This window comes from Myotis yumanensis, unplaced genomic scaffold (assembly GCF_028538775.1).
Source record: "Myotis yumanensis isolate MYYU_CA2020_CCGP unplaced genomic scaffold, mMyoYum1.0.hap1 SCAF_1, whole genome shotgun sequence".
NCBI classification, from domain to species: Eukaryota; Metazoa; Chordata; class Mammalia; order Chiroptera; family Vespertilionidae; genus Myotis; species Myotis yumanensis.
The window spans coordinates 154,206,366-154,350,544 of record NW_027223752.1 but is presented as its reverse complement, the minus strand read 5'-3'; the positions used below and the strand labels follow the sequence as shown (position 1 = coordinate 154,350,544).

The 144,179-nt window shown below is 37.9% G+C and overlaps 1 protein-coding gene across 1 annotated transcript; it reads left to right on the top strand.

The window, feature by feature from the left end:
• The first annotated feature begins 26,371 nt into the window (after positions 1-26,371).
• DKK2 (dickkopf WNT signaling pathway inhibitor 2) lies at positions 26,372-132,444 on the top strand. Its single transcript, XM_070408605.1, has 4 exons — positions 26,372-26,892; positions 125,469-125,619; positions 126,847-127,002; positions 130,101-132,444. Exons 1-4 carry the CDS (start codon positions 26,671-26,673, stop codon positions 130,349-130,351), a joined length of 780 nt encoding a protein of 259 aa, XP_070264706.1. The 5' UTR covers positions 26,372-26,670; the 3' UTR covers positions 130,352-132,444.
• The last annotated feature ends 11,735 nt before the right edge of the window (positions 132,445-144,179 follow it).

Here is a 144,179-nt window from a genome sequence, read left to right as displayed (position 1 = left end):
GTCCTCACTAAATTTCATTCTATACTTTTGTGACACTTCTGAAGACAGGTAAGTCTGGGGCTCAAAACTTATCCTTATCTGTAAATTGGATTAGTGTCATTTACATGCAGGCCTATGATAATGAGATTACATGAAAAAATGTGCATGTAGCCCTTAATGAAAGGCCTGGCATATAACAGACACTCCATAGATGAAAGTTTGAAATAAAAGATACTAAGATCTGTATCTATATTATTTGAACTATTGTCATAATGATATTATCCCTTATTTAATATCAAATAAGGTCAAACTTGCAGCCCACAGGCTGCATGTGGCCCATGACAAATATTTTTGGGGCCCTAACAATATAACAGTATGTAAGAAACATTTTAATAAAAATTTCATAACTTAATTTTTACAGTATCCCGTTATACATAATTATTAATAACGAACTACAACGTTTGCTAATGATTTATTACTATAATCGTGATCCATTCATTTCCCTTATGCACCTTACATGCTGGCTCACCATTTCTCTCCACTAATACTAGCAGCGAATATTTTAGCAGCTGATTGCCACTTCATTAGTCCTATATGACTTGTTTGGTGTATGCAACAGGAAATATTTCGCTTTCCTGGAATAAGAAAAGTAGGTTTATTTGTGTTATGCTCATTAATTTGTGCAGTTATTCAGTGTCTAGTAAGTTAATGTTCAAGAAAAATATTAATTTTTATTAAAATGTTCTATTATTTTATGTTAACGATTACTCATTTATTTCAGCCCTTTGTGTTCAGCATGTCTCTATCGAAATGAACCTGTTTCTATGAAAATTGAAGCTTTTGTTTTCTTGCAGTCCACATAAACTTAAACCTTGTTTATTTTTCCCGTGTTAGCCTTTGAGTTTGACATGTTTGCTCTAGTGAGTACTGTATATCCTTTTCTTCATATGATCATATATATGACCAGTAAATAATTTTACCTTGAATTTGTTCTACATTCTAATATGCCTTTTTTTAAAAAGGTGTATTTATTTTTTTAAGAGAGGGAGAGGGAGAGGGACATCAATGTGAGAGAAACATCAATCATTGGCCCCCTGCACACACCCCAGCTGGGCATCAAACCCACAACGTGGGCATGTGTCCTGACCAGGAGTCAAACTGGTATCCTTTCAGTGCACAGGATGATGTTCAACCAACTGAGCCACGCCGGCCGGGGCTTATATGTCTTTCTAGTGTAGTTATAAGCTTAATCGGGTTGAGGACTATTTAATCAGCTTCCTATATTTTGTCCTCAGAGGCACACAGTTAGGAGGGTATGTGATAAGTCTTTGATTCTTCAATGAATTTAAAAAAAAATAAAGGCATCCAGGTCGCACTGCCGTCGTATCAAAAGCCAGACAGCTTATAAACAATTTCCATTCCACTGGCAATAAATGTGCATGATCAATTTGTGGATGGTATTTGGCAGATTTAGATCCTCTTGGAAGATATGGAGGAAAATAATGCTTCATAATGATTGTAAATTCAATTTAAATTTGATTTAAGTCTTTCTCTTTGGTTATTATGATTGTTTGGCCCTTCTCCTCTGATTACCATGACTTCTGGCCCCATACATGCCTCCTTTATTACTTGCCAAGGAATAAAATCAACCCCCACTGTGATGATCCTTTTTCATTTTTCCAAACAGGCATTGTCTTTTCAGGAATACAGAGAGGGAAGTTGGGGAAAGTGAACTTCTGGTTGAACTGTTCAGCTCAGAAGCCCCCCTCCTCTGGGAAACTTTTCTACACCTTCCCTCCCCCAAAATTTTATAGGAGTAATTACTCCTAATTATTTACTTTCTGTGCTATCTCTGCACCCTGCACATATTGTTGATCTTCCACTTTATCATACCTGCTGTTACTTATTTCTTTGCAATAACCTGCCTCCCTCCTGAGACTGTGGTCCACTTGAGAGTAAAGACTGTGCTCTAATCATCTTTGTATCCTGAGAGCTGTTGGAATATGAATGTGGTAATTATTTACTGAACTGGATTGCTGAGTTCTTGTTATTACTATTACTTTTAGTTAATACATTTAAAAACATGTTTACATGTTTATTTTCCAAACAAGTAATCAGTGACAAGTATTTGGCTAAGCCATGATTTCGAAGAAGTTTTCTTTGTAATGCATTTATATTTTCTACTTTTGAAAGTTGTCATTTTATTTTTTAATCTCTAAACTCTTGGCAATGAATTATTTCTGCTACATATACAGCTTTAAGCTCTTGGTGAAAAGTTTCCGGCCTGTTCTGCCTTTTCTGATGAATGTTTTCCTGTTGGATGTGTTTAATTTATTTACTTTTCCTGGAATGACACATTCTTTCTAGCTATATAGTGCCTCTCTACTTAAGTTGTTATATAAATATTCTAGATTGAATTGCCCCTAAGGAACTAGCCTGATATTAAAAAGATTTATCTTCTCTCTATTGTTCCTATGATAAATAAATTCAGGAAATACAAAAGGCTGTTCTTTTGAATACTATGTACAGACAATCCCTGACTCTCAATGGTGCGACTTCAGATTTTTCGACTTTATGATGGTGCAAAAGCAATATGCATTCAGTAGGAAATGTACTTAGAGTTTTGAATTTTGATCTTTTCCCGGGCTAGCGCTATGCCTTCCGATACTGGAAACTTCTTGAGAAGTTGGGCAGTGGGCCTCAGCTCCCAATCAGCCACAGGATCAAGAGAGTAAAAAATCCAATATTCTACAGAGTCCTGTGTTGCCAGTAATTTTTGAATATTATATTTTGTGCTTTTGCATTGCATCATGTCTACAAATCGTCCATCTGAGTCTCCTGCTTCTGGTGAGAAGAATAGGAAGACGATTACTCTTGAGAAGAAGCTCAAGCAAGCTACTGTAGGCTAACGTAAGTGTTCTGAGCATGCTTAAGGTAGGCCAGGCTGAGCTGTGATGTTCGGTAGGTTGGGTGTAGCAAATGCATTTTCAACTTAGTCTTTTCATCTTATGATAAGTTTATGGGGACATTATTCCATCATAAGTTGTCGAGCACCTTTACTATGGTTAACTACCTTAGTTGTGTTTTGAAAAGGGAAAGGTAAGAATAAATAAATTAATCACTGATTTCTGTTTATCTCTTTTCCTTATTTTCAACTTTAATTTTCTACTTTGGAATCTTTCAAATGTAACTAAATTAGAATGGTAATACTGATTTTCCTATACTCATAAAAGAGAGAAAGAATTATTCTTTATATTTTTATGTAATATAGAAAAATGTTTAATGATATGGACATGTATTAATAATAATAGTAAAATAATTTTTACATGCAATTAGGGTAAAAGGGCAGAAATTAATTTCACTACATAGAACTAAATTATTTCCAGAATAATAATGAACAAGTGAGCCCTGACCGGTTTGGCTCAGTGGATAGAGCGTCGGCCTGCGGACTGAAGGGTCCCGGGTTCGATTCTGGTCAAGGGCATGTACCTTGGTTGCAGGCACATCCCCAGTAGGGGACGTGCAGGAGGCAGCTGATCGATGTTTCTCTCTCATCGATGTTTCTAACTCTCTCTCTCTCCCTTTCTCTCTGTAAAAAATCAATAAAATGTATTTAAAAAAAAAATAATGAACAAGTGAGATGAACAAGTGTTTTTAAAATATTAAAAATTATATCTAATGTAAAATGATCTCTACACCTGTAATATTACCGAGTTTAAAAGAATGTTAATGTTAGTTATCATTTTAAAGATGGGGTTTAGTTAACCAAATATATAGTCATTTAAATGCTATATCCTGTTGAAGTGACCACTGCAGACCACCGTCTTGTAATGTTTAGGCAAATAAATCAGGAAGACACATTAAATCATGACTTGTCAATGCATTTCAGGCCTCTCCTTATCAACCATAAAAATTATGCAATGGGCTATGTTTTGGGGACAAATTTTTATTACTTTTCAATGTGAGGCCTAGTATAAATATGCAGACTATTACTCCTTAGTATTTGTTTCTTTTTTATTAATTAAACACTTACCTAGCACCTTCAGTGTGCTGCGGGGTGGTGGATACTGAGCATCCACAGCAGGGAGGCACACCCAGACCCTGGGAAGGCATGGCCAGTCGCAGAGTCGGACACCTGAGCATGTAGTCTGAACATTAAAACTTTCTTTTTAATATTTGATCAAGATTGCAATATTCTTGGAGTTGCCCATGTTTAAAGAGATAAGACTTTTAGAGGAACATAACTGGACCTACCTGAAAATGTGAGGTAAGTCAACGGGCCTTTCTTGTTCATACCTGGGAGATGCTTTACCTAAAATTGCAGCATTTACAGCCCCATTCTCATTTATCCCCTGTAGATTCTGTGTTCCACCCATTCAGGAATAGCTGCTATTTGTTAAGTTGTTGTCATTAGTTTTTTAAAATTGAATTTATTGGGATGACATTGGTTTACAAAACCATATAGGTTTCAAGTGTATAACTCAGTAAAACATCCTAACTCCCACTGTCCTTTCCCTTTGGTTATCATCACACTGTTGTCTGTGTCTATGTGCTATGTGTAAGTGTGTGTGTGGTGGGGTAGGGGGTGCTAATTTCTTCACCTTCTTCCATCTAGTTACCCCACCCCATGCCCTCTCACAGCTGTCAGTCTGTTCCATGTATTCATGCCTTGGTTTCTATTTGGTTCCTCAGTTTATTTTGTTCATTAGATTCCACATGTAAGTGAAATCATATGGTATCTGTGTTTCTCTGACTGGCTTCATTTAGTATAATAAGCTCCAGGTCCATCCATGCTGTTGCAAAAGGTAAGACTTTCTTCTTTTTATGGCTGCATAGTGTTCCACTGTGGAGATGTGCCACAGCTTTTTGATCCATTCACTTACTGATAAGGCACGTTTCCAGATCTTGACTATTATAAATAACTAGGGGCACAGTGCACGAATTTGTGCACCTTGAAAAGAACTGTGGGCCACGAGGCTGTGGTGGGCACAGGGGTAGGTCTTGGCCCATTCTCTGTGACCCTGCCTGGCCCCTCCCAATGTAGCCCCAGGTCCCCTGTCTGCAGGCAGCCTCATTCATGCCACCACTGCTCCCACTCACTGAGGGTGCCAGCCTCACTTGCACCCACTGACGTGGAGCAATTGGGGCTGGTGCGTGCAGTGGCTCCGGCACCAGCAGCAGGTCTGAGCGAGGCTGGCGCTGGTCGCAGGTGCGAGCGCCAGGCGGGACCATGGCGTGCTGGAGCAAAGAATTTTCAGTAACCACCAGAGGCTCGCCCCATGACAGCGACCACCGCCCCGCCTTGGTCTGGAGCTCCCACTCACCTGCTCTACCATCCCGCTGCAGCCAACACTCACCATGTTCCACACTATGCTGCCTGCTGCTGACACCCGCCATATTCTATGCATGCTCCCTGGTGGTCAACACACATCATAGCGACCAGTTGTTTGGTTATTTGTTCAATTGTTCTGCTGTTTGGTCTATTTGCATATTCAGGTCTTATATATGTAGATGCTGAAATGTAGTGTTGCATATATTTTTTTGAATTAGTGTTTCTGGATTTTTCAGATATGTTCCCAGAAGTGGTATCACTGTGTTAAAAGGCACTTTCATTTTTAATTTTCTGAGGAATCTCCATACTGTTTTCCAGTGGTTGTACCACTGTACACTAGGTTTCTCATTTCTTCACATCCTCGCCAGCACTTGTTGTTTGTTAATTTATTGATGATAGCCATTCTGACAGGTGTAAGGTGATATTTCATTGTTGTTTTAATTTGCATCTCTCTGCTTATTAGTGATGCTGAGCATCTTTTCATATGTCTATTGGCCATCTGTATATCCTCTTTGGAGAAATATCTATTCAAGTCCTTTGCCTGTTTTTTAATTGTATTGTTTTACTTCCTGGTGTTGAGTAGTATGTTCTTTATATATTTTGGAAATTAATCCGTTGTCAAATGTATCATTGGCAAATATGTTCTCCCATACAGTCGGTTCCCTTTTCATTTTCCTCATGGTTTCTTTTGCTGTACAGAAGCTTTTTAGTTTGATGTAGTAGTCTAATTTATTTAATTTTTCCTTTTTTCCCCCTTAACCTAGGAGATATTCACAAAAATATTGCTATGGGAGATGTCTGAGACTTTAATGCCTATCCTTTCTCCTAGGATTTGTAATGTTTTGTGACTAACACTTAAGTATTTTATCCAGTTTGAGTTTATTCTTGTGTATGATGTAAGTTGCCGGTTTAATTTCTTTTTTTTTCTTTTTTGAAATTTTCCCAAAATCATTTATTGAAGAGTCTTTTCCCCATTGTATGTTCTTGCCTCCTTTGTCAAATACAAATTAATGATAAAGACGTGGGTTTATATCTGGACTTTCTATTCTGTTTCATTGGGCTATATGCCTGTTCTTATGCCAGTACTAAATTGTTTTGATTACAGTGGCCTTGTATTCTAGTTTGTTATCAAATATTCTGATACCTCCAACTTTGTTCTTCTTTCTCAAGATTGCTGAGGCTATTTGGGGTCTTTTTTGGTTTCATATTCATTTTTGGAATATTTGCTCTAGATCTGTGAAAGATGTCATTGGTATTTTAATAGGAATTTCATTGAATCTGTAGGTTCCTTTTGGGTAGTATGGACATTTTAATGATATTAATTTTTCTAATCCATGAACATGGTATAGCCTTCCACTTATTTGTATCTTCTTCAATTTATTTCTTCAATGTCTTATAATTTTTCAAATACAGGTGTTTTACATCCTTGACTAAATTTTACTTCTAGGTATGTTATTTTTGTTGTTGTTGCAATAGTAAATAAGTTTTTTCTTCATTTTTGCAGTTCAACATCATTATCTTTCCTATAACCTTTGTCACCCTCCTCCAGTTCACTATTATTTATTTATTCCTTAAATCTCAATTCAAATATCATCTCTTCATGGAAGGATTTCTTCACCCTCCAAAAGCTGAATTTATTATTCAGTCATTTAAATGCTATATCCTGTTGAAGTGACCACAATTATAAAATTTTGATATATCTACTTGGTTTTATTGTGATTTTGTACTTTATTAATTAATTTAAATAGGAATGACTCCTAACATTTTTCTAATTCTACAAATGATATGTGCTCTCATTAGGAAAAAGTTGTCCTTCCTCAGAAATTGGATTGTTATAATTTAAACATATCTGTGTTGTTTTGTATAGCAAGTATTTAAACATTCACCTCCGGGTATGGAAAGATGGATTGATAAGACTTTATTTCAGAGGTTTCTTAATTTTCTGACTTGTCATTATAGGGGTGAGTCAATTCCTCTCTCTTACTGTAGGCTCTGTAAACCTTGATCTTTCACCAATGAGGAATTTAAGCAAACCAAATACTTCAGGTAGAGAGCACAGTGTGGGCCTCAAGGAATAAAAAATTTGAAGCTCCTTTAAATCAATAATTTATCAAAATGGTTTCTAACTTTAGCCAGGCCAGCATGGCTCAGAGGTTGAGTGTTGATCTGTGAACCAGGAGGTCATGGTTCAATTCCTGGTCAGAGCACATGCCCGGGTTGCGGGCTCGATCTCCAGTGTTGGGAGTGCAGGAGGCAGCTGATCAAAGATTCTCTCTCATCATTGATGTTTCTATCTCTTCCTCCCTCTCCCTTCCTCTCTGAAGTCAATAAAAATATTTTTAAAAAATGTTTTCTATCTTTAAACATAAGAATAATTTTATGTTTAAACTATATTTCCAATTGTTTTATTAATAATATGTTGTCATGATCATAATAACCTTTGTAAATTTGAAATATCAAGTAGAATAAGAATCATAAATAGTTATAACAAATAGTGTGCACTATTTTACATTGTTTATGTCCTTGATTCTTTAGTAGGTCATTAGCTTCTTTTATCTTTTGAACTAATATCATTTACTCTATTACCTCATCAGTACTCCTTTTAGTAGAGATTATTTCAATATGTCGCACTTCAGACAAAATATCAGATCTTGGAGTGCTTGAATTTTTTTTGCGATAGTTTTCTTCAAAATTGCTTTGTATATTAGGTCATAAGGATTTCTTAAAACTAAATCAGACACATTCAATTTTGTATGGTTATAATTTATTTGTTTTAGATAAATATTATCTAGAGCAACATGAATGTGCTTCAAATTATTTTATGATGTCTTGAGAAGTTATGTTCTTTGTAACATCAGAAACAATTTTGAATTTTTCAATTGATCTTATAGGTTAGTCATTGATGTTTTTCCATTTCCTTTTTACCCCTTGAACTTTCCAGTGAAACCAACATCTCTACACAATTATCAGAGTGAATGTAATGTCTTGTTTGTTTCTAAAACCTAGAGTTCTGACATGTATTTATACCACATCCCTATGAATGCTGAGGTAATGCTGTTGATTTTAACTTTGTAAGATATAATGGGCAGAGTAATTTCAAACATTATTCTGCCCATTATAATGTATCTTCCAAGATTCTTATATTTTAATTTACTCTTAATACATACCAATGTCCTCTGTGTGGAACACATGGAACACAAGTCATTCAATAATACTCTTAAAGTATGAATTCATGATTTGAATCATATGATTTATTTCTCAGTGCTATCTCTTATTATGTTGTCCTGTTTCTCCAGTGAGAAAGAATGTGCAAGAATGCCTATGGTGATGTGAATGGTTTTTATATTACTTTCTGCAGTAGAAAAATTAAATCATTGCCTCTCTGCTCTTATCCTTTCTGAAAAGTACCCGTCCCTACTTAAAGCTTCCTCTATGGGTGATGGTGAACTTAGGCAGCTTCTTTGTATGAGGTTACCCTGCCCCTAAAAGGAACTGACAAACAGGCTCTCTAAGCCAGGAATTTGGAATTTGCAATGATCAAACTGAATGAATCATCCAGCTAAGAAAAACTGAGTCCCAAGATTATACAGAAGTGTGACTGAAAGTTGTCTCTATTTTTTTTAAAGCAAAATCCAGGTATAGAGAGAAGATAGCCACAAGTCACCAAAGAAAGGTGGTTTTCAGAAAGAAGCAGCAGAATGAAGCAGAAGCACCAACCTGGGCAAGCATGGGAGACAGGCAGGCCCTTGCAGAGTAGAGGGAGTGGTCTGGTTACCAGCTCCTGTCTGGGCTAGTGTGACCGAGAGGAACTGTGCTTTCATTTCTTACTCTCAGATCCTTAGGAGACTGTCTCTTGGGCTCTTATTCTCACATTTCTTACACTTCTGATTTTCTATGCAAGCTTGAGTAAATTTTTTTTAATTGCCACCTGAGAGGCATTTAAAATCCTGAGAGGTACTTAAAAATCAATAGATATTTATAAATTTAATAAGACTTGAGAGGTATTAAAATCAAAAGAATGAAAGAGAGTCTCCTTAAAGTTCATTTCATATGCAACTAACCGATCCAAAGTATGTGAATAATGAAATATTTACATTTCAATCTGAAAAATAACTTTTCAATATTAAGGTGTATTTCCATATCAGAAAATCATAAGTAATTTTATTCCCAGGATTTTGATAACACAAGATAATCACATAAGATGTTCTCTAGTTCGTCAACATCTTCTTGCTCCCAGTCAAACCTGAACTCCAGCATTGTTCAGTTTGAATTTAATGGAAAGCAAATTTATTTGCTCAAGTAACAAACTTCCTCCATTCATTTGAAGACTAGTATTTTCCCCCACTGTGCTCTTATTTATTCCAATTCAGTATTTTTTATGCATTAGAACTCTTTTGATTATAAATGACAAAAATCCCAACTTTGAAATAGCTTAGATAAAGAGACATTTATTGCCTCTCATAATATAATCTTTTTAACATTAGACTTCAGGTGTGGCTCAAAACATAACTAGTAATCTTTTTATCTTTGTCTCTTCACCCTGCTTTCCCCTGTGAAACCTCATTTCTTACAAAGATGCTTTCCCATTTCACAGCCTGCCAGCTAACATATTTAGAAATATTGTCAAAGGCAAACTCATTCTCCATGTTTTCAGCAAATGTCTGACCCTGCTGCTAAGAACCAACTTTTGTGACTAGGGCTAGAATGCTCTGAGTTCCTAGGTTGGGTCCCAGGCCCACTACTGAAGGCACATGAAGTAAGAATGGGGCAGTGAGGCAGGGGGATAGTTTCCCAAGGGCAAGACCAAGATCCTTTTACTATAAGGAGAAGGCCAGATGGTGCTGGCAGGTCTACGCAAAGATATTCCTTGTATCTACTCAACACTTCACCCACTTCTCTATTCATTCTGACTTCTCTTGTCCACCTCAGTTGTTATAGCTTTGTTGTTGTCAGTTATAGGCTGTTGACCTATACATCCTTATGCACGAATAGCACATTATTTTTCAAATGAGATCCAACAAATAAAAAATCATTCACCCAGTGATAGTCTTAGAAGCCAAGACCTCTTATGTAACATGATTCAAAGAATGCCTAGAGAGTTCCTCCCTTTTTCAAATATTCCCTCCCACTACTTGATACAGAGATGTACTTTTTTGAATTCTAGGGGTCTTGGAGTTGTCCAGTTTTTTAAAACACAAATATCCCCTTAAAGAGGCAGTAATATTTTAAGCCACTCAGGGATGGTGCTCTAGCAGGGATTAGTTGATGGCTAGTGATAAAACAGTTTTCTGAGGGGCAGTGTCTAAGGGAGATGGAATATTAGATTATTTTTGTTGGCACAACATCAAAGATTTACTTAGTTTAACGTCACAATTTTGCTTATGGTTATTCCTGTTCTAAGCCATCTTTTATACTGCTTCAACCCCAGTGGAAAAATACATATAAGTTATAATGACCATAAGAAAAGAGGGAAAAATGACAAAAGGATTTCTTATTCTTAGTAATTGAAAAAAATGAGGATTTCAAGTGCCAAACCACAAGAAAGACAAGTTACGATAGCTATCCATCAGTATTTGTAGGGTAAGACTCTATATCAAAGAAAGATAATGCTATTATATTTGCATGATTTCCTGGTAGGAAAACCTTACTTTAATAACAGATGTCGAGATCATGAAAAATATTATTAAATTCAAGTACAAAGCAATAATGTTTTATTGACCCGAATTGGAGAGAATTTAAGTATTTTAACGTTTAGTACCTTCTACGTGCCAGGCATTCATCTTGGTGTTAGATATACATTGATATGTAAAATATACTAAAATCTTCACCTCCATTGAACTTACATATTAGTGGAGAACATATGCCCCAATCACTATAATTAATAAGTAAAAAATGTGGAATAGTATAAACTTATAAAAGCCATTGAAAAAAATAAGTTAAAAGAGATTAGGAGGGCTTTGTGGTGGTAACAGTGCAATTTTAAGTAGGATAGACTTGGTTGGGAAGGTAACAATAGGGCAAAAACTTGAAACTGGTTAAGGAATGAGCCGCACAGACATTGGCAGGAAGAAGTTATGGTCAGAGAAGTTCCCAGGTGAGCATGTGTCTGGAAGGTTGAGCAACAGTAATGAGGCTAATGTATTAGGATTGAGAACAAGGAGGTGAGTAGAGGGAGATGAGAACACAAATAATATAATTACATTATTTTCTACCAAAATACTTTATTACAAGTTAGTTATATCCACTGAGGTTCTAAAAGTTTAGCTATTGCATCTTAAACATGTATTTTGATTTGTAAATATGTTTAAATTCACAAGGTCTGACTGACAGTCTACTTTGGCTAGATGTTATTTTTTTTTTACCTATTTTACATTTCCCCAACTTAGAATCTCATTTTATAAATAAATGTGAACTATTTTTTAAATTGCTGGCTATTCCATGTATGTTAAAAGAATGTTCTTAAAAATGTAATTCCTTGATAGGGCTTAAGGATGCAACGTTGCCACGGGTGAACACGTGCAGTCACAGACTGGATGATGATCAAAAAGACAGGCTTGCTGCAAAAAATGCCTGAAAGTGGAAAACTGCAAACAACCTCCCTCTAGCGTCCAAGAAGGATAATGTGCAGACCTTACTTGAGTGGAATTTGTTGGGAACTGCTCAAATAAAGTCCAGATGAAGTTCAGTTTCGGCCTTGCCACTGGGTAACTGTGAACCAGTTATTGACCAGAATCTATAATAATAAAAGGGTAATATGCTAATTAGACCGGTTGTCTTCCGGATGTCATTCCGGACTCTGGATGTCCTCCTGGATGAAGCGGGGGGGCCCGAGGGAAGCCAGCCTGGTCCGGGTGACTGCTGGTGGCTGGAGGAGGAAAGCCAGGTCCCAGGTGCTGGAAGGAAGCCAGTGCCCGCAGCCAGGGGAAGGAAGGCCTATGCTTGCATGAATTTTCGTGTATCGGGCCTCTAGGCTTCAATATATGGAAAGTGTAGGCTTCATCATTGTAAAGTAACTTGGTAGCTGATAACATTTATTGAGATCAGTTTTAATTGTGTTTGTCAATTGTAGTTTTATGTATACAAATATATTGTATAAACATTTGTCAATATCAAAACCTGTGGATAGAGCTAAGATATTTTGGGGAAAAATTACAAAAACAAAAAAATGAGGCTCCCTATTTTTGACAAAAATAATATATTTTGAATCTTCTGAGTATTTATTCCCAGCCCTGCCTCTGCCACTGTGACACAATTTATGGCTTCTTTTTTCCAGGGAATGTGAATGCTTAGAGAATTCACTTTATTTATTTAGTGTCAGCCAAAGTAAATACAAGAAAGCATGTCTATAAAAGGAAATAAAGTATTACATTCCAAAAATAGGCCATAATGCTCTTATTTGTCTTTATTAGTGGTAAAGTTGAAAATTGATAGAATGTTTAATTGATAGAATTTTAGACTTTTTACTAATTATTTTAAAGTCAGATTTTTTTTCCTCAATGTCTTGTGCTCTTGTTCAGTGTTTCCTGGACTTTAACATTTAAATTTTTTTTTCTACCTGCTCAAGTAATACTTGGATATGTTAACATTAAGTACTGTATATGTTAACATTTACATGAATAAAACAAAAATACAAATGTGCTATAAAAAGTTTAATTAATATTGGAATGTATCTAATAAAAAGTATTTTTCATCAACGCATTTTTCTCAATCCTACTTCTCTTCCATGGATTAAACCAACGTTATGGGTTTCAGCTTTGTTGAAATGTTCAACGAAAATAATTTTATGGTTGGGGGTCACCACAACATGAGGAACTGTATTAAAGGGTCGCGGCATTAGGAAGGTTGAGAACCATTGCTAGTGTACTGTGCTGCCAGTGTATTTAAGGTAGGTTAATGTAAGGTATGATTTTCAGTAAATTAGCTGAATTAGATTCATTTTCAACTTATGATGGGCTTATCCAACATCACCCCATCATAAGTAGAGGAGCATTCTTATATGGAGAGTGGCACTGAAGCAAACTTGTTATAGAAGAAGAGTTTAGATGAGGTGAAGTCCTCATGCTGCCTTTAGGATACTTACAGACCCAATGTATTAATGTTTTTCAATTCTTTTGAAAAAAATAGAAGAATATAAAATTCTGTGATCACTATTTATGATAATGTTTTGCCCCAAGAGCCACCTGTTTGTATAATTGGGGGTTTTGCCTTATAATTATTGTTATTATTATCGCTGTTATTACTTTTATATTTGGAAATTTTCAAAGCTGTAGATGTAGAAGAGTATAATGGATCCATATGTACATGCCATCCAACTTAACAATTACTAGCTCATGACCAAGCAGATTTCAATTACTTTTCAATGCACTCACCCCTTTCCAAAATTATACTGAAGCAAATCCCAGACATAAAGCCATCTTATATTGGACATATCCCAGTATGTATCTTTAGAAGGTAAAAATTCTCGAAAAACTCATCCACAATAACTGTGATTGCACCATAAAATTAACAATAGCTCCTATGTTTATCAACTATCCATCATAAAAAATTTTCAATTTGTTTGCCTGAATCAGATCCATGTGTGATCAATGCATTACAACTGTTTAATGTATCTTTTAGTTATTTTTTATTTCATTGGTTTCTTTTTCCATCACCCTCTTTTCTTTGTATTTTGTTGTTGTTGCTGCTGTTCATAAAAATTGAGTCATTGTTGCATAGAGGTTTGCACACGATCAGGATTTTGCTAATTTAATCCCCATGGTACTATTTAACATGTTCCTCCCAATTCCCAGTACATCTGACATTCATACTTTGATCTAGATGCTTGATGAGATGCAGATTAAATTTTTTGGCAAGACAACTTGATAGATGGTAATGTGAACTTCCATCACACAGCACATAATGTTTGGCTATCTCAATTTCTGTAATGTCATCAGAAGTTGATGATGATTGGCTAGATTCCATAATGCCTTAGGCATTACAAAATGATGATATCTTAATTCTATCATTTACTTTTCAAATATTAACCCCTATATGAAGAAAACTTCTTGACAATTTATTTGGTCATCCTGAGGTATGTTGAGACAAGCAAAAGCAAAATCAATGCTTTTTCCCCCCATTCTTTATGATTTTTCAAAACAGGAAGCTGACTATTTGCATCATCCAGAGGTTATCAATGATCTTTTTATATTGCTATGAACTGGTGGGTCTAAATCTATTTTATGAATTTCAGTATATTGCAGTTATTTTTCTTATTGATTCACATTTGCCCAGCAAAGACTCTTTAAATTGGCTCCTAAATCCTTCGAACATGATCCCAAGCAGTCTTTTATAATTTCCTTGCTATCTGATTTGTCAAGATAATAAGGCTGATTTTCTATATTTTCTACTTCAGATTTGAAGTTAGCATTTTCTGCAAAATAGCCCAGGATCCTTTTAGCCAAAAGGTAAGAGGGGTACTGAAAATCAAATTCCCCTATGCACAGCTTATTTCTATTTAGCCTCATGGCTCTTAAATCTGTTTCTCCTTTGTCCAATATCAAAAATCCTGGACTCACACCACACAAAAGTAATTATAACTCCATAGAAGACACAGAACAGTCTCAGGATAATGATACCAACCCTACCACTAACAGTCTGATTGTTAAAAAGAGTTCTATAATGAATCATTATTTTATAAATATGCAAAATATTTATATGGTTACATAGCCAACTCTATGAAATAAGAGTAGTTTATATCCATAGTCACCTCCACCATAGTCTTGTTCTCCATTTCATTTTTGTGGTGGTTTGTTTTTATTTAAAAAAATCATAAGCAAAGACACATAGGTAGAGATACAGTAATAGATATATATTTATAACCTACCCTTTCTTGGTTAAGGGCACATACAGTTTTGCATCTTGCTTTTTCTTTTTCTTCTGTTTTCACTTAATGATACGTCTTGGCGATCACTCCATAGTAGTATCCTATATAATAAAAGCCTAGGCGGCATCATGCAGAGGAGGCGGGTCACATGGAGGAGGCAGGTCACTGCAGGGGAGGTCAGTTGAGAACAATCAGGCCAACAGGGGAGCAGTTAGGGTCAATCAGGCTGGCAGGGGAGCAGTTAGGGAGAGATCAGGCTGGCAGGGGAGCAGTTAGGGAGAGATCAGGCTGGCAGGCAGAAGTGGTTAGGGGCAATCAGGCAGGCAGGCAAGCAGGTGAGTGGTTAGGAGCCAGTGGTCCTGGATTGTGAGAGGGATGTCCTACTGCTGGTTTAGGCCCAATCAGGATCAAGCCTAAACCGGCAGTCGGACAGCCCCTGAGGGGTACCAGATTGGAGAGGCTGGGTTGAGGGACAAACCCCCCCAATGCACAAATTTTGTGCACCGGGCCTCTAGCATAAACATAACATTCATTGCTTTTTACAGATACATAGAACTCCATTGTGGAGTTCTTGAGTTTATTAAACCAATGCCCTATTTGTGGACATTTAGATTCTTTTCAAACATTACAAATAGTGCTACAGTAAATGCCCTTGTGTCTATGTCTTTTCCTTATTTTAATAGTGTACCTTTGGAATAGATTCCTAATAATGGATTACCCATTAAGTCAAAGGGAAAATTAACATGTAATTTTGCTAGTTTCCCAAATTCCCCCCACAAGGGATAATGTTATTTTGTATTCTCATCAACATGTATGAATATGCTTGTCATAGAGATATTGTTAAACATTTGAATTTTCTGCAGTATTATAGATAAGAAATGACATATTGGTATAGTTTTATTATTGTATAAACTTTTTCATATTTTAGATTATTTCATATTTTTCTCTAAGCTCTTTGTTCATATCTCCAGACTTATTTATTTATTTCTAGAATTTTTTTTTATATTTTAGAGAAAGAAAGAGGGAGGGGAAAGAAGAGAGAGAGAAAGAAAGAGAGAGAGAAAGAGAGAGAGAGAGAGAGAAGTTTGGTTGCACACACCTGGACCAAAGATAGAACCAGATAGAACCGGAACTTAGGTATGTGCCCTGACTAGGAATCAAACCTGACACCTTTTGGTTTCAGGAGGATGCTCCAACCAACTGAGCAACACTGACCAGGGCTCCAGGCTATTTTATTTCTAGAGTTGTTAGACTTCTCTTTTTCATTTAAAAAAATCTCTTTGGACAAGCGGGATTTTCACCTTTATCTCTGCTATAATATGTGAATAAATTTTTCTGTTTGTCATAATTTTTTATCTCTGTTTATAGTGATTTTTGCCATGAAAAAGATCACCTTTATGAAATCCAGTTTTCCATTTTTTTCCTATATCACTCTTTGATTTTAAATCAGAAGAGCATTTCTCTGGTTATGGAAGAATTCAGTTTATGAACAATGTATCCATGTATTCCTTTACTGCTTGCACTGTTTTATTTTTTGCATTTAAATTGTTGATCAACATGGAATTTATTTGTTAGAGTATGAGAAATAGATCAAGTTTAACTTTTTTCGTATGCCTATCTAGTTAAACCAAGGCTTTAAATGTCCACCTTTTAGCCCACAGACTTGGGATGCTGCTCCTGTCATATACTAAATGCCCATATGCAATTGAGTATACTTCTGAGTTTCCTATTGTGTCACATTGTCTTACAATGAGCCAATAAAAAATTAATGGCTTATCTCCATCTCTTCAACCATTACTCTTTTTTTTTTTAAATATATTTTATTGATTTTTTACAGAGAGGAAGGGAGAGAGATAGAGGGTTAGAAACATCGATGAGAGAGAAACATCGATCAGCTGCCTCCTGCACATCTCCTACTGGGGATGTGCCTGCAACCCAAATACATGCCCTTGACCGGAATCAAACCTGGGACCTTTCAGTCTGCAGGCCGATGCTCTATCCACTGAGCCAAACCGGTTTCTGCAATTACTCTTCTTTTTCAGAGTTTTCTTGAACATTGTTGGTTAGTCATCAAAAATATTTTTTATTAAATTCAATGCATTTTGAAATCACGTTTCACGGAAAAAGAAACATGATGTATTTTTACTGTGATTACATTGAATTTATTAAGTAATTTGGATAGAGCTCACATCTTTATAATGTTGAGGCTTCTGCTCCAACAATACTGTGTAACTTTCCACTTGGTTCAGTCTACTTTTTCAATCTTTTGAGTATACTTGTTGTTTTCATATAGATTTTATACATTTTTAGTATATATATGTATATATATAATTGTATTGTTACATTTTTGCAATTGATATGGTATCTTCTCTCCCATTCTAACCTCTACATTGTTTCTTTCTTATATATGAAGACTAGTGATTGCTGGATATTAAGTTTAAAAACTATTTTTTCGCCCTAACCGGTTTGGCACGGTGGATAGAGGGTAGGCCTGCAGACTGAAAGGCCCCAGGTTAGATTCCGGTCAAGGACATGTATGTTGGTTGTGGGCACATCCCCAGTAGGGAGTGTGCAAGAGGCAGCTAATCGATGTTTCTCTCTCATTGATGTTTCTAACTCTCTATCCCTCTCCCTTCCTCTCTGAAAAAAATCAATAAAATATTTTTTTAAAAAAAACTATTTTTTTTCAGTAAATTCTGTTTTTGTTTTTTTGTGTGTTTTTTTGTTTTGTTTTGTTTTTTGGTTTCCCAGATGTACACTTACATTATGTCCAAATAGAAATAGTTTTACATTTACCTATCTGATTCTATGGCTATAATTGATTTTTGTGGTTTGATTGAATGACTGAGCACAGTGCTCAACAGTAACAGAGATTGTAGTCATCCTCACCTTGTTTCTTGCTTTTTAATTTAAGCATCAAGTGATTCCCTACTAAATAAAGATGCTAACTTTTGTTATGAGGTATAAATGTATGGCCATACATTTCCATTCTATTTGTTAATTTTTAGCATGAATGATGTTGGTTGAGTGTAACCAAATGCTTTTTCTGCATCTATGGAGATGGTCATATTCTTCTTCTTAGCTCTATTATACTAAGGGAGCATATTGATGGATTTCCTAACCTCAAATTTCTGAATAAACCCCATTTAGTTATGGTGTATTGTTTAAAAGGATTGTTGCATTTAGTTTATTACTATTTTATTATTTAGTTATTTCATCACATCAATATTCACAAAGAGGTTGGCTTGTTGCTCTCTTTCTCTCTCTCTTTCAACTTGTTATTGCATATAGCCATTATATAATACTTTCTCTCTCTCTCTGAAGACTATTATGTATATTGAGTTCTATAGGCAATTGCATACTTTGCTAGTCCTTATTTCAATGTCTTCCCAATCATTGTGGTTTTCTAAATCTTGTGTTCTGGTTCTAGGGAAGGTTTTGTAAATAATATTCTCTGACTTCTTAGATTCTCAAACTATTTTGTCTGTACCTTTGTACAAGTAGTCAGAGAAAGTTTGAGAATGTAGTGGTAGCAAGTGGGATTACATAGGTATTAATTTCTAATGCATTCTGCACATTCATTGGACCATTTACAACATTGTTTATTCGCCTGTGGTTTGAATTTTCACAATAGACTTCAATGCCCTATGAGCAGCCTCTGCATATAGACCTGGACAAAGGAAAGTGGCTCTCATGTGTAGTTGGGCAAGAAAAAGCTGCCTGTTTTTGTTTGTTTGCTTGTTTTAAATCTTGGCAATCTAAGATTTGAGAAGTATTGCAAGCTCTTCATGAGAGGAGTAGAAAGTATTTTTTTGTTTGTTTGTTTGTTTATTTTGTCAAGTCCTTCCATTCACTAACATTGATATAAAAAAGGCCTGTAAACACTTTTTTCCAGAAAGAGTACTTTGTAATAATCTAACTCTTTATCCTTCTTACCATTGATAAATGTGCATTACTGCCCTCTGCTGCATGAACTTGAACCTCTCCTAGTCCTGTAGACTAATAATAACTGTGTAAGATCATTGATTTTTTTTTAAAGCAAATCTCTGACAGTTAACTGGAGGTCTCCTCTTGTCATCAATAATATCATGATAAGTTGAAATTTCCATTCACCACATACATAGATTTACTTAGAGGGATTACTTACAGTGGTTTCCTTACAGGCATTTTAACATTAAATGGTCACTGGAAAAGAAAATCAGAGGACCATGTGTGAGATATTCAGAAAGTATACAAATTAACTTATATTTAACAGTCTTTGGCTGTAAATGGTGTTGTAACAAGTATAACTTTTGACCAGAACTTGCAATTATGAGTTTTTTTAATGGATGACCTAATACAATTATGGAAACATATAGAAGGAAAATCAGGTAATTCCATGAATTCGAAAATAGTACTTAGAAGGTTGTAAATGTAGTTTGCTTTTCATGTTAGAAAGGGTGCCAGTTTGCATAATCCTCGGCTCAATGTCAGCTCCAGTGTTAAGGAAAGAAAATAATAGTTTTCCAAATTTGAATAATTCTGTTACATATAAAGCTCATATGTGTATAATACAGCTTGATTCCTAAAAGGCAAATTGATCAAATAATTAAGAATTTTATTTTCTTATTAATGAAAACACACCATGGGTAATAGAGAATAAAGCCAACCCAATTTTAGAACATGGAACTAGTTGCTGTGTTCTAGGAGACAGTATTTGATCTTAGGTATATACAAATTTGCACTTATATACTTGATATTAAAAACCCAAAATAGCATTTAATGGATTTCAGAAAGAAGTAAAAAAAAAACAATAAAAATTAAACTAAATTTAAGCTTATTCTAACTCATGTTTTTTGATATTTTAAAAACCTAGTGGTCAAAGTACACATACATTAAAAAAATGATTTCATGAGCACTTTCAATGAAATTAGATAGTCCCTCTGCTTCCCCATATTTAGTACTGCCTTGAATTAATTAAAGTTACTGTGATTCCAAGTGACTATTAATTTACTGAATAAATTGAACAAATCAAATTAAACAAATGGACAAATTAAGTTAGTAACAGAAGAGCTTGCTGATTGCTAGACCAATTCTATTTCTGATTGCCATTTCCTTTTTCTTTGTTCTACCATGATTTCATTTTTGTATCATCTACTCCTATATTTTATTGTTTCCATCTTTCATTAAAAGCGTGCTGTTTTTCAAGGTAGAAATGACCTTAGCTCCCTGGCACATAGCTTGTAGTCTTTGTTTTCTTTTCCAGGGCCCGGTGAAATCTTGACAATCACATTCAGACTCAGTCAGCTGGGTTCATGTTTAGCCATAATTCACACAAAGAAGAAAGGTCAGGAAGTTAATAACATTAGCACAGGCCAAAAGTAAAATGGTAATAGACAAATTTAAATAATATTTTAAGTGTATAACACATCTCTCACATTAAATTTAAGAACTCTGGTAGAGTTTCAGAAACGTTACTCTTTCCCCAAATGTTTTAATATACATGATGCCTATAAATCCATGTTATGAAGGAAGTGTGCCCCCCCCCCTCAAAAAATGTTCATATGTTGAAACCCTAACCACCAGCATTTCAGAATATAACACATTTGGAAAGAAGATTATTAAAAATGTAATTAAATTAAAATGAGGTCTTTATGATAGTCCCTAAGCCAATATCACTAGTGTCCTTATAAGAAGAGGACATTTGGACAAAGACAGAGGGACTACTCAGTGAGAAGGAGGCCATCTGCAAGCCATGGAGAGAGGCCTGGAAGAAACGAAATCTGCCCTCCCCCCAATAAAAATAATAACAAAAACAGACATTTAAAAAGTCTGTTACTAGAGCCCTCTCCCATGAGGTCCTGTCAAAACCCCCCCAGCTCTAACTTCCTTGTGTGATTTATGTAGAACCCTGGAGGGCTAAGAAACAAAGTTTGGAAGCCACTTGTCCAGGTTATCCAAATGTTGTTTATTTTGTTGTTCATCAAGATGAAATTTTTTGCAATGAACCTCTCTCAAGAATTAAAGGTATTTCTCTTTCATTGCCAAGTATAGTACTGTTCCTCAAAATGAATTTCAAAATAGACTGCCAGGACTCAGCAATCGGTGTAAGTGGACCACCAAGAAGGCTATGCAGTGAGTAGAAATGGCAGAAATTATATATCACAAATGTTATCACATTTGGAGATTGTTTCTAATTTCAGTTCCATCACTCATGAGCCAATAGAAATGTGTCTACCTGAGTTTCTGACTATATTACTTGCACATATTTTATTAGTTAAGTTCAGGCTCTAAGAAAGGTATCTGTTCAGTAATTCTCTTCATTTGGGTGGCAGATAAAGCACTAAGAAGGTGATTGATATGTCAAGGATAAAATAAGCACTGGCTAAGCAATTACATTACCTTGAACCACTTCACTTGTGCATGTTTGTGTTAAGCACAGCTAGTGCCTCAAATGTGAGTAAGAAGGCCTTCTCTCATTAACTGGTCCTGTCGACCCTCAGATCAAGGCAGAAGACAGTTAACAGCTGAATTTATAGCAGGGATCAAATAGGAAATGCAATCAATACAAGGACATCAATACATGGTACTGTTGTTTTTCAGGCAGACTGAGAAACATAAACTCTTACGTGAGGAAATACAAGCGTGAGTATTGCTAGAATATAGAATCAGGTAGCCTGGTTTACTATGGATGAAAGCCACATAACTGTCTTCTCCAAACCCTTTAACATTCAACAAGATGAAGGTCTTTCATGTCCATCTTGTGTGGACAAGATGACTTGGGGTCCTATAGGAACTACTAAAAATTAATCTCCCTTCCCAAGTTTGCCAGAGTACCACGCTTTTGTTTTTATTAACCTAAAATGGCCACAACTAGTGTCATGTCTTTGGGTTCAACCACAAACGTAGGAGTGTTGTTTCCCTATACAATATTAAAATATACATGTTACTTATGAGAAAAAGGAAAGACTCTGGGGACTGTCTCTATTTTGATTTTTATTCCAAAGGTCACACGAATGCAATCCAAATCGGAAGTTTCAGCTACCCTAAGAGGCTGGGATGGGCAGACTTCAATAGTGAATGAGACGGAGGAAGGCTCAGAGCAGCAACTCCGGAGAGAGGCCAAGGGCAGGTTTCAGTGAGGTATGGCCTTGACAGTGGACTGCAAGCCTCTCCATGGCCAAGGCCCTGGCTGATTCACCTTTGTATCTTCAGGGTCCTAAACTTAATAAATATGCAGTGAGTGCATGAACAACTGCTAGACTGTTGTAAGAAGTGCTTACTAATGCAGAGAGAGAGACAATGGGCTGGAAAACTAGAATAAGGTGATGAGGTATACTTTTAGCTAACCTTGGGGTTAAGTATTCAGAAGGAAGCCAGGATCCAGAAACAATTGCTGAGATAGTTGTGGTTTTTCTAGGAACTAAAAAGATCCCAGAACTGGAGGAGCTAAGTACAAGGGAAGAATGGGCAAAGGGAAAACTGTCCACAGGGGTACTTTCTTCTGGACAAGAGGATCCTATTCTTACTTTTCTATACAGTGTTGCTTTTATAACTTTTCTTCCTAATGATGTTATTGCAAGAGGCATTAAAATCTATTTTTCTAATTAAATATGAAGCCCCTATCTTCATACTTATTAAACACAGGAGGAAACACATGTGGGGTTATGACAGTAATCCAAAGACTATGTTTATTTGCAGTTAGTTGATTTTGTGCATGCATATCTACTTGTCAACATACGGTTTCTGTGTGTCTGTTTCTGTCTGTTACACTATTTCACAGAGAGCATTTGGATCATAAATGAAATTAGGTTTTACCTCCTTTTAGTCCTAAGATATAGTTCTGTATGTTTTAGCATTTGATTCCACAGTACAATTATATATATATATATATATATATATATATATATATATATATATATATTTGTGCAAGTGAATTTCATGTGAATTTTAATTTTTAACTGTAAAAATTGACTTTGGGAGTTTGTAGAGTGTTTGGTAAGCCTTTGAGGTAATCTCTTTATCATGATACTCCAAGCTGAGGGGTTTCTTGAGAGTAAATATGCTGAGTATATCACTTTTCTTTTTTAGCAGTACTATCACAATAGTTAGGTGGGATCTTATTTTGGTTTGAGGTAAAGAAAGAGGGAACTGCTGGTGGGAATGTAGACTGGTGCAACCACTATGAAAAACAGTGTGGAGTTTCCTCAAAAATTTAAATATGGAACTGCCATTTGACCCAGTGATCCCACTTCTAGGAATATATCCCAAGAAACCTGAAGCACCAATCAGAAAGAATGTATGCACCCATATGTTCACAGCAGCACAGTCTACAATAGCTAAGACATGTAAACAGCTCAAGTGCCCATCAGTAGATGAGTGGATAAAAAAGCTGTGGGTACATTTATACCATGGAATACTATGCAGCAGAATAAAGAAGGATCTCTTACCCTTTGAGACAGCATGGAGGGACTTGAAGAGTATCATGCTAAGTGAACTAAGTCACTCAGAGAAAGACAAGTGTCACATGATCACATTCATATGTGGAATCTAAGTAACAAAATTAACTGATGAACAGTATGGATCCAGACACATGGAAGCATGGAAGAGTGTGGAATCTCAGAGGCAAGGTAAGGGAGGGTGGGTGGATAGGAGGTAATCAACCAAGGACCTTGTATGCATATATGAACAACCCATGGACACAGACAATAGGGTGCTGAAGGCATGGGGGGGTGGTGGGGGCTAGAAGGGGTCAATGGGGCAAAAAGGGGACATGTGTAATACTTTCAACGATAAAGTATTATTTAAAAAAAGAAAGAGGGAACTGACATAAACAGGGGAAGTGACTTCAAATTTTCTTTTGGTTCATCAGAGTCTGTTCTTTAGCAGAAGGTGGATACCTACACCCTTCAAAATAGATGCAGAGTGACTTCTTGCCACATAGCGAGCTAGTGCTTTTTTGTCTTTACCTTTTGCTTAAAATACTATTGAAAACTATCTAAACCAGTCGACTCCTAACTTAATTTCTCCATTTCTCTAATGTTTTCTGACTGACAAATCAGAGTAAAGGCAAAAGATACGCCCTTCTGTGAAGTCTGAGCTCTGACCCCAAGTCCTTATTTATAGAGCCGGGTCACTTTCCTTTCCCTCCTCTGGTGCCTGGAATGCTCCACTTGTCCTTAAAAATCCATTCCTGGGCACATATTTTTAAAAAGTAAAAAGACATTTTTAAATGTGAAAATCTTAGTCTACGGAAGCACAAGGCAATCCAAAGATAATAACGAAATATGCCAGAGGGCTCCTCAAGTTTTAATTCCCCCTTTGCTTGTGTATTTAAAACAACAACAACAACAACAACAACAAAAACTTTCTGAAAATGAAGAATTATCCAGACTCACAAAGCTGGTGCTGTCTGAGAGAACCCAGCTATAAATTCACACTTTAGACTCGGCCTTCTTTGGGGGAAAAAGAAAAGAGTCACTACCATTCGCACTGAGCGACATGTGTGAACTCTCACTCCTGGAAGGGCTGGCTGGTGTGTGCCAGGATCAGGTGTGAAGGCGAAGGAACCAGGTAGGAACATTTCCGCGGTGCAGCTGCGGGGAGACGCCTCCGCCCCTAGCCGTTGGCCCCCACGCTGGGCTGTACTGCCTTGGTTTCCCTGTGCGCAGGCATTGGAGACAGAGAAGGAGAAATGCAACAACTTCGGAGCAAGCCCTCGCCTTGCTTTGGAAGCTCCGGTTGCCCTTTGAGGGCGAAACCTCTCTGAGCCAGGAGCTTGCCTGGGACAACTTATCTCTTGCAGTACTCCCGCGCCTCGCCCGGCCGCTGCCACTGGCGCCCCCAAGCGCCGCACGCCCCAACTCTTCTCGGAGCCTCCTTGGATCTTCGCAGCAGCGAACCGGACTTGGGGAGCGGCGGGGTCTGGAAGGAGAGTTTCCCATGGAATTCCCAGGGGCTTGGAGACAGGACGCCGTGCAAGGCGGCACTCAAAGGGCGCCCTGTCCCCGACATTCCTCTCTGGGATTGCCTCTTTGCGAAGGGGGCAGCTGCCTGGCGCGGTAGGGATCCCGGTGGAGCTGTGAGGCTCAAACCCAGGGAACGCGCTGGAGCGCACCCCACTCCTCCCAGCCCCTCACAGACAGGGATAGAGGCTGCGTGCGTGTTTGTGTGGAGAATACCGAGATAGAAAGTCCTAAACGCTTCCTAGGAGAGAGAAAGGACCATCTTTCCAACCTTTCGCTGGTGGCCTTTCCCGGGTTACACAGCCCCCCTCCGGATCGCTGGGCACCCCGTCAGCCGCGCCAGCACAGCGCCCGCCTCTCCCAGCCCCTGGGAGGCACCGGCTAGAGCCCAGCCTGAGCGCACAGACCACAGTATTAACACCCACTTGCCCACCCCCCTCCGTCTCCTGTGGGGCTTCGCAGCGCTCCCCGCGGAGTCTCGGGCTGAAGAGGGACCAGGATGGAAGGAAGGGGCTGGCGGTCCCCGGGCGCGGCGGCCGCGAGCCGCTGTCCACTTCCACATGGGCACCCCGTCTGTTCCCACAGGTCCTCCCAGCCCCTGGGGCTGTCGTTAGGCGTCAGGAGCCCTCACGTTCCCCTGGGGGCGAAACCCATTTTCTCAATGGTGGGGTGGAGGGAGATGGGAGGGGGGAGAGAGGGAGAAACAGGAGGGGAAGCCGCAGAGGGGAGGCGGGGAGGGGGGCGGGAACATGGGGGGTGAGAAAAGCGTTTTCACTCTTTGTCACTCTTGAATTGGGGGCGGAGGGAAAAAACCACTAAGTGAAGCTATAAAAAGCCAAGGGGGCGGCGGCGGCGGCGGGAGCGCAGACGCGCGGAGCAGGAGACCGCGGGAGAGGAGCGCGGGACCGAGCGCCAGGAGCATCGCGGCGGCGTCCCTGGCGGCGCCGGGTGGGAACGTGGGGCTGACTCTCCGGGAACCTGTGCGCGCGCGTGGCGGGACCTCGGCCGGCCTCAGACCTCGGGGGCTCGGTCTGGAGCGGATCCTGATCTCCCAGTATAGCGCCGGCTGACATTGCAAAGGAGGACTCCAGTAGGGGAGAAAAAGAGGGGAGAAAAGCAACGGAGGCCAGCATAGAAGGGACTAGTGTAGACCTTCTGAGCGATCCGGAGCATTGGACCGCGGAGACCCGGGCGGGACCGCGGAGGTGCGGGGCCGGGAGCAGCGGAAGCCGTGCGGTCCGTGGGGCTGAGTCTTCTGGCACCTCGGGTCACGCCTCTTTGGCGAGAAGGCGGGTCACCTGGGATTGCTTGCAGCTACTACAGAACTTCCTGCCCTGGTGGTGAAGTGGGTCTCGCCTGGGTCGCGCTAGCTCCTGGTTTGAGGCGTGGGACTGAGTTCGCAAGGTGCTGGGCCCCCGCAGCCAAAAGGGCTTGGGGAACAGAGTCTGCGAGCCTCCGCGCCCCCAGTGAGTGGCCCGGAGTCGGGTCCTCCCTCCCCCGCATCAGAATCCCTCGGGCTTTGCGCCTCCCTCCCCGGGACCCCTCGTCCGGATATGGCCGCGTGGATGCGGGGCAAGGACTCCTCCCGCTGTCTGCTCCTACTGGCCGCGGTGCTGATGGTGGAGAGCTCACAGCTCGGCAGTTCGCGGGCCAAACTCAACTCCATCAAGTCCTCTCTGGGCGGGGAGACGCCTCTACAGGCCTCCAATCGATCTACGGGCACATACCAAGGACTGGCTTTCGGCGGCAGTAAGAAGGGCAAAAACCTGGGGCAGGTAGGAAAATACCCCCAATGCGCTCTTCCACCAGGAGAGGGAGGGACCAGCGCGCTTGAGAAAATCCTTTGCCTGGTGCACCTTGATCTTCCCAGTGCGCTCCCAGGTGTGGCGCGCGGGACAGGTGGGGAGGGGATCCCAGAGCAGATCTTCGAGGGTGGAGGAGGCCGGAGGAGGCCGGAGGCTGCTGCAGCTGCTGGAGGGCGTGGAGCGGGCGGGTTAGGGTGCGGTCTCGCCTTTGCACTGGGACATGGGCACGTACAGAGATCTAGTGCCAACGGGTGGGGAGAGTGGCCAGAATGGTCCTTCTCCAAATTGAGCACAGCGACGCTGAGGATGATGTTAGTATCTAACACATAACAACTGGCCGTGTTCTAAGCGTTTCACATATATTTCATCTTCACAACTCTATGCGCGAGGCGCGGTTACTGCCCCCACTCAGCACATGGAGAAATGGAGGCACCGAGCAGCAGCTCTCTGCCCAAGGCATATGGCTAGTTGAAGTGGTCCAGCGAGCGGGATTCCAATCCCCAGAGTCTGCGCCTGGGTCCCGGACTCTTAACTATTCCCTTTTACAATCTGGAGGGGCGGAGTGCTTACCCACTTTCAGGTTCTTCTTTCCTCTCAAACTCTTTGTCTCTGCAAAGAAGTAAGGTCCCAGACAGAAGGCTTCAATAGGCGCACATTTCTCACGCCTGCAGAATTGTAAATAAATCACGCGGGAGGAAGCAAAATAAGGAAATGACAGTGACAGCATCCTAGGCGCGGCCGACCGGGTGCCAGCGATGTGGCAAGGAAAACCCCAGGGGCATTTTTTTGCTAGAGGGAACTTTCCGTGGGCGTCTCTATGTCTCTGTCACACAGACAGATAGATTGACAGTCACATGTAAGCAGTTACACAAACAGACGCTCACAAAGACAGGAGCGCACGCACTCCACACCAGCAGTGGTTGGCGCGCAGCGGCCAGGAGAGGGGGCCCTGTGGGCACTGGGAGCCACGACAGCTCCTCCTTCTGCTCCTTTTGTAAGAAGCCAAAACCAAAAGCCAGTTTGCCAAACAGCACACGCACTTCGCACAGCACAGCTGTCAACCCATGAAGGCAGCTCAGGGCCCCACATACCCGGGTTTCCTTGTTTCATCAAAGGAGCTCACTGCAGCCTCTCTGTGCGCTCTGGGTGTCCTCCCTGCACCTTCACCCAGCGCAAAGGGCAGGGTGAAGGGTGACAACTGGGGCCAGTCCTGGCTGACAGCCAGGGAAGACTTGGCCCGTGCTTGGCCCCCTCCTGCCCTCTCACGGGACAGCTTTGCTCGGTTTGCAGTTCCAGAAGGCTTCCTGGGCTTTGAAATGTCAAACATTTCAGCTCTCCTCTCCAAGGAATACAAGGTCTGCAACCACAGGATGTTTCTTAAGGTCTCAAGGGAAATAAACTATACATATGCATACACACTACACACATACATACCCTTTGCATATGATCACGCCTCACATATGTCCACACATACATGACTGCTATCCTTTTTCTCTTTCCTCAGAAACACCCTGGCGTTTTCATTCAGAACGAACTTAACATATTCTTAGAAGTCCAGCATGAGATGGGGCAAAGGTTGTAAAGAAAAGATGCTCTCAGTTCAAATCAGCAGACATCTCTGAGGCAACTGACTTCAAATTCTGCCTTATCAGCTGTTAAAAACAGATTGTTGTTTAGTTCAGCCAAGGACAGAGGAATGGACCCAATAGTGTTTACATTCCTTTTGATTCCAATCCATGCTCATTCAGTAGGTTTCTGTAGAGGACTTTCTGTTTCCATCACCACTGAACCCCAACTCCCGATGTCCCTCAGTCAAATTATCAGTTATGTCATCACTAGACATGGGGTTATATGGAGTAGACTGAGGGATGCACCTCAGAACCCAGCTTTTCCTTTATGTTTTGATAGTATGTTTATATATAAATATGCATAAAATTCCTGTTTATTTTCCTATCTCTCCAAGTATTGGTTCCTTAAACAGACTGCAACGCTATTTGAATGTCTTTATTAAACTAAAGATTTATTTATTTTAAAAATGAGTTGATTTTTTGGAAGGTTGAATTACTCATGCTCGCTATAACTTAGTGGTACTACAGAATATATTTTATTATATTTATTTAAATGCAATATTAGATCCTTAAAATTTGTCCTTAGGTTTGTAAGAGATTAAAACATATCAGAGATAATGGTAACATAAAATAAAACCCTGAACTGAATTGCTGGAAGATAGCTGGGAAATGGGAGGGTTGTTTTTTGTATATTCTGGATTCTCACTTGTTTAGCGGGTGATGGCAAATGCGTACTGTTGTAAAGAAACAAACAGAAAAATCTCTCTTCTTTGAAGTAGCAAGAGGATCCTTTGAATATTTATGAGTTCTTTATTTTCTAAATTCCATTAGTTATGTGGTCACCAAAATTCTTAATACTCTTATTTTTCAACAATGGAATGACAATTAGAAAAGACTATTCAAAAGGCAAGATGTCACTTCCTTTTACAAAGGAAAACTCTAGAATTGAAATGTAGCTAAGCTGAATTTTTATTCACCATAATAGAAAAATATGAATGATTGAGAAGTCTGGAAGTAAAGTGTCAAGAGGCTTAAATTATGTAGGGTCATCCTGAGGCCTGGTAAGTTCAATTCTCTCCCTTTCCCTCCATTCTTGACTGATGGATGCTGAAATATATGCATTTCAGAGATACAGGAACAAGGAGCTGTAGGATGCAATTTCAAGTAGGTTTATTAGACATTTACTCTTTGGCCTTCTATTCTGTAGTTAAAATTGTCTACTTAGTTTGTTTGTTTTTTTCTGATATACTTTCAGGATAGAATCTCAATATAAAAAATGTATTGCCATTGCAGAGGAAACTATCCAAGACATTTCATAACTTATTAATCTACGAAAGAGAAAATGAGACTGAATGGGCTCCAAGGTTTTCTTGATTCCCTGTAGCTTGTTTTCATATGAAGGAAACATTCTTACTTATAGGAATTTTACTTGTTATAGGCCAGGTGGATTATTTGTAAATCACTCCTTAAAAATGTGCCTTTGAATTTCAGAAACGAGTTGGAGGGCTCTCAGAGAAAACACAGTTTTCCAGAGATGTTACAATTCTCATTCTTAGGTTTGCGTTCAAAGACACAGCTATGAGCTATGATGGAAACTGACATAGAAAATTGAATGTACAAATATTCAGGGGATTGTACAGAAGTAGTAAAAATGTTTTTACTGAATTATTCACATTCGCGTGTTAATTTGACTTTCCATCTGCATCCATTGTTAATGAGTTTTAAGAGGGACTGTTTTGTTAGGACTGTTACTAATATATATGTGTGTCAATATTTATATACTTCAATTTCTAAAGAGACTATTGTAAATTTTCTAAATCAAAGGTCATTTTAAACAAAATACGATCGTATGGCTAAATATATTCTAAATAAGTACATCACCTATGGAATTTGAGATTTCAACTTTACAGGATATCTTAATAACAAATTTAAAAAACCTGGCAATTTATGAAATCATTTTACCTTTGCGATACATAATGATTTTTTGGGGGGAATGAAAAACCTTTTGGGTTTGTGTTTGTAATTGCTTCTTTTAGTCTTTACTCCTTGCTTTTTTTTTTTTGACAAAAGATGAATTGATTTGAATGCCAGGCTATAGAATTTTAAAAAGTTATGAATAAAACTAAGGAAAATAATTACATTTTAAAGGTAGATCAGCTTCCTAACATGGGTCTCTAATAACAAGCTGAAACTGGTTTACTGTAAATTCAGATTCCATGATTTTCTAATATAACTTGGACCTTTGGAGGACAGTGGTTTGGATGAAGTTATGTTGTGAAAAAAGAATGTTTGAAATACATTGAAACAGAAGCTACAGGAAGTTGGTTAGAAAGCATTAATCTTTGTATACTGCATTTTCTTTAATAAAAATGGTGTATCTATTTGCATGTACAAACACGCATGAAAGTGCTTCCTGAAATAAACTACACGCTCTATTTTCTATAGGACATCTCCTCATTTTCTGAAATTATCCATGATTTTTTTTAACCCCAGCCCAACTTTCCATCGCTGGAGAGTGAATATCTGCTACCTCCCATGGACATCAGTTGACACTAAATGAAATGAGGAAAGCAAATCATTTTGAAATTTTCCAAAATTAAAAGATTTTGAACCAATTCACACTGAGGTTTCTTTCCTTTCACTGTGAATGATTGAGAATTGATGATAGTGGATACAAGTGGAAGGTCACCTTATGAATAGCAAGAAAAGTATTTTAATGATAATCTAAGTATGAGCATCCATCATTTTATTTTTGCGCTAGACTAGAGAGCAAGGGACATGGTTACTTAAACTCACTCCAGCTGTGACTTGGACCCTACCATAAACTTCCTTAGTGCTTCCCTCTGACACAAACTCCTTCCCAGGATGTTTCAAATCTTGTATTTTTTAAAAGTAGAGAAAGCAATATAATAGAAAGGTAACTGATATATTGTGTTCTAGGAGAATATTTCCACTTCCTTTTATTTTCCCTGCACAATCATTTAAAATGTGCATTAAAATAATCTGTTAAATTATAGAGCCCTTTTATAATACTCAATATATTTACCATTTTCAACTCAGTCTCTTCTGAGTTCATTTCTTGGTATTTGATGTAACATCAAAATAAATTACAATTTTATTTCTGTAACTCCCTGATGGCTCTTTAAAGTCATTTTACTTTATTATACCTCCAGCCACTTGTACTCATCTACAAAAAAAAAAAAAAAAAAAAAAAAAAAAAAAAAAAAAAAAAAAAAAAAAAAAGCAGGTAAAGCTAACTCCTAGATTTTATCTGATGACTAAATAGATTTAGGCAATTTTGTGTCTGCCTGTGTCTCTTAATGAGTCATTTAAAAAATTTTTTGAAATAAAATTCATAATGATTAATAGATGGATTTCTGCATTGTATAGAATTGTTTTAAGGTTGCATAGAAAAATTAAATATGGAATGAAAAACAAAAAATATTATTGCTATGTAAGGCAAGCAGAAGTTAATTTTCTATTCCTCTTACATCCACTCTTGCCAGGAACTAAAGAAGAACGACATATTTTTGTCTAATTGTTGGAATTTTTTAGGGCAAATATAAACCAGTCTCTCAAACAAAGAGGTCAACTGATGTAAAATATGGGATTTTTTTTTTTTCTAGAAACATTTGTCAGCAGGAAGAAAAGTCACCCTCCAAATATTTGAAATAGTGACTTTCCAATGGGTCTTGCATGCCAACAACTTTGGGTCACTGCCCACTTCTTTGGATTCAAATCAAGGCATGAAGGACAGGAATATCACCAATATCTACTCAGAAGTCCTTAAGAAGAGTTCATCTCATCAGTCCTGAGTTTTGTAGTGGTAAATGGAATCAGAGAAAACTTTACGGCAGACGGATTTCAATACCTGATTTAAATTTCTTTGTATTTTAACTCAAATGATTCATTCTAAAAACAGGATTATTATTCTAACACTTGTTTCACAACCAAGGAACGTATAAACAGGTTATATCTGAGGGGACCTTAATACTAGTTTAGAATTATCTATGTGCTCCAAATGATAAATGTAAAAATAACACCAGTGAAAAACAAAAGTAGTAACTTTAAAAAAAAGTTATCTCTCTTCCATAGTCAAATAAAATAAACAAATGTACATCAGATATATGTTGAAATATGTTAGTGTCTAATTTAATTGATTGATTCTATTTATGCATTATATTTGGTATGCAGAATAACTTAAATTTATATATTTTCATAATAATACAAAATTTTAACTTCCCCACCCTGTCTAAAACAAACAAATAAATTCAATTAGTGAATAAGTACACTAAGTGGTAAAATAAATCAAAGCATCACAATTAAGGGAAGTGACTTCTTCAAATGGTAGACCTAATCAAATATTTTCTAAAAGATGATAGTTCTCTACATTATGATTCATCATGTGGAATTATATATTCTTTTCTTCTGAGGACAGGAAGAAAAGAGTAATTTTCAGAATATTATTTCCTTAAACTGGCTTGCAAGTAGTCATAGCATACATTAGATTATAGTAAGCGGTTCCATTTATTGATTATTTACTATGTACCAGCCACGGCTCTAAATGCTTTATTTAAATTAACTCTTGCTTCTCTCAGCAGCTTTGAAGCAAGTCCTAGTATCATCCTTATTTTATAAGTGATGGGATATTTTATAAATACTAAAACAACAATTCTCCTGAGGCACAGAGAGGTTATGCAATTTGTGCAAATCATATAGCGTTAAGTGGAGAAAGCCAACATAATGTCAGAGCCTGCCTACTCAACTACCAGGGTATGCTGCTGTAATTTGCTAAGGCTATTCTGGACTTAAGAGGAACATGGGCCTTTATTTTATTCTTCCCTCTGTATCTTCTAATGACATGGGTATAAACTGTAGGTTCATTCAAAACCACAGCAAAACCCAAGCCCTCTGTTGCTGCCAACTGCTGCTACCGAGCAGCCAAAGTGTGTTAGCACTTCATGGTTACAAAGGCAGGCCCCAGACCCCTTCAGCATTTTCCTCTCTGCCTTTCCTTGCCTCCCTGCCAAGAATTCTTCCCTGTCATCAAGGCAAGTACACCCCCCTTCCCGTTTCTTTCTTTACTCTGTCCGATAAATTATAGTGTTGCCCAAGTAGAAGATAATTTTGTTGGATATACTATATTTCTCTTCTTTTCTCATGGCAACTAATGCACACCCCCTGTACCTATCTCCCTGCATCTGCGTGCCACCATGTGCCCACTGACAGCGGCAAGCTGAGGGCTTCTCTATGGCCTCCCTGCAGTGGCTTGAGGTTGGTTCAGCTGACATCCCACTAACCAGAAGGAAAAGCTGTCCAGGTTGAGAGTCTTCTCCTGCTTTCTCCCTACTTCGACCCACTTCAGTTTCCTAAAAGACTCTCCATTCCGGCTCACCACGCACTTGCTAATGTCTTTGAAAAGTCAAGCAGTTCTGGTTCTTTTTATTTTTAAGTCTGCAAAATAGGATAACAATATCATCAGCAGCCATAGTAATAATCACACTTCCTGGCTAAAGGGAGGAAGAGGGAAGTGCACACGTAGTTATTGTGCCGAGTATCTTTATTACTGCCACCAGCACAGAAAGAAGTAAGGCCAAGTGCTCGCGCACAAAATAGAAAGTGCCTGCTTATGCTTCCCCAGAAAGCTGGGAGGGGCAACTACATTAATGCATGTCACGTACATGAAGGAAAGGAATGAACTCAATGGCAAACTAATGCCAGGAATTGTAAAACAGAACAAACAGGACAACACACACAGACACACACAGACACACACACACATGCATGCGTGCTATAACACTTCTTGTATTGCATGTTAACACTAAGAGGGATATTAAGACATGTTGTAAAAACTAATTAATTGGTGAAACTACACAGAAGCAAGGGTACACCAGATATTGAAAATATAATCACGCTAAGTGGAGGTGCTGACAACCACTGCAATATTAGCCATTTTTATTAAAAATATATATTTATTGATTTCAAAGAAGAAGGGAGAGGGAAAGAGAGATAGAAACAATTTTCTCAATAATGAAAATCATTGATCGGCTGCCTCCTGCACAGCCCACACTGGGGATGAGCCTGCAACCCAGGCATGTGCCCTGACCGGGAATCCAACAGTGACCTCCTGGCTTGTAGGTCGATGCTCAACAACTGAGCCATGCCGGCCAGGCGCAATATTAGTCATTTAAGCACAGGAACCATAACAATGGAAGAACATGCTAGAATCCACTGCCAACAACATTAATCTGATACTCTCCAAAGTAAGACAGCCTCTGCAAAGACGAGCTTCTCCGCGCTCTGTGCACAGAGCCGGGAGCCCAGCGAGCTTGCTGAGAAGGGGGAAGGTTTACGACCCTCTCTGAGTGTAACTCTCCTGCTAACAGGACTCAGAAATTCAGACTCATCATTCCAACATCATACTCTTTACTTTCTTTTCTTTTGGTTTGTTTTATTTGAATTTTTTTGTGATTCAGGTAACGTGGAAATATTTTCACAATGTGAAATTGAGAGTGAAAGTCATCCTCTTGAAGTGCATGATACATTTAGCATGTTGGAAACAAACACTTTGCCATTAAGTATCTAATAATGTACTAAAAGGAGTCCCTCAAATGTGGGGAAGGGGGAAAAGCTGTCATTTCAAACCGATCAAAATGACAGCTAACATTCAGATAAGAGTCTTCATTTGCTCATTTTAGCTTTTACTTCATCTTAATCCTTTGAAATTTGGCTCAAAAGGTGTTTTGTTAATTTGTCCCTGGAAATCTGAAGCCTTTTTTTCCCAGTAAACACCCTCTATACTTTGTAAACTGTTGTCTATCCTTTATTTCTTACATATCCCTTTGCTTTCGTAATATTACATATTTCTCTTTTCCTCTCTGGTTCATTCCTCTTTATTGCTTTTCACTGATTGCTCTACAACCTTCTACTCATGGACGTGGGCATTTTCCACATTCTCTCCTCAGTCCTCTTTTCTTTCTGTTCCATTTTCTTTCTTTGTTAATAGTATTTCCTTCTTTTGAAATCATGTCACATATGCAGATCTCTACCGTTGGCTTGATTAAACTCCTGCTGCCTTTTTGCCTGCTCAACTCTTTTGGGAGTTTTTCCAGAAACAATCATACAAAAGTTTTTCATATAAATTAAACCTTTTATCTCTAACTTCAAACTGTCAGTAATCAGGCAACCAAGTCTTCAGTATTTCTCTAATTTACAGGATTCCCTCATTAATTTTGATCTATTTTGCTGATTTATTGTTATCCCAAATGCCATTGCTTTGACTCAAATCGTTATCATTTCTGATAGACTATTACACTATTGTAACAGTTTAGTACTTTTTCAAACTATATTTCACACAACATCCAATGTGAGCTTTCTAAAGTAAAAATCTTCATTTATATACATTTCTAGAGCATAAAATAAAAAATTCTCAATATGCCCCACAATTATCTTGTTTCTTTCTACTCTACTCCTGGGGCTACACAACGGGTGAGTGCAAAGTTGAGATGTAAAGTCAAGCAGTTCTACTTGAGAATATGTCCTCAGGCACCACACTATGCTGCCTCTCAGATAAATGGGATGCCAGAGAAACCAGCTGGAGACTAGCTGCTGGTATGTTTCTGAATTCATATGTGATTAAATTGTTCAGATAAGTCAGTCAACCTGCTCATTGCTTACTTACTTCTTAGGTGTATTATATGCTGTGATCACAGTAAAAAAACTATTAGACATATGCTGGGTCCTTGTTCTGTGTATATAAAAGCAACTGTAACCTTCTTGTGGAATCCAGTTAGAATTTTAATGTTGAAAGACAAACCTAGAAATTGTCCAGTTCATGCCTCTATTTCTCATATCACATTAGAAATAGCAATTTAATGAGTTTTCCTTTTTATAATAATTTCTAAGGACTGATGCTTGTATTGCTTGTATCTCTTAGCTAGTCATCTTAACTTTAATTATGATAAGAATGGGAGCAGTCTTCTTTCTGCTGTAAGTGAAGCATGAATATAACAAAGCAGGATATCAATCTCTGTATAAAAAACATCAGTATTAAGAAAATATGTGATCTAGTTATTAGTTTTCATTCTTCATGGGTAAGACTCTGGTTCCCTCTGTGGAAAGTCAGCTGAACTGAAAGAGTAAAACCATCTCCATAAACAGTCATGAAAAAGGTCTATTCACGCCAGACATTATGCTGATAATGTAAAGAGGCACTGCCTGCCTTTTCTTTTCCAAATATTTAAGAAGAAATTAATGTTTTCCTTTGTAAAAGACCCAATGATCCCTGAGGAATCCTGCTCTTAATTTCATCATTTACAACACACTAAATTAGTGGAAAGAGATAGACCTACAAGGAATTAGAAGTAAGGTAAGAAATTACAAAGTTGCACTAGGAGGAAGGTAGGAGTCTGGTGATCTCAGCATGGATTGGTAGAGGGGATGTGTTAAAGTTCTTACTACATATAGAGTGTATAGATAGAATATATGCTAGCATATGTCAAAGAAAGAAATTTGAAAAAAATGCAAGATCAAAATGATGCCACAGATTTTTTTAAATAAACGCACTCTAACATTATTTTTTCAAAATTAGTCATTATAGACAACTCGTTCCTTTGATATTGTCATTTACACCTTTTTTTTTGAAACTAATTTTAGAAGTCATCTATATGTTTATTTATTTGGGGCCATAACCTTGTGACCATAAACAATAGTATACATATTGATTAACATCCACATTCAAAAATTAGCTCTGAGTGGTTTTGTGTTGTTCCCATACACCAAATATCCCACAGAAGGTGAGCTTGTAAAAAAAAAGAGAAAAAGAAAAGAAAAGAAAAAAAAGTGGTGTATTTTTGGAAACAATTCCAAAAAGTTCCAAAGACTTTCTCAGCTATGACATCAGTACTGAGGTTACAATTGTAAACCCTTCAATGGGGATGAGCACTTTAAGATGGAAAACCCTCAGTTGGGTTTATAGTCTTAATTTTTTTTTAAAAAAATGTATGTAATATTGTTTTTTAATGAGGTCTTCTCCATTAGAGGAACCTGGTCAAAATTTATATAATATGGTTACTATTTCTCAGAGAATCATGGCGTTCATGAAGCAATTAATAAGAGCAAGCAAGCAGTAAGTTCCCCACCCCAAACCCACTCTTTCTGAAAGAAGAGGCAGGAACAAATTATACCCAGTATAATTCCATAGAGACCAGTTTGGTGACAGTTTTTTTAAGTGCCACTTATTAGATAAATGCATGAGTTGAGGCCAAAAAAAAAAAGTCTGTGGAAGGTTATTATTTTTAATGCAAACATATCCAATTAAAAGTTCAGAGGAAAAGCCAAACTGCTTAACTCAGTAAAAATGTTTTTGCAATTGTTCAAATTAATACAATGCTTCCAAAATGCTCTTTGGAAATTCTTGTAAATTTCCCTGCTTGCCTATTTGCCCTGCTGCTATCTTCCAACACTCTTCAGAAGGAAATAGCTTTTTAACAAGAAAAATCTTGAAATTACATTTCCAAGGGGTCTTGGCCACACCAGCTGCAACACATTGTAACTGAATTTTAGTCTCTATTGGTTCTCATTGTTATGTGCAAGTGACCAACACTCAGGTCTTATGCCATAGTCCTCCTTGTGATTGATTACAAATTGGATTGGAGTGTGTGCTGTGACATCTTGCTAGAAAATACAAACGTTAAACACAAAAGAACAACTTATATTTGATGGCCTGGTACTTAAAAATTAAGTGCCAAAAATATAATTCTGTTCTTAGTAAACATCAGTAAAGAAGAGTTTAGCCCAGCCGTGGGCAATCGACGGCCCACGGGCCGGATCCGGACCGTTTGAAATGAATAAACCTAAAAAAAAAAAGGACCGTACCCTTTTATGTAATGATGTTTACTTTGAATTTATATTAGTTCACACAAACACTCCATCCATGCTTTTGTTCCGGCCCTCCGGTCCAATTTAAGAACCCATTGTGGCCCTCAAGTCAAAAAGTTTGCCCACCCCTGGTTTAGCCCATTCTCACCAGTGATTCTGTTTTTTTAAGAAGTCCACTTCTGGGAGAGTCAGAGACTAACTGGAAAGAATGCTCTGATGGTTGAGACCAGAATGTTCTGAAATGTCAAGATTTAAAATACCTTAGGGTATCAAGGCAGAGTGGGCAAAGCAACAGACAAATTAATAATTTTGAATCCATGCTATCAGATTTAAGAATTATAAACCCAATGAAGATCTCATAGCAATTATAATGAGATTTAATATAAGGATTTGAAGGAGTGATATTCTGCAGCTAATATGTAAGGAAAGGAAAAGAAGAGCACAACTGATAGCTACTTGTGACTTACATATAAAATCAAGCAGGACAAATAGGCCAACCTCCAAATCATAGCCATTGCCATTCATGGATACTGCAGTCTGATCTTGAAAGTGGTATCACTATACATTTTCAGTACATTCCAAGCAATAACTTACAGCCAACATTAGTGTGATAGGATACTGAACTATCATAGTATCTTGCTTCTAAAAGATAGGGCAAGTAACAGTTTTTCAGAGCCTACTTTATGTCAAGAACTTTGTGTTATCTCACTTAATCTTCTCAATACCCTTTGAGTTTCTATCATGTGCAGAGCACAGTGAATGTTTGAGGGAAGTAGTTAGGCAAGAAGGAAGATGCTAGAAAAGTGACCACATACCAGCATATTATGAACTAGCTCAGCATTTGGTATAATGTACTCCCACGATGGCTAAGCTTCAAAATTAGTTATTTGATTACAGTTTTAATATTGAATAGTTTTGCCTTCCTGAGTTAAATGAGAGACCACTTGATTTTTTTTTAAATTAGTGAAAGTGAATGAAATTCATATGGCCATCGGGTCATTGGGACATCATACAAACAGCCAATAGGTACATGAAAATATGCTGTATAACATTAATCATCAGGAATGTGCAAATCAAAACCACAGTGAGACATCACCTCACACCTCAAAAAGACAAGAAATAACAAGTGTTAATGAGGCTGTGGACAAAAGGGAACCTTTGTATGTTATTGGCGGCAATATAAATTGGCACAGCCACTGTGGAAAACAGTATCGAGGTTCCTCAAAAAATGGAGAATAGAACTAGCATATGATTCCAACAATTCCACTTCTGGATATGTATTCAAATAAGATAAAAACACTACTTGAAAAGATATATTGCACCCTCATTGCAGCATTATTTACAATAGCCAAGATATGAAAATAACCTGAGTGTTCATCAATCATTGAATAAAGAAGTTATGAGATATATATTATTCAGTCATAAACAAGAATGATATGTTGCCATTTGCAACAACATAGATATACCTCGATGACATTATGCTAAATGAGAAAAGTCAGATAGAAAAACAAATACCATATGATCTCTCTTATATGTAGAATCTTAAAAAAATACAAATAAGCAGACAAACTAAAAGCTTGTTGATACAGAGAAAAAATTGGTGGTTGCCAAAAACAGAGGGTGGAGGGGAAGAATAAAAAGAATTTGTTTTAAATTAAAAGACCTAAAATGGAGAGATAGCACCAAAACTGAAGAGTGACACAACTCCTTATGAAATTAGTTTAGCAAACATGTATGAGTATTTTTTATGTACTTCATTTCTTGTACAAGATATTTTTAATTACACAGAGACAGACAAGCATGCTTTACTGGAGCAGGCCTTGTATGAATTAGAAAAAAATGATCAACGGCATTTAATCTGTATTGTGAATAATTTCTCAAGTATGTTAACATACTTGAATTAATTAAGATTATGTGTCTTGGTTCAAGTGAATTAAGATGAATATTCTGATCTCGGTCAATTGGGATCTATGGCATGTAATTTTTCAGGTCATGTTATATTATAGTTAGTGCATTTTCAGGATAATAATGCAACAGTATGTATATTATAAAAATCTAAGTTGTCTTTCCATTTTCTTCCCAATATAAAAAAGTGAATAAAATTATTTTTCCCATATTGGGGGTTTATTTTATTTTATTATAGGAGTTTAAGGACTTCATAGAACTGTGCTTGTATACTAGAAACATTATTGAAGTCCTTGTCTTCTCATGTCTGATGAAGAAACCAAAATTGCTGTAATATTCAATGGGATTAGCTACCATTCCCCATTAAAGGAAAAAATAAACACTATAAATATCTGATCATTACTAAAAGGTAGCATTGCTAAACAAGCACTTAAAGGTAGTTTGTGGGAAATTTAGCCCCCCAAATTGCAAAGAAGTAATTACTAGTTTATTCTCTTCTAGATGTCAGTTTTAGTGCAGGGAGAAAAAGACAGCTAATACTAATTGTTCAATAGCTTCTGGATTGTTCACCATGTTTACTCTGATCAGAATTCCATAAATTACTAGGGAACCATGGTGTGGGCCAAATGTCTCATTGTGTTTTAGGAAGACGAAGGAAGAGAGGTATCCCCTTGTTGGTCTGATAATTGCAAACCCAGCGGCAGGAACATAGAGCATTTTTGGAATGCGCACATGCTTAACACCTGGAATTTTCTGAGAGTTATAGTCATACTTCATCAGTCACCAGAATGAAAAGCCAAATGCCGATCTGAAGGAGGACTTCTGAGCAATTCTCCTGGAGCCAGCAATATACCCTACTTGTCATCTCTCAAACATAAGCTTTTAATCCCCTCTTCCGAAAATTGTTTATTTTAAAATATGAGAAAGGCTAAGGATGTCACAGCTGAGCTGTGAACTTTCTCTTTAAAGAATCCCATTCTTCAAACCCATCTTCAGCAAAGAAACTGGCACTTCATGTGCTGAGCAGATGGTGTCCTGCAGAACTGGCCAGCCCACATGTGCAGCTGGGCCTATCTGGCACACAGGTGTCCTGATTTGGACCTTCTTGAAATTCTGACACCACACTTTCCTCCACTGGGGAGTGTGACTTGGCTATGCTCCTTATTTCCAGTGACAACAAATATACTGGCCTAACAACAGCTCCGGCTAAGGTGGTAACATAATCCTCTAACTCACATTTACCTCAGACCCAGAGCATAGGGTTTGTCCTAAGAGTCTGGGCCACCTTTTTGGTTTTGATTTCCTCTTTTATATAATCTTTTGTCATTTATGTCTCCTCACTTCACCTGCCTGAATTTTGGGTACTTTTCAGAAGAGTGAGAAAGGCCCTCCGATGGAGAACATGCTTCTGCAACCAACAACAAAGATCAAAACTAAACATAAAGCGGGTAGCCTTTCTAATCACTGGCAAATACATTGGACGACCACGTTTAAATCCTTAACCTCCAAGGATTTAAAAATTGGTAAAACTAGACCAATTCATTCAACTTTCATAGCATTTGACAAAAACTACTGTAAAAGTAGAAGGAGATTTCACATGTAGGCAGCAAAGAGGAAATTCAGTTGCTGCTGCTTCTGCATAATCTTTTACATAATCATTTCAGTCTCACCAAAAATATTTCTGAGCAGAGCCCAGATGTTTTGAAGTTTTGTTTTTTTAAGAAAACAATATTTAAAATTTTCCCATTCTTTCCCATCTTAGTAATAGCTGCCTCTAACAACTGCTTACAATGAAATACGGCTAGGTAGGAAAAACATTAGTGGAAATAATGAGAGAAGTAGATGGTTTTACAATTTAGAGTTTTAGATTGTGTTCTTGTCCCATCTCTGATTTTCTCTCTTTCACAATTATGATCTTGAAAATTGTGTCTCATTTATTAAAAGCTAGTCATCTTCACTTAATTGTTCTCTACAAAATTGATTGGCTTTGCCTTTAGAAAAAAGAGACATAAATTACTCAGCTCAAGGGGAAACTGCAAGTTTTTACCCAGAGGAGATTTTATTCCACTGTGTTAAGAATTTATTCCCTAGAATCATGAGTTTGATATTGATTCTGGACTACATTATGAAGTAGATTATAAAATTAAGTACTGAGGGAAATAGATATAACCAGGAAATAACACATGTTTTCTTAGAATAAATCATGACATACTAATAGTATTATTTCTTGAGCAAAGAAACTGGTCTGGTATCAATATGATGCTAATCCTTGACATCTGTAGCTACTCCCTTTATGATTTAATAGTCTTGTAGCTTTAAATGCCACTATAAGCGAATGGCTCCCCTATTTATTTACACCTTAAGGCAAAACCTCTCCCTTGAACTTCAAAATGATATATTCAAGTGCCAACCTAACATTTCCACTAATAGATATTTCTTACTGACCATATCGACATCCCATCTTTCCCCATTTCCAAACATGCTGCCACAAGGCTTTCTTTATCTCATTTGATGATTAATCGATTTTTCCAATTGCTCAACCAACAGCCTTGGATTCATTTATAACTTTTTTTCTTCCCTCACATTCACATTCAGCCCTTCAGTAAAGCCCTTTAGCCATATCTTTCAAACATACAGACCAAAACAGGCCTCTCTACAAAGGTATGAGGTAATAGTAGCTCACAGGAAAATGACTTAGGAATTTAAATAAGACTGAACAAGACATGAACAGGGCAGAGAAGTCCTTCCTAAGAAAATAACTTCAAACAAATATGAGAAACATACGTATTTTATAGTCTAAGAGGTGTTTATCTGTATACACTTAGAACATTAAAAAAGTAGTATTCTGGGAACCAATTCAATCATCAAGTCTGCTATTGCCAAGGCAGGAATATTTACTCAAGTGTCATACACTATAAAAACAAAAACACTTTGTAAGTCCTGTTCTGTGTTACTAAGCTGGATTCCTCAGTCATTTTCTTTAGTGACTAAATAACATCAAAACCCATATATTAGCTTATTAGTTGTGTTTTCTTGATACCTTCCAAATGTTGTGGGTTTTTTTTTTTTTTTAGTTTAGTTTTGTTTTATTTTTAGTTTTTCTCTGTTATGGTGCACATATAGCTAACAGTGAATGCTATGCAGATAAGGAGAATGGTTTTTAGATGGACTATGACATTCTCTAATGGTCTTAGATACTTATGTCTTAATACTGCGATATGATAGCTCCTCAAACCAGACTTTCAAAAAACTTTCCTCTAATTCGATTCTTTGGAAAGGCAAGCTTTATATAATATTTAAGGTTAGTAGAAATGCTATTACATAAGAGGTATTATGATATTGCTATCACGCCATTAATTAAAGTCCTAATTTATACCATGAGTATTAACTTTTTATGTTTTAATGTTACTCATATAACCAATATGATCTGTCTGTCACACTGGTACGGAGATATTTGAGGCAAATTCTATTTCATTTTAGCAATTCAAAGTATCGCCATTGGCCAAAATTTCAGGTTATTTTCTAATCCCATTTACAAGACTTAGTATTTCTGTCTCAAGAGAGACAAAAAATACAAACCTATATTAGTTGATACTGTGATACTGACAAATTAACCAATGAAGTAGACTAGAAAATTTAGATATAGATTGAGAGATAGGTCACTAAAAGAAAAAGGACTATTTAAAAACTTATGCTGGAAAAATTGAGTATTCACATAGAAAAAATTGATATTGTAACACTACCATATATATATATATATATATATATATATATATATATATATGTAAAAACCGGCCAGGCTCAGTGATTGTTTACCTGTGAACTTGGAGGTCACTGTTTCTATTCCCCGTCAGATTGCCCAGGTTGTGGGCTCTATCCCCAGTGTGGGGTGTGCGGGAGGCAGCCAATCAATGATTCTCTCTCATCATTGATGTTTCTATTTCTCTCTCTCTCCCTTCCTCTTTGAAATCAATAAAAAAATATAAATCAATTCCAAATGGATCAGTGCTTATATAAAATGTATAGTAAATATCTTTAAAGCCCTGGATAAGAAGGATATTTTTGTTGTGTTAATCCTCACTTGAGTATATTTTTCCATTAATTTTTAGAGAGAGTGGAAGGGAAGGGGAGAGACAAGAGAGAGAAACATTGATGTGAGAGAAACACACTGATGGTTGCCTCCTGCACGGACCCGACTAGGGCCTGGGATGGAGTCTGCAACTGCGGCACATGCCTATGATCTGAGTCAAACCCAGGACCCTTCAGTCAGTGGGATGCTCTATCCACTGAGCCTGACCAGCTAGGGCAAGAAGGAATTTTTAAGCAAGGCACCAACCAAAAGAAAAAAAATGATAAATTTGATAAAAGCAATAAAATACTGGTTTACCCAATGACACTATAAAGAAAGTAGAAAACAGTCCACTAACTGGGAGATGCATGAGCACATGTAGCCATCCCAAATCTGTGTAACTACAGATTATTGTCCAAAATATTTAAACATTTCCTGGGAATTAAAAAGGAGGTAATCTAGTAAAAATGGGAAAAACACATGAACATGCATTTGACAGAAGAGTAACAAAATGGCCAATGAATATTTGAATAGAGTCTTATTCATAGTAAAAAGAATGCAAATTAAGATACTGACCTTTCATTGTATATACATTGGATGATTAAAAATTAAGAAATTGATAACACCAAGTGTATAAGAGGACATGTAGAACTTTAATATATTGTTCATTGGAGTATAATTCTTAATACCACTGGAAAAATATCTTGCAATTCTGAACATTCACATATTCTATGACCTAGCAATTCTGCTCCTATGAATATAACTCAGAGAAATGTTTGTTCATGTGTGCCAGAAGATATGTATAAAAAGTACTATACCAGCACTGTTGGTAATATAAAAAACAACATTGTTGACAAGAGAATGCATATATAAATTATAGTAGACTAACACAATGGAGAGTTACAGAGCAATGGAAATAAATATATGAACTATAGCTAGAAGTGAGCGTGAACGAAGCTTTGAAATGTAATGGTTAGTGGAAGAAAGAAAAAATATATAAATCATATTGAGGATAGTGTTAATGTTGGAGGGAGTTAGAGAGTTACCCTATAGGAGGTCTACTAAATAGAGACAAGTTATTAATATTGTTGTAGTTTTTAGATCAGATGGTGGGTTCACAGTTGTGCTTGATAACTTACAAATATTTAAATATATGTTACATGTACCAAACATATTTTAAGATTTTTAGAAATAAAAAAATTAAAGGGAATATTTGAGAATCTTTGTGTAAGTTAGGGATCTTCCATTCATGTGGGATAACTGGAGATGAGAGCCAAGAGAGACTTACATATCTGAACACATCTTCAGAAAAGTGTTATCACTTTAAAAGTAATTTTTAGTGGTCATATGTTGACAACAGTAACAGGGAGAGTTGTGTAAAAGTGGGAACCAGACTTTAAGGAATGTAGTTAAAACCTTTTTCAGTAACATCTTTTATTTTATTTATTTATTTTATTTACCCAAGAGAATGGCTGAAAAACAAGTGGTTATTCACACTTAGTAGTTAGAAAATATTTTCTCAGCATGAACAAAGTGAACCTGTTACTCTAAGGAAAATATTTCCTATTTGTTGCCATGATAAGATTTGAGCTTTCACGGTCTGTATAATTCTATGAACAATATTTTTTAAATAGTCAATGGGTGATGTTGCAAATTTATAATGCAAAGTAGATCAAAGGATTTTAATGTAATAGAGTATGAAAGATTCATTGATATGGTTCCAAGTTTCATATGGCAACTAATCTTTAAGAAACTTCCATTTGTCAAGTTTTGGTATAGTAATCACAGAAAAATATTCACAATTTACATGAAAAAGCTATTAAAATACTCCTCACCTTCGAAACTGCATGTCTGTGTGAAGCCAGATTTTCTTTATCTATTTCAACCAAAATAACATACTGCAAGAAATCAAGTGCAGAAACAGTTAAGAGAATCCAATGGTCTTCTACTAAGTCAGATATTAAAGAGATTTTTAAAAATATAAAATAATGCCATACTTCTCACTACATTTTTCTTCTTTTTAGTTATTTTTTATAAACATATAATGGAGTTATTGTTATTTTTAAATAAACTCACAAATATTACTATTTTTGTTTTAAATTCTAATAAGGTCACTAAGGATAGGTACAGCAAACATAAATAAAAGCTTGTTGGTGCGCTCAATCATTTTTAAGATTCTAAGAGCCCCCTTGACTCAACTCTGAGAACAACTTTATTTTTTTAAAGAATAGTTTATTGCTTTTTAGAGAGAGAGAGAGGGAGAAACGAGTAACATCCATGTGAGGGCATAACATCACTGCCTCCTGCACGCCCCCCACTGGGGATAGATCCTACAACCTGGGCACCTAGCCTACAATCTGGGTACATGCCCTGACCATGAATTAAACCAGCAACCTCTTGGTGCTATGGAAGACACCTAACCAACTGAGCCACACTGTCCAGGGCTGAGAACAACTTTCTTATGCCAATTAATGGTCTTTTTCTTCCAGCGCTTAGGAGTAAAGTAAATAAAAAAGTTTCAAGAATTCCAGAACTTACTAGGAGAAGTAGGGAGTCAACTTGATCCATTCATTTTAGTTTAATGGTCTAGTTTCTCAGACATAAAGCCTCTTACTATGGATGAATCCCATATTTTTCTCTTAACCAATATACTGTACACTGAGAACCTTCTATGCGATAAGTATCTTTCTAGAACTGGGAATAGAGAGAAAAGACAAATGCCCCTATCTTCTCTTAGAAAAGATATGTAAATTAAATATTGGATTTAAATTTATTTATAACAGTGAAAGATTGTGTGAAAGCACTGAAGTGTACTTAGTAGATTATTTCAATGTAGAAATTAGAAATAAAAGTATTATCTTTCTTTATTGCCTACCCACTCCCCTGTTTAGCTGTCTTAATAAAGGGTTTACCTATCATTTTAAAGGAAAGCATTGGATGTTTTATAGTTTTAAGTTGATGGGTCTTTTTAAAAAAACAACATATTTTTATTGATTTCAGAGAGAAGAAGGGAGAGAGAGAGAGAGAGAAACAGCAATGATGACAGAGAATCATTGATCGGCTGCCTCCTGCATGCCCCACACTGAGGATCAAGCTCACAACCCTGGCATGTGCCCTGACCAGAATCGAACCATGACCTCCTGGTTCATAGGTCAATGCTGATCAAAAGGTGTTTCAATAGTACCTGTATTTACTCTTATAACTGGTGCTATTCTGAATATTTTTAATCATTCAGGCTGGACAAGTTGATTGGTCTCTAACCAAGAATCATGGCTGTAATCTAATTCAAAGCACACACTGTGAGTATGGACAGCAAATTGTTACTCCTTTCCTAACTTTGTGGGAAGGCAGCTTAATTGTAGGTAAATACAATAATTTAAACAAAGGAAAACAGATTTTTTGTTGTTTTTTTCTTTTTTTTCTTGGGGGGGGGGGGGGGGCGGGCCATTTTTCTGTTTTTAGCATAGAAAGCAGCCCAGTCTGTAAAGAGATGGTAAACTTCATAGATGGCAAAATGCTCTACAATTCTTAGAGGAAAATAAAACCTTTTGTAATACAAATTTGAAGGATTGAGGAACCATCACCTGGAGCCAAATTCTTATTCCCTGTAATTCCAGAAGAATGCCCACAGAATTACAGAGATTTAGAAACTGGTTAGCAAGTACTCATTTTAAGAAAAGTCTCTTAGCCAAGGAGCCAAAAGTTGCTTTTTGCATAACAAAATGCCTTACTCTACTTTGATACTGATTCAAGAATGCCCCTGCTATTGCTGTGTCAAAGTGAAGGCTTGCATATTTTATTAAAGTGACTTACTTGAAAAATATTGCTGTCCCTTTGCACTCTCCCAGCTGCAAGTTCCCTTGTTGAAGCATGATTTCATAATTTTATTCTGAAATAAAATTTTAGTTTTTCTTTGCTCTACCCCTTCCAGCAGCAAACTCCTACCAGCTTTCTGCAATATGCTTAAAATAAGAATGCCTCTTATGTCTTTTTCTGTTCCACTTGCAGATTTCTAGCCCTTCCATGGCTTTTCAACTTTTTGTTTGTGGTAGTATTTCATAAATACAGAAAAAGCTTAGATCCTCCTGTACTTCCTTCCAAGCCCACACTGTCTCCCGACTCTCAGTCATTCTGACTGTTGCCAATGAAGGTTAGCCCAGGCCCTTCCTCAGCTGCAATGTTACTTTTAAATTACGCTATTTTTATTTTATTTTTTAATTCTTCCGTCCTCAAAGCATTACTAAATTAACATTAGCCAAGGAAGGTCATGCTATAATTTCCTAGTACTGAAATTAAGAGGAATTTTTTTAATGCTTGAGGACAAGAGACATCTGAATTCTTCAACTGATTCATTAGAAGATGATCTATAATTCCTTCATATTAAAAAATGTAAGCATATGAAAACATTTCAGTTGTTGAGAAGACACACCTAGTTCTACTTTGATAACCTTTGATGTCCACATTTGTTTCCATTCATTTCTCAGATTTTCCAAATAGAAAAACCTCTTATTTGGCAGTTGATGAAAAGGCATTACAAATAATAAAATTTTTGATCATAGAGTAATGACTTTATTTTTCTGTTATATCAAGTTTTGATTATATTTAGTCTTCATATTTCAACATGCTTTTGAAAATTTCTGCATAGTAAAATATCAAGACTAGGAAACCCTTCTGTGTTATTAGTACTATTAAAGTAGTTTGATTTTACTTGGAAACAAATATTAGACTAATTAGATACTAAATAAATATTTTAAGGTCTAGAGAAGGTTCAGTTTGCGTGTGTGTGTGTGTGTGTGTGTGTGTGTGTAAGGTGTTGTTTTGTGAGTGAAGCACTAAAGAAACTTTGCCCTTTTCCTTTGTTCTTTTGCATTGTGGCTGGAGTAAGCTTTCAAAATTGCAAATCTGATAATGTTTCTCTTCTTTCAGAGAGAGACTTAGAAGTCCCTGAATTACAAGGGCATTTATCTTTGCCTAGTACATGGTGTTTCCTTTTCCAATTACACATTTTACCATTTTACTTGGATACACGTACTCATCCAGTAGGCCTTATTGAACTTCTCAAGACAAAACAAGATTCTTAAGTGTCCTAGGTGTTTCAATAGTACCGTATTTACTCTTATAACTGGCGCTATTCTGAATATTTTTGATCAGTATTACCCCTCACTCCCCAATCCCACCCAAATGAAAACTCATATCTTTTTCACTACAGTATTGAATATGCAGTATCTAGCACAGTAACAGGCACAGAGTAGATGTATAATAAATAGTACTTGAATGCATGAATTAATGTTGAATTCTAAATCCTTTCAAGTTCCTCTGAACCTTGAAGTATGTTTCTGTGTTGCTTTTCATGTAGTCTACTAGTACTTAGGTTTTAGTGGTGATGATTAGAGAATAACCACTTTCTTTTGACCTTGTTTTATCAGAAGCTAAAACATAACTAGGGAGCAATGCAGTTTAATCTAACAACACGCAGCCAGGAAAGGGGTAAGGGTCAGGAGAAGATATGGAGGGGTAGGCTGGGAAATTTCTCATTGTGAGAATTATGTGTCCCAAAGAGTCAACAAACCTGTATGATGACATGCACTTGCCTCCTGCTCATCACTTCAAGTCCTAGCAATATGAAGTATGTCATTACATGTCTATTCTTACCAGTTAGCATAGATCCACCCACTAGGATGCCAGCTCATAAATTCAGTTACACATTAGAATCACCAGAGGCTCAGGCTGTACCTCAGACTGACTAAATCAAATCTCCTGGTAGAAAATCCAGGCATCATTAATATTTAAAGGTCTTCAGGTGATTTCAGTGCACAGCCAACTGAGACCCACTGCACTTGAAGGTGACAACGGGACTGAGCAGGCTCAAGAAAAGACATCTTTGTGCTAGAAAATCACCTTCAGTTGTGAGCTCCAGCACCACTACACCTAAGGTATTTGATTATTTTCTCAAACATTTTTTATTTTGCAGTGGTAACATTTAAAATTACATTGATTTTAAAATAGTAATGAAATCTCAAATGGAGTCACTCTATTTTCAGGAGTGCTGAGATAAACGGCTATATTGGCAAGAGGAGACAATACATTTGAAAAAGATAATCTGTTTCCTAACTGCCACCTTCCCAAAGCCGGCAAAAGAACTTAAACTTTTCAGATAAAGAAGAAGCAGAATCTTTGTTACGCTTGTGTTCATTGACACGGAAGGGATATTAAAGTTTCATGCAGGCACTTCAATTTAAGCACAAACTTAAAAATATTTTATTATTATTATTATTATTTTAAATATGTTTTTATTGATTTCAGAGAGGAAGGGAGAGGGAGAGATAGAAACATCAATGATAAAAAAGAATCATTGATTAGCTGCCTCCTGCGTGCCTCCCACTGGCATGTGCCCTAGACCGGAATAAAACTTGGGATCCCTCAGTCCACAAGTCAAAGCTCTATCAATTGTGCCAAACCAGCTAGGGCTATTTTATTATTTTTAATAGGTTTTTTCCCATCACCATTTATCCCTCCTATATCCTCCTTCACCTCCACCCACCCCCTTCCCTGCAACCTCCACACTGTTGTCCCTGTCCATGAGTTCTCTCTCTCTCTCTCTCTTTCTCTCTCCCTCTCTCTCTCTTTCTCTCCCTCCTCCCTCTCTCTCGCTCTCTTGCGCTCAGTACCTCAAGCTTAAAAATAAATTAAGTCTTAATCTATTGGGAAAAATTATTAATCTAAAAAAGCAAAGTTACTATTAGTTGGTCTTTAAGATATATTTTATCCATTAGTCCTGAAATAATAAAGTTCTATTTTAAAGAACGTCTTCGCTGTAATAGTGTCAACAATAAAGAAAGAAAGAAAACGAAATCCTTACTATATTAATGTAATCCAATGAATAAAATAGGAATCCATAGGTCTATACTGATTAGATAATTAGGCAGAGAAAAAAAGAATGTCTGCCTCCAAAATAGGTACATTTTACAACCAAAGAAGGTTAAGATTTCATTTCAATTTGCTCTAAAAATGGTGTTTGCGAACAGGTTCTTATTTAACTGTTATACTTTTCCTTAATTTTCATTTTATTTGTTTTATACAAACACAGGATACAAGCCAGAGATTGTCACCTGCACTTTCACTGTTTTTACTTAAGTCAAATTGGGAGGTATGTAGTACGGGTGTGCTGAAGGTGGTGAGCAGGGAGTAAAAAAAAAATGGGGAAACCACCTGCACTCAATTCAGCCATCAAATGAATCCTAGAATTTAACACTTGGCAAATACTGTGCACTGAACTTGATCTTGAAGTCACTGAAGATTTCAACCAGATCGTAGAAATTTGAGCCAGACAAACAAACATTCTTGGTTACTAAACGATTGCTGAAGGTGTTCTTTTTCCCACAACCAGGTGCTGTAAGTATGGAAAAAGGATCCGAGGCCAGGGAGGACTCTCTCCCTGGAATTTAGTTAGGGCGCATAGAAGAATGCACTGCTTTGAAATCATCGTTGAGATGTGGAAATGCCTCCATCTGAGTCCTGCTGTAGTACCACATTACCAAAATTACATATTCAAACGATTATCATTAATAACAGAAGAAAGCTGCTTGTCTTTTTTTTTTAAGTCGTTTTAACGTGAGCCTTTAAACCATTACCTTGCAGCCCTTTAATTTTTATTTCCGACATTTACCTTCTAGCTCATTAACTATATTCTAGCTCTTTGATTACTCTCTCAGTTCTTTAGTTTTTAGTTTCTTTCTGGAGGTGGAGGGAAGAATCCATTTCCTGGACTTACTGGGCTTCTAGAGACCACCCACATTCCTTTGTCTCCAAGCCAGCAGTGGAAAGGCCACTCTTTCCCATTGCATATCTCCGACCCTTCCTCCTCACTAACATTTCTAGGTCGTATGGTCCTTGACGTTAGCCTGGAAAATTGTTCCAGTTTTAAAGACCTATGTGATTGGATTGGGCTTGCCCAGATATTCCCGAATAATCTCACCAGCCCAAGGTTTTTAATATCTGCAAAGTCCCTTTTTGTCACAAATTCTAGAGATTAGAGTATGGACATCATTGGGAGAGACAATTAGTATGCTTACTGCATCATGTTTGACATTTGGGCAGTTATTTTATATATGGCACCTATAATTTTGCTGAGTTATAGAATTATAAAATTAAGTATATTAAAATAACTTTAATGGAAGTATTTTTTGTCAGTTACAGATGACTTGTGGTTAATGGTAGAATAGATGTTAATAGATTCTTATTTGGGGCTTTAGTCTAAATCACCTTTGAAATTTCTTAGGAAGACATCTTATGAATTCTAGCAGAGGTCTAGCAATACAATCCATTTTTTCTTCATTGCTAGAATTTCAATCTGCCTGAGTTCTAGATGCTGTAGTTAGTAGACCAAAATGTGCATCTCTAAATAGTTTAGTTACAGTGAAGTTAGACACCTCAATATCATGATATAAGAAACACTATGGAGCTGAGTAATTCAATAGCATATTCACACCCCAAGTCCTCGCCTACTATGATTATACACTTTGGAACGGTTGGTTTAATTTAATTGTTGTTTTTTCTCTTGCAGTGTATTTTATAGATTCTGACACTCTCTCTCCCAATCCACATAGTATTGTGAATATTAGTTATGTTGAATCATGTTGTTTCATAAATTCTAATTTGACTCTCCCTCATAAAAATTGAAATAAGTAAAACAAATAGAGAATATGAATTCCATCCTGTAAGTTTGTCTCCATCTCATAATTCATTTTGGAATGCAAGTATTATACATTTTAGAGCAATGCTTCTCAAATTTTAAAGTGCATACCAGTTACTTAAGGATTTTATTATAAAGTGGATCTGAATAGGCAAATCTTGGGTCAGCCTAATATTTTGCATTTTAACATGGTCCCAGGTGATGTGATGCTGCTGGACCTAGTCTGAGACAGGTTGGTTGTAGCTACTGATGATGTGCTGCTGCGATGGTAAGCCTGTGGTAGGAAAAGAAGCTGCAGGTTCAGGTACTTGGTTTATGTGCTTGACTGAGGAACCAAAGGGGTGAAGCCACCATCTGTGAAATTATTACTGAACAGATCTAAGTCAGATTCCCACGAAGGCAGAACTTTAGGGCAGTGTCACCGAGCCATTGGCTCAAAGGTGGTAAAAGCTGGTGGGATCATTCACTGAGGTGGAATCCAAGGCCTCTCTAGTCAGTCAAGGGAACACTCAGGAGCAGTGTGTGTGTGTGTGTGTGTAGAGCATGAGCAATTCTGTTAGGATTAGAATGATCATAAACTATGCCTGGGCATATAGCAAAGCCAGAAGAAACGGGTGGAGGTTTGTAGCAGTCCTGTGCAAACTTTGTCTGACCTGAGTACAGGGACAAAAGACTAAGCCATCTAATAGCTAGTTCTGTTCAAAAATTTTCCCTCTGGATAACAGGCACACATGGAGAACACCATGTGAAGAGAAAGGCAGAGATCTGTAAGCCATCAGATGCTATGGAAACAATCCTGCCTTTTTAGTAATAAGGTTTTAGTGAACTTGAACTATAAAGAATCTAATTTTTAATCTATCCATAATGATACAGTAGGTGGCATAAACTGTATACTACTAATCATTTATGAAATGTGATAGCCTATCTGACATTCTACTAAGCATTTTATGTATGCCATCTGTTTTAATCCAGACAACAGTGCCAAAGAATGGGTATTATCCTGTTTTACCAAAAAGGAAGCAAAAGCAAGCAAAGTCAAATGATTTGTCCAAGATCACACAATTTGTAAGTAGCACAGCTAAAGTCAGATACATCTAGGTTATTCAGCGCCTGGAATTTAGATCACAGTGCTTCAGTAGTTATTTAGACAGGGGCTAGACTGAGTACCCCAGGTCCAGAAGTTAGAATATTACAATGAGGTTGATTTTCAATTTTATGCCATTTTCAGGGCATATCAAACTTACTTTTGACTCAACATTTGTTCAATGACTAGTGGTTTTCTCTTTCTTTTTCTTTCTTCTTTTTTTCTTCTTCTTGGCAATAGAAATCATTGAGCCAGCAAAGCAGAAGCATGTGAAGCCCTGAAGCAGATAGACATTTTCCATTCACATTTTGAAGAGGATAAAACAGCCAAGTAAAAGAACCCAAATGGCAAGCACTGTAAAGTCATTCTTTCATAAAAATGTATTTTTGGTGAAGAGGTCTTTCATTTGGAAATTAGATCCAGCTTCTGCTTTGGAAAAAGCAAGTAAAAGGCAGGGAGAACCAGTAGGTCTGCTAACTATATAGTCACACAGTGATACTTACAGTTCCAGAATACAAAAATATAGACTTAAAAGATTTGAACAATTTGTTTGCATGTCTATGCACTGTGAAATCAGGCATTGTGAAGAAACAGAGTGTTGTAGCTAGTTCAATGACATAATTCAGAACAGATTTTCTTTTCCTTCTTCAACACATGGTTTTGAAATTGAAGATTTCTGTTCTTCGAAGGAAGATGAAAAAGTCATTATGTACCAAATGCAAAAAATTAAGTGCGGGTTAAGATCTTCAGGGCAGGTAACATTGCACTTCCTGCTCACCTTTGATTGAGTGAGAGTATTTCTAGTCAGAAAAGACCAGAGGGTTGAGGTCTGCAGTAGTCTAGCCAAGGTAATGACGTAATGATAAAGCTTTTACATTGCAAAGGACAATGATTTGTGTGTGTGTGTGTGTGTGTGTGTGTGTGTGTGTGTGTGGTGAATTCAAACTTTACTTTTCCTAATTATTCCAGAAATTGTTTTCAATGCATTTTTATAGGCCTTTCCTATGGAGAACAACTGGCCTTTACTTTCTTTAGGTTAAAAAACTGATAGTTTGTTCTTTTGTGCACATAAGATATTGTCCACTAGGAGCAAGGCAATGCACCTAGTGGTAGGAAACCATGTTCTCTACCTCTGGGTCCTTAAAACTTGCAAATCATCTAGGACAAGAAAAAAGAAAAAGAAAGAATGTACTGTTCTTTACTGAGCATGCGATACCTTCGAAGTTTTGAGCTAAGATATTTAAATATTTTATTTAGTCCTTATAATAATTAGTATTAGTTGATTTAAACACCAATCATGCAGCCCTGATAAGCTATTTAAAAAAAAAATAGTCCAGAAAGTCTGAACATCATCATACAGATAAGAGTTAGATTGTTTATTTAGGAAATTCTTAGAAGAGGAAAGTCTTCAGGATTACCAAGATCTCTATTCATTTCTTAGATGAACAATCTACCCCAAACTGGGTGGCTTAAAACAACAGACATTTATTCTCTCACAGGCCTGGAGGGGAGAAGTTTGAATCATGGTGCTGGCAGAACCTTGGTCCCTCTGACGGCTATAGGGAAGGCTTCTTTCTTGCCACTTCCTAGCATCTGATGGTTGTTGACAATCTTTGGCATTCCTGAGCTTGGAGTGTTGTACATATTTGTGATGCTGGACCGTTACACCACCTGATCTCATTGGGGCTTTATTTCTAAGATTACAGTAAGTTTTCTTTTGTTTTGTTTTAGCAGCGAGAAGAGCCCTGTCCATAGGAAATGGAGAACAGTGAAAAGAAATCAATCCTCAGACCAGTCATACCTGGTTTTTCCCTCCCAGGTAGCTTCACACCTATGACCTTAGAGCCAGTTGAAGTGAGTGTAGTTCAGGTAGTAGAACTGAGAATAACCACTTCTCACAACTTCATGGATTTTGACGGTAGTAAGATCTAAACTTCCTAGTTGTATGGCCATGGATAAGACACTTAATTCAAATTTCAATCTCCTCCTCTGTAAAATGGACATAATATACATTTCATGAAGACTCTACGAGACAAGGCATTTAGAGCCTGGCTTCATGTGGGGCACATAGTGACCATAGATGTCTGTTCTCTTCCTTTGTCCTGTGGCTTACATGGGTACACTATTATCTCAAAGGGGTCAGTCACAGTTTAGGAAATCTGGTACAAGCCCCCTGTATTATTAGCACTAAGATTGGGAACATGAAAGAATTACCATATACCAGAACACAAACATACTGAATAGTTACCAAATAACAAATTAAGTCTTGTAGGTTTGAATCACCATTTTGCTCCTTGAGGAGAATCTTCCACTCTGAGTCATATTGCAGGTGCTGAAAGCAGTTTAGTGTCCCTTGTTACAAAATTGATGGTGGAAGTTTTGCTTGGATTAAAAAACCCATAAGCATTTTGTCCAAATGTTGTAAACAGCATTCTTTATTTTAATTGAAATAAGTGCTTTATTATTGATGAATTAAACAGAAACACTGTCATTTTCTCTACCATTAGCATTATTTCAAAACTATGAACTGAGGCTTTTCAGTCTATAGCACTAGCAAAGAAAAATGCATACTAAAAACAAGTTTGCCCTGAAGCAAGACTAATCTTCTTAAAAGTAGCATATTAGATATATAGTAAATCTTAACTCTAATAAATACATTTAATGGGTTTTAATTTTTTATTATTTCTAAAGCTTTGCATTATTTTAAAATTTTGGTCTGTTAATGTTTATATTTCTATTTTTTCATGCCTTTACACAATACCCTTTCTTTAATTATATGCTCTTATCACCTCTTTCTGTATTTATTTTCACATTACATATTTTATCACATTATTTATTTTTGTAGTGATAAGGTTTGGAAACATTCCCCTTCTTTTCACAGGCATAGTTGTTTTATTTTTTACCAAAATTATTTGAAGAGTTTAAATCTTACCAATTTAGAATACTCCAGTTTATACTTAAAATTTTACATTAAGTATGTGTTAATAGAATATTAAAGTTAAAAAGGTTAAAAAATACAAAAGTTTGATTTAAATTTTTAATTAGCTATTTCATGTAGCCATATGCTTTATAACTAAATAGATAACTATTGAATTAGGAAAAAATTTCCTTAAAAAGATATATACATGTACGTTCACATACATGGAAACATACATAAACCCTATAATCTACAATCACTTAGGCCTGTGCTAAGTGATTTACACTTCAGTTGTGATTCTCATAGTAACTCTAGAAGGTAGGCATAGGATAATCATCAGGAAAATAATTTGCCTAAGAACATAAACTAAGTTCTGAGGTCAGGATATTCATCCAGGTCTTCCTGATCCCAAAGTTTATATGCTTTCTCTAAAGTCAATTCCTGCCTTATTTTCCCTAAGGAAATGTGGATAACTCTAAGGAGTTACATCTCATGCATATTGAGTATGTCAGTGACCCTAGTTTTTAATGCTTCAGTTGTTCATAGTATTCAGGAAACTATTTATATTAGTTTCAAAAATACATACTTATAATATGATCCATTTATGTGAGAAAATTGCTTGTCTCAAATGTAAGCTTTGTAATATAGTCCTCAATGTGAAGTACTATTTAATGCTTCCAGTAATTAGCACAAATAAACTGATTTCTAATTCTATACAAAGCATAGGGGAACTTTTCTGATTAGCTGTAACTATTCAGATATGGCTTAAGAAATTTGACAACAAATTTATTAGACATACAATTTTGGGAAGTATTATTGACTAGAGGCCCAGTGCATGAAATTTGTGCACAGGGGGGGGGGGATCCCTCAGCCTGGCCAGCACCCTCTCTCAATCCGGGACCCCTCAGGACATGCCTCTCACAATCCAGGACCGCTGGCTTCTGCCTAATCACCCCTAACCACTCTGCCTGCCTGCCTGATTGCCCCTAACTACCTCTGCCTCTGCCCCCGCCGCCATGGCTTCATCCAGAAGGATGGAATGACATCCGGAAGATCATTTGGCTGTCCAGTTTAATTAGCATATTATACTTTTTTTATTATAGATACTTTATAGAACTCTTCCCTGTATATGAGAATTATTACAGATTTTCATTTAATTTATCACTATAGTTCTAAAATGACTATTCTTTTTCTTTCTTTTTTTGTTTTTACTGGAACTACTGAGTTAAATGAGATTTATTGCAAACTGCTTTTTGGCATTCATTTTTAAGATGGCTTTTGGAAGGAACATTGAAGATTGTCCTTCCTGGAGTAAAAGAAGAGATGCAAATAGGCCTCTATACTCTTGCATAGCTGAAGTGATCACAACAATTTGACAGAAAAAAAATGGGGATACACTTTATGCACTATTCTTCCAGAAGAAATTTAAGCAAAATAACTTGTTTTGTGGCCAGATGAAGGGCTACCACATTGTGAGTTTGAAACAGAATGGACTGAAAAAACCCCACGACATTCAAAATGGATTAGAAAATATGATTCACCTATTTTTGGAAAAACAGGATGTTTGACAAGTGAGAAGAAAAGAAAATGTTCCTTTGCTTGGATATTTCAAGCCCTCTATGCCAGTTGTTTAGCGTTCTCCTGCCTCACCTACTTAAATGTTCAAAAACGATATTTTATATGCTGGGCAAGCTCTGGATCATCCTTTTTCTTGAGTAGGCCCAACAGCTTTCAAGCGGTAACTCTAGAAACAAGAGCCTGATATTAAGCATCTACACGTGTTCTCCATTATTTCATCAGAAGAAAGCAATACTTGGGTAATATTATACTCTAATGGAATTCATTTTCACTAAATAGTTACATTTAGTCAGATGTAATTTGGTAGACCATAAAAGAGAACACACACAACTTTTACAAAGAGAAGGGAAAGTATGTAATGCCTGTTAAAAAGGTGTCTAACTGATTACACATACATGCATAATTGCAGACCTGAATATTTATTTCAATACACCTGACTCTTAGAGATCTTGGAGAAGAAAATTCAGTATTTAAGCTACCAGGACCTTTAACTTGGATGTTTTCATTTGTAGACTTAATATTTTTCTGTCCTCCAATAACTTTTTTGAATGAAATTAAAAGGAAGCTTTTTAGTTGGCAAAGTAAATGAAGAATTGAACTCTAAGGAATTAAAAAACAAAACAAAAACACATATCTCTTGGGTGCCTAGATAGCTGACTGGCCCCAAATAATTTGTTGGTACTCTTGGTGAGTTCTAAAATTTTGGGAGGAATTGAATCTACTTACATGCTGATATTACATGCATAAATGTGGTGTATGTATTCCCACCAACAAATGCAGTACTTAGCCAGTAAATAAAAACTGAAAACTATTTCACAGGAAGAACAAATAAAATACTGAAACTTTTTAACTTGGAAAGAATGTCTAGTAGTATTTGTGTTGATATAAAGTAATTGTTCACACATTCATTCAATCATTTATTTAAAAAACATTTATTAAGAGCTTAGTATGTGTCAGGCCCTGTGCTAAATGCTAAATATATAGAAAAATCTCTTGCATTATATAGCTAGTAGGATGAGAACAGTTATTCTTTGTAAATAGGAGAAAGAACTGGGACTAATAGGTAGACATTACAGAGATTCAAACTTGAGTTTTGTATAAGGTAATGTTTTCTAAAAATCAGAGATTTTATAAAAATAAAAGGCTGTTTTGTGTTATAGAACTTTAGGAGTGTTCTATATGTAATTGTGTGCCAATTTCGTAGGGATATTTAATATATGATAGTTCTCAACTAAATTTGGTTTTAAAATGATGTATCATATATTATTAGTCAAATTAAAAGTAAGTTCGTGGAGTTAACCTTGGTCTATAGAAAAAGGCTAAAATAGGTGTCAGACAGACCCTTTTCAGAGAAGTAGGGGAAAAAAAAAAACTACTGGCTGTATTCCTGTCACAACTGCCCTAGAAAGGAGAGAACTAATCTTGTGCAGCTGTTTTTCCTTGTCCTGCTAGTTATTAGACCAGCAAACAGGTCACCAAGGGAACTATGAAAATCTGTCACCATCCTATGACACAATAATTTTGTGTGTGAGGTTAATCGCCAGACATTGCCTTTCCTTTGATGTCTCAGAGTGTGAGGGTAGTTGTGGCTCTAAGAACTGCCAGCTTCAATATCCGTGTGATTTCATAGTTTACCTTAGAACTCTGGGCTTAAAAGAGTTCTTTCAAAGGCTTCATTCAGAAACCTGTTTTGGTAGCATACTAAACTTACAATCTGCTGTCCATGAGAGGTGTTCCGTTACCTTTCCTAGAAATAGAATGGAATCCTGATCAGAACACTTGAAACAAGAAATCTCTGTTTGTACTTTATTCCTGAGGCATAGTCTTATGTGTTTCATCAATTGAATCATATATTATTTTAAAAATCTGAGCTACAAATCATTGTAAGTGAAGCCAGCTTAGAAGCTGACACCTCATTAAGAGATTCTGTGATTCTGAATTTCCACAATGACATACTTAGTTTGTTTCTATATATTCTATTTGACTTTTGTTACAAATGAAAGATTTCCAAAGTACACATTTTTGGTTTTTAATTCTTCAGAACTATTTTCCCCCTTTTAAGATCTTTCTCAATATCTCAAAATTAAGAGTTTGGGACAGATTTTCATATGGCTGATTAAGTAAAAATAAGGAAGTAAAATTTCTTTTGGATTTCTTCTGAAGAAAGGGTATTCAAAGGTAAATAGAGTCCGCTTCTTCAGGGAATTCAGTCTGCACGTGAGAAAGATTTGATTTTCCTTCTACATTATGTAGGATTATAAAAATTTATATTGGGGATTTTATTTCTTAAATATTGCTTCAGCAAACAATGACTATGCAATAGCACAATGAAGTCTTTCTGTGTATCTTACTTCATAAAAATCAGGAGTCCAGCAACTGAGACTTTAATCTGAAAAAACAAATTATGACAATAAATGGGACATTGGTAAAATTTCTGAAATAAAGATTAATTTTAACTTGTAAGTTCTTATATAAAGTACTTTAAGTAGGGAAAAGACTTTCAGAATTCCAATCAACATATTCCCAACAATGTCTATCACTAAAAATGAAGTGAAATTATTAACAACAGTACTATACATTTTAATTCATCTTAGAAAATGACATGAGGACTATCATAATCTTATAAAACATTAAATGTTATTAAATTTGGGGGATATAAGAAAAGGAAAAGTTGGATTATAATACATTAATATTTTAGGTAATAGTTCTAATGTTAAATATAATCAATACTGTTAATGATATTAATAATATTATCTAAAACCAATGAACACTAATTATTATAAAATAATATGCCAGTCCTGAGAAATTTTCAGTGGTAGAATAACAGCATATTTTACTAGACAAATGAATGAGGAAATAAGTCCAGCTGTCTTCCTAAGACTGTTTGAGCAGAGTTAACTTAATGTGCCCATGTGTTGGTAAAACAAGAGCCCTTGTATCCTTGTTCTAGTGTCAGGTGAGCAGGACAATCCTCACCAAGCTTCAAAGAAGAGCAGCTGGGGCCCAGATGGGGCCAGTTGTCACTTTGAAAGGGTTAATTTGGTAAGTTCCTTATCAAGGTCTTCTTCCCTGCCTATTCTCCTACTAGAGGTCTGGTGCACAACATTCGTGCACTGGAAGGGGGTCCCTCAGCCCAACCTGTGCCCTCTCCCAGTCCGGGACCCCTTCGCGGACATCCCCCTGGGATCCTTAGTGCTGCCGTGGAGGTGGAGAGGCTCCCACCACTGCACACACCAGCTGTAAGCCTGGCTTCTGGCTGAGTGGTGCTACTCCTGTGTTGTGCGTCTGCCCCCTGGTGGTCAGTGCACATCATAGCGACTGGTTGTCCCACTGTTCAGTCAATTTGCATATTAGCCTTTTATTATATAGGACTAGTAGCCCATCACGCGATATCATGTGCAGTAGGCTTCCCGCTGCTTCCTCGGGAGCCAGCAGAAACCGAAGCATGCCGCCAGGAGCTACGCTGCTTCCATGGGAGCCATGCGGCTTCTGCAGGAGGCAGAAGTGAGCCACTGGTGCCCATGGGAGCTGAGAGGGAGCCGCACCGCTTCCAAGGGAGCCAGGAGGGATCCGAGTCGATTCCACGGGAGGTGGGAGGAAGCCACATTGCTTCCACGAGAGGTATGCCTGCCGTCTCCTCTCCAGGCCTGTGCTCAGCTGCGGAGGCTGCAGGCTGGCCCCCATGTCCCTGTCCATGTCTGCTTCAGCTCCGGGGAGCCGGCCTGGGCCGGGGCACAGCGGTTTGCTGGCCCCCATCTCTGTCTCTGTCTCCGCTCTGGGCCTCACCTGCATGCGCAACCTCCTCTTGTCTGGTCTTGACCTGTTACGGAGTCCTGGCCTAATTTGCATATTTCCTCTTTATATTTATAGATTATTTAGACACAAAGAATGTCATAGTGCTGAATTATAAAAAAGGAAAAGAGAACTGGTCTCTAACCCTGGATTTTTTTTTCTATAATAGCTCAGTATAGCCCACCCTTTGAATTGTTGAATTCAGAATTATTCTAAACTTTAATTGTGAACTTGTAATGAGGGTCATTTGTGTGTGAGAGAGAGAGAGAGAGAGAGAGAGAGAGAGAGAGAGAGAGAGATTGTTTTAGAAGACTTTCTGGAAGAAAAAAGGGTCATATATGCCCAAATCCTGCATAAGCAGACTCTGAAAAATTATCTTAAGTGAATATAAGTAAATCTTCACATGTGTTGTGGTTACTTAGATTTTGGAAATAAGCAGCCATGCATGGCTTTTGTCCTTAAGAGGTCTTAGACAAGTTGGTAACAGCCCAGTGATAAGGAAAGCTAAATGACCCCTTTGGTGAGAGGAGAGGATGTTATGTGAACTAAGTACTGGAGAGGCTGCTAAATACAGTGTCTGCTGGTAGTTTCCATAAACCACAAAATGCTCTTTAAGTTCTTCAAACCAAATTACTTCAACCACTAGATAAGGTTTCAATGCATGATATTATTAAGCTGTAGGCATTTTCCCCTTTCCAAGTTAATATTTTTGTTTTGATTTTGGCTGGGTAATTTCCTTTGTTGGTCAGCCACAACATTTCCATTAACTCACACAAATTCCCCATCTCACAACTCCTGCCAGTTTTCTCCCTGCCCAAACAGGATAGATAACATTAGCAGTGGTGCGTGAAACATCTAAAATTAAAATTATTTTTCCCACAGCTTCCGACCACTGGATTGTGAATAACTGCAGTATTATTCACAACCTTCCTAAATAGAGCAATGAACTTGGGAATGCTTATCATCTTAAGTAGGAGCTAAATAATCATGCATTAGATTAGAAATTGTCTATATTTTTTTAAAAAATAAAGAATACCAGAGTTGCTTCAGAATTACTTTCTGACTTTGTAATCTAGTTTGCCTGTTTTGGCTGCTAAAAGCAGTGTTCAGTGAGAGCTTGTGTGACTTCCCTTTACACTTCCTAACAGCGAGGGATTATCCATTAGGCCTGGTAGGCCTAACCCAGCAATCCAATCAGTCAGAAATATAAGTCTCCAACATATTTACTAAAGCAAATTGTAAAGCAAACTAGTCTTTGTGGATACTGTAGCAATGACTGCCTGGGTAAATGAGTCTAGAGAAATAAGTCTAATCCTGGGATAATTGAGAACCTCCACTTATTGAGCATTTTACCATGTAACAGGCATGGGTTAAGTACTTCATATATATATAATCTCTTGAATTACTAACAACAATGCAGAAAGATAAATATTATTTTTTAATATTATTTTTTAGATTTATAGACATAAATTCTTTAAACAATTTGCCCAAGGACATATGGTCACCAATCAAAGAACCAAGACTTAAATAGGACTGCAGAGCTGTGCTCTGAACCACGAATTACTCCATGCTATTTAATTGAGTCCTGGTTAGCCAGGCTTTGAGAAGAATGGAAAAGGATAAACTTCTCTGCACTTAAACTGGTTTCTCATTCAAAGGAACCCAAAGAGAGGTCCATAGCGGTTATCTGCTGTATCCATTTGGATCTTCTTGGCTCCAAAAAAGATCCCCATTCATGCCCTAACTGGTTTGGCTCAGCAGATAGAGCCTCAGCCTGCAGACTGAAAGGTCCCAGGTTCGGTTCCAGTCAAGGGCATGTACCTGGGTTGCGGGCACATCCCCAGTAGGGGGCGTGCAAGAGGCAGCTGAATGGATGTTTCTCTTTCATCGATGTTTCTAACTCTGTATCCCTCTCCCTTCCCTCTCTGTAAAAAATCAATTAAATATATATTTTTTAAAAAAGATTCCCATTCCAAGTCAAGGCCAGGTGGCCATGGCCATTCCCAAGGGTCCTGTCCTCACTCCATAGCCCCCAGGGCAAGTATCATCTTCCCATCCTGAGCCAAGTCTTATGAGTATCTAGCCCAGGGGTGGGCAAACTTTTTGACTCGAGGGCCACAATGGGTTCTTAAACTGGACCGGAGGGCCGGAACAAAAGCATGGATGGAGTGTTTGTGTGAACTAATATAAATTCAAAGTAAACATCATTACATTAAAAAAAAAAAAAAAAAAAAAAAAAAAAGATTCCCATTCAATCCATATGTAGCTCTGTATCTGTCTCAGACATCTATGTGACAACAATGACAAAAAACTCAGAGTTTTCATCTTCTGTTAGGTACTGTTCCAAGTGCTTTCCGTTTAATCTTCACAACAACCCTATGAAGTACTTTCTCATATTCTAGGGCAGGGTATATTGTAGTAAGGGATTTTAAAATTCAAATATATGTGTGAAATGTTACCTACTCTATTTTATTTTTAATAAATCACATTTCACATTAGCCTGGTAAAGGCTCTGAAAAAGTTCTGCAGCAAGAAACATCTTTGTCTTAGCCAGCATATTTCAAATTTATCCTATATGATAAAATATAGTATGCAAATTGTCCCTTTGACCAGGAGTTCTACCAGGGGGCATGGCCAGCGAGGGGAAGGGAGGGCTGGCAGCTGGCAGCTGCTAGAGACCTTACCAGTGCACAAGTTTCATGTGCTGGGCCTCTAGCTTTAATATATACTCCCATATCTATCACCCATAAACATCTCACAGTGCAGAATGATGATTGCTCTTCCAGATCATCAATAATACACTGAGTCCAGAAGCCAACCCATGGGCAAAACTTTAATGGCCAGGAAGTGAGGGGAGGGTGTGTGGGGGGCAGGATTTGGGAAGGGATGTTACTCCAGTAATTTTGGAGACCACAGTATACACACTGGGCTCAGGGAAGCAAAGCTGCATTCCACGTGTTGGAGAGATGTCTGCCAGCACAGAAATAAATATACAAAATGTTTGGCACTTAACCACATGTTGGCAGTTAACCAACCCAAAACTTTAGCATTTCTGCTATTTCCTAATGCAAATCTTCCAACTAATAATAAAGTTATTCCAGGACTTAGGAAAGACTAGCACCATATATGTAATTGCTGCTGATAGGATAATTCTGTTCAAGCATAGATAATCTTGTTACATGTACTTGGGGAACTGTTGGTCTTTCATAGCCTGCTGCTTACCTCAGCATTGAGGAAATACTGAGCAAGTAACTTAGATTCAAAATATGGTCATTTTTATGGATCCGTGGGATCACTTTAATATATTTTTATTGATTTCAGAGAGGAAGGGAGAGGGAGAGAGAAACATCAATGATGAGAGAGAATTATTGATTGGCTGCCTCCTGCATGCCCCCGACCAAGGACTGAGCCTCCAACCCTGGCATGTGCACTGATAAGGAATTGAAACACGACCCCATGGTCCATAGATCATTGCTCAACCACTGAACCACACCACCTGGACCGTGGGATCACTTTAAAGTTTAGTGTTAAGATGGAAATAATAAGGAGTGATGTGAGATTGGCCATCAAAACAACTGTAGAGAGCATCTAAGTGGCAAAATGACTGGGGGAATTAACTGTCACTGGAGTTCGGTGTTTGGAGCTGAGGGTGTAAGCCAAATGATTATGAAGGCTTCAAAAAGTTTGAGCTTCAATGATGAATCTCAATAATGGGTGGGATTTGAAAATATATAGATGAGGAAAAGTAGTGTGTGTGTGTGTGTGTGTGTGTGTGTGTGTGTGTGTGTGTGTGAGTTGGAGGCCAGGTGAAAAGAAGAAAAAGCACTGTATGAAGCAAAAGCACTGTGACAAAGACAGCCTGTGTTCTGGAAATTACAATAACTTGGTCTGGCTGCATGGATGTCCTCATATGAGATTTTAGAAATATAGGTTAAACTTAAATGAGGGGTTCTTTGAAGGGCCAGGCAAAGAATTTGGATCTGTGTTGGTAGTGAAAGAGAAACCTGAGGGTTCTTGAGCACTGGGGGTGACAGATGTTAGGAAGAATCAGGAAGTAGTAAGAAAGAAAATTTTTCCAATAAACTGAATAATTATGTTACTATAAAGTCATCATTTAATACCAAAAAGTATCATTTCAATAATTGTTTGCTATTTTTTTGCAGAAAAAATTTCCTAATCTGTTGCAAACAAAAACAAATATGCTCTCTCATAACTTGTGAGGCTATGTAAACTCTTTTTCCCAAGTGGTGTTCACCACTGATTTATATTGGAAAGGCATTTTTCCTTTGCATAAATTTTATACTCACATAGAACAAAATTTTTAATCTAAAATAATCTGATACCTGTTCTATTTAGTACCCCACATTCAAAGTCTATGTTACAGAATTCAGCCTCTTTCTGGTCATCTATTTCTTCTATATGTGCAGAAGGTAAAAGAGGAAAAGGTGGACAGGCCTTCTTTATTTTGAGTATTAATTATATTTTCCACTTGCCCATTTTGATTCTTCTCCAACCTGTTCAGTGCCCTAGGAGGCTAACCTGGAAGAAATGCATCAAGGGAAACCTTACCTCTAATTGCCGGTTGAGTTTGGCCATCAGAAAAGACAGGAGATTGAATGGTAGGAAGAGATTCAGTGGTGTGTTGGAGAGAGCCAATTCTGCACATTTCCCCCCAACTCAGCTCACAGTGACATCATGTTTTTAACTTGCGTGTAACTACAATGAGTAAACTTACACCATGTAAATGAATAAATATTGCAAATCAGGGTTTTCATTTTTGGGAAATCCAGTTGCCAGCATGCCACTAGAGGAGTATGGTTCCAAGTATTTGTACTTTTTGTCCTCTGTACGTGGCCATCAAGGTTGGCTACGTACTTAAACCAAAGGTGCATAAAGGGGACTGTCTCCATACAGCAACAGTATTCAGGTCTCTAACCACTGTTTCTTCTTCAGACTTAAAAGAGAAAGTAGTTTCCTGCCCTGTTCATCTCAGACTACTTCACCATTTCTTCTGTTTTTCTAAACCTACATCATCCAATATGGTAGCCACTAGCCACATGTGGCTATTGACCACGTGATGGTGTGACTATCATATAGTGTAACAGATGAATTAAATATTTTATTTGGTTAAAGTTAATTAAAATTTTAAAACAGAAATAGTATAAAACATATTTCCATTAAATAAAATTTTATTGTAGGACATATTTTACTTGAGAATTTATTATTTGGACTGAGAAGGTCTATAAATGTAAAATACACATGACATTTCAGAGACCTAATATCAAAACAAGAAAAATCTTACTAATAACATCTTTAAACTTATTACATATTGAAATAATATTTTGTCTATGTTAAGTTAAACTGAATATATTATTAAGATTAATTTTTATCTGTGTTGTTTTTTTTTACTTTTTAAGTGTGGTTATTAAAAATTCTAAATCACTGTATGGCTGCCACTATTAGTCATTCCTACTCTAAAGCTTGCCCACACTACTATAAATAGACCCTTTAAACTCTTTTGAAAAACACAGCTAACTAGGGCATGGGTTTCTGACTGGTGGGACCCTAACTGATATCACCACTACTAATAATAAAATCAGTGACTAATTCTCTTTATTCCTTATGAATAAATTACCACCCTATTTATTTAATTTCAGTTTTTATTATGCCTCATCTGAGGATTTTTTTCCATTGATTTTTAGAGAGAGTGGAAAGGAGATGTACAGACAAAAAGAGAGAAACATCGATGTGAGAGAGACACATCGATTGGTTGCCTCCTGCATACACCCCTACCAGGGCCAGAGATTGAGCCTGCAACCAAGGTGTGTGCCCTTGATGGGAATCAAACCTAAGACCCTTCAGTTCGTTTTCAATGTTCTAACCACTGAGTACCTGACAAAGGCTACCACCTTGTTCTTAAAGAGAAAAGAAACTAGCTTCTTTTGTGGGATATATTCAATGGGCTCTAGTAGGTAGGTGGCAGTTGGCTTCTAATGTTGCTTCCTAAACAATTTTACAGTGCTCTAGAGGAATAACCCTCAAAACTGTTTCCAGAATGAAATTATTAATATTGTTAAGGAGCTATCATAAGACAGATAAGTTTTGATAGATTATCTAATACAGCTCTCCCAATGATTCTGAAAGACAGGAATGTTTCAAGGTAGCCTCATTTTACAGACTGGGAAACTGAGGCACAGATAAACTGCTTGCTCAAGATCACACAGCAAATAAGCATGAAGTCTAAATATCAAGCCCAGATGTGCTTGTCTTTACAACCTAGGATCATTGTAGCACACCGAATACTAAATATTTCTTACCCGAAGGTATTTTAAACAAAACTAAGGGGGGAAAGTTGTTGACTTTACTAGATATTAATTTCAAAACTTTCCTTGCAATGTTGGTGGCCTTCAGCATTCCTTTTCCCTCTTGCCCAATCTCTTAGACCACCTTACATTTCTTCCGCAGCCCCAAGGGTAACCACTTTCTAACTGACCTAGAAAAGACTATAGCTCACAATATTTCTATAAAAATTTGTTTCTGGGGGTGGCCTGTAAGGTCATATTCAGGAAGGGGGAGCCAGAGGTTTGGTGTAATAAATCAGGCCAGTTTGGACAGACTGTATTCTGCTGAGTTCAGCCTCTACCCCAGCCATGGTCCCAAACCATCCTGCACTTGACCCTTAATTAGAGTTCTACACAGATCATTAAATAGTCTTGCTTTCCTTTACTAACACTAGGAAAGGAGGAAAAGAGAGACTCAGAGATGTGATCTGTACCCGAGTCACAATATGGATGACACCCTTGACCTTAGAGTTGAAAACATCATGGTGCTGCTTTGCATTCTTATTTTCAATCTACATATAATTTGATCCTTCTGCCTTTCACTCCGATTTACAATGTAATTCTTCATAGGAGTTTTCAAGTGATGTTTACACACGTTAGCACTTGTTGCATTGGAATTCATGTATTCTCCCAAATGGGTGTGAAATAAAAATACCTTTTAAATGCAGGTAGGGACTGTACTCGAACCCATGTTAATTCTGGAATTGTGCACAGCTGTGTAACATTAAACACTAAAAAGAGAGTGACAGGAAACTCCAGGATCACTGCAAAATTCGTCATGGTTTTGTATTCCTTATTTATTGTAAGGAATCCTTTGGGTACATAATAAATATTATCTGATTAACTGTAAGAAAGCAAGTAATGCTTCCTCCTATGCACATTTTATAGTTGTGGTCTGATCTACTATAACTGTGTGTGACCATGGAGATAGCCTCTCATTCAAACTTGTCTGACACAGAACAGAGGCAATGTTAGGGGGGATTAAAAGCAGAGCTTGAAGCAGGCAGATCCAAGTTCAGCTGTGATACCTAAATGATGTATGATTGTGGCCTAGTTCCTTCACCTCTCTATGCCTTAATTTCCTCATCTGCAGGAAGAGAGTAACATCATATCAGAGGTGTGTTTTTTTCAGGTTTAAGCAATGGAAATCAACTCTTAAGTGACCTATACAAAATATATATTTGTAAAGAAATTTATTGTAAGTATATGAGGTAGCTAAAAAAAAAATCAAAGGAAAGAATGATCTGGGCCTCAAAAAAGTATGAACCCACTGAGCTCCAGTGTTATAAAAAAGACCTATGCGTGTTATTAGTACACCTTGACCAGAACAAAAGAACACTAAATCAAATTGTATCATTTGGCCTCTCCATTCAAGATGAAAATTTCCAGGAAGAGTGTAAGTACTTGGTTACCAAGAAAGAGACTTAGGTGTTGAAAAAAAAGTGTTTTACAGACTCTCTTGACTTATAGAGTCATTATGCCATTCAAATTAGATCATTGACAGTGACAGTGCATAAAAATTGTGAATGAAGACAGTTTTTTAAAAAATATATTTTATTGATTTTTTTACAGAGGAAGGGAGAGGGATAGAGAGTTAGAAACATTGATGAGAGAGAGACATCGATCAGCTGCCTCCTGCACACTCCCCACTGGGGATGTGCCCACAACCAAGGTACGTGCCCTTGACCGGAATCGAACCTGGGACCCTTGAGTCCGCAGGCTGATGCTCTATCCGCTGAGCCAAACCGGTTAGGGCGAAGACAGTTTTTTAAAAAATTATCATTAGGAAAGAGGTCATAATCCAATTTATTCTTCTATACTAAGAACGGTCACAGTCTCAAATAATATGTTTTACACACACACACACACACACAGCAGTCCCTTAGCTTGTACTAATGGGGCATTATAACAATTTGCTATCTAACTAGATGAAGATACATGGAAAATAAAATAACTAGTAATTATGCCCCGAATAGTTAGCATGCAATTATTTAATTAAAAAATCTGCCTTTGTTATTTCAAACATAAGCCATCAATAAATCCCATGTCATCTATTTTAGTTATGGTAAATCATAGTTGTATGTGGTCATGATTATGGCTAATTGTGGGATAAAGGGTTTAATTTTAGAGTATGAATGAAATATGTTCTTGTTGACATTTATGCATGCCAGTCTGGGAACAATAGGGAAAGACTGAACAGTGATGTGACATAAATCCCCCTACAGAGAGAATAATGAAGAACATTTAAATCAAGGATTCTGATTCTAAATGATGGCACTGATGATTGTACGAGCCTGGGCTCTCCATATTTAGAATAATCCAGCTGTTTCAAATCAGAGAGACTATAGACTCTTCTGACTTGGGTTCATTGATGGTTTGAGTGTGTGAATGTCTTCTCAGTTATGTGCAAATAGAAAATCTAGAACAGTTCCTAGTTTTTAAAGGAATATATTCTGTGCGAAACTGCTATTCCACACAAAAATTGCCAATCTACATCAAAATTTGTAACTTTTTAAAAACATTGAAAGAGAATCTGTTTGTACTGAAATTGCTTCTGGACTACATGACAACACCAGGAACCTAAAAGGAACTAACTCTTTTTTTTAACTACTGCTTTTACTTCACAATGTCTCCCATTAAAATTAAACAATTAGTATGATCAAAGCAAGGCCTCATACAATTAGCATAAGATTCAAAGTCACTTTCCACTATGGAAATCTTTAGGAAAAGGCAAGATATTTTTACAATATGAAGAGGAACCAGAGTATGCCCTGTGCTCCCATAACACTTCTCCAGTAAGAGCTACTGCATTGATTGTGGTTACTGAGTGTCAAGATATAGTGCTTGCAAAAATTTTTCAGAGAATACTTTAAATAAATTCGAGTTGAAATAATTTAAAACTGTGTCATTTTATAATTGTACTGTGTGTAAATACACTTTCGGTGTTCAAATGAGTCTTAGTCACCTCCTTTTCTATTCTGGGAATATCTCAATATTCCCACAGTACCTTGGACCACCATTAGGGGGCAATGTGGAGGAAGATTGGCTGGCTGGGATCTGAATGCCTTCATGAGAGACCCTATGCTTCCCTCCTTGCTTTCCTCCCTCCCTCTCTTCTTTTCTTTCTTTTGTTTGAGACCAGTGTAGATCTGCATCCAATTGTAATAAATAACACAGGGAGATTTGGTGTACCCTTTGCCCAGTTTCCCTCAGTTGAAACATTTTGCAAAATTATAGTTCAAGATCACAACCAGGATATTAATATTGATATGTCAAATTATAGAACATTTCTGTTTGACAGAGATCTATTATGTTGCCTTTTATATTTACATTCCCTTGTCTCCCACCCTAATTCTGTCATTTCAAGAATGTTCCATACATGGAATTATACAGTATATAATCTTTTGGGATTAACTTTTCTCATTCAGCATAATTCTCTGGAACTTTATACAGTCTGTTGCGTATATCAATAGTTCATTCTTTTTTATTGCTGAGTAGTAGTTCACAGTTGAATATACCAGTTTATTTAACCACCAGAGGCCCGATGCACAAAAATTTGTGCACTCCGGGGGGTTCCTCAGCCTGGCCTGTGCCCTCTCGCAGTCTGGGCACCCTCGGAAGATGTCCACTTGCCAGTGGGGTGCAGGCCTAAGCTGTAGTCAGACATCCTTAGCGCTGCTGAGGAGGTGGGAGAGGCTCCCACCACCACCTCTGTGCTGGCAGCCATCAGCCTGGCTTGTGGCTGAGCAGAGCTCCCCCATGTGGGAGCGCACTGACCACCAGGGGGCAGCTCCTGCATTGAGCGTCTGCCCCCTGGTGGTCAGTGTGTGTCATAGTGACCAGTCATTCCCAGTCGTTCTGCTGTTAGGGTCAATTTGCATATTACCCTTTTATTATATAGGATAGAGGCCTGGTGCACAGATGGGGGCTGGCTGGTATGCCCTGAAGGGTTTCCCAGATCAGGATGGGGGTCCCACTGTGGTGCCTGGCCAGCCTGGGTGAGGGGTTGAGGGCCGTTTTCAGGCTGGTCAAGCCCCCCAGCGGGGACCCTCACCCTATGGGGGTGTGGCCAGGCTGGGTGAGGTGTTGATGTCTGTTTGCAGGCTGGCCACAGCCCCTGCAGGGTGGGGGTGGGGTCCCGCTGGTGTGCCTGGTCACCCTGAGTGAGGGGTAGAGGGCTGTTTTCAGGCTGGCCACACCCCCTTCAGGGTGGGGGTCTCTACTGGGGTGCCTGGCCAGCCTGGTTGAGGGGCTGATGGCTGTTTTCAGGCTGGTCACGCTTGCAGGCTAGAAGCAGGTATCTGGGATTTATTTATCTTCTATAATTGAAACTTTGTAGCCTTGAGCCGAGCTCAGTGCCGGCAGGGCAGGTGGGAAGCTTGGCTTCCTCCATTGCCGGGGGCAACGCAAGCCTAGCCTCCTGCTCACTCCATCTCCATGGCCTCCGCCATCTTTGTAATGGAGTAAGGGAGTGATGGTTAATTTGCATATTACTCTTTTATTAGATAGGATTCCCCTATTGAAAGACATCTGAGTATGTCCGTTAAGGATAAAACTGCTAAAGATACTTGCATACCAATGTTCATGGCAGCATTATTCACAATAGGCAGAAGGTAGAAACAACCCAAATGTATATCAACAGATGAATGGATAAACTAAATGTGGTATAAACATACCATGGAATATTTTTCAGCCCCAAAAGGAATGAAATTCTAAGACATGCTACAACATGGATGAAATTGAAACTATTATGCTAAAAGAAATAAGCCAGATACAAAAAGACACATATTGTATGATTCCACTTATATGAAGTACCAAAAACAGGAAAATTCATAAAGGTAGATGGTAGTATAGAACTTAGTAGGGGCTGAAAGGAAAGGGAAATGGGGAATTATTTAATGGGTATGGAGTTTCTGTTTGGGATTATGACAAAGTTCTGCAAATGGATAGTGTTGGTGATTGTACAATATTGTGAATGTACATAATGCCAATCAATTGTCCACTTAAAATGGTTAAAATGGTTAAATTTATTATGTATATTTTACCACAATAAATATATATAAACTGGCATATAATTTGTTGTATGAACAGAAGTCTTTATTTCCCTGGGATAAAAGCCCAGGAATGTACTAGCAATTGCTGGGACTTTGCTTTCAAGGAGGTTTTATTATAGTGAAAAAGGAAGGAAATAAATAAATAACCAATGAAACAATCACAGATTAGAATAAATGTCATTTCATTAGGTTTTATAGTTGTTATACTTTGAAATACTCCAAAACTTTGCATATTAGTTATTTTGATTGTACTATTGGAATTACAAAATGTGTCATGCATGAGGCAAAGGACAGTGAAGATAATTGCCCCAAGAAAGGCTTGGCATGGAGAGAAACATGGTTCCCAATTAAAGTTTAGAGATATTTGTTTGCATAATGTGTCAACATAAAATCACAACAGTTATTGTTTATTCATTTCACTGTTTTAAAAAATTCAGACCACTCCTTGTATCCACAGGGTAAAATTTTGTTCTACTATGATTCAATCCATTTTTTACCCTTTTGATAGTAGCAGTTAATGAACACTTTAAAAACTTTTTAAATTATTATATGGTGCACAGACAAAATATTGATCAGATCTACCCTGGCCAATGTAGTTCATTGGTGAGAGTGTCAGCTCACCCACTGAAGGTCATGGGTTTGATTCCTAATCAATGGCATGTACCTGGGTTGCATGTTCAATCCCCAGCCCTGAACTGGCTGAGTGCGGGAGGCAACCAATCAATGGCACATCTCTCTCTCTCTCTCTCTCTCTCTCTCTCTCTCTCTCTCTCTCTCTCCCTCCCCCCTCCCTGTCTTCCCTTCTCTTTAAAATGCAGTAGAAAAATAGCCTGGGGTTAACAAAACAAACAAACAAAATTATGAGCAGATCCCTTTCACCTACCTGTTTTTTCAATCGGGAATTGTTTTTAAGACTTGTATTGAATCCTTGTTCATGTCACTTACCCTCTTTGAGTGGGGAGATAATAATAATGTTTATTTCATACTAGAAGCCCATAGCACGAAGATTCACACAATAGGCCTTCCTTCCCTTGGCTGCTGGCACAAGTTTTCCTCCGGCACCGGTACCCAGGCCTTTGGTCTGGCCGGAGCGGAGAAGTCAAGCTTCTTCAGTCTTCAGTTTTCAGTCTTCACTCTGGCCGGAGTCTTCAGTATTCGCTCCAAGCCTATGTATGCAAATTAACCGCCATTTTGTTTGGGTTAATTTGCATAGTCTCTCTGATTGGCTGGTGGGCATAGCAGAGTGACGCTAATTTGCATGTTTCTCTTTTATTAGTGTAGATTATTGTCTCAAGAATAACATGAGGCCATGTGCATGAGTTATTAAAAAGTTGGTAGAGTGCTAATCTAACATTTTTTGGTTAATAGACTTTGTTTTGACTTGAACTACCCCTCAGATATCTGAAATTCTCCAAGGGCCTCCTGCAGTACCTGTAACATAGCACTAGTTATTATTGGTAGTATTGTTGAAAATAGCAACAACACCACAGTAATTTGTTTGACTTTACACATAGAAACTGTTTAATATACTTATTGATGAGTAAATGAATGTTTTAGGAACTTATTTACAAAGAATTTAGCATGTAATTGTAAATCAGCCAGAATAGAAAAGTCAGATTACTTGTGTCAAAGAAAAAAACCCCAAAACCAAAACTCACAGAATTTTTACTTGTTATACCTATGGGTTGATATATCTAGTGTAATGCTGAATAAAAGTAAAATTATATGTCTTCTATTAGCTTCCCTTCATGTTTAAGCAGACAAATTACATGATATAATAGCATTATATAACATGTAGAAAAGTTAAGAAGTTTAAATGTAACAGGTTTGAGCCTAAACATTTAAACTTAATTTTTGATAACATATGTATAGAAATATGCATATATGTGTGTATATACACACACACAAACATACCTACAGGTATATATATTTATGTATGTTAATATACATATATTATGGATATATTCTAAATTGAAATTAATAATACTAGTGCCTCAGAGTGTTCTGAATTTCAAATCACATTGATAGTGAAAAAAAATAAACATGTATAGCTATACAGCAATAGCTATATTATGTTGTCTTGTTAAAATTATTTTATTTCAGAGCTCTTATATGGGAGAAGCTTTCTGTAATATAGATCGGTATAAGAGAAACCATAATACATACACCAAATAAAATTTTAATGTCTAGGTTTTTGAATGAATACTTTAAGACTTACAATAGTAAATTAAAGTGACTAGTTTTATGAATTGTCCCCTGTGAATCTATTTAACCATTTATAAAATTCTTATGTGGTTAAGTGTCAAAGTGTGACAAACAAACAAATACCTGGATACAGTGATGTGTGAGAAAAGACAGAAGCTCCACCTGGGCATGAGTATAATGAGTAAGTTGGTAGTAAGGCTGGGAGTAGCTGTACACTCAACAGAGCAGATCTTGAACACCTGCAAACCCTCATGGTTTTGGTCAGCAACACTGTCCAACAGTGATGTGGGTTTCTCCTAGGATAAGTAAGGAGTCTATAATGTACCAAAGTGTGGCCTATTTATGGTACACAGGAGGATACCTTGCCGGTTGTTTTTCCCACAGCTATTAAATCTTAGCAGCAGTTAAAATACAAGATATTATATGACTTTGCACAAGATGACAGGATGCTTCCTACATGTTTCCTATACAAAAATGAAATTAGGTAGTTGATCAGAACTCAAGGAATGGGGAAAATGTGACTGTTTGGGCCATATGAACTTGCCTTCAAATCTTGGCTCTTTATTTAAATTTTGTTGGCCCATATTTTTCTTTTTTTGCACAATAAAAAAAATAATATGTACCTGACATGGTTATTTTGAGTAGTAGGTGGAATAATGGAATCAACTATACAATATAATGGCCAACATCTATTAGATCAGTGATTCTCAAAGTGGGCGCTACCGCCCCCTGGTGGGTGCTGCAGCGATGGGGGGGGGGGGGCGGTGATGGCCACAGGTGCATTTGTTTTAACTTTTTTTGTATTACCTTTCTATTCTGAGTTCAATAAATAGTTTCATAATTTCAAACTTCAATGTTTCTAATTTACACCTTTCTTTACTATATTTTACGAAAAAGGTAGAAACATTAATACATATATCTTTCTGTTTAATTGCTATTAAAATTTAAAAAAAATAATTTCCAGGGGGTGCTGAGTAATATTTTTTTTGGAAAGGGGGCGGTAGGCCAAATAAGTTTGGGAACCACTGTTTTAGACGGTCATACTGTCTTAATCCTCCAACACTGCATCTGCTCTCCATTTTCTATCATCCATGGGGAAAATAATCTTAGAGTTTTATAAATTCTAATATTAAATCTTTGAATGTTTTCCTATAGAAATTTCATGCTAATTCATATAAGAAGAATTTAAAAGCTTCTCATATAATGGTATTCATAAGAAAATGCTAGCAACTGTCCTAAGAAATATATATATATTATGATTTTTATCTATACTTCAATACATATCCAATCTATTAGATATTATTATAAGAATTTTGCAAATGCTTATCACAATAATCATGAGGAAAAAAGTGCCAACCTACTTATATTGGCTTTAGAGCAAGAATAACAAGCTCCACAAGAAGAAGAAATGTTTACCATCCCTATATTTTAACAGTACTTTGCTTTGCACTTAATAGTCGAGGAACATTGGTTGATTTTTTTTCTTGAAACATTTTATTGCTAAACATAGGAAGATGACATTATAGAGATTCTGCTTCTCTGATCCAAATTGTAATCAAGAAGCTCTAGTAGTGAAGATCTATCTAAGTTGTAAGTGAAAAAGCAAGAGTTTTCTGAATCTGTGAACAACCTTGATACATTTTGCTTCTGTGAACTGGTTTGTTTATTTAGATAAAGATGGGGTGGAGGGACAGGGGGAATGAAAGAGAGAGGTGGAAGGAGGGAGGAAGAAGGGAGGTGACACATTTCTCTAAATTCTCATGTGTGAGAAATTCCTAGCGAATTATCCTTGAAGTGGTCAGATTGCATTTCGATAGGTTGCACCAAAAAAGGCATGCTGTATTAGGAAAAAATATATATATTATAGCATTACCAGCTTGAGGCCCTTACTTCTCTGGACCTATTAACTAGCATCACAAATAAATGGATGCTCCATTATAATGGACTTAGGGTTGCAAAGAAAGTAGTGTCAGGTTGCTACATCTGGAGTATTTTCAGGGGTGGAAAAGAAAATAATGAGGATACCAACTGGGCCACCCACTGCAAAATGTGGGTGACCAAATGAGCCAACAGAACCTCTAATGAGTATTTACTCCAAAAGACTCTGCATGTAAACTACTTCCAGACTGATGTGGTGCCAAGCTTAGAGGATCAAGTCTTTCAATGGCTTTTGTTGATCAGCAGCCAAAGCATCTAGGAACAAAGAAGGGGTCTCCTTATTAAACATATCAAGAATATTACTTTCAGACAAGAAGAATGCAAAGAATGGATCAAAGGACACTAAAAAATAGATGGAAGACAGTAGAAATAAGTAATAAGAGCATCATCTGTACTCTGGATTAAGGGTGATTTTGTTACGGCATTATTTTCCAGAAGATTTTAAAGCAATGCTTAGCATATATGTGGTCTGGCCTATATTATAGGTAGTGTGTGTGTGTCTTTGGTTTTGATGACTGTGAGGGCAGGAATTTCTCTGTTCTGTCTTATCAGTGTGCCATTAATCTTCTAGCTCTTTCTTCCTGCAGAACTAAGCAAAGCATAGATACAAGGTGTTTAATAATTAGCTCAATATCATTTAGGAAGTTAGTGGCTGGGTTTATCCTGACTTAGGGATCTTTATATCTCAGACTATTCAAATCCTCTAAAGCAATGCAAATGAAAGAGCACATATGGAAAATCACATTCTCTATATGTTTACTCAGAGAAAACACAAGGCAAGATAATGTTTGCACAAAATGTTTCTGCAAGAAAATGTTTGTGACAAAAGTCAGTGCTAGAACAGATTCTAAGATGGCCACCCAAACAAATGTTTACTTTTTAAAGCAAAGCAAAGCAAAACAAAACCCAATTTGATATTTTGAAAGTTTGAAACATAACAACAACAGTTGTTTCATTCCTTTTTTCTGTTTCCAAATAGTTGTGTTAACAATTTGGAAACTTTACCTTTCTGGTCCTTCACAAAGAAATGGTCAATTGCATTTATTTTTTAATTTTTTTAAAATTCTTTATTGTTTAAAGTATTACATAAGCCTCCCCCATTGACCTCTCCCCAGCCGCTCTCACCCCCCAGCACATGCCTTCACCACCCTACTGTCTGTGTCCATTGGTTATGCTCATATGCATGCATACAAGTCTACAAGTCCTTTGGTTGATCTCTTACCCCCCTCCTCTCCACCCCACTTTCTTTCTTAGATTGTACAGTCTGTTCGATGCTTTTATGACTCTGACTTTATTTTTGCTCATCAGTTTATGTTGTTCATTATATATTCCACAAATGAGTGAGATCATGTGATATTTATCTTTCTCTGACTGTCTTATTACACTTAGCATAATGCTCTCCAGGTCCATCCATGCTGTTGCGAATGGTAAGAGTTGGTCAATTGCATTTAATAGCAAAATTTCCTAAGAAACTTTGTAAATTGTGGCCACCAGTTTCCCTCTCTTTAGACACAAGGTAATCATATGGATATTAGAAATTGATCTATAATTTTGGAACCACATTCTCCAGCTTAAAGTTTTCTCCAATGATCAGCAATGACAATTTTGCCATAGTCCTAACATTCTGTAGGCCCTATGCAGATATAAAAGTTCACAAGCTAGACAACAGCAGTAAAAATAAAATTGAATTTTGAACAAATGCAGTGAGTACTTGTTGGGTCAATTATTTGAGAGATTCTATTAGTAGCAACAGGCATTGCCAATTGAGATACCCTTGGGGTGCCATGGGAAAAAGAAAATGGTCATGTAGTATTACATAATGATGATGATGAGGAGGATGGCAATACTAATAGCTACTGTTGGGTAATAATAATAGCTACTGCTATATGCCAAGCACTTTGCTGAGAATTTCACATGCATAATCTCACTGAATCTTGAGAGTGATAATGGCAAAAACAGATAACCTTTACTCTTTTTTAAATGGACTACAATTGCATGATTGCATTTATATATGTTTGCAGAGAGTTTCCAGAATGTTTGTATATTTTATTCTTAATTTAAAAATCCCATATAGTTCTAGAAAATGATTAATTAATTCCATCATCATCCTGTGCAATAGATAGCAATATTGTCCCTATTTTATAAATGTGAAATGGAGGTTAAATAAATCAATGAAGGTCATACATCTCTAAAGCAGTGAAATTGGGATTCAAGCCTGAGCCACATAACTCAAGCACCCTAAAGTTTGACTCAAACTCAAAAATGTGTTTTTAGGACAATAATGATAGTGGTTAGGTTTTCAAAAAGTTCTATCCAACTCATAATATCCCTGAAACTGTATGTTAAGCATCTCCCTCCTTTATTCCACATCCAGTTCTGCAGTAGAAACAGCAAGTTCTCTAAGTCCTATGCCCCTGGGCTCAGGGTCCTACATAGAAGAACCAAAAGGAAGATTGTAATTATGTAGGTTGGGGAGATTCCTGACCAATTTAAACTCCTGGGGATATTTCTGAGCTCTGGGAAATTTCATGTCTCCCTTCTGTTACCTCCTTTTCTTTGCTACCACCAGTCAACTCCAAGTTGTTTTTTCTACCTGCATTCTTTTTAAAAAATTATATTTATTGTGGTGACATCCTATCTAATAAAATAGTGATATGCAAATTGACCATCACTCCAACACAATATGGCCACCCCCCTGTGGACACAAGATGACCATCAGGGGAGGGCAGTTGGGAGGAACCAGGCCTGAAAGGGAGGGCAGTTGGGGGTGATCAGGCCTGCAGTGGAAGACAGTTGGGGGAGAACAGGCTGGTTGGGGGGCAGTTAGGGACGACCAGGCCAGCAGAGGGGGGCAGTTGGGGGAGATCTGGCCAGCAGCGGGAGCCAGTTAGGGGCAAACAGGCAGGCAGGTGAGTGATTAGGAGCCAGTGGTCCAGGATTGTGAGAGGGATGTCTGACTGCTGATTTAGGCCCAACCCCTGGAATTGGGCCTAAACCAGCAGTTGGACATCCTCCAAGGGGTCCTAGATTGGAGAGGGTGCAGGCTGGGCTGAGGGGAACCCTCCTCCCCCCATGCACGAATTTCATGCACTGGGCCTCTAGTCTATATAATAAAAGCCCAGCAACTGTTATGGCATAATGACCAGAACGACTGGTCACTATGATGTGCACTGACCACCAGGGGGCAGATGTCCAACATAGCAGCTGCCTCCTGGTGGTCAGTGCGCTCCCACAGGAGGAGCACCGCACAGCCAGAAGCTAGGCTCACAGCTGGTAAGAGCAGCGGCAGTAGCAGGAGCCTCTCTCACCTCTGCGGCAGCACTAAGGAGCAGTGAGCTGAGCAGTGGGAAGCAGTGAGCAATGGGCAGTAAGGAGCTAGCGGTCCCAGACTGTGAGAGGGTGCAGGTTGGGCTGAGGGCCCCCTACCTCCCTGCCCAGTGCATGAATTTCTTGCACCAGGCCTCTAGTTGGTTAATAAAATTATATAGGTTTCAAGTGTACAATTCTGTGATACATCATCTGTATGTTGCATTGTATGCCAAGACCCAAAGTCAGATCTTCTTCCATCATCATATATTTGACTGCCTTTATATTTTTCACACTGAAGCAAGCACTCAAAGTAAATATCAAAAGCTTCACAGGGTTTACTGCCAGGGACCAGAAAGAAAGAGAGGGTGAAAGTATATCAGAAGGGAAAACATATTCCTTCCTTTTGTTTAAAAAAACCTACCCTTCTCCCCCCATTGCCACCTACCTCTCCCCCCCCCCCCCCCCCCCCGCCACATTTAAACTCTACACACAGTGCAAGGGTGTAAGTTTTGTAGCTGATTTTCAGTGCAATATATTATTGTGTCATTCTGGAGTCACCATGGGCCTGAAGTTCTGAGGGGAGGGCTGGGAAGTGTGGGAAGTAATAAATGAGGAAAAGGGCATTAGCACTATGGAGAAGGTAGGTCCTGAGAGTGAGGGAGCCCAGGAAAAAAGTCCTGGAGAAGGAGAAGGGGAGCACCTGGGATGACCTCGGGCTATGTGGAAGAAGAAAGGGGAGCGAGAGGTCCCAAAATGGAACCTAATAGCTCGAGCAAAGGCAGAGTAAGGAAAGCCAGGTTTCAATTCTAAGCAAAGATCATGAAACTGTTTCTTGGGGTAATTGACTCCTACATTAAATAATAAAAAAAGCATAAATCAGCCTTATCCTCCAGGAACCTACCACTCAACTTGGATTTGCTTTGGGTCAAATGCTGAAATTTATTCTCGAGTGCTTTTGTTTCACTCTGGGAATATCTCTAAGTTGACCAGTTATGCTTCTGTGAGATCCAAACTGGACACATGGGAAAGGAAAGAAGACTATGAATGTAAATCTTGAGGGAGTGTCTTTCTATGTTCTCTTCAGTGAGGGAGTCAATACTAGTAACTCTTCTCTTAACCTGAGAAACTAGAATCAGAGCCAGCTCTTGAATTCTCTGCAAACTCCATGTGTGACAACAGGTCAGGAATCTTGCCAACACATTCAAAGCCAAACAGCCCAGAAAACCATATGGAAAATGAAGACTCAATGACCTCATTAGACAATCCATTGTATGCATTATGTATTTCTGCTATCTGTTGGGTACACGGTGCTTTATAGCAACTTTAACTAAAAGTAAATGTGTTATTTGGTTAATTTTAAGAATATGAAGCATGGCCCCATTATTTAGACTTTTACTTTAAATATTAATCACAATCGAGACCTCCTCAGGGGAGAGAAAAAAGATATGTGTGTATGCCTGTGTGTGTACACAAATACAATACTAAAATGCTGGAGAAAGGAATGATAAAATGATTTGTTGTATCACCTTAAGCAAGTTGCTTGACTATTCTAGCTTTATTATCCTCATCTATAAAAATGACAACAATAACCAAAATGAAGCAGCTCTGGAAAAAATTTGAGAAGACATAACAGTGCATGGGGGCTCTGACTTGAGCTTCTGTAATTTTTTTTAAAAAATTATTATTGTTGACATGCAACATTACATTAGTTTCAGGTGTACAACATAGTGATTAGACATTTATGTAACTTATAAACTGATCACTGATAAATCTAGTAACCATCTGACACCATATGTAGTTATTACAATATTATTGACTGTATCTGCTACACTGTACTTTACATCCTGAAACTATTTTGTAACTACCAATTTGTACTTCTTTACCCCTTCCCCTTTTTCACCCATCCCCCCTGTCCCCTAAATCTGGCCACCATCAAAATGTTCGCTGTGTCTATGAGTTTGCTTCTCCTTTGTTTGTTCATTTATTTTGGTTTTTAGATTCCACATATAAGTGAAATATTATGGAATTTGTCTTTTTCTGATCCATTTTTTAAAAATATATTTTATTGATTTTTTACAGAGAGGAAGGGAGAGAGATAGAGAGTTAGAAACATCGATGAGAGAGAAACATCGACCAGCTGCCTCCTGCACATCTCCCACTGGGGATGTGCCCGCAACCCAGGTACATGCCCTTGACCGGAATCGAACCCGGGACCTTTCAATCCGCAGGCCGATGCTCTATCCACTGAGCCAAACCGGTTTCGGCATTTTTCTGATCCATTTTGCTCAGCACAATACCCTGTAGCTCTATCCATGTTGTTGCAGATGAAAAAAATTGCATTCCTTTTTATGGCTGAGTCATATTCCATTGTACATATGCACATCTTCTTTATCCAATCATCTATTGATGGACACTTAGGTTGCTCCCATATCTTGGCTATTGTAAATAATGTTGCAGGAAACATAGGAATGCATATATGTTTTAAATAGTGATTTAGATTTCTTTGGATAAAGAAATGGTAATTCCATTTTTAACTTTTTAAGAAATCTTGATACTGTTTTCCAGAGTGGCTGCACCAATTTTCAATTCCACCAACAGGCCATGAGGGTTTCCCTTTCTCCACATGCATACTAGAAGTTATTGTTGATTTATTGACAAAAGCCATTCTGATAGATGTGAGATGATAGCTCATTGTGGTTTTTATTTGCATTTCCTTGATGACCAGAGATATTGAGCATCATTTCATATGCCTGTTTGCCATTTGCGTGTCCTCTCGATAGAAATGTTTATTCTACATTTTTTCTTGTTAATCCTTACCTCTGTATAATTTTTCTATTATTATCATTATTGTTATTTTAGAGAGAGTAGAAGGAACGGTGGGATGGGGGAAGAAAGAGAGAGAGAGACATGTGAGAGAGACACATAGACTAGTTGCCTCCTGCATGTTCCCCAACCAGGGCTGGGGATCAAACCTGCGACCTTTTGGTGCTTAGGTTAACACTCTAACTACTGACCAATACCAGCCAGGGCCTCTACATTTTTTAAGTGGATTTTTTTATGTTGAGCTGTATGAGTTCTCTATATTTTAAATACATTTTTATTATTGAGTTTTTAGAGTGAGAGGAAGGGAGAGGGATAGAGAGAGAGAAATAACAATGAGAAACATCTATCAGCTGCCTCCTGCATGCCCCCTACTGGGGATCAAGTCTTCAACTGGGGCATGTGCCCTGTCCATCTGGTTCATGGGTCTATGCTCAACCACTAAGCCACACTGGCCAGCCTTTATATATTTTTATATCAATCCCTTATCAGATATATTATCTGCAAATATCTTCTCCCATTCAGTAGGTCGCCTTTTGTTTTGTTAATTGCTTCCTTTATAGTGCAAAAGCTTTTTTGTTTGTTGTAGTTGCATTTGCTTATTTTTGTTTTTGTTGTATTTGCACTAGGAGACATATCCAAAAAATATTACTAAGATCAATGTCAAAAAGTTTATTGCCTAAGTTTCCTCTAGGAATTTTAGGGTTTCAGGTCTTACATTTAAGTCTTAATCCATTTTTACTATATTATTGTATATGGTTTAAAAAGGTGAATTACTTTCACTTTTTGCATGTATCTGTCTAGTTTTCCCAATGCCATTTGTTGAAGAGACTGTCTTTACCCTATTGTATATCCTTGTCTTGTTTGTCATATATTAACTGCCCATATAGGCATGGATTTATTTCTGGGCTCTCTATTCTGTTTCATTAGCCAGTTTTATGCCAGTACCATGCTGTTCTGTTTATTATAGCCTTGTAGTATAGTTTGATATTAGGTAACATGATGCCTCCAATTTCTTTTTCTTTTTGCTTTGGCTATTTGGGGTCCTTTATGGTGTCATATAAATTTTAAGATTATCTATTCTAGTTCTGTCAAAAATGCCATAGGTATTTTGATAGGGATTACATTGAATCTGTAGATTGCCATAGACATTTTAATGATGTTAATTCTAACCATGAGCACAGTATATCCTCCACTTATTATGTTTTCAGCAATTTCTTTTTTTAATGTCTTACAATTTTTAAGTACAAATCTTTTATGTCCTTGGTTTAATTTATTCCTATGTATTTTATTCTTGTTTAGAAAACTACTTATCTCTCATTCAATTCTAGATGATAGTCTTGATGGGTAGAGTAATTTTAGTTGTCAGTTTATGCCATTCATCTTTTTGAATATTTCATGCCATTCCCTCACAGCCTGCAATGTTTTGAAAGTCTCTGTGGATACCTGATTCAGGTAGATCTCCCCTGTGTGGTTTGTGTTGCTCTCTCATTAAGATTGATTTTTTAAAAATAAAAATTAATGACTGATTGATTTTAGAGCAGCGACCCTTTAACTGTATTAAAGGGTAGCGACATTAGGAAGGTTGAGAACCACTGTTTTAGAGAGAGAGAGAAAAGGGCAGAGAGAGAGAGAGAGAGAGCTATGCTACTCAATATATCCATGCATTCAGTAGTTGATTCCCACATGCACACCAATTGGGTATGGAACCCACAACCTTGGCATATTGTGCCAACACTCCAAACAACTGAGCTATCTAGCCAATGCCTATATTTTAGTTTTGATTGCTATTGGCACATCAATGAGTGATACTGATCCTCAGTCTGACAGCCTATGAGGGCTGGCCATAACGATATCAGACAAGCTGTTGTATAGGGGTGAACAATGGGTTTGTGTGACAAATTATTGGTACTCAGTTGCCAGCCAAGGTCACTCTTCAGGTGTGTTGTTTATAGAGCCGGTCGGTGGGGCTCTGGTGCAGGCCAAGGTTAGCCACCAGGTGCTTTAGGCTTGGAGCCTCTTGGGAGGACCTCCAGTACAGGCACATGTCAGCTGCTACTTGCACAGGGCTTGGGGCTGCTTTTTATAGGTGCTACAAATTGATCTACATTTGCTTGCCAGTTGTACTGAGCTTGAAAGCACTTGGGAGAGGCTATGCTGCAAACTAGGACCAGCTTCCACTTGTGAGGGGCTTGGGTTCCTTTGGTGGGCACTATTATATGAGCTGAGGCCAGCACTCCATGTTCAGTGCTTGTGGATGCTTAGTTGGAGCTGTTAGAGGCCAAAACTGGCTGCAATTTATGCTGGGCTTGGGGCCACCTGATGGGTGTTGCAATGCAATTTGAGATCAGTTATTGCTTCTGCTGGGCTTAGGTCCACTTGGCAAGAGCTATGATGCAAACCAAGACTGGCTGCTGCTTTTGTAGAGTTTGTGAACCTCTGAGGGGGTCTTTAGCATAACCTGAGGGTAGCTACCACTTGCATGAGATTTGTGGACTTTGAGAAAGCCAGTAGTGAAAGCCTAGGATAGCTACCACTACCATGGGATTGGTGGTCCTTTGAGTGAGTCTGAAGCATGAGCTGAGGCAGGGCACTCCTGTGGAGGAAACACTGTAAAAGGATCAGGCGTTAGGTAGAGTGGCATCTCAGGGAGTCATCAGGGTGGGACAAACAGTGTCAGGCAGGCTAATGGAAAGCACAGATTTGGCCAGCGGGGTGGGAGGAAATGTCTACAAAGGAACAAGAGCACCTGCCAGTGCTTCTGTCCCTGGAGACAGTTGCTCTTATCCAGCCCTCATCCTGACATTTGTCCTTTTGTCTCTGGCACATTTTGCACTTTGGTCCCTTGCACTGGAACCCACAGCAAGTGAGTTTGTGAGCCAGTGAGTGTGTTTAGGCCCTTTAAGAGCAGCAGCATCTTGGTCTCTAGGAGACCTTTCTTTTTATCATTAAAATGTAATCTCTGCCCAGCCAGTGTTGCTCAGTGGTTGAGTGTCGATCTATGAACCAGGAGGTTACAGTTCGATTCATCAGGGCACATGCCTGGGTTTCAGGTTTGATCCCCATTGCGGGGTGTGCAGGAGGCAGCCAACCAATGATTCTCATCATTGATGTTCCTATCCCTCTTTCCCTCTCCCTTCCTCTCTCTGAAATCAATTAATAAATATTTAAAATGTAATACCTGCTGGTTTTTATAGCCAGGTGTTATGGAGACTCCTCTTCCAGGCAGTGGTGCCCTGGGCTGGGGATCCTGGTGTGGAGCTGGAACTCCATGCTTCTTAGGGGCTACCTCCACAGCGTAGATATCCCTCCCGTTTCTTAACCACCACACTTTCCTGCGGGACCTACCTGGTCTGCGTAGTCTCCCCTCCTACCAGTCTTGTCTCGGTTTCTTCTTTATATCCTTAGTTATCAATGGTCTTCAGGTGGTTCTCAGTGGCACTTGTCCTATAATTTAGTTTTCATTTTTACCTACTCCACCATCTTCAATGTCTACAAATTTTGAATCTCTACTACGTCTCACTCTCTGATATTTCCTCATCTCTTGTATTCCCTTCGTTCCTTTTCTATTTTAACAAGGACTTATCCACTCTATTAGATGACAGGCAGTGTATGCTAGATATTTAACAAAATCCCCAGTGGGGAAAAAAAAGCTCTGTACCCTAGGATAACATGGCCACCTTCCTTAAATCCTTTTATGACTTCCTATTTCTTTCACAATAGCCAATATCTATGTCATGGCTGAGCCAGCCTCAGTTCACTCCATTGCCACCTTGCTCTCATCCTCCAGTATTTCTTTTTCACTATGTTGTTTTCTGCTGCAGGCGCTTAACACAAACCATTTCCACTTTCTGAAACTTTTCTTGAGGACAGCTTTCCCTTCAACTAGTTAACTCCTAGGCATCCTACAGATCTCTGCTCAAATATCACTTTCTTGGAAAACTTTCTCTGACCCTTTTCTTTTGCTATGTGCTTCCACAGCACAATGCACATTTATTCAGAGTATTATCTAAGCTTATTATATTTATTTATTAATCTCTTTCCACCAAACAACAAACTCCATATGAGCACAAATTGTCTTTCTCTTCTTCCATCATTGTGAAGCCAGTACCTCTCATGGTGCCTGACCTTTGAAAAGCGATCCCTAATTAATTGAATGAATGGGTAAATACATGAATGAATGAGTAGATCCCCCAAGGACCTTGATGAAATTGTCATCATTTCTTGTCCATATCTGTAATTATAATGCTTTCTCTCCATTCAAATTAAAAAATAAAAATTTGTGCCCTTCTGTAATACAGAAATGAACTATAATAATCAAGATAATCCATTGAAGACAGTTCCTTATTGTGAGATTTCTTATACTTGTAGTCTATTATTAATAAGAAATCTATGGCTGAAATGCCTGGTAGTTCTGAGCCAGCCTCCAAAGAATTATGAATACCAGGCTCTTCATTAAGATGCATATTGTTTAAAGAAAGAAGAAAAAGACACAGAGGCTTACAATATGCTCTTTCAAACATGACTATTTGAGAACAATGGACAAGACATTTAGTTTACTTCCTAACAGATGAAATTTAAATAAAAAGCATGCCTGCATTCTTGGGAAAATTAGAGTGGTTGAAAATTTAGAAGGGCTGGAGAGTCGGCCACTAAAGAGAAACCCCCCAGGAAATTGATTAGGTTGGTATTCAGTTGTAGCTTTTGTGAGTCCAGTTGAGAATAATGCTGCATAATTTTTGGCCTATAATGCAGATTGCAACAAAAATTCCACTGTGTAGAAGAAGTATGGAAATAGTGAATGGATTGCATGCTTTTCTTTAAACTCAGAATCTGATCCCAAATTTTGGAAATTTTATTCTTTTTCAGTGAAGGAAAAGTATGTCACAAAAGCCAACTTTTTTTATTGATTTGTAGAGAGAAAGGAAGGGAGAGAAACACAAATGTGAGAGTACAACATCAATCGGCTGCCATTGGGAATAGAACCAGCAACCTTCCAGTGTACAGGATGATGCTGATCCACCTAGGGCACACTGACCAGGGCATGATAGCCAGCGTTTTACTAGAGCTAATATATCAGCTACTGTGTTGGGGCAAATTATTTTGAAATTACCACTTGGTCATCATCTCAAAATCTCAATCATTTCATGAGTATAATTTGCTTATCCATGACTTACTGCAAGCATCCAAACCTAAGTTCATTTGAAACTATGTCCTTAAAAGCCTTTAAATTTTCCCAAATTATGTTTAAATCTCAAATTACTATATCATTATTGGATTTTCCACTGGAATTCTAATACAACTGAGAACTTCTCAGTAGTGTTCATATTGTTTGGAAAAAAATGGAAAGAGTTGTGCAAAAGATTAAAAGCAAGTAAAGTGGGTTACATCTATTACATATTATTTTTGGTAGGATGGTCCAAATAGTTTTTATTGCTTTTTTATTGGGAAGACCTGTAGACCGCTTGGTTTTGACATTCTTGGGAAACTTATTCATTTCACAGTTTTAGAAATAACTCATTAGTTTCATAAAAATATATGTTGCCATAGTTTTAACATACTAGTTGATATTAGCTGTTCCAAGAAATAAGAACTATTAATTATCTGGACATTAACAAAACAAGATAAAAGTGTATTTCTATTTTTTGTCTTCAAAACTGATTCTTAGGTGGTATTTAAATGTCAAGAAACAAACATTTATAAGATGAAGGTAACGTAAAAATGATGTGGTTAAATAAAAATGTGGAAAATGAAATGTTTCTCCTTTGACCTTTATTCTATTTAAAATCAAGTAGGTTGAGTGGTAATGAACACTGTATCAGTCCAGCTATTCCAAAGAAACAGAATCAATGTGAGAAAGAGAGGCATGCTTGTGGGAGGGAAGAGGACTATATAGATATATATGTCTATAGTCTATATCTTCATCTATCTCTCTGCCTGTCTATCTATATTTTAAAATAAATTAACTCACATGATTGTGGGACTGGCAAGGCTGAAATCAATAGGCTGGAATCTCAAAAATAGTTGACACCACAGTCTCAGGCAGAATTCCTTCTTGGAATCTCAGGTCAGGTTTTGCTTTTAAGGCCTTTCAACTGATTAGATGAGGCCCTCTCTCATTATCAAGGATACTCTCTTTACTTAAAGTCAACTGATTGTAGATGTTAACCATGTCTACAAAATATGTAGGTAGCATCATCTAGCTAGATCAGTGTTTGATTAAATGATTGGGTATATTAATCTACCCATGTTGACACAAACCAAACCATCACAAGAACCAAACTACTTATTAGTCTCCAACTTTCTTATCTTTCTCTTGCTGGCAATTCAAATCATGTTCTTAACTTAAATTTCAGAAGAAAGCAGTTTTGAAGACTGTGGTAGTTGTAATAATTACCTTTTCTTCCTTTAGTTGCTCATTTTTAGTCCTTTGTTGTATATTAGTACATTCATCTGAGAATCATAAAAAAGAGTAAATAAAGCTCACTCCATCCATGTACTTGATCAGTAGGTCAAGTACAGTAAAACTTAGAACCCCATTTCAAAGTAATCCTATCTAGTAATAGACAAAGATTGAAATTAACCGTACCTCTGCTATGCTTCCCATTGGCTAATCAGCGAGATATGAAAATTAACCGCCAACAAATATGGTGGCCAACAGCCATGCAGCTGAAGCGAGCAGGATGCTTGCTTGCTCCAGTAATGGAGGAAGCCAAGCTTCCTCCCTACTGTGACCGGGCTCTGAGCTCCACTCTAAGCAACAAAGTTGCAATTATAGAAGCTAAACAAACCCCAGATAACTGCTTTTCAGCAGGCCGTGGCCTCAGAGCTGGAGCGGCAACAAAGTTTCAATTATAGAAGGTAAATAAATCCCAGAATAAAAAAAAAAATGAAAAAAAGGAGAGGCTGGGAGCTTCAGTCGCCAGCAGGCTTGGCCAGCCTGAAAACCCTCAGCCCCTCATCCAGACTGGTCAAGCACCCCAGTGGGGACCCCCACCCTAAAGGGGGTGTAGGCAGCCTGAAAACAGCCATCAGCCCCTCATCCAGGCTGGCCAAGCACTCCAGTGGGGACCCCCACCCTGAAGGGGGAGTGACCAGCTGCAAACAGGCATCAGCCCCTCACTCAGGCTGGCCAGGCACCCCAGCAGGACCCCCACCCTGATCCAGGACACCCTTCAGGGCAAACCAGCCAGCCCCCACCCATACACCAGGCCTCTATCCTATATAGTAAAAGGGTAATATGCAAACTGACTCTAACAGCAGAAAGACTGGGAATGACTGGTCATTATGACACACACTGACCACCAAGGGGCTGACGCTCAATGCAGGAGCTGCCCTCTGGTGGTCAGTGAACTCCCACATGGGGGAGCTCTTCTCAGCCACAAGCCAGGCTAATGGCTGCCAGTACAGCTGTGGTGGTGGGAGCCTCTCCTGCCTCCTCAGCAGTGCTAAGGATGTCCGACTGCAGCTTAGGTCTGCTCCCCACTGGCAAGTGGACATCCCCTGAGGGCTGCTGGGCTGCCAGAGGGATGTCTGATTGCCAGCTTAGGCCCAATCCCATGGGGAGCAGGCCTAAACCAGCAGGTGGTCATCCCCTGAGGGGTCCCAGACTGCGAGAGGGCACAGGCCGGGCTGAGGGACCTCCACCCCCCCGCCGAGTGCACAAATTTTTGTGCACCGGGCCTCTAGTATTTAAACAAAAAAATATCCTGAAAGAAACATTTATATTGAAATGTAACTAAACAAATGTGTGATATGACAACATATATGTTTATTTATGTATTAAATAACAATATGGAGCTCTAGATTTAATAACTACCATAATTTTAAAATGGTGATGAGTGAAAACAGTATTTTGAGATTCAGAAGTAAGTCTATTTCTGCATTTCTGTACTGCCAGTACCACTGTGATTTGTATATAGAAGGATATGTAGTTAGAGGTCAGTGGAAAAAAGATAGGTTTTTCCCAACCAACTTCAGAGACCTCTGGTTAAGAACCAGTTCACTGATGAGAAAACAGAATGATGGTTTGGCCCTGGCTCGTTTTGCTCAACGGTTATAGCACTGGCCCACAGACCAAAGGGTCTCCAATTCAGTTCTGACCAAAGGCATGTGCTTAGGTTGCAGATTCATCCCAGGCCCCTGCAGGGCTGAGTGTGGGAGGCAACCAATCTATGTCTCTCCCACATAGATGTTTCTTTCTTTCTCTCTCTCCTTCCTCTACTCCCTTCACTATATCTAAAATAATCAATGGAAAAAATATCATTGGGTGAGGATAAAAAAAAAGAATGATGGTTTGACTGAGACTTGGAGATTATCTATGGGTTTAATGTCTCAAACATTGCCCGATGACGAGAATAAAGATAGAAATAGCTAACAGAGCAGTTATTAAGTGCCAGACATCAGACATTATTCTAAGTGCTTTATACATGCCACATCACATAATTCATAGAAAACCTCCATGAGGTAAGATCTGACAGATGTCCAGAGAGGTGGAGTAACTTCTTAGAGTCATACAGTTTTGTAAGTGATGGAACCAGGTTCACTATGGTCTTTTAAACTACTGTGCCATATAATTAACAGCTGGTTTCTTTCTATTCACCTGAGTTTTGTAGTAAATGAGGAAAGGGAAAGAATTATGTGAGAACTCTTTTTCAGTAGAACATTATGGAATAGAGCTTGACTATCCATACATTTGCATAAAGCATTTATTATTGTCTATTAATTTACAAATTGTAACTAAATTTTTAATGTAAGAAGCATAAGACAGAGAAAACCCATGTTTACAAAGAAAGTCTGTGACTGTCAACTATTACCAGATTTAAAAAATTTTTCATTTAGTACAAGCTGTTGGTGCTTGCAAATATAAGAGTTTGAAATTCCTTTATAAGGTTAAAACATTTTAAAATTTATTGTTATATGGCTATTTGATTCTGTTGGAATTCTAGAACACTTGTAAAAATGTCAAGGTCTTAGAAGTTGTAAAGATTGAAATTTAGGAAAATTAACATCTTGTTAAAATATTGCTCCTATATTTAAATATTAAATATTTTTCAACTCTAAAAAATGCAAAAGAGACAATCCACAACATGTATTAACTTTTCAATGGAGTCAACACACCACTCCCCCTCCCCAAAAGATTTAATGAGTGTTAGGATTACTCTATTAGAATACATTCAAATTTACCCAACTCTTGATTTTCCAGAGAAGGAGGAGGTGAGATGGCATGAGGAAATTTTACACATTTTATAACAATATGAATGTCAATATAAAACCCTGAATCTTTAGGCATTGTTTCTTAAGGGTAGTTGACCATTTATTTAATGAGACACAAACCTCTGCTTATAAAATAAATGTATAATGGATATCTAGATACCCAAGTTCTTTTTTCTACATATAACTAGTCTTTTTTTTTTTTCATTTTTGTCTAAATTTTCACCCCCTCAGCTCAGTTTTCATGCCAATGAGCAAGTTGTTTCATAAATTAATGACATGTTGAGCAAACTCAGAAATCATTTTTTAAAAATTGTCTGAGCTTAATGAATATTTATACACTGTATGGTAGGAAGGGCAAATTGGTTTCACAAGTGGCAAATATTTGTTGAATGAGTGAATGAATAAATCAGTAAGAGAAAGAAGAGTGAACTTCTGCCAGCCATAACTTTTTCAAAATCTTTCAGTTTTATAAACTACTATTGTCATGGATTTGCTCATATTTTGAATTTATAGTTTATTTTTTATAATCATAGTCATATTACATTTTTTAAAATTCCCATTAAATCTGATCATTCTGTTCTAGGAATGAAGTAACTAATGGGAATTTTACAAATTGTGTCTCCCCTTAATCAACAGTTGAAAAAATAGGCATAAAGAATCAAGTAGGCTTCCCAGATAAATGAAGCGATTTACATGGAAGGGAAGGAGCTGATTTCCTTGCATTGAGTACTTCAAGCCAACCATGTCTTAATGGCATGGAAGACCAACTCCAGAGTCCTTGAAAAAGAAGAATGAGATCAATCAAGAACATAAACTTATGTGAGGCAATCAGGCACTCATAAAGACAGCTTAATGTAATGAATTTCTGTGATGTGGAGACTTAGAATATTTCAATTCTAATCCACCAGAAAAACCCTTTTATATGTTTGGAATATTTTCCCACACAGGCAAATAAAATCTTATTTTAGGCATCTTGTAAATTTGGAAAGTCAAATATAGTAATGGAACATATATTTTTGGCCTTCCAAAATATTGCCTGCTTGATATCAACTATTAAAAGAAATGTAAACAGATGTCTTCATTTAATGTCATTTTTTCCATCTCTTAAATTCTTAGTAACAACCTTTCTGGTCATTTTGTTTTATTTAAGAAGTGGAGAGAGCATGAGGAAAATGGAATCTATAAGGCAGGAAGGCAATTGGTTGAACTGAGTATCAAAAATTAGAAGCAGCTGTGCTCAAGTGCATAATTTTTTGCCCTCCATGGTTAATTAAAAATTTTATCAAACTAAATGATGCTAGGTATGCATACATGAATTTAGACTTCCTTCACAGTGCCTGACATATATTCAATATAGTAGGACTTTTTTTTTCATTTATATGTATGATTTGGAGGAAGGTATGTCATAAAAGGGAGATTAAGAGTGACAACATCACCCTTGTTTCTTGAATACAGGTGCAAATCTTGTAAATTATAGGTAATTTTTAATTCAGATGTATTTTCCTAAATGTCAGGTTCACATCTGTTTTTCACTAATCCTTTTTTTAAATAGTTGAGACTCTCCAACAAAGATAAGAAATAATACATCCATTGCAAAGACCCTGTATAATCTATGTATAATGTATATATCTAATATAACATTTTGTTATTGTTAATCCTCACCCGAGGATATTTCTTCCATTGATTTTTAGAGAGAGTGGAAGAGAGGGAGAAGAGAGAGAGATTGAGAGAGAGAGAGAAAGAGAGAGAGACATTAATGTGAGAGAGACATATCTCTTGGTTATCCCCTGCAGGTGTCCCAACTAGGGCCAGGGATCAAACTTGCAACTGAGCTATGTGCCCTTGACCAGGGATCTAACCCATGACCCTCAGTTCACTGGCCAACACTCTGACCACTGAGCAATCAACCAGGGTTCCAATATAGCTTTTGATATGCATAATCACGTTATCATACATGTCTATCCTAGGTAAAAAAAATGCAAAAAGAGAAGTTTTACAATGTACATGGTTCTGAATAAATTTTTAGTATTTTTACTTCAGTAGTAGTGGTCAGCTAAAATTTTGAAGAGTTCTTGCTATCTTTAGAAATGCTGGTGGACAATCATCTTAACAAATATGGAGTATATTCTCTTACTTGTTAATAAAATTATCTTCAGAGTTCAGCATTCCTGTATTTGATGATATTTCACTGATTCTCTTCTATGCACCAGAAACTGCATCATGAACTTGCATACAGAGAGGCACTAAACACCTGTCTTGCCCTTAGGGAAACTGTAGTACATTTTGATCAATGCTGCAACAAAGATAAATGAGTTCAATTGGGAGCAGGGGTTGGAGTTCTGTTTCTGGAGTTGGGGTGCAGGAGGAAGGCATGAAAGAGAGGGCTCCACAGAGGAGTAATGTTTATCTAACTCTTTGCTGGGCTATGTCCTAACTTAAATATAGGATTTCTCTATCAGTATTTTGTAGTTAACAGCAATAGCTTACTATCGAGAAGTGTTTTTCATTTGGTCTCTTCATAATTCTGATTGTGGCAAATAAAGCCATTTGACATACCTTGGTTTAGCTGCAATTTCACCAAAGATGTCATAGTACATCAGATATTTGTTGACCTTTATTAGAAAAAAGTAATAGTTTGCTTCTCCCTTTATATTGTCAAGTGAGACAAGATGATCTGTGGCAAATTCATGGTGATGTGTTGATTTGTGTTGGATGTGATTCCATAAGAGAAAAAACAATTGTCAAACAGACACACTGTTATGTGGTGCTTCCTTTCCCAGCCATATAAAACCTTCCCAAATGGAATGCTCTATTATAAAAAGTGGAAACACACAAGTTTCTTTTTCTTTTTTTTTTATTTTTTTTATTTTATGTTATGTTATGTTATTTATTTATTTATTTATTTTTCTGATTATTTTTTTTTTATTTTTTGTTGCTTAAAACATTACAAAGGGTATTACATATGTGTCCTTTTTTTCCCCCCGCCCTTGACAATACCCAGGCTTCCCCTACCCCCCAGTGTCTTATGTCCATTGGTTATGCTCATATGCATACATACAAGTCTTTCGGTTGATCTCTTACCCCCCTCCCTCCTGCCCCCCAACCCTCCCCAGCCTTCCCGCTGCAGTTTGACAATCTGTGTGAGGCAGCTCTGCCTCTATATCTATTATTGTTTAAAAGTTTATAATGGTCTCTATTATCCATGAACGAGTGAGATCATGTGGTATTTTTCCTTCATTGACTGGCTTATTTCACTTAGCATATGCTCTCCAGCTTCATCCATGCCCTTGCAAATGGTAAGAGTTCCTTCTTTTTTACAACAGCATAGTATTACATCGTGTAGATGTACCACTGTTTTCTAATCCATTCATCTACTGATGGGCACTTAGGCTGTTTCCAGATCTTAGCTATGGTGAATTGTGCTGCTATGAACATATGGGTGCATATATCCTTTCTGATTGGTGTTTCTGGTTTCTTGGGATATATTCTTAGAAGTGGGATCACAGGGTCAAATGGGAGTTCCATTTCCAGTTTTTTGAGGAAACTCCATACTGTCTTCCATAGTGGCTGCACCAGTCTGCAATCCCACCAGCAGTGCACAAGTGTTCCTTTTTCTCCACATCCTCTCCAGCACTTGTCGTTTGTTGATTTGTTGATGATAGCCATTCTGACAGGTGTGAGATGGTACCTCATTGTTGTTTTGATTTGCATCTCTCGGATGATTAGTGACTTTGAGCATGTTTTCATATGTCTCTTGGCTTTCTGAATGTCCTCTTTTGACAGGTGTCTATTTAGATCCTTTGCCCATTTTTTGATTGGATTGTTTATCTTCTTTTTGTTAAGTTGTATGAGTTCCCTATAAATTTTGGAGATTAGGCCCTTATCAGATATGACGTTGGCAAATATGTTTTCCCACATAGTGGGTTTTCTTGTTGTTTTGTTGATGGTTTCTTTTGCTGTGCAGAAGCTTTTTATTTTGATGTAGTCCCATTTGTTCATTTTCTCTTTAGTTTCAACTGCCTTAAGAGCTGTATCAGTGAAGAAATTGCTTCGGCATATGTCTGAGATTTTGTTGCCTTTGGATTCTTCTAGAGTTTTTATGGTTTCCTGTCGTACATTTAAGTCCTTTATCCATTTTGAGTTTATTTTTGTGTATGGTGTAAGTTGGTGGTCTAGTTTCATTTTCTTGCATATATCTGTCCAATTTTCCCAACACCATTTATTGAAGAGACTATCTTGACTCCATTGTATGTTCTTGCCTCCTTTGTCAAATATTAATTGAGCATATTGGTTCGGGCCGATTTCTGGGGTCTCTCTTCTATTCCATTGATCTATATGTCTGTTCTTGTGCCAGTACCAGGCAGTTTTGAGAACAGTGGCTTTGTAATACAGCTTGATATCTGGTATTGAGATCCCACCTACTTTGTTCTTTCTCAGGATTGCTGCAACTATTCGGGGTCTTTTTTTATTCCAGATGAATTTTTGGAGAGTTCGTTCTAGATCTGTGAAGAAGGCTGTTGGTATTTTAATGGGAAGTGGGTTGAATTTATAGATTGCTTTGGATAGTATGGACATTTTAATGATGTTGATTCTACCAATCCATGAACACGGTATGTTCTTCCATCTGTTTATGTCTTCCTCTATCTCTTTTGTCAACGTCCTGTAGTTTTCTGAGTAGAGGTCTTTTACCTCTTTGGTTAAGCTTATTCCTAGGTAGCTTAATTTTTTTGGTGCGATGGTAAATGGGATTGTTTTTATACTCTCTCTTTCTGAAAGTTCACTATTGGTGTATAGAAATGCCTCAGATTTCTTGGCATTAATTTTGTATCCTGCTACATTGCCAAATTCATGTATTAAGTCTAGTAGTTTTTTGACAGAGTCTCTAGGGTTTTGTATGTATAATATCATGTCGTCTGCAAATAAGGACAATTTTACTTCCTCTTTTCCAATTTGGATGCCTTTTATTTCTTCTTCTTGTCTAATTGCAATGGCTAATACTTCCAGGACTATGTTGAACAGGAGTGGTGAGAGTGGGCATCCTTGTCTTGTTCCTGTTTTTAGGGGAAATGGTGTTAGTTTTTGTCCATTGAGTATGATGTTGGCTGTGGGCCTGTCATATATGGCTTTTATTATGTTGAGGTATGATCCTTCTACTCCCACCATGCTGAGAGTTTTTATCAAAAATGGACAACAAGTTTATTTTTCAAATGTGTTCATCTAACATTTACTTTCAGAGAGTTTTAGCTCTAGAGATATTTAACCTTTCTAACTTTAGAAGAATAGGTAGGAAAATACAGTTGTGAGTACATGAAACACAGACTTTATTCTTGTATTATTATTATTCATCAATTATAGCATTATTTCTTTGTATTACAACTGAAACCTACTTTTGCCCACCCCTATGAGTCAGGAAGAGGGGTAAAAAAGTCACTCAGCCTTTTTATATTTGGAAGGGTGTAAATATCACATTAAAGGATAAAATAAGAGGACCTATTACATCTTCAGTAAGTTGCTGCTTTAAAAATAATTAACATTAAAGTCTAGCACACTGTCTTGCTGATTATTATTTGATTTATGAATAACAAGTTTCCATTAAGACATGTAAAGTTGCCTCACTGAGCAATTTCTCAAGGTTTACAACTGAAACACCACAGTGTTATTAATTATAAACATATGAGGACATACTCCACAATAGGACTATTCCTCCACAACATCCAGAAATATTTCCACTCCAGTCTCTAAGGCATGGCCTTCTGTTTAATACAGATGGCGGTTTCTGTGTACCATGAACTAACCGCCAAAGATCTGCTTTTTTCTGTCACATGACAATGGGCATTTCTCACATTCAAATAAATGGGAAGACAGCCTATGTTCATGGATTGGAATAAGGGAGGAAGGTGTGGGAGAGAGAGCAGAGACAGAGAGAGGAACATCTAAGTGAGAGAGACACAACAATTGGTTGCTTCCCACATGCACCCTGACAGGGCCAGGGGTTGAACCTCAACCCAGGTATTTGCCTTTGATTGGGAATTGAACCCGACCGAGACCCTTAGGTGTGTGAGGGCTGATGCTGAGCAGCCCAGCCAGGGCTATTTTTCATTTTTGAGGTTTGTTTTTACTTTATGGAGTCACTGACTATATATACACATCAAAGTAGTGCTCAGTTTAAATCATAATCTTAATACAAATAAAGAATTTTGGCATCAATATCACTGTTCATTTTGAAGGCCACAGGATCTGATTATTTCCAAAAAGGTATTAACAGAGAGCCACAGTGATAGTTCTTCACCTTCATCTCTTAAGTTGGAAAGTTTATTAAATTCCCAATTTCTATAGTTAAAAATATTCGTGCTATACCTTCTTTATACTAGGTTATATCAGAATATACAAATAGAAATAGGTCCTATTTTTATAAGGAAATTGACCAAAGCTAAGCAGAGGTTACTTTAACAGAAACTTTCTACTAAATAAAAGAGTATAAGACTTATTTTGAGTAGTTTTAACATGCAGAACTAGAAAAACTGGATAGGAATGGAAAGGAAATTAGATTTTTACTTAATATAGGGAAGAACAGCTTAAAAACTTATTTCTAAGTGGAATGAACAGCCCCTAGAGGTCATAATTTCCTCATTGCAGTCAAGGCTGGATTGCCACTTGTCAAAGACTCTGAATAAAAAAAAAAAACCATGTTGTGTTAAATAACTGGTAAGCTCATATCCAAATTTAAGATTTAATTTTCTTATTTAGTCAATGCCATACCAAACATGCAGTTATTTTTCAAACAGCATTTTTATTTGATAGCATTTAGAAAAAAATAAGCAAATAAATTGAGTGCATTGTTTTCCACTTAATGCAAATGTTTTCCCAAATGGTAAGACATATTATTTTTTTTTTCTTAAGAGACATATTTTACAGAAAATGTTCAAACACTTAAAAAATGTAAAAGAATAAAGTTGCTGACTTCCACCAGCCAGAATCAAAAGTTTTTAATGTTTTTCCATACTTGGTTAAAAAATAAATGTTAGAGTTTAACATGTTTAACTTTATTATTAAGAATGCTCTGATTACTCCTTCTCTTTCCTCCCTCAACAATTTCTTCCACTACTCCTTAGTCACAGGTTTTGTTGGTCTCCTTTTAAATATTTTGAATCCCTCAAATTTTCACTTTTTTGGATGATGTTTAAAGATAAATAGCAAATTCATGAGAAAGAGATGGTTTTGATTGACTCTTAGTGAGTACAGATGTAAATATGCAACATTTAAGAAGCCAGAAGAAATCTAGGGGTGTAAGGCAGTGAGTGGGAAATGTTTGGAGTTTCCAGGGACAAGTTTTAGTCATTACTGTTTGGAATGACTATCTTCACAAGATAATGAAAACCATACATGTGGATAGAATTCTGGAGTGAAAGGTTCTACAAAAATAAAAATAAATTTAGGCCAAAGCTATTTGGATAGGAAGGTGAGAAGACGAAGAGAACTCATTTAAGACAAGGTGAGGAACAAGGGTGATGTGTGTTAGAAGCTGAGGAGAAAATGACTGTCCTTTCTGGAGAATCAACTTCTACAGAAAAAGTAGAGAATGATAGGACCAAGGATAACCCTTTGAACTGAGTTGAGCTCCTAGAACAGCGGTTCTCAACCTGTGGGTCGCGACCCCTTTGGGGGTCGAACGACCCTTTCACTGGGGTGGCCTAAGACCATCGGAAAACACATATATAATTACATATTGTTTTTGTGATTAGTCACTATGCTTTAATTATGTTCAATTTGTAACAATAAAAATACATCCTGCATATCAGATATTTACATTACGATTCATAACAGTAGCAAAATTACAGTTATGATGTAGCAAAAAAAATAATTTTATGGTTGGGGGTCACCACAACATGAAGAACTGTATTAAAGGGTGGCGGCATTAGGGAGGTTGAGAACCACTGCCCTAGAAGGTTAAGGATGACCAGGAGTGACGATGAATTTCTGCACATTGGTAGCATCAGATCTGAGGTTAAATGTTGAATTAAGGAATAAATGAGTGGCCAGAAAGAGGAGACTACAGGTGTAAACTACTCTTTCAAGAAATTTACCAATGAAAGAGAGAATGAGCATAGTTAGATATCATATTTTTATAAGATATTTTTATAAAGGAAGATTGCTGCTCAGCCAGGAGATCACAGTTCGATTCCCGGTCAGCACGTGCCCAGGTTGCAGGCTCTAATCCCAGTGTGGGGCATGCAGGAGGCAGCCAATCATTGATTTTTCTCATAATTGATGTTTCTACTTCTCTCTCCTTCACCTTTCCTCTCTGAAATCAATAAAAAATATTTTCACAAATTGCTATTAGATGGGGAAAATAAATGCACTATTTCTTTCTAATTAAACCCTCACTACTCAAATTCACAAAAACAATTTCTTCAGGTAGTGGGGCAAGCATTTACTTAAAAAAAATAAAAAGGAACAACAATTGAAGGAGGAACAGTCTGGAGAGAAGGAGGAAAAGGACCTCTTTAAGACTAGATATGCAAAACTATGTTTATAAAATATTAGAGGCCCAGTGCACAAAATTCGTGCACGGATAGGGTCCCTAGGCCTGGCCAGTGATCAGCGCCAATCGGGGCCTTCTGGCTGCCGGCTGGGGCCTCCCTTCATTCTGTGCCGCCCCCTGGTGGTCAGCACACATCATAGCAAGTGGTTGAACTCCTGGTCTCCAGGTCAAACTCCTGAGGGGACAATTTGCATATTTTATATATATATATATATATATATATATATATATATATATATATATATCTCCATTCATTCATTCAGCCAGATACAGTTCTCGATGTTGAAGATACAGTCAGAAACAAAATAAAATAAAAAAAAATACCTGCCCTCATGGTGCTTATACTTCAGTGAGGGGATAGACAATTAACACATAAACAGTTAAAATAGATAGCATGTCAGATGGTGAGAAATGTTATAAATAGAGAGCAATACATTGTGGAGACAAGGGGGCAGTAGAGTGCAGTGTCAGGGAGGCATCAGGACTAAAGTGGCATTTCAGCAAAGAACTGAAGAAGAGGGAAGGGGACCATGTGCCTCTTGGGAAAGAGCCTTCCGGCCAGAGAAGAACTGGTGGTGGGCTTTCCATTCGAGGCTGCCTGGTGTGTAGGAATACCAGCAAGATCAGCCCAGCTGGAGCTGAGTGGGGTGAGGCAAGTGGACAGAAGTAGGAAAGAAGCACAGGGTCAGCTCAAATCAAACAGAGGGCGCTCAGGCTTTTATGCTGAGTGAAATGTAAAGCAAGTGGACAGTTTTTTAGTAACTGACAGGCTCACAGGGCTGCTGTGTTGATAATAAAATGGGTCAGGAGGTTGCTGGGATGGAGGGGCAAGGATGGAAGGCGTGCAACAGAGCAGAGCAGGCAGACAGTGAGAGGAGGTTGGATTCTGAGAACACTTTGAAGATAGAGCTGACTGGATTTGGTGATGGGTTTGAAGTTAGGAAGGAAAGGGAGGAATTCAGGATGGCTGCAAGGTTTTTGGCCTGACAATTGCCATTACAGACTTACAATTTACTGGGATGGGAAAGACTGCTGTGAAAAAGAAATACAATAGCATTTGTGATATTTGTTGAAGGATCATTTCAACCTATATGGATTTTTGTAAAACATGTATATCTGCTGGGACCTTTTTGAGATTCCAGTTTGGAATTGAATTGTTAAAGTTTTGCAGTTCAAGACATGTTTTATACTGTGCAGGAGGAGCCTTACACACAAGTTATTGTTTATAAAATGCTTATCACAGAGCAGGGTACATAGTAAATAATAAATATTAACTATGATTAGTCAATAAATATTAACTATGATTAGAACTTTTTTGTAATGCCAGGCTGTGTTAACAATGTTGATGCTATTTATCAAATATTTATTAATATTCTGCCTAGATATCTAGTTTTTTAGATGGAGGCAATTAAAGGAGGTAATATATTATTTCTATAATGCAAAAGGAAGCAGATCAATGACAAATAACCACTGGGAAATTGGTAATTAATTATTTTTTCTAATTGCCACAGATAGCTCGTTAAAAACCAAAATAGAGCTTTTTAGGTCATTTCCTTCATTCTAGAGATCAGCAGTTCTCAACCTGTGGGTCTCCAACCTGTGGGTCGCAACATCTTTAGGGGTTGAATGACCCTTTCACAAGGGTCGCCTAAGACCATTGGAAAACACATATATAATTACATATTGTTTTTGTGATTAATCACTATGCTTTAATTATGTTCAATTTGTAACAATGAAAATACATCCTGCATATCAGATATTTACATTACAATTCATAACAGTAGCAAAATTACAGTTATGGAATAGCAACGAAAATAAATTTATGGTTGGGGGTCACCACAACATGAGGAACTGTATTAAAGGGTCGCGGCATTAGGAAGGTTGAGAACCACTGCTATAGATGAAAAGCCAGAAACCCACTGAATATAACACATGCTGATTGATGGAAGAGTCAGAACTGGTACCCAGAATTCAGTCTCCCAGTGCTCAGCTACTTGGACCACAATATTTCTCTTTTGTTTGAATGCACAAACCATTTGTATGGAGATTCTATGTGTTTTTAAGAAACGGATTTTATATTTATCAGAGCTATAAAGTTGTGTGTGTTTTTAAATCCCCCAATTGTGCCTTCATTTGATGCCTGGGAATAGAAGTCATATCAGTGTGAGCAGAGCCGTCATCTTTTACCAAAATAAAATAAAATAAAATAAAATAAAATAAAATAAAATAAAATAAAATAAAGAATAGAATAGAATAGAATAATAAAATAAAATAAAATAATAAAATAAAAATAGTCCAAATAGCCTCCCACCCACAGAGCAGAGATCTAGAAATGTGTGAGTAATTCAAGTCACCTGGTACCATGGGCTCTGCAGGTGTTGATAACACACTCTTTTTAGTGGTAAATGGTTTCCTGGTGTTTCATTTAGTCCCAGTATCACTGCATAAAGAAGGAAATCTCAGACATCAAAGGCAGAAAGATTAAAGGATCCCAGCACTTTAGAAACATGACATTGTCAGCCCCACCGGTCTCTCTCTTGCAATGCTCCTCCTTACCCAACCTCAAGTTAAGTGGCCAGGGGAGTGCACACTGATCTGGCAGGCAGATGTTGGACTATATGTTGGCTATATTACAAGTTGCATCTATACACATGTACACACATGGGCAGGGGCAAAGAAAGTGGTTTGGGGTTGATGCTAAAACATTGGCATCAACTCATGCAGAGATCCAGGGGAGGAGGGGATGCCCTAAGCAGTGCTTTTAAGATCTTTTAGTGCAGTTGGACTACTGGCATGACATCTACCTTGGGTAAGGATTAAGCTATGGAATAAAACTCCATTCATAATGTGCATCATATAAGTTGCTTCGTAGCCATATATTTAGAAGTGCCTTAAGTAATTCTAAAAGAAACCTTCTTACCGTTGATTGTTAAGTAAACCTGTGAATTCAACATTTAATGACTATACCAGGCACTGTGTCAGACCCATGAGATTTCTGGTGTTTTGGGAGCACAAGTTTACAGTTTGGCAATTTCCTCAGGCATGCTGGAAGACATAATATGTTTAGATAGTGAAGTGAAAGGACTGACCTTCAACAATAAATTAGATTCTAATGTACATGGTGATAATTAAGCTGGCAAAGGGCTTTCACCTCCATGTTTTCATTTTGATGTTGACGGAACCAATAAACCTGTGAGGTAGGCACCTCCTACAGCCTATTGTGCAAGCATATAACATTCTGATTGAATTAGCAAAACCTGTAATTATAAATGGGGGAGTAATCAACTCATTATTGCACAATGGTTCTCAAACCTGGTCTCCAGACCAGCAACATCAGCATCGCCTTGGAACTTATTAGACATGCAGACCCTCCGGCCCCACTGGAGACTTCACTGGATCAGAAACTTGATGGCTAGAGCCCTGCAATCTGTGCTTTAACACGTCCTCCTGGGGATTCTGATACAGGCTAATGTTTGAGAACTACTGATCTGGTAAAAAAATTCAGGGATAGAAAACCTGGGTTCTGTTTCTGGCTCCAGCACTTACTGACCATAGGTCACCTAAGAGTCACTGAGTAGGCATCCTCACCTGTAAAGCTGAAGCCAGCAATGCCTCCCCATTTTGGAATATTGGAAATACTTTGGAAAAATAGAGGTAGTAGTTGCACAACATTGTGAAGGTACTAAATGTCACTGAATTATTCACTTTAAAATGGTTAGTTTTATGTTGCTTGACTTTCACATCAATATTTTTTTTAAATACCTGCCCAGCCTTGGCTGAATAGCTCAGTTAGTTAGTGTCATCTCATACACTAAAGTTGCAGGTTCTATCCTCAGTCAGGGTACATACAAAAATCAACCAATGAATGCATAAATAAGTGAAACAACAAGTCATCTCTCTCTCTCCCTCCCTCTCTCTCTTCCTCCCTTCCTCCCTCCTTTCCCCCCCCTCTAAAATATTCACTTTAAAAAATGCCTGCCCAATTCACCTCCCTAATAAGATGAGAGAATGTGTGGGTCTCTTTGCTAGCCAGAAGGTGCTATACAGATAGGTGAGTTTATGAGAAGGCTCTTCAGAGAGTAAGTGTCCTTAGCTACTTCTATTTTTCCTGAAAAGCAAAGAGCTCTGTCATTTCAATTAGACAGACATTTAGCAAGTGTTGTGAAAAATATGTGGCATCCTAAAGAAAACATTTTATTTTTGCAGTATCCTTCCAGGAGCCTCATGATTGAATTTGGGGTAGGATGAGGGGAACACCAGCTGCAGCTAATGTGGTTAGTATCAAGAGGTACAATCCTACACCCCAGTTATTTCGCCTCCACCCCAGAAAAATGAAGAAACTCCATGTACTTAGAAATGGTTCATGCAGTCTGATTTCCATTCTCTTTCCCCTTGTTGACTCATTCCAAGATAAAGGAGTCCCTGTGTGTTCCTGAAAGGACAGTTGACATTGTCATCACCACCTGGGTTGTGACTGCTCACAAAAGCAATGGCTTGTTTCTGCCCTATCCTATCTAATAATAGACAGACATGGTAATTGGCCGTACCTTTGCTATGCCTCCCATTGGCTAATCAGCGTGATATGCAAATTAACCACCAACAAGGATGGCGGCTAATTTGCATACTGCAGGCAGGGCGGGACAGTGCCATCCCGCCTGCCCTGCCGCCATCTGGGCCTGCTATCTGTGACCCGGGCCAGCGATCGGTCGGCCCGCCCGGGCATCCCATGTGTGACCTGACCCAGGGCGGCCGGGCGGGGCAGCAAAGGCTTGAAGGCGGCTCCGGCCGGAGCAGCGAAGGCCTGAGTCCCGGGTGCTGGAGGAAAACCGGTGCCGGCAGCCAGGGGAAGGGAAGGCCTATTGCACGAATCTTTTCCTGCAACAGGCCTCTAGTATAATATAAGTCTCTTGAGGGCAAATTCTTGTCATATACATCTTTACCATCCCTAATAAGCCTACATTACTAGCCCTTGCATAAATAGTCAACGGATGGCAATGGTTCTGAATGGGTTCTTTCTTGTGGGCTCCTGGCATAATTTTCACTTTAGAGATTTGTAAGAGGCTGGAGCACTAATTTATAAACCAATGAACTCATGGCTACCTCCGTGTAGTAGATGTTGAATACTCCAGCTTGTAGAAGCTCAGAAGGTTACTCACACTATCAGAGGTCTTGTCAGTGTGATGCAACCTTATCAAAGGTTGCCTTTCACCCTCTCCAAGGTGAGGATGGAATCAGCAGAGAATTGTGATTCCACGTTGTCAGGATGCTGCCTGTACTCTATGTGTGAAACCAAGTGATGTCAAATTATGTCTGGAGTGGGCTGCTCCTTGAAGATTAGAGTTTTAGAGTTCTACCTATGCTGCAGGGATTATTTAGTCTTTTTCTAAAATTTCAAACATGCACAAAGGGAGAGAGAAGAATATGGATTAACCCCCATGTGCCCATCTTGTAGGTTCAACATTTTTTAATTTATTGCTAACCTGGTTTTACCCAACTCTTCCTCACTTTCTCCAGAGAATTTAAAAATAAATCCTACACATCATTATTTCATTCACAGATATTTCAGTCATGTCTTTAAGAGACATGAACTCTAAAAATAGAATCACAGTACTATTATCAAAAGTTAGAGTAAACAATAATACCTTAATATCATTAAATATCCATTAAGTAAAATTCTTGAATGCTTACAATTTTGGAAATTATTAAGAAAAAGTGATTACAATTAAAATTTGAGATTTGTAATAAACACCAGTGGTTGGTCTCCATTGGTCTATAAGGTGACACATCAATTAAGTGCCTAGGAAAATTGTGAAATCATTTTGTAAAAAGCACATCTGCAAAATATCTGTAGTTTTCAGAAACTTGCCATTTTCCGGGTCTCATGAAAATATGTACAGTTTGTAGAGAAGCACTAGTAACTGTGGCATCTATTAACAGGAGGAGTTTCTTTGGCTGGTGAGGCGGTGAATCTAAGGATCCACAGCAGGGCTGAGGTTATGTGAAGAGTTGCTGAACTCTAGTGAGAAATGTGAAAAGCCCATCCTCGCCCCACCCAGGTTATGCACCCAAATTCCCAGACAATTTTTGTATTATTTCCGGCAGTCTGTCCTCAATGAAAACCATACTGCTCTATCACTAGAAACACATTTTTCCCTTTGATTGAGTATTAGTTGAAGACTCAGCAGTGAACCAGCCAGACAGCGGAACATGGGTGTGTATTATAAGCCCATCTCTGTACATCCAAACATTAGATCAACAATGGAAAGATTTCCCTGCAACCATGACCAGAACACTGGATGTTAAAGTTCTCTGCAAAGCTCTCCAAACACATGTTGGTGGTTGTAATAGAGAGTTGATTTGTTAATACTTAAGACATTCACTACTTTGAAGACAAATAGCTCTATGCAATTTTACTTATAATTCTATAACAGTCACTGGCTGATTACTGTTTTAACTGATTCATTCTGTGAAACTGAATTTTAGAGATCTGTGGTTTGTTTTTGAAAGGTTCTCAGAAAATGAGATTGTGCTCTTTAGCACATTTGCTATTATTTATCAATATTTTTATATAAGAAAGGCATTGCAATGTGCCTTGGAATCGTCGTTTGTAAGTTGTAAACAGCTTGCAATATACCATTGATAAGAGTTCGGCTCCAAATCTTGTTACTGTGGAATGAGCAGTCTTATTTCAAGAGCTCGTTCTTAGCTTTTCCAAACGCCCCTGCTTAAAATCGCAGGCAGAACTGGATCAGCGTGTATTAGGAGTGTGCTCGAGCACGGGGGATGAAAAGCCGCACATGACCAGATCCTTGTGCTTTTGATCTGCCTTCAGAAAAGAGCCTGGAGAGGGCTGGGTTTTGTAATAAAAATCACTTCATCTAACACTGACATGGACACAACTTAACTTGCTTATGTGTGTAAAGCTCTGGTGATCACATTTAAACCCAGGAAATGTTATAGTCAGAACATAATCCATCCTGTCTGTACCTCTGTACCTGCTGTGCTCAGGTGGGGCTGTCTTTGTCTTTCCCCTTCCTATGCAATCGCTCCAGTCTATAGGCTGTGCAGCTAGACTGTACGGAGTCTCATAGAGACTTCACCTTTTCAAACACAAAGTGACATCCCTGCCTAGACTCAAAAGTACTAAACATGTAACTTGGAAAACTTGACCTAGAAGGTAGAGTTCCTATTTCTGGCTTCTTTGCCCAAGCAATAGGCTTAGATCATCCTTTCATAAATACCAAATGCAAACTTAAATTGGGCTTAATAAAGTCTTTTGCAAATTCTTAAACTTAGGAGTAAGCTCTGAAAAATGTGTGGGTGTTTCTAAAATTTCAACATGGGGGCATAATGAAAAGAATTGGATAGGCATATGCAATAACCATAGACATGATTAAAAACAAACAAACATTTGGCTCAAAACCTAGAAGCATTTTTACCGTATTTTTATGGTAAATATTGACATGTCAATGATATTTAATTAATTCAACCTGGCTGGGCGAACCTTGTTTAACTCAATTTGTTTAGGATCATAAACAAGTTAGACATCAAATGAATGTGTTAGTGGTGTCATTCCATGCGGCAAGCATTTGAAAAAAAGTAGGTTATGCTCTGGTTTTATTTTGCTGTGGCTAAGGTGCATCAAGAAATTGAATCCCTTTAGTAATATGTATATATCTATCTATATATATATATCTCCAAGATGCTAAAAAAGCCACCATGAGTTGCTCACCTTCTTGCTTCTTTGCAAAAATACCTCATGGTGGTGGAGGTTAACTCTGAACACTATCAGATATGATCCATTAATGAGAAAAAATTATAAATATATATAAATGTGAAGAAAAGTTATAAAGAAGAATTTTGGATGAAGTATCATCAGCTTTATCTGACTCTCAGAAGTACACAGTATTATAGCCACCCACCAAGATTCTAAAACAATTTACTGGGGACAATTAGGAAAGAGGTGCAATACAGAGTCACTGCTGTAAATGGTGACAAGCACAGCATTATTGCTGTGGTAGAGACCACTGATAGATATATAAGTTAGAAATCAAAGAGCTTACTTTTAAATACATATATTTTAGAGAGAGGAAGGGAGAGGGAGAGAGAGAGCAATGTGAGCCACCAATTGGCTGCCTCCTGGTAGGCTCCTACTGGGGATCGAGCTCACAACCTGGGCATGTGCCCTGATCGGAAATTGAATTGAACCAGCAACCTTTTGGTGCAGGAGACAACACCCAACCAACTGAGTCATACCAGTCAGGGCCAAAGAGTTTGCTTTTTTACTTTAGATAATGTATATGTGAAAAATACCACAAGTTATAAGAATGTGATGTAAAGTAACTGATGATAGCACTTGAAACTGCATTTGCGGTCAACATGAAACAGCTGTAATCAAGTTGCTGGCTAGAAAATTACTCATCATCCAATCTCCTTTCTAAAACCAGATATGACTCCCTTAGCTATATGGATGATTTATGTAGTTCTTAGCTGATTTTTAAAAATCTACTTCAAAATATCTATAAACTCATCAAATTCTTTCTTTTTACCATCTCCCAATGGGTACTTATGTGGACATTTTTTGACAATTCAATGGTATAAATTCCCAAACACTCTTTCAACAAAATCTCATTTGCTAATGCAATACTAGACAAAGCGTGGGATGCTAACTTATTCCAGCTTCATCTTACCTTAACTTATTCTAACTTATCTGACCATTGGGGATACAGAGATGAAAGATGATTTCTGTAATCAAAGAGTATAAGAAGGCAGAAGAATAACTCAACAGAATGTGATCTATATCACGGTACAGAAGAGCATGCAGTATAAGCAGGGTACAGGTTCAAAGGGACCTTCACATCAGGCTCACAGAGAGAAGCCAGCCTGGAAGGTTTCCCAAAAGTGAAGTTACTTGATATAATCTCTGAATGAAGAATTGGAATTATTTCAATGATGAGTTATGTGGAGAAAAGGTGCTCTAGGCAAAGGAAAATGTTTGCAAATACATAGTCGTGAGAGGGTGTGGCTGACTCCATCATGTGCAATTATACACTCATGTGGAGTGTATAATTCAAGTGCTGGGGTACATAGGAATCATATGCAGTGCTGAGAACAGAAAAGTTTTCTGGTCATCTTTATTGTAACATAGCCACCTTCTTTGATTGAAAGAAACAAACAAAACAAACAGGACAGACTTCAGATAGGATTGCAAACAAAGTTCTAGAAACACACTACTACTAGATGTGTGTGTGTGTGTGGGGGGGAATTGAAAAATGTATAGAATTATAGATGGACCCTACCAAAGTTGTATAAAAAGTCTATTAACTCTTGGGCTAATAATTTGAATTTTGTTCAATTTGTTTGCCTAGACTTCCTGTTAACCAAAATAATTGTGTGAGCCAGGACATATCTACCCCAGTCCCTGGGGGATCTTTACTATCTGAGCTGCACTTTTTCTCTTTCCTACTCTCCCTCTCCCATCTCACATTCTAAACCCCCATTCAAAGTCTGCTGGAATGTCAGGGCAGACACAGAGGTGTTAAGAAGACTCCAATGCCAGTACATCTGGAGATCTTTATTAATGAACAAGAGCCAACAAAAGAAGCAGTAGGCATACAGAGGGTCATACTCTTTGCACAGGCTGAAAGGGCCATTGGGATGGAGGAGAAGTGACTTAAGTCCAGAGACATGCTTTCATCTATTTTTCCATCTAAGAACAAGTCACCTAGCCACTCTTGCAGCATTAAGAATGTGCTGGTCACCACTCAAGCATATGTACTGGGATGTGGGTGCTGTGGGTACCAACATCTTCAATGTGTTTTCTTTGAGATTACTAGCTCATTGAGTATGTGTTCTGAGGCTGAGCTTTGAACTCTAGGGTCACATAAACCAAAGGATCTGTCATTTGGCTCAGAATTTCCTCCCTTTCCAATCCTCTAACAAAATATTTAAATAATTTTTTTTGATAGAAGTAGATAATAAGCCAATGAGTGACATCCTTCTCTATGTAATGTTTTCACTAGACATATATTTTCTTTGTCCTTGTGTTTGCTTCCCTTCCTTCCATCCCTTCTTCCACCAATAAGAATTTAAGCTGGTTCCTGGGGGTAGGAGGCTAAGAAGTAAGACCATGTGTGCATTGAAATATTGATTATTTTTAGAAAAAGTATTTCATCTTAATAAACAACATGTGGTCATATAATTGCTATTATTAGACACTAAAAATGAAAATACTCTCCAAGCTGGGGCTTTTCAGTGCAATCATCTTGTGAGTGTCTGAAAGAAACGAGTGGCCTTGGCTATTGTAATTTCCTCTGTCAGGAAGTCATAGGACCGTTCCACCTGGGTGCTTTAGCCCTGTCATTATGTTAGAAACTCTGAGACTGATTCAAACTCTCTCAAACATCGCTGGTCCTGATCTTTGAAAACCATACATGACGATGTAAACCTGCTTAGAGTGCTCCTTGCATGAACTTTTATGTGGGATCTATCTGCCGTATCAACTGAACATTTCAAATACATGAAAATAAAACATGGGCACAAAGTACAGATCCTTAACTGTTACAGGCTATAAAAATATTGGCTTGAAATACCCAGAGAAGAAATCAAGTTGGGAAATGGGGGGAAAAAAAGATGGCAAAATAACTATTTACATGAAATAACGTCCATTCCTTTCTCTTGATAACAAACAAACTGGCTTATTCAAAGCGCAGGAGATAAATCCTGAGATACACTTATAACTTGCATCTTCATCCCTCCATTTCCTAGAGGTATTTAATATCACTAGAGGCCTGGTGCACAAAAGTTGTGCATGGGTGCGGTCCCTAGGCCTGGCCTGCTGTCAAAGCATGAGCATCTGGGGTGGAAGGGCAGGCCCCAGCTGACCTCTGGGTCCTGGGCAGTACCTGGGCCCCGGGCTCCCATGCCCCCCCGACACTTCCCCACCTGAGTCACAGTGCCTGAGTCCCCACACAGAGATGCAGTGAGCTCGGCACAGTTTGGCCCTCTGGGAAGCCAGGTGGGCAGCACGCTCTCTCCTGGCTGGCCTAGCAGACCGGCTCCTGCGAGAACTCATGGGGAGCCCCACCATCCCCTGTGGTCCTGGCGGCTGCGGTGTGGCTCACCCAGAAGAGGCCCCATGGGTGTGGGGCGGGCTTCTTGTAGGTGCCCTGCAACTGATTGTGGGGACTTCCCCAGTGAATGAGCCCTGGCGTCCCAGGGAAGCGAGAGTGAGCTCAGTGGACACCCCACATTCTCACTGCACTTTTGTCCCCATTACTCCTGCCCCAGGTAGCCAGCCAGAGGTCACAGAGCTTCGCTGATGCTGGCCATGTTCCGCGCCGCCCCTGGTGGTCAGCACACGTCATAGTGAGCGGCCGCACTCCCAGTCTCCCCTGTCAAATTCCCAGTCCAATGACCACCGGAGGGAACAACTTGCATATTAGGCTTTTATTATATAGGATAATGATCCCAGTCCAAGACTCTTCTCAGACATACTGTTTATTCTCCTCTGAATGGCAGAGGCAAAAATAGATGATTTGCTTAGGCAGAGTTCTGTGTTAGAACTATGAACCACCTCTTCATCTTATTTTATTTTCTTAAAATATATTTTTGATTTTAGAAAAAGGAGAGGGAGAGGAAGAGAAAGATAGAAACATCAATGAGAAATAAACATCTATCAACTGCTCCTACACCCCCACTGGGGATCTAGCCTGAAACCCAGGCATGTGCACTGACTGGGAATCGAACCCGGATCTCTTGGTGCATGGGACTACTCTCAACCACTGAGCCACAAAGGTCAGGGCTTCATCCTACTTTTTTAATCAAAGGGTTTCTTAGCTGATTTGATCTTTGTGCTATCTCTATTAGGTGATCCTCTTGCTCCAACCATCTAGATCAGTGGTTCTCAACCTTGGCTGCCCATTAGAATCACCTGGAAATCTTTTTAAAATCCTGATTTCTGGGCCTCATCCTCCAGAAATTCTGTTTCTTTGTTATGGGGTGAGGCCACAACATTAGTAACAAAGAAACTGAATTTCCGGAGGATGGAGCCCAGAAATCAGGATTTTAAAAAGATTCCCAGGTGATTCTAATGTGCAGCCAAGGTTGAGAACCACTGATTTAGATAATCATGTTGGATGGTACTTCTTCTCAAATAATTGCCTACCTTCCCAGCATGCCATGGGGAAATAAACTGCTGCCTGCCTTCTTGCTTATGACTCTAAATTTGAGCAGTAACAATTTGTTTTTCAAGCACAGGTTTAAAAGTAGTTCAGGGCTTAGAGTAGCTCTTAAACAGAAATTAAGAATCTTTTCATTGCAAAGGAATATTAAAGATTATATTTTGCTGTGCTGATTTTTCATCTTCCCAACCATAAAAGAAAACAATCTTTCAATTTTATCAGCTTCCATCAACTGTCTCCTCAAAATCAGAATAGCAGAATAGAATGTAGTGAATGGCCTTTTAATATGTCTAGCCTAATTCCTAGAGGAGATGAAAGAGAATTAAGCAAGATTAGAGAAGTGTAAAGTTTGCATTTTGTATCCTAAATGAATTTAGCCAAGACAATACACACTAGGTCAAATAAATAATTGTTGGACAAATGGATTGTATATATATATATATTTTAGTGTTTCACATATATATATATATATAATTTGAGTGTTTCACTGATAATCTGATTCTGCTAAAATTGTGACATTTGTGAAATAAGAGAGAACACTTTTACTCAAGAAACTTATGTCTTGATACTCTTGCAAGAAACCTGTCTCTAGGAAAACCAAGTTCTTTCAAGCCTTCCTAATATGAAAACCAAGAGGCATAAGTTAGCAGAGAATAAGAAATTTCACTTTGAATGTCATAATATTAGTTCTTTTTAAAATGGTATTAACTTTACTAGATAACACATGCAGCTAGTGGAAATGATAAAATGTTTGAAAGGGTAGGGTTTAAGCAAAAACTAAATTTTCCTCTTTACTCAGTTCTAAATAACCCTGCCACCTTGCCATGAGTAAATTCTATTATACATTTATTCAGTATAGTTCCTCAGATAACTTAAACACACACACACACACACACACACACACACACACACACCACATTCTTTTATATCCTCATTTCTAAATCCATGATTTTATAAATGAAAAATAACTCCAAGTAAAATATTTACTGACAATGACTTATTATATAATCATAAAAAAGGTATTTTCTAAACAGCAGTTTTAAAGTATATTAAGTTTTCATATCTCCTTGGACATCAGTATTTGAATTTTAAGTGTGATTTTCATTGGAAAGGAGAATTTGATGGTATACAAAGAATAAAAATTAATAAAAACACATAATCATCTACTTATCATACTTGATATGATGAAGAAGAATGCTTGTTTTGTAAAGAGCCACAGGATACAATAAAAACAAAACAAGCAAACAAACAAAAACTCACCCCAAACTTGCAAATCTATGCATTGTTCATAACACACAGGTGTACACCACATGAGGGTACGAAACAATCCAGCCAAATTGGGTGTGTTGGCTGCTCTGAGTCTACACTATGTTTCTCCCAAAGTGCACTGACATGTTTGTTATGTGTTCTTTTATTTTTTCATATAGTTTTAGAAAGTTTCAAGCCCACCCCTAAGCACCATGGGTAAATAATAAGAGTGAAGATGAACATGCCTGGAAATAGTTGTTGTCAGTTGTTGTCTCTTAGACTCACATTGATGTCGGAACCAATCCCTCCCTTAGACTCATGTCTGTCTGGGAGTTAGAACTGAGTCCATGTAGATGAGACATTATCTAATATATAAATATATATATATATATTCTCCAAGAGGCATCTTTAATCTTTGCAACAATTCTATAAAGCGGTGTTTTCTTATATTTCCTGATCATATGGTCACCAGAACAGTATTTATTAAAACTACAGATACCCAGACCATACCCACTTCTACAAAACTAGAGTCTCTATGGGGTCTATGAACAAATGGTTTTTAGAGAAAACCCATGAGATTTTTATGATTAGATAAGTAGGGAAACATTGCTGAGGGTACGAATTATATCCATCTTATCAAGGAGGAAACTGAGATTCAGTTCAGTAACTTGTAACAATGAATTCATTGTGGAGGCATAATTCAAATTGCAGTAAAACTCCGAAATTCTTCCTTCCATATTACCTTTCCGAAGGCCGTGAGGTCAGGGAAATCTGCAAGGCTACGGTGGAAGGATTATATTACAGACACGCAATCCTGGATTTGGAAGGAAACTTGAAATTGTGCAGTTTCTCCCTCTGTTTGGGTTAGAACAATTACACTCATCCAATCCCAGGATGCTAAAGGGCTTTATAATTGTATATGGAGTATAAAGGGCTGCAACCACTGCTGCAATAGCACTTCTGAGATGCTGCTTTCTGAGCATGGCATATGAGTGTTGGTTGCCCTATCTATTCCAAATGACGGGTCAAGGGTCAAAAACAGGCAAAAATGTTAGCCATGTAAACTGCCTGGTTTAGATTTTTCTAGGCAATGAGACCATATGGGACAGATTAACCCTCCCATTTACCTCGCGATCCGTAGCCATAATGTGCATGTTACAGTTGAGAAGGTGGTATGTGTTCAAAGTAGAGAATTCCCTGGAATCTCCTTTCTGCTTAATGACACACAGAGAACAGGGTGGAACAACTGAATTTAAAGAGGACCTTGCCTTTTTTCATGGAACTGTTGTTTAAGTGAGGTTTTCTGAATATATTGGGGAAGTTAATGGACCACTGGTAGGAATCCATCATTCCTAATTTATAATCCAGGCAGTATTATTAGAAATTCTCTCCATTCTGAACTTTTATATCAAAAACAAAGGTCTAACAACCTTAAGGGAATTAATTTCCAGATACTCAACTTCCATTGTTCTTTTTTCTTAAAATTGTCTGGGAATACACCTGTGTTTACAATAAGTTTTGCCATTTTAGGGGAGTGGAAAAAAAACAAACAATCACACATTCCAAATCTTAATATACTGCATTAGCCAGAGGTATAAAAACCTATTTTGGATGACAAACTAAAAGTAGAATTTGGAATATCAGTTTAACAAAGATACTCTTTTTTTTAAATGTACTTTATTGATTTTTTTTTTTTACAGAGAGGAAGGGAGAGGAATAGAGAGTTAGAAATATCGATGAGAGAGAAACATCAATCAGCTGCCTCCTGCATATCCCCTACTGGGGATGTGCCCACAACCAAGGTACATGCCCTTGACCCAAATCGAACCTGGGACCCTTCAGTTCGCAGGCTGATGCTCTATCCACTGAGCCAAACTGGTCAGGGCAACAAAGATACTCTTAATGGTTGGATCAGGACAACCTAATTGCACAAAGGCACTTCCTTTCTTTGTTTTACCATTAATTTTTTAAAAGTGAAGCTTGGCCCTGGCTGGTGTGGCTCAGTTGGTTGGGCCTTGTCCCACACACTGAAAGGTTGCTGATTTCATCAGATGCCTGGGTGGTGGGCTTGATCTCCGGTATGGGGTGTGCAGGAGGCAGCCAATAGATGTTATGCTCTCACAGCGATGTTTTTCTCTCTCCCTCTCCCTTCCTCTCTCTCTAAAAATCAATAAGCATAATTTTTTAAAAAGTGAAGCCTGGCCCCACCAGTTGGAAAATTCTGGATACAGAACACCCAAATCAGTTGTAATGACTTGTATATCTTAAAGCTTAACTGAATGTTTTTAAAGACAATTTAATTTTTAAAACCTATCAACAAATATGTTGTGATGTGTCTTAGGATCAATATGCATTGATCAATGGAATCATGTCCAATCACTGCAAACTTCATTTTATACAATGTTCAATAATAATAAACATAAACTTATGCTGAGATGTTAGTTTTTCAAAATTATTATAGGAGTAACACAGGCAAAATATTTGTACATCCCAGAGCCAGTTGTGTCTGGTTCATAGTTGGTGCTCAATAAATAAATACTGAATAAGTAATTATTGAATATTGAATGAATACCAAGCAGCTGCCTTAATGAACCTATGGCACAACTCCAGAACATCATGAAATACCTGAACTTTTCCCCTGGAATTTAATATAGCTCAATCCTTCTGGCTTTCCGTTCAGAAATCCTCAAAGATGCATCGAGTGTACCCTTATCCTCTAGAGTAATTGTGGATGATGGAAGAGATCTGATTGCGCAGCCTGTGGCTTGCAGGCAGGATTCAGCTGCACGGGAGCCAGGTGAGCTCTATGCCGCTGGACCTCCCTCAGTTGCAATAAGGATGACTGGGCTTGACTTGGAAATGACCAAAGGAGAAGCATGCCTTGCTTGTTCATTGAAATACAGATCTCTCCTAAGAAATGTCTGAGAAGGGAAATTAATCTTTTCTCTGAGGACCTAGAAGCCAGTCTAATCTAGTTTCCCAAATGATAATTGCCAACCTTCTGTTGTTTCTTTGGGACCCCAGCCCTTTGCTGCTACCTTCACACTCACCCCAAATGTTTCTCATCCCCACAGCTGGTCCCCACCCCCCACCCCCTCCCACTCCCCCACCCCTTGCAGGCTTTTTTCTGCCTGCCCAGCTGATGATGTTTTTCTGGCTTCAGAGAACTTCCGAGGTAGTTACAAAGAGTGCTTGCGGGGATAAAGGATTGTCCCGATTAAAGCAACAACAAAACTAGGACAGTCTTGCAAAAATCCGGATGGGTGGTCATCCCACATGAACAACTTGTGATGTTCCTCCCTTCCTTTCCCCACCCTATCCCCCATGATTAAGCAGGAACAATGTCATTATTTTGAAAACTTGGGAGTTAAACTAAGGTTTAGTTATGGCCAAATGTTTATTCATCAGCCAGTGATGCTGAGATACCTGAAACACTTTTTCTTATTTTATTGTTTTTAGCAATCTGATTACTTCATTGTTGCATTTGAGTATTCCAAGGAATGGGAAGCAATAGAAAAATAAGAAAAAATTCAAACCTAAATCTAAGTCTACAATTAATAGGACTTTTCTCTCTGCAGATTTGAGATTAATTGAAAATAAAAGGCTCAGTTAGTTCAAATAAGATGTAGTAACATTTCAGTTTCTTTTGTTCATTAGAATATTATGTAATTACTAGAATCCCGGTGCACGAATTTGTGCACAGGTGGGATCTGGTGGGCCCTCCCTGATTGGGGCAATCAGGTTGGGCAGTGGGGAGAGGCCCCAGGTGGTTGGTGGGCCAGCCTCACCCCCTAGTGGAACTTCCCGTTGAACTCCCAGGTGAACTCCTGGTGGAGGGGACAATTTGCATATTAGCCTTTTATTATATAGGATTATTACTTGTATGAAGGGCTTTTGCTTATAACTCTGATTACATTAAGTTTATCTGGACATAAACGGTTGTCAAGTCAAGAAATGGAATGAGCCCTGGTGGTTGGAGCATCATCCCATACACAAAATAAATGGGTTCAATTCCCCGTCAGGGTACATACCTAGGTTGCAGGTTCAATCCCCAGTCAGAGTACATAAGTAGGCAACAATAGCTGTTTCTCTATTACATTTATGTCTCTCACTGTCTCTCTCTCTAAAAAAACAATAAAAACATATCCTAAGGTGAGGATTAAAAAAAATAAAAAGAAAGGAGGTTAGAAAATGTTGTTTACAGTCTCATCAGTGTTTCCTGCCAGTATTCTGTCTTTCCAACAGCTGCAGCAGGACATACTGCTGGTATTTGGAAGCTTCTAGAAAGAGAAATGGCCAAGTTTACTTTTCTAATCTCTACATTCAGCTCACAGGTCACCACTCCAACACCTTCTCTACATGTGCGTTAAACCATCACTACAGAAGGCTTAGTCATGACACCTCACAGTGAGGCCTGCAATCCCCAGGTTGCTGCTGCTGAGCACACACAGATGACTTCCTTGCAGAAGTCCCTTGACTTCTGTTCACTTCATTGCTAAAATGTTAAATAATGACTCCAAATTGGCACAGAGTAAATGACTGAAAACAATCCTTTGTACTAAAAAGAAATGCTCGTTTATGATGGACATTATTCCAGTTGTGTCCAATGTGTTTTCTCTTTTTTTAGTCCATGTCATGGTTGTAATGATAACTAGCACTGCTATTTATGAAAACCACTTTTTTTTTTTCTAGAAAGGGGATTGGGCAAATCTTCTTTGTGTTTGGCCTGATAGTGGACAGCTCTCAGACATTCTTAATTTATTATCATCATCTGGTATTATTAGGTGTCTAAAATGAATTCATCTCCTAATTGTGACCAAGCCTAAATCAAGAATGACTCTGCATGAAGGTGATGATTCTTGGATGCTCACACAGCCCGATTTCTGATTCAGTGTTGGAGTATTTTAGTATAGGACAAGTGTACTAAAGTCCCTCCCTTATTCGATCACTTGATTTACAGTGACGCAGACTGTCACTGTTTCTCAGACTGTTCACATAAAGTCAAGTAAATGAAAATGTTACCAGGAAGGGGCCCTGCACCTTGGTGGGTCTGCCCAGGGCTGGTCTGTAGTGTGTGGGTTCTTGACTTTGCACAGGTGAATTTTAGAGGACGGTTATTAAAGCTGGGGACAGTGAAACAGGAAGGGCTGGGGACATGAGTCCGGGCTGGTCTTTTTTGGCTCACTAAGAAGTCATGAAAAGAGGTTTTGGGGACAAGTTCAGAGGGGTTTTCTGGGATGCACTGCTGCTGCCCATTGCTGCCTTTGGATGCAAGCCTCTCGGGGTCCTTTATGTTTAGGAGACACATACCTGTGGGGTGAAGAAGTAGGGAGGAGGGGAGAAAAGCTGGTGTGTTCCTGTGTCCCTGGGAGGGAGAGCGTGTCCTGGGACGTTAGGTTTGGTTTTGAGAGGTATTAAAAGCTCGGCATCTAGGGGAGGTCTTAAGGGGAAGATCAATAAAATATTCATCAGCTTTATGCTGATGTATCAAAGTGATATTTATTTTCTGAACTTCATCTGTCCTTGGGCAGTTGGCAAATGGCACTAATTAGATTTCTGCTATCTACTCCTCTGAGCAGGGTGACTTAAGTTATTTACCCTCTGGTTGAGGAGAAGTACAAATCCTTTACTCTTAATCATCCTTTGTTTAGGGAAGATAGGATTTAACTATCTGTCTCAGTTTCCCTTTTCTGCTTGTCCTGGCTTACTAGCCTATCCCAAAGAGTCATAAAACTTCACTATGAACACTTTCCACAGCAGGTAAAATAAATCAGTCTTCCTATTCATTTATAACACAAGTACCAGGGAAACATATTATTATTTTTGTTAAATGGAAACTTAAAGTCAGGCACTCAAATTTACTTTTTGTTAGTCATGAACCCATCATCAAATCAGACCAGGAACAGATTTTTGCAGCCAAAGTAAATGGAAAATAAAGATTATTTTTCATGAGAAAGTTTCTGAATGCCACTTTTATTAATGTATATAATTCCCTTCAGTGGTCTGTTAATCACCACAGTCATCACTTCTTCGGGATCCTTCACAAATCTTTTACCAAGTGCTTCTTTCACCATCCCTCCCTCTTTCTTTCCCTCCCCCTCTCTCTTGCCGACTATGATACCATTTTCAGACATTCTAAAGGGGTAACGTGTGGGCTCAATAGCAGGCTGCAGAGTCCTCATACTGGAGTTGAAAATTATTTGTTTAAGACTCTTTACTAACAGATAATTCATTGGGCTGAAAATACAAGCTTTGCAATTAGTGTGTCAGATTCCTAGTATTTTCTCATGTTCTGCATTGTCTTGCTAATGACTATGGCAAGGGAAAGGGAAACTATGGCTGAGTGGATCTGTGCGGGGGATACTGATTTCAGAAGGCCAAGCAGGCCCCCAAATATCACCTGCTTTTCCAAAAACCTGCTTCAATGAATTTATCTCATCCTTTCTTGATTTTATTAATAAATAAAGCTATTTATTGGAACGAAGATTTTCATAAGTATATTAGAAGTTGTGTAACATAGACTTGCATTTCAATTATTCATTTTTTTAATTGTCAAAGAATTCCTCTCAATATTACACTCTGGATTTCATTCCAATTATAAGTTCACATTAACAATAACCTTCCATTAAAAAACCCTGCATAATTTTTGTCTGTGTCATTTTTGGTTTAAGTCAATTAAAAGATATATTGAAACATAATAAAACTACCTACCCTGTAAAAGACTGCCTCAGACAACATGAGCGTTTTTTCTGAAAAATTGTGAGAATTTTACTGTGCCCCCATTCAAATGAAGAATACTTTGCATATTACTTTGGGTAATATCATCTGTATCAAATGTTTTTCATTTCAATATTTTCATTTCTTATCAACTAAGCATGAGAAGATGATAATGTGCTTTCCACAATTTTTGAATAAATAACTGCTTTCAGCAAACAACTTGTTTTTTTACCATGTAGATTATTTTTTTAGGACTGGAACCAAGTATTATTTTATATTCTGATTCTCTTCAAGATTTTTTATTTGAGTTGTAAATTGCACGTGTTGTTTTAGGTAGCACATGTTTATTTCTGTCGAAAGAACATGTCCTATTTTTGAGGAAGGGAAAAAAAACTTGTAAGACATCAAATGTTTCTTGCAAAACAATTTGATGAAATAAATGTAAATGAATCAGATCCATGTGAATTGTATTTCAATTAAAATGAATGGGTCTAAAAATGAAGGGAGTAAAATGCTTGAGGGAAAGAGTGTAGCAAGTCAGGAAGTGACATTTGTTTTGTTTTCATCAGATCTGGAGTCTTGAAAAATAGCCTAGTACTCCAAATTTAACTTCATTAAGAATCTCCCTTAAGCCTAATGAAGTTCAGAATGGGATAATAATATGAAAATTCATTTTATAGCTTTATCTGGCTCATTTATAATAATATAAGCATCAGGTATTGCCACTGTGCGGTTCTTCAAAAGCATTCTCAATTTAAAGTTAGTGGCTTTTCTATTTTTTATTTTCTTTTGAGGGTAAACAGTACATTGTAATGAAGCTAAAAGTACGTTGTTTTTTCATAGAACCACATGTAAAGTTTTCAGACTCACAGCAACTTCGTATTTCTTTCCTCTAACTGAAGATGATCCAATCTAAATGAAAAACACGTTGGGGTTTCATGTATACACAAAGTGTATACACACAGGAGTAGGAGTAGTACAGAGGAGAAAAGGCGATGGTAGAAACAGAGAGAATGAAAGAGAATGAGAAGGACAGAGAATGGGGAAAGGAATAAACAATGTATACAGAGTTAGGCCATCAAACCTCATTTCATAATTTGATCACACTCATTATTTGAATCACAAAAATTGTATCCCATAGTTTTGTTGTCGGAGGAATCGCTGGGTGGAATTCCCCTGTTGCTAGTGGGAGTGGGGTGGCTCTTACCATATCTTTAGAAAATGAATTTTCTAAGACTCTCCTGGAAGACTAAATGGTTTTCATTGGCATAGAATTATATTTCTTTTTAAAAATACATTTGTGTGTGTTTTTTTTAAATATATTTTTATTGATTTCAGAGAGGAAGGGTGAGGGAGAGAGAGAGAGAGAGAGAGATAGAAACATCAATGATGAGGAAAATTCATTGATTGGCTGCCTCCTACACACCACACACTGGGGATTGAGCTCACAACCTGGGCATGTGCCCCTTGACCAGAATAGAACCTGGGACCTTTCAGTTCGCAGGATGACACTCTATGCACTGAGTCAAACCGGCTAGGTTGGAATTCTATTTCTTGAGTTGCAAAGATCCATTGTCCTTAAACCAGTCCTGGAAAATATGTAGCTAGGGTTCCAGCAAAGCCAAAATAGGGCCAGTGTCCAAGGTTTCCATTCCATGTTGGATCTGGGTTCAATGTAGCATCAGGCTAATTAAAATTCATTAGTCCATGAGAGCCCTGCTAGCCAGGGGTCAGGAGGGAGCAGCAAGAGGGGGGGGGGCGGTGGTCTCCTTTGTTCAGGAGTTAAGTATTGAGATTTTGCAATGGCCAGGCCTATTCTGGCCACTGACTTGTTCCCAGGTGTAACTGACAAATAAGCATCTTCCCACATCGCCCAGACCTTACTGGGCATGCACCTAGTTTTCATCCCTTTCCCCAGCCATCTGTGGGACAGACTAGGAGAATGTTAACTGCAACTTCCTGGCAAAGCTGTATAAATGGCATACCTATATTATCTAGTTTTCTCCTTTCCTGTTAAATAATAATCAGATTATTATAATGGTATCTGTTTTGTATTCATGTCATTTATGCTTGCTTTAAAAACAAATACATTAATCTGAAAATTGGGTGGGGGATGAACTACCAAATAAAAAAAAAGACATAAATAAGTCTCGCTGTTAATTGTCAACGTGTCTCAAAATATGTGTAAGTTTGATGTGTGGTATGACATATCAACTCTCAGTCTCTGAAAAGGGGCATTTTAAGTGTTCCAATAACTTCCAGGAGGCAAAGAATATATAACTGTGTAATATGTTTTTTGTTTTTTGAGATAATATGACACTGCTTAACTAGTCTTGTAAACACATAACCTGGTAGTGAAGTAGGAATAGAAGTCCTTTCTGTATAAATTAAAGGTGGAGTAGCCTTTAGGGCTATTGTGTATAAGGAGCCTGCTTGTTTTTTTTCCTGAGAACATAATGATGTGATTGCAGCTTAGCATCTCTCTGACCACTCAGGACACTGCTACTGCTGCTCATCACCTCGCTGGAAGTGCTTCTGCTCCTTGCTGCTCTCTGGCAGGGAGTGTGAGCTGTCACTCTTTTTTTAAATATATTTTTATTGATTTCAGAGAGGAAGGGAGAGGGAGAGAGAAATAGAAACATCAATGATGAGAGAGAATCACTGATTGGCTGCCTCCTGCACGTCTCCTACTGGGGACTGAGCCCGCAACCTGGGCATGTGCCTTTGACCGGAATCGAACCTGGAACCCTTCAGTCCACAGCTCGATACTCTATCCACTGAGCCAAACCAGCTAGGGCATGGCTGTCACTCTTAAAATATGTGTTCCATAATGAGGCAGATGTGTTTTAGGTTCTAGCACAGTCATTTGTTATTTAACCCTCCATTCATCCTAGTCTAGCAGATGAAAGTGGAGTGGCTAAGCTTACTGTTTCTTACACACTTAAAATCAGTGGCGATGTAAGAATCATAATTGTTTCCAAGCTCCCAAAGTCACTCTTAATCGCTCTACAAATCAATGCAAAGTTGTTGGTATTGGTGATTTTTTTAGAGAGAGAGAGGAAGAGAGAGGGAGAGAGAGAAACATCAATGTGAGAGGGAAACATTGACTGGCTGCCACCTGCATGCCCCCCACTGGTTATCAAGCCTGCAAACCAAGCACATGCCCTGATGGGGGAATTGAGCCTGTCAACCCTTGGGTATACCAGATGATACCCTACCAATTGAACCACATTGGCCAGGGGGCAAAGTCTAAATTTTAATCCAAAATTGTGTCAATGAAAATAAATGGTCAACTGTATTTTTTTCACCATCAATAATCAATATTTCTAAGGTTCTCAATTAAGTAGGGGTCTCTACGTAGGATCTATGCTCAGAACCAAATACAATGGTACTATTGTGACTTATTTTCCATCATAATTTGCAACAACTTTTGATAGCCGTTAAAAGATCTAATCTACTTTGCTTTTGGTGTTTTTCCACTTCCTGACAGGCCTACCCTTGCAGCAGTGATAAGGAATGTGAAGTTGGGAGATACTGCCACAGTCCCCACCAAGGATCTTCAGCCTGCATGGTGTGTCGAAGGAAAAAGAAGCGCTGCCATAGAGATGGCATGTGTTGTCCTGGTAACCGCTGCAATAATGGTAATGATAGTGCCCAGTGTTGCTGGGCCTTTTTCTTTTAATGTTAGGCTACCTTCTCCTTGGATTCCTGACATGTAAGGAATCTTTCCAAATAGGCAAGAATTGGAACATAGTTTAGATAAGATTACCTGGATTACTTCTAAAATCTTCCTGTTCCTAGGCTTTGATCACCTTCTGTATTTAATAATCTATGCTGAGTTGGATTTATCCTGTTGAAGAGTTGTGTATAAATAGCTAGTTCTATTCCACTAAGCACATGAGCAAAGACATCCAAAAGAACTAAAGAAAATAATCTTCTATGATTTACCAATGCAATTATGAGTCCGTCTCCCAATTTCATACGTTTCATACCTTGAATCTTATACTCATTTCCTCTTTTGAAGGCCTTACCTGGTGGTACACTCAGATGGTGATAAAGTGATTGGTTCCTATGAAAGGAGATACAGGAGTCTATTCCTCAGCCATTCCATAAGCATGGCTTCACTCAATCTCAATTAACTTATAGGCACAAATTCAGCAATAATGAAATGAAAAACCATAGACAACATGTGGTAAAAAACACTAAATAATTGCAGAAGGTGATCAGAAACATACACTCAGTCACACAAACAACATAATCAGGCTCATATTCTTATACTTGTTCCTTACTTCTGGGCATAGTCCTACTGGAAATGACTTGGACAGGAGGTAAAGGGAAGAGGACCTCATACCCTAGAGAGCTTTACAGTGTAGATTAGGATTATACTGGTGATTGAACAAAGGGACATGAGTCCCAAAGATGCATGTCTGGACAGACATTTTTAAAGTATGAATAGGTAATATTAATTTAATACTTCACTATAGCACTATTCTGAGCCTGCACAAGTATTCACAATAGCTCAGTAAAATGAATTTCTATTTTTTTAAATTTTGTTTTATTGCTTAAAGTATTACAATGAATTTCTACTTTTATTCCTATTTTTGCCCAAGGTCACTTAGTCTTGAAAGAGACAAGATGCCAATCAAATTTGGACTCAGGGCCAAACTATTGAATATTCAGTTTCAATAAGTTGGTAAATGAACAAATGGACAAATGAAGAGATAGATGACAGGTAGGAGGATGGATGGATAGATAGATAGATAGATAGATAGATAGTTGGCTTCATGACTTACATCAGGAGAACACATGGATAAGAACCACATTGTATAGAATTGAATAAGACTAACTGCTTACCTGACTATCTCCAGGCATCTGCATTCCAGTCACTGAGAGCATCTTAACCCCGCACATCCCAGCTCTGGATGGCACTCGGCACAAAGATCGAAACCATGGTCATTACTCAAACCACGACTTGGGGTGGCAGAATCTAGGAAGACCACACACTAAGATGTCACACATAAAAGGTAGGGATAACTGTAGCTCTATGTTTACTTTTATTGTTTTATAAAAATGTATAGAAAATATAGTTAATTGATTCCATTGGTTTTAGAAATATACAAAGAAGACAGTTTAAAGGCAAGATTTTAACTGGATTTATTAATTCTTAATTTTGAGGATGCTTAGAGCTTCTTAGAGATCTTAAATTATTAGAAAATGTGTGTTACAAGAATTGCAGTAGTCTGATCAACTCTGTCATTTTCTTAACAACCCTGTCTTTTTACATGAGATTTAGAAGATACTGCCTATGCAAGCATTTGTCACATATCAAAGGATAAAGCATTCTGAAAAATAAATAGGAAAATGTTTGCTTCCAAATGATTAAATCACTATGTTTTTGAGTCTTTCTCACCTTTGCAGATTCAGAAATTTTATTTCACTAGACAACCAGCTACCATACTATTCATAAAATAAATTTACCAAGAATAATTGGTTTCTAGTGTGATTATGAATAGCCATAAATCTTCTTAAGTGTACCAAAATATTTCAGAAGTTGAATCCCTGATAATTAAATTTGAAAATATGAACCTTATTACCAGTAGTAAAATTTTGAAAGTATGAAACACATCCATTTTTAAAGGAAGCTTTTTGCAAGTCTATTCTGTGGAGCACTACTCTTTCAAGACATTCTGTGAGTAAAAGTGTCCTGTGTTCAAGAGTTTTGTAATAATATATCTCACCATTTTGGGAACTTTATAATAAACACTGGAGGCCAGGCGCACGAAATTCGTGCACAGTAGGGTCCCTAGACCTGGCCACAGATGAGAGCCTATCTGGGCCTTTTGGCTGCTGGCAAAGGCCTTCCTTCATTCTGCACCGCCCCCTGGTGGTCAATGCACGTCATAGTGAGTGATCGAACTCCTGGTCTCCTGGTTACACTTTGCATATTAGCCTTTTATATATATAGATTGCTCTATTGAAGGCTCTGAGAAGTCCAGCAATGAGGAAAACTGATTAACTTCTTAAAATACTGTATTTCCCCAACTTGCTTGAACACAAAAACTGTTTCCCCACATTCTCATGTTCTGCATAGAGAGTATTATATTGGATACTGACCTATTAGTCTGACCTGGAATACAAATGGTCATGTGGATAGGACTAGAGATTGACAATTCTTCTTCAATTATCTTTTGTCTACACTCCTAAAGGCCTAAGTCCTTTACCCATATCTCCTATTACTACTCCACCAAATTCACATGCAATAGTTAATACATGAGTATTTCTCTTTATTCAAAGATGCCTATGTCATTGTGTACTTTCAAATTTGCTAAGTATTTATATATAATTATATGTGTAATTTTATGATTGGGTAGAAGGAAGAAACCTTATGCTGATGGCTAGTGAGTTGTGTTCACATTACACAGTAGGATTGGTTACATTTGGGATGACAGAAAACCCTTTGACCAGGATTCTCACACTATGGCTTAGGAACCAAATCTGTCCTGCTGCCTGTTTTTGTAAATAATCTTTTACTGTGTCACAGACTTGCTCATTCGTTTAGGCATTATCAATGGCTGTTTTTGTAAGACAGCAGTAGAATTGAGGAGCTATGATACATATGATCTAGAAAACCAACTTTATTTCCAATCTGTATGTAACAGAGAAGTTTGCTGACCCCTTCTTTATACAGGTTACACATCAACCCAACTGTGATGTTTGGAGGCTCTTTGCTGACTTAATCATTTTTTTCTGAATTAAATACCCAGATTTGTGCTTCCACGTGTTTTGTGTGTGTGTGTTTGATTTTTCTTTTTTGAGAGAGAGAGAGAGAGAGAGAGAGAGAGAGAGAGAGACAGAGGCATCAATGTGTGAGAGTGAAACATAGATCAGCTGCTTCCTCCACACCCCCTACCAGGGATTGAGCCTGCAACCCAGGCATGTGCCTTGACCAGGAATCAAACCAGCAACCTTTTCGTGCACAGGATGATGCCCAGCCAACTGAGCTATAACAGCCAAAGCTCCACATGATTTTTAAAAATATATATTTTATTGACTTTTTACAGAGAGGAAGGGAGAGGGATAGAGAGTTAGAAACATCGATGAGAGAGAAACATCGATCAGCTGCCTCCTGCACACCCCTTACTGGGGATGTGCCCGCAACCAAGGTACATGCCCTTGACCAGAATCGAACCTGGGACCCTTCAATCCACAGGCCGATGCTCTATCCACTGAGCCAAACTGGTCAGGGCACCACATGATTTTTTATGATGACTTCGTGGTTGACCCTGGGGCTTTCTGCCCTTTCTCTGTATCACAACTCTTTCTAGACTGCATTCCCTAGGCTCCCTGTCAGTGGCTCCTGGCCACACGGGTTTTGCTGTGGTGGGACACTGAGAGGAAGAGGAAAGAAAAAGCCAACATGTTCTCCCTGCCTCCAGTAGTGCTTCTGGCAGAGCTGTATCTCCTTGGGGTTTTAGTCCCACCAGTTGGGCCTGATGAATTCTCATCCCAGCTAGTGATCCTGGCCCTCTGTCCTGCCATCCTTTGCTCCTCTGGATTCTCCAGCCTGAATGTGGTAGTGGCTTCCTGCTGTGTTGCTTTAGCATCCTCTGGTACTTCTTAGCCCTACCTCTACCCATGTGACCAGTTCTCTGCATTAAATACCTTGTAGTTTGAAGAATCAGTTTCTGTTTTCCTGGCTAGACTCTGATACATGATCTTAGGAGTTCCTGAGAATTTCAGCCCCCTCCTTCAATCAGGGTTTGTTTATACCTCTCAAGAAAAGTATAACATTAATTAATTTGAAAGCAATTCGTTTTATTTTCTTATTTTCACTCAACTAGTAAAAAGAGAAAGAATAATGAGCATGGAACTATCTAGAAGTAGAGTATGAAAAAATAAAGAGAAGACAAAATACAGTCTAGCTATTTGTTAAATTTTATATTCAGACAGCAAACATGGAAATAAACAATAACGGATTGGTCAGATTAGAGGAAGAGCCAATTGCTCTTAATCCAAGACATTATGGAAGGCAGCATAAGTAAAAATACTTTATGTGCTTCTGACTGCAAAGCAGAACTGTTCTGAAGTGTTGAGGTGACATATTTTGGTTATCATCCTGCAGGGCACGAAGGAGACCCCTGCCTGCGATCATCAGACTGCATGGAAGGGTTTTGCTGTGCTCGTCACTTCTGGACCAAAATCTGCAAGCCAGTGCTCCATCAGGGGGAAGTCTGTACCAAACAGCGCAAGAAGGGCTCTCACGGGCTGGAAATTTTCCAGCGGTGTGACTGCGCAAAGGGCCTGTCTTGTAAAGTATGGAAAGATGCTACCTACTCCTCCAAAGCCAGACTCCACGTGTGTCAGAAAATATGATCACTTCAGAGAAAATGCGTCATGAGCAGACTGAATCTGCATTTAGTGCATCACAGCACAGTGGGAAATAGGATTTGGCTCTCAGAAGAATGGCTAATGTAAGGCATGTGATAAGAATATGAATCACAGAGCGAGAGGAAGAAAAAGAGAACTAAGTCTATTGGAAAGGGTGACGAATGTAGTACAACTAGTGTGTTTCCATTATGCAGCTTGTTTATGTAAATAATGTGCACACTTGTGAAAATGCAATTACTAAAAAAAGAAAGTACAGTGAAAATCACTGACCATGTGACTTCTCAAGAGTTTAGGCTGTGCTGCAGGATCGGTTTCCTCCAGATAGGAGATTGTCTATAAAATAAAAGCCATATTTCTACTCCAAGTTAGAGTTTGATAAAACACTCCCAGTGTATCTTGGTATACATAGAATGTAAAACATGAAAAAAAATGTTAAATAGGAAATGAAGCAGAGTTAATTTGTAACACAGATCACCGTTTATTTTGAAACACTGCTTTTACTGTTCAATTAAAGGCCTTGGTAGACACACACACACAGAAAGCAGTTGATACTTTCCAAATAATTTCAAAATAATTGCAGGTCTTCCATCAAGGCCTTTATAAAAGGAAAAAAAACAACTTGTTTTTCCTCAAACTGCTTATTTGTGTTTTCCAATATTTACTTTCACCTATACGTAATCAGAACCAGCATAACAAGACAAAAGTAGTCCATTCAGATTCTCAAGGGACATTGTTTCATCTTTCTAGATTGTATGTGACTCCTGCCATGAATACATGTTATTTTCCAACCTAACCCCAGTAGTCGTGTAAAGCGCAGAGAAGAATTTTCACAGATTACCAATCTTTTTAAGATAGCCAAAATGTATGGGAAACCAAGCTAATAGAGAGATCATTACTTTTTCAGGCTTCGGCATTCCCTGAGTGTTGATAGCATTAGACTGGTAAGCACACGTATTCCTTATGTGCTCTGCAGTACGGCGGGGTGAAGCTGATAATGCAGACTGGAGCTGCATCTGTCCCCAACTGAAGCCAGTGAGGAAATGGGAGAAACGGTTCAGTATCCAGGTTTGGGAAATACATAGACATGTCTGAAGCACAACATGACTTTTCATCTTTGAATCCAAGGCTGCACAACCTACGTGGAGTTTTCTATGGGATCTGCGATCTCAAAATACTCACCACACAGATGATAACAGTGTGAGGTCACAACTTGACCTCAAAATATATATTTTATACATTTGAGGTCCTAAAGTAATATGAGGAGTTCTCACAAAATGAACTCTCAAGACAGGGAGTACATAGTAAGGTTCCATTGCCCTAAATAAGCTTCTAACTGGCTGGTAGCAATATCTGATTTTTCTGCATCAACCTTCCCCTACAACTTCTTTTCTCCTACAAAGATACAGTTTCTGTTTTCTGCATCCACTGAGATAAAAAAATATATATATAAGTGGAATAACTTGTAAGATCTACATATTGCTAACCTATAAAAACCACAGGTTCTTCATTCTTTGAAACCATTTTATCTTTTTGTTTTTTACTCTATCACTTCTAAACATTATGTCTAAAGCATAAGGTAAAAATTTATAGTTGTTACTTTTGACCTTTTCTTTTATAAACTTAAAGTCACTCCTTAATTTTATTTTTTTTACTTAACGTTTATCTTTAGTCTCAAATTCAAGTTCTCCCAGTAGAAATTGAACCTGAGCCTGCATGTCTATTAAAAATTTAAGCTTCCCACACACGTTTACTAGGATAATTAAGATTTACGTTTCCTCCATATGTCTGTGAAAACAAAAATTTTCAAACTAACCTATTCAATAACCAAAGTCTGTACAAACAGGATTCTACACGCTTGGCAACATAAAAATTGAGCATTTCAGTCAAACAATTACATGTAACAATTATATTTACAATCTGGTTTCTGCATTATTTCCCTTCTGTACATCCCTTCAAAAATTATTATTTGAAGTAATTTATTTACAGGAAATGTTAATGAGATGTATGTTCTTATAGAGATTTTTCTTACAGAAAGCTTTGTAGCAGAATATATTTGCAGCAATTGACTTTGTAATTTAGGGGGAATGTATAAATAAGATAAAATATATTAAATTTTTCTCCTTCAAAAATTGAATTTAAGTATCTCTGTGTTTTTCTTATGGGAGAAGTTTTCATATAATCATAGATTTTCACAGCTCAACTGGACAGGGTCTTATTTTTCAGTCTGAGTAGAAATCCTTTGGACAACATCACCATAAGATGGTGCAAGGCAGCTCGCTGTTATTGAAGGTAGCTTATTTCATGGCATTACAGCTGTAATTGTTAGAAAGTTATTTTTTCAGATTATGTTTTCCACCCATTTATTCCTATTTTTGCTTTTTGGAAGATCTTATAACAGGGACTCTCTACAAACTTCTTCAAAACTCTCGAAGCCACCTAGCATATTTCTTATAATCGTCTCTCCAGGTTAAATTTTTTTCAAAATAGAAATGCCAGCATGCTTAGGATATTGGTTCATTCTCCTGTGGTACAAAGAAGATACAAAATATATTTGTCCCTGTGTGGCTACACTGATTACCTGGCCCTGAGTGAACTCCAACCTACTTCCTGGGAAGGTCTTTCCTCTGCTTCCTGAACACCGAGATGTCAGGAAGTACTCACCAATTATGAGACCAGGAGTAGTTGTAAGAGCCCACGTTATATTGGAGATGGTAATGGGCTGAAAATGTGGAAAAATAAACATTCTGTGACATAGTGGAACAGATTAAGTATAGCCATGGCAGCTTGAGGAAGCTGAAACAGTCCCATAGCTACAGGTCAGAGTTGAAGATACCTCAAGTACTGCTGAAGTAATTCCCACATTACTAATTATTCACTTAAGTGTATTTATAAATAGTTAATCTGTTTCCTCAAAGTCAGAATATTTATATTTCCCAGATGCAGTGTATTTTATACTATAACAATCATATGTGTGTAATTTTTTTTTCTTTTCCACTGAGCTCAGTGAGATGCTTTGAGAAGTGACAAATTGTTCTAACTTCTTTTTTAACCAAGAAATGAAATGTCTATTGTAGCCTTTGGATTTGAGGAAATAATCAATCACAACCTTCTCTGTCCCCAAACTAAGTCCATTTGAGAAAAAGGTTAAGACAGAAAGGCAGATGATGACAGATTATCCTGATAAAGTTAATATTGGAGAATGTGGGGTGTAACTGTGGGCAGAAGGACACCAAAATGAGACAGAGTCTGTGCCCATCCTCAAGCAAGACCAGACAACACAAGTTCTACCTGTGGGAGGTGCCCCTATAAAATTTACAACATGGATAGGCAGAGCAGAATGAAACACTGTATTCTGGCAGTTAGTGCCAAAGAAGAAGGGTGGGGAAGGCATGGAATTCTGTATTTCTTATTCAAGAATTTTATTTGAAATTCTACAAAAAATCAAGTGAATAAAAAATCTGATGAAAAGAATAAGCTGGTGAATATAATAGAATCAGGGGCATAGAAAGGGAGTGGAATGACAATTCTAGAGGGAAAGGGGTGTGGGAGGTGCAGGAAGAGACTGGATAAAAATCGTACACCTATGGATGAGGACAGTGGGGGTGGGTAAGGGCATGGGGTGGGGTGGGAACCGAGTGGAGGGGAGCTATGGGGGAAAAAAAGAGAAACAACTGTAATAATCTGAACAATAAAAATTTATTTTTAAAAATCAATGGAAAAATATCCTCTAGTGAGGATAAAAAAAAATGAAAAAAATGTATAATTTATACCACATGAGAATAAGGAGTGAGATGGAGAGAGACAAAGATATACTCTGCATTCAATAACATTAAGAGTTAGAAATGACCCCCCCAATTTTATTCCCAAATCTATATATTTTAACCCATTATACATACCATTTATCTATGGTGAAGATATGGGTTTTAACCCAATCTGATCAGTTATCTCCTAAGGCAGTATCTAAGGAGGTCATTCCTCCAATGCCAATCACTCTTTCTATATGGCTCCTCTCAGAATAAATGGTAGGGAATTATTTTATCTCTCCAAAATTGAAAAATGGATGAAAATACTTCATTAATTCAATTGACTCCAAGATCACACTATTTGCAGAACTGGAAAATAACTCCTCTTATTTTTTTTTACCATCCCAAATTAAGTTTACCATCGTCTCTAACACAGTCTATCAGAGGTTCTACCGTGAGATTAAATGGCACACTAGATATCTGATAGTAAAATGTATAAACACACTTCAATCATAAAACTGCCCCAATTTTGAATATCAATTCTCTTTAAAATTCTTAGAAGAAATTAAAGTACACGGTTTAAATTTTAGCTTGCATGTTAAAGATAAATAAGTTGAAATAAAAAAGTTAAAGTCTATATTTGTTATCTTTCTCTTTAGAATGTGTCCCAAAAAAATGAAATTCAAAATCCTCAGGTTGATGGCTAGAGTTTTCTGCCTTTATTCCATATTCTGCTCTGTTTTCACCAGAGGGATTCTTGATATCTGGGAAAAGTCAAACTCCTTCAGCAGCTATGGCCTGGACTGTATTTCAATGGAATGACAGACTGCGTTTTTTAAAAATGTCCAATGAATTTTTAGCCAAAGATTTCACCACATTTAGGAAACATGCCAATCTCCAGCTCTTAGAGTAGGTATCTTAGAAAATGTGCTAGGACACGGTGTTGTCAAAAACCATAGCAGAGATGCTTAACATCTGAGTGAAGGAAGGTAGATGGAGGAAAATCTTTGTTTTGGGAATGCTAACAATTTATTAAAAATCCCAATAAGTTGGCTGAAAACCATGACCTCTGTACTTAAATTTACTTGAGAAAAATGTTACACCAAGACTTTAGCTATGGCACTAAATTTCACCAAATGGTGGGGTGGAAGGAGAATCCACCTGTGTGTTCTACCTACTTTTAGAGAGTGTGAGGCATTGATGCCTTCATGTAAAACTGGGCAAGTTTAGAAATTCACCATGGTATTAGACTTATCGGGGCTTCTTTCTTATGTATCTAACATAGTCAAAGCAACACCAGTGCTTAACTGAGAACAGGTATGGTTTGGTGATATGACCGCCACAATATCTTGCAAGCTAACTTTTTAGGGGCATGCCACAGTGGCTGCTTCTACTTCTTCAAGCTGTGGAATTACTTACTCCCTCATCCCTGCTTTTGTTCTAGAAGCACATCAGCGGATTTCTGAAATAAAATTACTACTGATACTTACAAAAACTATTTTAAGAAAGGGCAAGACAACACTTCCAACTTTTCTTCACTCAACATACACTCACTGAGAGCACCTTCTATGTGGTAGGCAGCTTTGTAGGCACGGTGAGTAAAAGCAGAGAACCATACCAATAAAGTTTGCTTTCTCACTATTTTTACATTCTAGTTACTTTTTAGAGCAATATGTAGAAGGCATAAAATAACTAGATAATTGATAAATACTATAAGAGACATAGAGGAGCACTTTGAAGAAAATTGAAGCACGGTAAAGAAACAGAGAGAGATGAGTAGTACTATTTGTAATTCAATGGTCAGGGAATCTCTCTTAGAGGAGAAAAACATGAGCAGGAACTTGAGAAAATGAGGATTTGGCAATTCAGGGTCTGGAGAAACAGTGGCATAAAAAGGAGAAGAGCAAGGCAAGCATTTGACAATCTGAAGAAGTAGAAGGGGAGGGTGAAGGGATGGGAAAGAGGGAGAGGTATGAGATGAGATCATAGAAGACATTGGGTCAGACTGTGTAGAACATTATTGACCATCATGAGAACTTCTATTTTGAAAAGGATTTGGAACTGGCAAGAGCTTGTGAGAATGGGAGGAACATGAGCTAATATGTTTTCAAAGGATCACTCAGGCTGCTGTGTGGAGAAGAGACTCTAGTGTATCCAAGGCAAGAGCTGCTGGTGGCTTAGATTAGCGAGGTAAAATGCAAGTCATGAGAAAATATTGAATGTGAGGTCTATTGGAGATAGAGACAACAGGATTTGCTGCTGGGCGGTATGAGGGTTTGGAGAAACAGTAGAATCTCTCTAGCCTAGCATGAGGATTAGGAACAAAGAAAGAGAAATTGTTGATTAAAAAAAAAGGTAAAAAATATTTACTGTAAAATGGCTTTGTATTTAATATAAAAAGAAAGAATTGTCCTCAGTTGAATCTCGACAATTCTTTAGAAATTTGCCCTTTGTAAGTTTCTCATCATCCAGCTTGAGGACTCAAGAAGAGGGTTTGCATCAACCGAAAGAGAGAACTTGTTCAATAACTAAGGAAAAGCAGTTGCAGACAAGTGGATGAATAAGGCTGGGGCAAGAATATACAGAAAAGGAAATAAACAGGTACAGAGATAGAGCAGAGATTCAAGTGGAGGGTGTAAGAAAGAGATGCATCAAGTGGAATGCTGGAAATCCTAAAAGGTGTTAATAAGATGCTTCAATGTAATACAGATGTCAAGGGGTGTCAAGGAAAACTCATGGGAGGAGAATAGTTGACTCACAGCAGTAGGTTTAGAAAACAATTTTACCAAAGGGTGTAGCTCAGGCAACACTCCCATTGACAATGGGCCAATGAATTGCATTAAAGGGCAATTTGTCAAGGCAAGTCTTTCAGTCTAAAGTAATTGTATAGTATAGTATTTGGAATTCTAAAGAAATAACAATATGCAAGTAATTGAAGTCATTTCATGAGAAATACACTTGCCATCATACCTCTAACACATACGTCATGAATACCACAGTGCAAAACCTTTTAAAATTTCCTAGGGGTCCACATTTCTTATAGATGCCATGGACTTGTTTTATTTGCTCCACACCTTCCCACTTCACTGCACCTGCTACCCCAGTCATCATTCTGTTTTTAATGGCCCGGCAGCCTCCAGGGCCTACTAACAGATGGAGAACATCAGATCAGCTAGTGCATGTAAAATATTCTAAGTCCCACTTAAGCTTTTCAAGGAGACTTTGAAATTGAGATCATTTAATTTTCCATTTCTTTTCCTACCTGGCCTATCGCTCCTTACAGCTGTGTTCTTGTCTGTTCCAATAACCACTTTTTCTGTGCCCAATTGTATGACTTAAAGTTTATTTAGATAACATTCAGACTGAGTGTTGTCTATGGAAATTTTAATGTAACATTTAAGCTATTTAACACATGTCCACGTCTTATAAATTTCCAAGGTCCAAATATAGTGATGCTACCTTTTACAATGCCTGAGAGGAATACACAGCAAAAACTATTTCACATGTTTCAAGGGATCTTGAGTTCTCTATGGGGAGTACACTCCCCAGTACACTCTGGGCTTCGTTTGGGGGCTGTTAAAAATCAATGTCAGCTGTGGAGAAATGTGGGATGCTTTGCAAAACTTTCCTTACAATAAAAGAGGTAAAGACAACTTTAGAACAGTTAGGATTTTGTTTTTCTTTAATGGGTATAATATTGCCCAAAACAAAGTTCTAAGGTTACCGAAGAGAATATCTGTTATTGAGCAGGGAAAAACACTTTAGGAAAAACCTACTCAGTATCAAGAGTGGGATAGGCTGAAGAGACTGACCATCTGGAAGAAAGGGACAGGCAGAGGCAACTCAAGAAAATGCTCAGGGAGAAGGGAACATGTGAACTTTCCTTGGAAAAAAACGTTTGTTTTAGTAATCTTGAAATAACTCAAAGGGAGTACTTAAAAGAAAGGATTGATTGGGTGTAAACTAGCTGTTAGGAGTGAGGCTTCACAGAAAAAACACACACAATGATTTAGGGACTGACCAAACAGAATATTGTGCTAGTCTAACATTTTCTGATTCTTCGAGTTATCTTACTGAGAATCCAGATCTTATCTCATGATTAACTGGCACAGATGGTTAGAAGGACTCTCTCACCGGATGCAGACATGAGAGTAATGATAGTAGTCATTACTATTTCTACAGCACATTTACTTTGCCTCAGAATGCCATCAAGTGTGTTACTGCACTTTATTCCTCACAATATGCTTGAAACTCTTGTCTCTTCGAATGGACCAGGGGCTGGCTAAGTGGGGTCTCTATGTCTGTCAAATCATTGGTCACACAACCCCGCCCCCTCCCGCCCCACCCCGCCCTACAGCCAAAAGGGGTGGAGCCAGGATTGGAGGCTCTGACTCTCCGAGGCCAGAGTTTGCCCTCTTATCCATTAAGGTATGTAGCCTTCATTGGAAGGAACCACCCCTTTCAGGATTATGGGAGAGTCTGTAATGGCAGAGCTCATTAGTATCAGAGCTGAGGCTAACGACTATCTTTCATAACCATATCTTTACTCCAAAATTTGCTGAGTACTTCCTAAAGCAGTTTCCTAATTTCCCCTGAAATCACAATAGTTAGTGCTGGAATTAGGACTAACCATATATCATCCCGCCCTGCTGAGTTCTTTTCAGGGGACAATCGTGCCCACTGAGTGGACAATGTTAACAAGAACAGCTTTTGGGTATTTAACATTTTACAGTTTATAAAGCTTACAAGTAAGCACTATGTCATCTGTTATGGGGACAATTGAAACGTAATGTAAAAGTTCAAAATTTTACAAGAATGAAAAGCAGGCAGAAAGCAGGATTTGGGGAGTATATGGCTGGAATTAGTTTTGCTATGACTAACATACTAAAATAGCAATTGAATTTCCATCCCACCCCATCTCACATTCTGCTGTGATGACATAGCTCAGAGCAGAAAATTAATCATCATTTCTTTGAAAATTATTGTTATTTTTTAAAGAGTCAGTTTAAGACTCCATTGAACTTGTACTCTGTTTAACGTACCTTACCAAAATATCAATGTCCATTTAGATATACGCAGAGTTATTAAACATGATGAAAATGTGTAAATCTTTCTTTGAGTACATACATTTTTTAAAAAAATGTCCAATCATTCTGTCAGGAAAATGGAAATACAGACTGAACAAAATGACTTGCCAATGTCACTGGGTTGGGGGCCAGAAGAAGTAGAGGTAATTTGCCAAAACTATGAGGAATATACCAGTGCTTTACCTGTGTTAGTTATTCAAAGTATTACTATATTTCTTGTTTATTTGTCATCTGCGTTCTAAATCATTTATCCATTTCTAAAAGAATAGTAATTTATTATATTATAAACAGTGCTTCTCTGATGGCATCTGTCCACCCATCAATTCATCCATCCACTCATCCATCCATCCATCCATCCATCCATCTATCCATCTATTATGTGTGGCTCCTTACAGAAAAAAAGGCTGATTGTGAGTTCAAATTTTATTTTCTTACAAATACTGGGTTTGCTGAGTAATTTTCATCAGAAAGGCACTCTTGAAAAGCATTTCTATCCTTGAAGAAAAGCCACAACTTGAAGAATCAGAGCCAGGTAAGAAAAGACTTTGTGAAATCATATGTTTCTTGATGTTTTCAGTCTTATTTCACTTAGCATGATGCTAATTCATCCATGTTGTTGCAGATGACAATATTTCACCTTTTTATGGCTGAGTAGTGTTCCATTGTATATATGTGCCTCATCTTTATCTAATCATCATTAAAGGACTTAGGTTGTTTCCATGTCTTGGCTCCTGTGAATAATGCTGCAATGAACATAGGGAGAAGGATAAAGATGGTAAAGGACGTCAAATATATGGTGATGGAAGGAGACTAGACTTTGGGTTCTGAGCACACCATGGAAGATACAGATGATGTATTACAAAATTGTACACATGAAACTTATGTAATGTTATCAACCAATGTCACCCCAATAAATTTAATTTAAAAATTTTAAATAAATACAAAAGACTATCATGGAGGGAAAAATATTTTGTATAATGTACATAATTTGTTGATTTTTTAAAAAAAGCCAAAACTTTAATGTATAATTGGTTTCCACTAAAGTGCCCTAACTTGGAAAGATATTTTATTTATTGAATTAATATAGTAATTATTAATTTAATATATTTGAAATCATTTAAAAATGTTTTTGACGTGCCTGAGTGGTCTTCTTTTGCCCTCCTGTACCCAGGAGATTGATATCAATTGCTTCAGTGGCTTTTGTAGTCTCTAGCTCCTTGCTGGGTTTGGCCAAAGAGAGATACCTGAGGAAGATCAGAGAAGGAGACTAGAGTGCTTAGAGGGTATGTCCTCTTGGCTCTTGTTCTGACATGGCATAGTCTAGTAGGGGCTATATTATTCAACAAAGGCCCCATCCCAGAGTTCATCAATATCCCATGCTGATTTTTCCTAACATTGCCTACACCCTTATACATATCAATCTTTCTCAATCTTTCCCCAATGTCCTGTCTCTGTCTACCATCTGTTTCCTGCCAGGACCCTGACTGATACCTGACCTAGGTATAAATGTTCATGTGCTTTTCCTTGTCACTGTTCTTCCTCACAGTCAAATGTGACTTAATGAAGATGGTAAATTATCATAACCAGGGTTTCATCTGGCTTCCAAGCATGTTTAGTGGTGTTGACAGAGCGCTAGCTTGTATACTGATTTTAGGAAAATTTGTATTATTTGCTAACATTTAGAAAATTGAAAATTCTTCCATAAAAATCTGGGTTTCTAGATTCTCCTGAAAAAACAAAAACAAAAAACACACAACAACAAAGAAAACACCCTGAACTCCTGAACCATTGGAAATTGCTGGGTTTTCCTTTCTATCAATTGGCTAGAGCCAGGAGGGTTGGGGTTTTCTACTCTTTTAGGTTCCCACCATGCCCGAGGTCTCTGAGTATCAGTTGTCCCCTCTCCCCCGCCATCCGCTTAAATTGGAATTAGGCCATTTTTTGTTTGTTTGTTTTTTTCTTATTGCACATTCATGAAGAAATGAAATGTCACACAAATACCCCAGTCTCTCATTATCTTCAGAATTACCTATAAATGTAACAACCTGGCCTTGACCTCTGCTTACCTTCTGGACCTCATCTCTAATTTCCCTTCCCCTCTGTCACTCCAATTCAGCCATATTTATTTTCTCTCTGTTCCTCAAACTCACCAAGGTTGTCCCCATCAAACTCAGCTTTTCTTTAGTCTGTCTGCCTAGTCCAGTTTTCCATACACATATCCCCACCTGAACTTCACAGGGCTTGCTTCCTTAATTCATAGAGGCACACCAAGACTGTCACTTCAAAAAAATCTCTCTAGAATCAGCAGGACTCCATTTTGAGATCTAGCATGCATGGTGACAACTCTAGTGTCTTGTTTTTTCTTCTGGATCCTCTACCTATTTTTTTTCTTTTTATCTCTAGCACCATTACCTCTCAGCCTCCTCTACCATAAATTATAAATCCATAAATTGTAGCAGCAAGTGAACTAATACCACATGATCTCTGCACGATCCAGACTGTGAATGCAGCTTCAGTCTTGGGATTAAGGGGGAGAAGAGTTATTGTGCAGTATTAAAACCAGATGGTGTTATTTTAATTAGAGTAATGGGGGTTCTTAATCAGAGAAAGTGCACTAACAATGCCAGGATATATCATCATGACCATTAAAAAAAATCAGCAAATAATTGTAAAGCCAATACTTTAGAATATCCTTGAAAATTTTCTGTAGAAATATGTTTCCATTAACATGTACTTGTGAGCCTTTCCCAAAATTCCTTCCATAATCCTTTTTTTTCTAATTCTTACAATGAAGAGGCAAAAGCATAAGTGTCATGAAAGGCATGTAAACATAGAGTTTTAGTGCTTCAGTTTGGGAATGTGAGTATATATGTGTGTGTACTTTTTGTGTTCATAAGGTGTGTTTTCCTCAGAAATAAATAAAATGAAAGACAAATCCTCCCTTTGGGACCATTAACCCAGAAGATTTCTATGAGGAAAGTGAAATTTAATTTGGGAGGGATGAATGGAAAAGTCTGGTCCCATAAGTAGAGCGATATACTTAGCTCCATTCCAATCATTTTAATAACTCACACCCACTCTTTATCCTTTTCACTTGCTTGTGTTTTAGCACTTCTCTGTGGATCTCCAGAGACCTGAGCATTCTTTCCATGTTTCTGACACTTGTGCTTATATGTATGGGGGCTGATCCTCTCTCCTCCATTAGATTTTAAATTTACAGTGCACCAAGAACTTTATAACTCCCCACTCCACTTACTAGCCCACAGCTGAAGTCTTACCTCCTTCATGAACTCTCCCCTAGACCCTTCTGAGCCCTGGTGATCCTTTTTTTTTCCCTCCAAATTTATATTGTATTTTTCATTGCATCACATCCCACAGCTCTTGGCCGTAATAATATTTAGCAAGCTCTTGTTATATAACACACACTTTTCTCTGTATTTTATATGCATTATTAAATTTAATTCTCACAATACCCTATGCATCAGGTACTGTTCTTATGCCAATTCAATAGACTACATTAAAATATTTACCAAAAAAATTACCCAAGCCATACAGCCAGTAAATGAAACATTCTTTTTAATCATTCTGCTTGATCATGTTAGACTCTCTCCCACATACGTAATGTCTATTTATTTATGAATTACGTCCTATACCATCAGTTAGTTGAGTCTCAGCCGAATGCCATACTATACTGAATGAAACAGTCCCTGTCATGCCAAGGTCTGCATTATGGGAGGCACTCAAAAAAATGCATTGTAGTGAATTCAGAAGCTTTAGTTTGAACTGTACAGTCTCTACGGTTCTACATCAGCTCACCCAGCTGCATGTAGCCAGGTTTTTATAATCGATGAGACTTTAGACTTTCTATTTTTGAGATCATCAAAAGATTCTAAGGAAATGGGTTTATGCTATGTAACTGAGGTTATTATTTTTATGATCTAAGAGAGAAAAGCCGAGACTGCAAAACCTCCCCTACACCAACGTGACCAGAAATAATATTTCTTCCTGGTGTAGAATGAATTACATTATAAATATACTTTCCCTTAATTTATGCTGTGGGAAGAAACAGATGACAAGAAAGAGAGAAGAAAAAAGAACTACTATTTATTAAACGTCTCTTTATCTTATTACCTAAATTTACCTTAAAACTGTATTTTAAAGCCACTTAGTCAATTAGAAGGGACTAGGACATCTGGGTCACTTTTTGTGTCCTTGTGCAGGAGTTCTTAGAGCCCCATGGTATCAACAAACAAACTTCAGGGTGTTCAAGAGCATTACGAAATTCTCTGAAAAATTCTACGCATATGCTGTTGTGTTTAGTTAAGAGGGTGCACAGCTTTTATCAATTCCTCAAAGGAGCTTTGACCCAAAACCTCAAAATAAGAGAATAATATCTACTGCTCTCCTGGGGGGTGGGAGTGGCTGGGGATAGGTCAATGGGGGAAAAGGGAGACTTATGTAACACTTTAAACAATAAGGATTTAAATAAAAAATAATAAAAATATCGACTGCTCTCCTGATGATTATAAAACATCATAAATAACCTGAAAGTTGTTCATGTGCCCATAGTCAAATAGAATGATTAAAAGGAAACATCCATGAAAGAAAAATTTCAGGCTTTAATACAAGGAAAGAGAAAGCAAACGAAGTTGTCCCTATTTTAGAACAATTGTTACCAGGTCACTTTAACAACCTTAAAAGTGATTGAGGACCCCTCAAAGTGCTGTTGTTTGTGGGGGCTATATCTATTAATAGTTACAGTGTTAGGCATTGAAACAAAAGGTTTTAAAATTCTAGTATACAGGGTGGGGCAAAAGCAGGTTTACAGTTGTTAGTACAAGAAACACAGTTCATTCTTGAATTATTATTTATTAATTATTGCATTATTTTCTATACAAAAAACAAACAAACAAACCTGTAAACCTGCTTTTGTCCACCCTGTATGCAGGTAGGCATTTTGCAGCATTCAGAGTGACAGTACCA

Bases quoted from the DNA above. Each gene is read 5' to 3' on its own strand.
- DKK2 (XM_070408605.1), top strand. From the start codon at position 26,671: ATGGCCGCGTGGATGCGGGGCAAGGACTCCTCCCGCTGTCTGCTCCTA. The intron at 26,893-125,468 runs GTAGGAAAATAC...ACTTCCTGACAG, and splicing joins AGGGCAAAAACCTGGGGCAG to GCCTACCCTTGCAGCAGTGA. The intron at 127,003-130,100 runs GTAGGGATAACT...ATCATCCTGCAG, and splicing joins TAAGATGTCACACATAAAAG to GGCACGAAGGAGACCCCTGC.